This window comes from Lepidochelys kempii, chromosome 7 (genome assembly GCF_965140285.1).
Source record: "Lepidochelys kempii isolate rLepKem1 chromosome 7, rLepKem1.hap1, whole genome shotgun sequence".
Classification (NCBI taxonomy): Eukaryota; Metazoa; Chordata; order Testudines; family Cheloniidae; genus Lepidochelys; species Lepidochelys kempii.
In genome coordinates, this window is record NC_136386.1 from 44,732,127 (window position 1) to 44,858,646 (window position 126,520).

The window sequence follows — 126,520 nt, forward strand, 5'->3', positions numbered from 1 at the left end:
GTTTTTTCCTTGGCTCACCACATAATCCACTATTGCGCTCAGAATCATTCACAGAGCCTAGTGCCATTGACCCATTCCCTTACTGGAGCATGGTAATACAGCTGCTTCCCTGCACTCAACTAGAGTCCAAAATCTCAAGCATTCCCCTGACCTTGAGCCCATAAAACTCTCACTGTGGCATAGTAACCTCTGCTTCCCCAGTCCTGGCTAGAATCCAGTAGAGCTGGTGTGTTTATTGTTTTGACGGCAGTCTGGTATTTTTGCACTCTTCCCAGCACAATAGTGTATGCAGAGACACAGCATCTCTTTAATATTAGCAGTCAGTTTGTCAGTCTTGGTTCTCCCCAATAAATACTAACTTCCCTCAGATCGGGTTTGAAATCTTAACCAAATGATCAATACCATCTTTCTGTGCAAGGTCTCTTGATAGTCACATGCAGGACAGCATATATTTTATGATCCTGTTGATAGGACCCGCCAAAGAGGACTTTTCCCCACTCCAAAAAAAATTAAATTCTATTTGTCCATTGTTAGGATATAGATATTCAGGCCTGTCTGTAAAGGCCTATACTCTAAGAATTTAGGTGTATTCTTATCACTTGGCTAGTGATAGAGGTATAAAAGAAAGAATCAAAATCACTGTCTGCCAGTGTAAGGGCCTTCTCTTACTGTGACAGTCTGAGGCCCTGTTCTTAGGCTAAGGCCTTTGGCTAAGCAGCAGAGGCAGCCATAAGCTGGGAAGCGAACGGTCACATCCTCACATTCCAAACTAGTCACATTGAAATAAGGTGCTATTGGGCTGTTAGGCACTGTCAGGACAGGATTGTATTCCTATCACCTCCAGAGAAAGGGAAGTGCCTAGAAAATGTAAAAGGAAACTTAGTTTGATAGCATCCTGTCTGGCAAGAACTCACTTATCAATAGCTGGGATGTGAAATCCTCACTTCTGTATTGTTTTGTCATTATAGTTCCCACTTTGCTGTTGTTTGTCTGTATAATCTCTGTCTGGTTCTGTGATTGTTCCTGTCTGCTGTATAATTAATTTTGCTGGGTGTAAACTAATTGAGGTGGTGGGATATAATTGGTTACATAATCATGTTACAATATGTTAGGATTGGTTAGTTAAATTTCAGGAACATGATTGGTTAAGGTATAGCTAAGCAGACCTCAAGTTTTACTATATAATCTGTAGTCAATGAGGAAGTGATGGGGTGTGGGTGGGGGTGGGCATGTGGGTGTGTGAGATGGGAACAGGGAATGGGGGTAAGAAAATTGGAATCATGTTTTGCTAAAGGGGGAGATGGGAACAGGGAATGGGAGTAAGGAAGTTGGAATCATGTTTGGCTAAGGGTAGGAATGGGAACAGGGACACAGGTGTAAGGCTCTGTGGTGTCAGAGCTGGGAAGGAGGATACTAAGGAAGGAAACTGGAATCATGCTTGCTGGAAGTTCACCCCAATAAACATCGAATTGTTTGCACCTTTGGACTTCGGGTATTGTTGCTCTCTGTTCATGTGAGAAGGACCAGGGAAGTAAGTGGGTGAAGGAATAAGCCCCCTAACATCCATCTTAAAAGCTCAGGCTGCATTTTTTGCCGTACAGCCTGTGGTTATCCTTGGCCAAGGCTGTCTGGAACTTGTCCCTAAAACACTGCTGCCCACAGGGCTTCTCGGGCCAGAACAAGACTGTCTTCTTGCAGAGACATTTCCAAAGCTGAATTGGATTTACTTGGATTTCTTTTCCATCTTCTCCAGCAGAATTAACACCACCACATCCTTTTTGTCCTCCAACAACTGCTGCTGTGCCAGGTGAAAGGTAGTTCTCAGGATGCCGTTCACGGGCTGGAACTTGGAAAGCACAAAAATTATTTTCTTGCTCTTGTGCTAACTGAATCCCACAAGTTTTCCAACAAGGATCTCCCTGGAATCCAGTTTTTTTCTTCAAGACAAAGTTTGAACCGAGCCAGTCTTCCATTCTGACTTGGAGTTTGTTATAGACCCAGTTGGCTACAGCTTCCTGATCTTTCTTGAAAGCCACAACTGCATCATATTCCACCTCTTCTACACTACTTTTCTTCACTGACCACACCTGGAAATGTACCAGGCACAGACAGAAGGTGTACCAGAGCTCCCAGCCAAAGAGACATTCCATGGTAGGCACAGCCAAGAATGCCAAGGTGAAGAACACAGAAAACCCAAACAGGCAGAGTGAGACAGAGTCCTCAGAGCAGAAAAGCAGTTCATGGATGAAGGTGCTCTTGCCCTTTAGCTCGCATGGAGAGCCACGGGTGACTTCATAAGTCAGGTTGGGTATTGTGATGTTCCTAATGATGATCAATTCAAACAGTAAATCGCACATGCAGCACAGTGGGTTAAATCCGAGGTCCACTTCCATCAGGTTTGGGAGGCACTCTGTGAACTGATCCTTATCAATATTTTGCAGCAAATTGTACCTTAAGTCCAAATGAGTTAGCATGGCCATATTGGCAAAGTATTTGCAGATATCGTCTATCTTGTTTTTGCTCAGAACCAGCTTTTGAAGCTTGGCCTTGCCGAGAATGCTGCTGCAGGACAAGAAGGGGAGATCATTCCCGTCCAACACCTCCGGATCAGGCAGGAGCTGCAGGTTGGTCCAGTTGAGAAAAGTGATGTGCTTGCTCTTAACACACAAGATCTTTAAAGACTTAGGCAGGGTTTCAAGAATCTGTGAAGGGAGGCCTGTCAAGTGATTGCTGGAAATATCTAACTTAATTAAATTGGTCAGATTCTGGAAGAAACCTCAGGTAGATGTCTTCATGCCCTCACATCATCTCTAATTGGTTTCCGTTGAACATCAGAACCTTTAAGGAGGTGCCGCTGATAACCAATTTACAAATAGAATCAACAGAGCTATGAGCCAAACTAAGGTACTGCAGAGGTTTGAGGTGTGCTATGAAATTTGGGTAGTAACCAATATCCTGCATCAAGAAGTGATAACTGTTGTAACTGAGATCCAAGGCCTCCAGGAGGTGGAGCTCAGTAAAGGCATTTTCAAAGTACAAATTGATTTTATTGTAGGAAAGATCCAGCATGCGGCAATTGTTCAAGAGGGTGAACTGCGAGCCATTTATAGATTGACATGCTATTTTGTGATGATTCACATTAAGTGCCTTGACCTATGTTCTTAAACATCACTGCTGTCACAGCCACAAGATTGTTTCCTGCTAAATTGAGAATCTTGCTGTAATTCTGGTAACTGGGTTTAACATTTTCAGGATTGGTGAAGTTCATATCAAACTTTGCATTTGTTGCTGCCTCTTCAAATTCACTTTCTGTGTCTATTGACACAAGCAGTTGCCTGCTTAAGCCCAGGAGATTTGGGTCCCCACATGTCCTGAACTCATTCCTATTGTTCAGTTCTGTAATACTATTCTTTGCAAGATCAATGTAGTTTCATCTAGGGAAGTGGCTAAACATTGATATCTCAACATGGCTGACAAAGTTCAAGCTCAGGTGTAACTTAGTGAAATTCTTTAGCCCTATTAAAGGTTGCATGTCAGTGAGCACCTAGAAGAAAAATCCATTGCTCTCCAGCTCTTGCAATGACTCCAAGTATTGGAAAGATTGGGTCAGGTTGAGCACTGTAAAGCATGGTTGAGCATTGTACTTCTTTCAGTAATTAAAAAATAACAAAAGCTTTTGGAGCCTGGTGAGCCATTTGAATGCTGCGCTGCTTGTGATGGCATTGTAAAGATAGTTATCAGTCAGGTTAAGCATCTTTAAGTTCCCCAAAGACTGAAATAACTGAGAATCTAGTTCATTAAATAAATTGTCCAAACAGCACCAACTCCTCCAGGGACCTCAGGGGAAGAAAGGAATCAGGATCTATTTGGAAGGAACCATTGCACTCTGCACACAGGTTCAGTGTGTGGTCACATCTCCTGCAGTTCCCTTTCGCATGCAACGTCCGGAGATTGGTGAGGTTTCCAAAACCACCTTTTGAGATGTGGGTAATCTGGTTAAAGGAGAGAAAGAAATTTTTCAAGCTGGCTGGAAGGTTCTGTGGCACGCTGGTCAGGTTGTTACAGTTGAGAGAGAGCAGGGTCAGGTTATCCCAGGTGAGACAGGACTCCTTCAGGAACAGCCACCGATGTGCCACAGGGATTTTTGTAGTAGCAGTTGATCCATGCTGAGCATTCTGAGGCTAAGCAGATTAGTAAACACCTTGGGTTCCAGCCTGGGAATACTGTTGCGTAACAAGTTCAGATACTGCAGGGTTGGGGGTAGAAGTAGAATGGATGCTAAACTGTTCTCAGACAGATCCAGCTGTTTCAGACACTGCAATCCAATGAAGGCTCCCAGCTAGATGGCTATACAACATGGGACAGATGAGATGCTCAGCCTGGGGGTAGATAGTCCACTCTCAGATTCAGTTTGACCAGGTTGGGGAGATGAGAGAAGGAATCTGTAACGGGGCAGTTACCCTGCTCCTGGGAGAAAAGGTAGGCTAATTGGGGAAGCGGCCACAGCTGGGGCCACACCTAATCAGGCCACAGCAGGCCCCAATAAGAAGGGCTAGGGGAGGAGCTGGGTCAAAGTCTCTCTCCAGCCTTGGAGGGAGAAGGGCCTAGCTGCCTGGGAACAGGGGTACCTGACACAGAGCAGTGCTGGGGAAAGGCAAGAGGAGCTGGGGAGCTCTAGCCTGGCAACTCCCCAGGCTGAGGCCTTGTTTAACGCCTAAAGAGGTACTGGAGCTGCAGAGGTGTAGCCCAGGGATAGGATGAGGCAGCTGGTCCAACCTCTTTGCCAGTGACGAGTAGCCATTACAGACTGCAGTCTGCCCCTTGAGAAAGGGGTTAGATGATCACTGGCATAACCACTGAGGCAAGGTGGATATAGAGGGTTGTGGTAACCTGGGAGGGGAGACCCAGGTGTGGAGGTACGGCTGGGGGCAGAACCCTGAGGAAAGGGGCGCCGGGGTCTGGGAGGGACACGGGGGCCTGAAGCAGGTGACACACTGGCCAGCAGAGGGTGCTCCAAGGCTGGAATTGAGGTAATTCTCAGGAGACCAGGAGGCGGCACCACACCGGTGATTCAGCGATCTGCTACAGAATCATTATGCACATTTTTAATCTGGTTGTCCATTAGCAGCAGGATAGTGATGTTAGCCACACAAGAAGAGGCAAAGGATGGGACGCCCTCCAGCTTGTGCTTTCTGCAGTCTATCTTATTTGGGCCATTGTGGCTTCCCAGAATTTTTGCCTTGCAGCTACATTTAGCAATGTCACAGGGTCACTGTTCCAGAATAAAAGTGTCCACGCAGAGCTAAATCAGGAACAACTCCATGTGTAGACAAGTCCTTAGATTTGTTAATGCAGAACTGTCCATTATGGAAAGTTTAGAGCTTCCTCTGCAGTGACTGGTACTGGTTACCCTCAGTATCCATCAGTGGAGGAGATGGAACAATGATCAGATCAACAGTCCTATTCCTATGTTCCTACGACAGAGAAAGAGGAATGTAGGCAATACCATTATTCTTCTGAGATGCAGAAAATCTATCCAGCAGACAGCCTTTCCAGCACTGGGTCCTCCGGAGAGCTCCTACACACAGGCAAGTGAGAGCAGGTACCAGCAGGAAGATGGTTCCCACACTGAGCTGTTGGCTCTCACCAATGGGGCTCTCTCTCTCATGAGACATGACAAAAATAAAATCTACATCCATTCAAGAAGCCGCATGTCACCCCTCTTCACTTCAAGTTAATCACAGCTTGATTTGACATGAGTCTGTATGTGTGTGTGTGTGTATATATATATATATATATATATATATATATATCTTCTTACTATATGTTCCATTCAATGCATCTGATGAAGTGGGCTGTAGCCCATAAAAGCTTATGCACTAATAAATTTGTTAGTCTCTAAGGTGTCACAAGTACTCCTGTTTTATCACCGCTACCAATGCATAGATGTTGCACTTCTCCCCGTGCACCTCCTGCGCCGTTCAATGCAAATTACTCCCCCCACACCCACAAACTGCTGGTCACACTTCTCCTTCTACACCCCTTCTCTTGGTACGGTTGGTAATGCTTGGGAAAGGGGCTTAACCCTTTGGTGGATGCTGGAAAGCACAGCAGCAGTTTTCAAACAAAGTGATTCATTTGACTGACATTCCACAAGAAAGTGCATGGGTAGGCCAGGCCACACTGAAAGTCAGCAGTGGTACATTTCTGGCCATATAAGAGCCCTCTTTCCCTGTAAGAGATTTTCTGCCTTGAGGATGGGTGTGTGCCACTAAACAACAAGGAGTTCCAGTACGAGGAGAGCTTTTAAATGGACAGGACTGCACCTGGTATATCATTCACACTTGAAATTAAATCCCAGAGACTGTAACCCTCTTTACTCCCAGACCAGGTACAAGGAGAATAGCCATACACCCCTCAGCACAGAGTTACAAAGCCTTCCCAAAGCTAACAAGTACCTTTATCCAGATGCATCATCCAGGGCCTTTCCCAGACCTGCCTGGGTACGTCCAGCCATTCTTGTTTCCCAGATATGCCAGCTATGTTCTGCAACCCTGAAGGATCTCATTTTCCAGGTGTACCTGGCCTCTCTGGATGTAAGGGAAGAGCTTGTTCATCATGAGCAGGGTCAGCCTGTTCTATTAATGCAAGGTCGGGAATAGGATGAACTATCTTGTTGTCAAACAATCATGATAAATCCATGTTAATAAATGAGCCCTCCAGGATGGAAATGCATGTCTGGGCTGGTAAATGTTGTCCTGTGGGCCTGTGATCTAGCCCAGCTGCAGCAGCCCCATCCTGCCTGTTCCCAAAGGGATGGACAGGGCCCTGTGGTTATCTGTCTCTGTTCCTCTTTTAGAACTCTGCTCTTAAGTAAATACACCCATAAAAGGACAGTTCTAAGCTGCTTGAACTTTTTGTAACAATTGCTCATCCAAACATCACCATGAGCTGAGCATATCAATGGATCCATCCAGGTTCTGTTCAGGCAGGTGTGCTGCAATAAACAGTTGGTCCGCAAGCAGCCCGCTAGGCCCTGTGACAGCGCATGCAATCCCTCTCTTCCATGATGTGAAGAGACAGGAATAATTCTAAATACAATCTCATTTTAAAACGTAACAGAACACAGCCAAAATCATGAATAGACCATTGTACTGTCTGCAGTCTTGTGTCAACAGGTGGTGCCATAGAGCTGTTTACCATGAAAACCAGCTGTTATGTAGTGCTTGAGAATTTCAAAGCTCTCTACCCACATGTAGGGTTCCCAACATTGTATTTCAAAGTCAGTATTAAGAATAATAAGCAGCACCCACCTACATTCACCAAAGGTATTTCTTGCTGCTTTTTGCATCCCTCAGCAACTCCCAATGTTGTTGTACAGAGATTAAAAAAAAAGAGAGAGACATCCGTTGTAATAAGGGACTGTGGGCAACTGAACCAGCGTGATAAATCTGACACCCAACAGCCAGGCAGCTAGAGGTTGTGGCCATTTTACAGATGTGGAAATGGAGCTGTGATACATGAAACTGGGGGAAGGAGTTCCTTTTGATGGACACCCAGCCAGCCAGTTAGCTGTAAAATCCCTCTTGGTCTGTTCTCTGCTTGCTTTACCTGTAAAGTAGGTTCGAGGTGTGAATGGATAATCTATAATTATACCTGGCTTAAGCTGCTTACAGCATTGCTGCTCAGTCCCTGCAGCCCAGAGAACAGACAAAGGGAAAGTTTCTTTCCCAATTTTAAAAAGTTCTACCTTCCCATTGGCTCTTTTGATCAGGTGTCCACTCCTTTTCTTTTACCAGTGGGCTTGTTAACCCTTTACAGGTACAAGAACAGACAAAGAGGGATTTTACAGCTAACTGGCTGGCTGGGTGTCCATCAAAGGGAGCTACTCCCCATGTATCACAGGAGCCATGGAGAGATTAGAGATCAAATTTTCAAAAGCAGGTCCTAATTTTAGGTGCCTCAAATGTTAGGCCCCCAATGCATAGGTCCAGATTTTCAGAAGTGGACAGGACATTGAAAGCCTCAAGACACGTTAACGTAGATAGCTGTATTTATACATTAAAATGCAAAAGATCCTTTTAAAGACTTGTTGACTCCTGGTGGAAAAAACTGTGAGAAACAGAAACAATTCTGCCAACTCAGCATGTATTTGTTTCGTTTTTCTTCCCTTTTTAATTTTTGTTCAGCCTTTGCTTGAAAACGGGATCCTTTCTTTCATAAGAGTTTCATCTGCCTCAGCTGCTTATTCCCCTTATAATGTCATGATCCTACACTTGTGATATCATAATCACCATAGCAATTAACTATAGTATTTACTGTAGTAAATAGATGGTGGTAACTTCAGCTGCGGCATATGCATCTGAAGCAGGGAAACTTTTATTGATTCAAGTTCCTGGGCTCAATTCACCACTGCCCTGACCCTTGTCCAGCCATTGACACTAGAACAACCCGGAATGGTAATACTTTTACACCCACTTTGCACTAGGGGGAGTGTCTATGCAATAGGCAGAGCAATGCGGAATTACATTCTCTTTTGCATGCAAATCTTAACAGATAGTGAGTGAGAAATAAATACAGAGAAACATAGTTGTCCCTAAAGGGGATGTGTGTAAAGAGTGAACTGCACTGAAGTCAATGAAAGTATGCCCATTTACAGCAGATGAGGATCTGGCTCAATGCTTGTTGAGAAGTTCCATAAAGTCCTGTTGACTCTTTAAATCAGGGGTGTTGTTCCCAAGCCAGCTCTTTGGAGCAGGGATTGGGACCGTCTTTTTGTCCTGCTTTGGTACAGCACCTGGCACAATGGGGTCCTGGCTCATATCTGGGGTTCCCAAGTACTATGGTAACACAACAATAACAGGTCTGGAAAAGGAGGGGCAGTAAGGATACTTTGAAGTGAGGGTGATGGACAATGATATGATTAGGAAATCCTTAGAGACAGGAGTGGTAAGAACACTAGGTGAATGTTATATCCAAACCCCACCAAAATTAGATTCCACCTTTCAAATGATGTGTATTTAGGGCAGTTCCCAACCTTAAAACTACAGGGCTTTGGCTCGGAGTGCTCAAGGGATCAGCTGCTGATTGAAATCAGTGTTCCTTTTCTGTGTTGCTTTGTTTTCTGGACCCAGTGATGTGCCTTGAGGATAGCTAAAATGTCTTTTAATTTAATTCACTTAGCATCTTTTCTCCTTACTAATCTCATCATTTTACAAATATTAATTACTCCTCCTAACAGCCTTTTGAAGTATTACTCCCCATTCACAGATGGGGAAATCAAGGCAGGAGTTTAATGACTTCCTGAAGGTCAGAGAGTTAAGCCTGGCCTACACCTACAAATTAGCTCGACCTAGCTACATTGCTCAGGGCAATGACAAATTCTGTGCCCTGTGCAATATAGTTAGGTCAGCCTCACCCGCACTGTAGATGCAGCTCCATCAGTCGAAGAATTATTCCTTGAACCCGCCTCTCAGACAGGTGGATTAACCAGGGCTTGGTCTACACTACAGGGAATTAGAGTGGGGAAAACAGGACAGATCAGGAGCTAGGAGAAAGTGAAATGACTCTGCTGGGTGACCAAAGAACCTGCCCAGGACAATGAGTTTCTCCACAGCCACTTGTGTACTTTTCACTCCCCACCATCTGTCCACTCTGTTCTTGGGAGCAGGGAGATGACTCAAGTCGGTAAAAAGCCTGTTCTGTGAAGTGTTTATAGTCTAGCGCCACTCAGCTGAAAGCACACCACCCAACATCTGGCCAGGCCCTTCACTCACACAATCCAGTTGTCCAAACAGTTTTCCAACCCCACTGATAGACAAGGACAGCCTTATACAACCTGAGTATCATTTTGCAGACTTTACCTTAAGGAATTAGCTGGTGGCAGCAGGCCCTTATCTTTAAGAAGAACCAGCTATTAAACACACACTGAATAACCTGTATGGGAGTGTCACCCGCTCAATTCCCGGAAGGATTCATACAAGCTCTTCTCAAAACAATATCAGTGTTGTTCAAGGTCATTCAAACAATGCTTTGTTAGTGAGGTGACCAGTCACACAGCATGGACTGCAAAGCCCCAGAAGAACAGCTCTGGCTGACAGCTTGTGAGCAATCCACAGGCTAAACATTCCTTGAATTTTGAATAAAGAAAAGGAGGACTTGTGGCACCTTAGAGACTAAAAAATGTATTTGAGCATAAGCTTTCGTGAGCTAAAGCTCACTTTATCGGACACTTTCTGGGTACTCTTCTGGCTCTGTCAATCTGTTTGTTCACTTCAGCAGGTGGGTATTGTAGTTGTAAGAACGCTTGATAGAGATCTTGTAGGTGTTTGTCTCTGTCTGAGGGGTTGGAGCAAATGCGGTAGAGCTTGACTGTAGACAATGGATTGTGTGGTGTGGTCTGGATGAAAGCTGGAGGCATGTAGATAGGCATAGCGGTCAGTAGGTTTCCGGTATAGGGTGGTGTTTATGTGACCATTGCTTATTAGCACTGTAGTGTCCGGGAAGTGGATCTCTTGTGTGGACTGGTCTAGGCTGAGGTTGATGGTGGGATGGAAATTGTTGAAATCATGGCGGAATTCCTCAAGGGCTTCTTTTCCACGTATCCAGACGATGAAGATGTCATCAATGTAGCGCAAGTAGAGTAAGGGCATTAGGGGATGAGAGCTGAGGAAGCGTTGTTCTAAGTCAGCCATAAAAATGTTGGCATACTGTGGGGCCATGCAGGTACCCATAGCAGTGCCGCTGATTTAAAGGTATACATTGTCCCCCAATGTGAAATAGTTGTGGGTGAGGACAGAATCACAAAGTTCAGCCACCAGGTTTTCAGCGACATTATCGGGGATACTGTTCCTGACGGCCTGTAGTCCATCTTTGTGTGGAATGTATCCGATGAAGTGAGCTGTAGCTCACGAAAGCTTATGCTCAAATAAATTTGTTAGTCTTCAAGGTGCCACAAGTCCTCCTTTTCTTTTTGCGGTTACAGACTATCACCGCTGCTACTCTGAAACCTTGAATTTTGAATCACACTTGTTTGCAACACTACATCCCTGCCTACAAAGTCAGCTGGTTCCAACAGGTCACAAGCAGAGAAAGTGGACTGAATGGCTACAGTTCCTCTGCTCAGCACTGAAGTGGTTTGGACAGCCTCTGTGTGTATGAGTGTGCAAAACACACTCAGCCTTTTCTGCACCCGCTTTGCTACCTTTTCATCGCTCCCCGACACTACTCTCTGCCTACGGAGAGCTACTTACCTCTCTCCTCCTAAACTCCCCGGTCACACCACCGTCCTCTCTGCAGCCCTTCCTGCCCGCCCCGCATACCCCTTCAGGAGCCATGGGCCCTATTGCAGGTGTGCGGTGGAGGCGCTGCAGAACAAACCCCTCCCCCCTCAGGAAGAGGAAGGCGAGGCACCAGTTTGCAGGCAGGTGAGGGCTAAAGGTGGGCGTGGCCGGCAGGTGAGGGGCCGGCCGCAGGTAGCCGAGGCCGGGCTGGATGGCAGCGGGAGGGGAGCGGGCGGTCCCCCTCAGCCTAGCCCGGAGCCGGAGGAAGAGATGGGGCGGCGGCGGCAGAGGTAACGAGCGCGTGCCCCGGGCCCCTCTCCTGCCCCCTGGGCGTGGGAGCGAAGTCCGAGCCCTCCGCAGAGCCCGGCTGGGCGCGGATCAGTTTCCCTCCGAGCCTTGGCCCGGCTCCTTTGTTTGGGGAGCAGCGACCCCCTGTTCCAAAGGCTTGAACCCCAGAGACTGCAGCGGGGACCCCCAGAACAAAACCCCGCGAGCCTCCGCTTGGGAGCTTCTGCTAGTGTCTGTGGAAGCTGCAATAGCCAAACAGCCGCCACCTCCCGGGGGGCTGGTCCTCCCTTATTCCCCATTGCCACTACCACCCCCCCACCCCCCGGAGCCCTTTGTCCAGGGAGCCCTTTGCTGGGCCGGGGGATGAATCGACCCTGACTCCCAGGGAGGGAGTCTGTGTTCCAGGGTGAAGTGGGGGTAAGTCCCTTGCAACTTGCTGTTGAGCTGGGGCTATATTGGAAACGCTTTAAGTGGCTTCCCCTCATGTCCAATCAGGAATGTCACAGATAAGGCCCCGATCCAGCCTGTGGGGACGCTGACCTCAATGGGGTTTGGAGGTTGGTCCAAACATGGAGAAGCCATAGGAGCTGCAGCTGGGGTGCTGTTGCACCCCCTGGCTTGAAGTGGTTTCCATTATATAAAGGCTTTACAGTTTGGTTCAATGACTCTCAGCATTCCCACTGTACAAATAGTGCCAGTATCACTGGCAGGACCAGGGCCTGTGTCTCTGACTAACACCTCACATCAAAGTCAACTTTGTGTCAGAAAATCCCTGTGCTGTCTCGCAGGCCCAGGCTAGCCCTGCCCCAGGGAAGAATGGTGGTGGGGCATGATAGCCTTTTTCAAACACCCTCAACAGAAACGGACTCTATGAATGACCAGCTGGTTCTAAAGGAGAAGCTGCTGGGGCTGGCAAAGTTCTCGCTGGTGCTTACTGCTGGAGGAACCTATGGCTGGTCTGGATGACTACATGTCCAGTCAGTGCTGGCCCATGCGGTTGTAGGGGAAGGCTGCGTAGAGAAGCAAAAGGCATATTTTGTCTGATGGTACAGGACACAGGGGAATGGGCGATAAGGAATCACAGCATCTGGTTAGCCGCAGCTGGAAAGGTCCAACTGGTAGAAGTCAGATCAGGTTCTGGAACGCCCCACGCGTCAGGCACTGTTTTCCAACTCCCTGGTTTCAGTTAAGCCCATTTTAAAGATATGGGCTAGTTGCAAACTGCTCCCAGCCTCATCCCACACAATGGGGGGCTGGCCATCCCTGGGGGTTGGTTTAGCCTCACCTGAAGTTGCTACAGGTGCTGAGGCCCTGAGTTGTGCTGCTGTTCTTGTGCTGACAGTTCAAAACTGATCTGGGTCTCACCACCATGGTTAGGGCAGATTTCATCAAGAAGCGAAAAGCTACTGAGACAACTTTTGTCCTTGCTTATGCCCCTGCAGCTGCTTAGAGTTCAGCAGGGGTGGAACTCAGTGCAGAACTCAGCCCAGGAGTTCTCTGGAGTTAATGATGGTCCTGGTGCTGTTCTAACTCATGACCGTAGCCAAGACATCATTCTAAATCCATCCACTTCTTGGTCACTCTCCTCTGCTCCTCTTCTCCAGGTGCTTTTAAACCTGACTCCAAAATCAGCTGACATCTAAAGCTGAGGAGTTTCCAGTCTGATCGTCTAGATGAGGCCCACCCCTAGTAACCTGGCTGGTAAACCACTGGAGTCTTGTACATGGGTGTACTGGCAATTCTGGAGAGCCGTTGTTGTGCTCACAACAAGAGGAAGGGGAATAATACAATGAAGTGCAAGGAAAGGTTCCCCTGGAAAAGGACACTTCAGAGAAGCAAGAGCAATAAATAACCAAACCCCAATGTGACAGCTTAGGCGCTTTTAAGACCCTGCTGGAATTCTGCCAGAGGCCTGGGTCCCTACAGTTCAAGAGGCAGCCTCGGTGCCTGCTATAAAAGTATCCATGACTTTGTGTGCAGAGCCCTTCAGCTATTCAGGCCCAGACCAGCCTGTGATCAATTGTCTCAATCCTCCTCTGACAGCCACCTGCATTCCCTGATCCTGGCCACCAAGCAGGAGTGAGGTGAGCAAGAGGGGATGCTAGAGAGAATGAAGCTTTATGAGTGCATCTATTTTGTTTCCCTTGCCAGAAAAGTGTTTGAGGAAGGCTACCTGCAGCTAAAATAGCTTGGGACAAGTATTTTGCAAGAATGGTCCAGAATATTAAAAATACTAGGTGGAAAAAAACCAAAGAACAGTAGGGAGTGCTTTCCAGGTTAAGGTATTTTACAATTTTGCATAGGTCCTCTGCGCATGGGGTGAAATCCACTTCACCCACACTGACCCTGAGCAATTGCTCTGGCTTTATAGTTGTTGAAGTATAGGGAGCTGGGGAAGTGGAAGTGAAAGCCACCCCCCAACCCAGAGCCAGGTGCGGAGCTCCCATTCTGGAGTCCTAGCCATTGGCTGCTTAATAAGAGTCTTGCATGGGATGGCTGCCAAAAAATGCATGTTTAAAGGCCTGGGAGTAGCAGAGTTAGGAACTGAAGCCAGATTTCCTGGGTCCTGATCCCAGTCACAGAAGCAGCTGCTCTAGCTCAGCATACAGTAGATAAGAATTTTATCACAGATGTTTGAGAGATTCAGGCAAACATTATCAAAGAAGTCGGGGAGGAAATCAGAAAGCAGTAGTGATGAATTTTACATTACACGGTTAGCATACTCTCCAAACATGAAAGTGATTCATTACTGAATTTCTGGATAATAAGCATCTGTTTAATTTTGACTTAAAAGGAATCTGATGAATTAGGGTAAGGGATAGGGAAATTAAAGAAGGTACCAGGGTGTCTACAGTTAAATCTATAAGAAGAAAGAATCAGTGCAGCATTATATGGCGCGCACACACACACACAGTGCTGTCAGGGCAGGTGCTACCAAATTTTAGAGGCAGTGTTAGAAATACCAAAGGGTGGACTTAATAATGGGCCTATCTACATGCAGTGATGGACCAGCTCTTATTTTCTGCATACATGATTGAATAGGAGAAGCTAAGTAGGGCTATGAGCCTGCATTTGGGTCCACTGAAGCCAAGTGGGCTCTGCAGGGACATAGAAGTCTGGCCACATGGACCAATTGCAGCCTCAGGGTGTAAAGGAAGAACCAATGCTCCTACACTACTTCAGCCTGGGCTGCGTTTTGGTTTTGAGACAAAACACTGTGGAGCTCAGCAGTTTCAGGGTTAATCCAGCTGAAACTTGATGATCTGGGCTGAGTGTGGCATTGAACTTTAGGGTTCATTTAAAGCTGAAACTCAAAAGGGGCCGTAGGACCTTGCTGGTAGCACTATGGTTAGAGATGTATACCAGCAGCATCACACTGTTTAGTTAAGTTTAAGGTGGAAAATAACACAGCTGCAGGTTTTGTTGCTACATAAATTACTACTTTGATTTATTAAACTGGGATTGGCTTTTTTTTCCCTTCTTTGGGTCTTTTGTGGAATTTACTTTAATGTTGCTATATTCCTGAGATTTGCACCTAAAGGCTGTGCATGCTGAGAAGCATGTGCATGCTGGAGAGATCAATATCTTTAAATGGTCATGTTTGTTGTTTAGGTTTTGAGATCATCAGCTAGGGAGGCAGAGGAAGCTGAATCTGTAGTTGAATTAGATGCATTGGGCCAAATGTTGGTCCCTGGCCAGATCCACATTAGAAACTTTTGCCCATATAGTAATGTTGCAAGTGTCTTTTTGTATGACATCTCAATGCTGGCAAAAACCTTAGCGTATAGGCAGTGATAGCAGCTAGAGTGTTTTTGCTGGTAGAGCTTATTTCATTCACGAACTGGTATAAACTGCCCAGGCAAAAGCACTTATTTCCAGTATAAACTGTATCTACAGTGGGCAGGTTTGCCTGTATAGTTGCAAAGCTGTACCTGCAATGCTTTTCTAGTGGAGATTCGACTCAGTTAAACAGGTGTATATCCAGAATAACTCTGAAGTCAGTGGAGCCATTCCTGGTTTAAGGCCCATTGTTTTAACTTCTCTTTTAAGATTGCTCAGACAGTGCTCACGCTTTTCCTCTGCGTCTTTTGTGGTTTGTTTACTTCCTTGTATGTCAAAAGGATCTTGTGGTGCAATCAGAGATGTCAAAACAGTTCTGGTAACAGGGTTCATGACCATGGCTGCCTTTGGCTGGCTGCCTCTGCAGCAGAGCAAAAAGATTGCTGTCATGTAGTATAAATACAACTTTTCATTTATCAGTGAGACAAAAGATTAGAAGTTAGGTGATTGCATATGAAATTTTGAATTAGCTCAGATGCAAAACTTGTCAAGGTCGCCCAGCTATTCCTCTCTGCACAGAATGCTTTGTTGTAGCCTATGCACGATGAGAAATAATTACTCATTCGATAGCTGTGTGTGTTTATATGCACCCCACTGACCAGATTCTAAATCAATTCTTAGTCAACAATTGTAAGTCAAAGGTAGTGCTTATATTTAAGTTGCTGCCAAGCTGCACCTGCAATGCTTTTCTAGAGTAGACCTGACTCAGTTGAACAGGTGTAAGTCCAGAATAAAACTCTGAAGTCAGTGGAGCTGGGGGATGCTTTCAGTAGAAACCTGAAACTTGGGGCAGGTTTGCCAAGGTCTCAGGATCGGTCTTGAACGCATGTGGCCTGAGTTGCAGGAGAAGCCTGGCCCATTTGCGGGTCAGCGTGAATCTGGGTGGTTTCAATCAAGTTTTGCTTTGTTTGAAGAAAAAAAAAACACAAAAAAACACAAACTATTTTTTCTGTGCCACTTCCCTGTGCTGGGCTCAGTTTCCAAGGGTCTGACTCACCCCATGTTCTACAAACACTGGCTTCTGAATTCATTCTGAGGGTGGGGTCATGACATATCACTGAGCAACAATGCTATCATGAGATATTATTTTGGCACACAGTCAAGAAAAATAGGTGGGAACCCTCCTCTAAGTGCCTCTTTGATACTAAACCCTGACCTTGGACATGCAATAGCCAAAACCATTTTAAAAACAATGCCCACCAAAGTCAAGTCTGTTTCTATTGACTTCAGTCAGTGCTGGATCAGACCCTCCTCTTGTACTATTATGACCACATTGAGGGGAGGGCCTCCCACTTCACAGAGTTCTAGAGTCTGGGCTCCAGTTGTCTATACTGCAGTGAAACAGCCCGAGTCAGCTGGCATGGGCCAGACGCAGATGACTAATTGCATCTATTGGATGGAGAACGCCAAGATATGAATCAACTTGAAAACTTCTCCAGTTGTAGCTACCCCAAACCTCAAAGGTTACTGGAGCTGGAAAAGCTGGATTTAAATCCAACTCAATAAACCAGAGCACAGTGCCATGCACAAAGATCCTTCCACAGTGAAAGGGTTATTCTAGGAATTGGCATTGACATGCAATAAATGCCCCTCTATCACAGGATTAGGTTCAAGAATCTCCTTCCCTATTGTCCAAGTGGCTCTGGGGACTGTGCAGTTTTGGCCTGGATCATTAGTCACTGAAAGCAGTTACCATGTGGCAGCTGCTTAAAAGCCTGTTTGAACTCCTCCCCCGCAAACACACATAATCTATCACTCTCCGAGCTATCGCCTCTTAAAAAAAAAAACAATTGCATCCATTACGCTATGCCCACCCTCTGATAATAAAACCACCACCACATCACTGACATATTTAATGGAGAAGTACTAAGGGTCATCCAGACTCTGGAGAAAATAAAAAAAGAATAATAATGATAAGTAAATAAAAAGATTTACTTTAAAAGCATCTGATGGTCCAGATTTGACCTATGGACTATTGACTACCTCTGTCCTAAGCCATTCATGTACCTGAAATTGAACACAGAAGTATGTTGGCAGCTAATGCATAGCACAAAGTACTGGGAGTTTATACTCATGCGAGCCTGCCCAGGTAAGAGAGGGTGGCATTTGTCTAAGCTTCCAGGATCCATCCAAATAAAGCCCATGACTAGAATCCACCCTGGCGGAGAAAAAGGCTGAGACCTACATGGGAGAGAGTAAAGGCAGGTAAAGCTGCTGCTGAATTTAGCACAGTTCAGCTACCTGGGCTCAGTTCCGAGCGAACGCCAGCTGATTTATGGCTTTGCATCCCTACGATACATTGATTGTTTCGAGAGGTAGCCCGCTGACATGAGATTGTGGGTTCATTGGAAACCAAACTTCAAGGGACACCTAGGAGGGGAGCAAATCCTCGAGGCCTGAAATCAAAGGCAACGTGCAGACAGAACTGCTGCATTTGTCACTGCTTTTCGCCCCACAGTGCTGCTGGTGAAACCAAGGCACTGCGAGGGGAAGCGACCTGTCAGGTCACACAGCGGCGGCACAGCCGGGAAGACAACCCAGAGGTCCTGACCCTACTTGACATGCCTCTTCTTTGCTGGGTGCTTTCCCTGCTCTGCTGCAGCCTGATCACCTGGCAGATTTATGCCTCACTCCTGGCAGAGAGCACTTGGCTGCAGTCTCTCTCTGTTATTATGTGAAACTAACTCCCTAGACAGCTGCATTTCCAGACGTCTGTTAAGAGGAGATCTCCATTACAAAGGGAATCGCCTGGCACACAAAGGCAGCGGAATATTGTTGGCTGCAATTGGCTGAGGAAATTACTCTCTCCCTCTAGAAATGTTTTGCATAGCTGTGCTCTCCAAGATCCGCTTTAATACCAGATACCAGCCCACGGTTCAGAGTTCCCAGTAAGTTTCCATCCCTCCCAGTCCTGGGGAGACAAGAGAACCACAACTGGACAGGAAGCTCTCATTCCTGTAGCCACATCTCCCACCCTCGCAGCCTTAGGCGGGTTCCACTCCCATGGAAGCGCATTGCCATTCACACACCTACGCATTTATTATCTGGCCCATCACTAGGAGCCCGAAGATTGCTTTCTAGTGAAGTACAAAGCAGTTGCAGGAGGAGTCAAAAGTTGAGAAGCAGGTCAGCCCGCACCCCCAAAATCATGAGATTGTCTTAAAACCAGATTCCAGGTTCTTTTTATTTGTCTCCTGCTTTCTCATCCTACATCTATGGCGCTGGAGCTGTGCTGCTTCCTAAAGCAGGCACGGGGTTTTCCCATTTGCTGTCGTTAACCCACCTCTCCAGGAGGCAGTCGCTAGATCGGTTTCAAAGTGATCATTCACTTCCCCAAACCATCATTAACGGGGAGTTCAGGTCGACCAGCTGGGCCTTGTAGCAACTAGGCTAATGGGGCCTGTGCCCAGTGGCCCTGGAAAAAGAGACACACCCCAACCCGCACCGCTTCACCCAGTGCTCCTGCCGGGGAGCAGGGTCGGGACGCAGGGGCTTGCTTTTCTCCAGCTGCCCAGCGCTCCTGCCAGGGAGCAGGGCAAGGCCCTCCGCCCTGACCCCACCCCTGAGCAGGAGCACTCAAGAGGACAGGGGGACTGCAGGCAGAAGGGGTACAGAGGGGGCCCCCACTTGCTCTGGCCCAGGGCCTCACAAGCCCCTAACCCACCTCGGTTTGTCGCCTTCCAGCACATTAAGTGCACCTAGACTCAAACCTCCGGAAGCCAGGAAATACAGAGTTGTAGGAGGCTGGCCTGTACCGTAACTGGGGTTTAGAGCAATCTGTATGTTAAGATCAGCTGCTTACTGGGGAGCTGAATCTGAGGATACCCTTGCCCAAATGACTACCAGTTTGCCCCTGTTATGGCACAGCAGTGATCTTATGACAGATGAGGATTACAGAGCCTTTAGAAAATTTAAAGATGCTCAATGTGAGGGATTGAATAATGAGAACTCCTTAATCTAATGACCCCAAATTTTCACCACAAACACTACCCCAGCCTCAGCTGTGGCATACCAGTTTTCAAGACAATCTTCCTCTGCATGTGGACTTTACAGCACTTTTATTTTTAAAGCTATCTTTAATTAATTTAATGGGCGGGGGAGGGAGGGAACGTTTTTTATCTTGGGAATCCTTTGACTAAATGACCTCCGCTTGCACCCCTAACCCTACCCCTTACCCCAGCATGACATATCAATGTTATGTGGGGCAGTAGCATACCCCAGTTAAGGTTACACCTAAATTTCCATTTTAACCGGGGTGAAAAATTCTACAGCAATCCAGTCTTTTGGGTCAAAGTATATTTAAGGTTTAGTGTAGCCTGTGCACAGCTTGATTTTTCTATGGCCGTTTGCGGGGGGGGCTGTATCTCGTTTGCTATGACTGCTTTAAAAAGGGCCACTCAACTAACAGAAAATACAGCACTTTGAAGAGTGAAATTGATAGATGTGAACACTTGCGTCAAACGGCATGCCTGCCCTGTAGCACGCCCTTCTGGCCAGCATGTTTCTGCCAAACTGGCCTCAGTTTCCCCTTCACTCAGGGCCCTGTACAAAGGCCAAACAGTCCAGATATTCAGAACATTTCCCTGCTGGCATCCACTTGATTAAGTCCTGCACAAAGTCTTTTAAAATAAATCTCAAACTTACCAAGTCTTCATTGCAGTCTCAGCTGGTCCCAGCCCCTCCTCCCTGAGGGTTTGTCTTCCTTGTTGCACATGTTGCCTGCAGTGTGCTTAACATGCTGATTCATTATGTATCTAGACTTCAAACATACGAAACTGATTCACCTTTAAAAATTATTCAAATCCTGATAGCAACTATTACTCATCTTTTATCCAATACAGAAGCTTCCTCTTAGGGTATGTCTAAACTACGAAATTAGGTCGAATTTATAGAAGTCTTTTTTTTTAGAAATTAGTGTGTGTGTGTCCCCACAGAAAATGCTCTAAGTGCATTAACTCGGCAGAGTGCTTCCACAGTACCGAGGCTAGAGTCGGAGTGTTGCACTGGGGGTAACTATCCCACAGTTCCCGCAGTCTCCGCTGCCCATTGGAATTCTGGGTTAAGATCCCAACGCCTGATGGGGCTAAAACATTGTCGCAGGTGGTTCTGGGTACATATCGTCAGGCCCCCGTTCCCTCCCTCCCTCCGTGAAAGCAAGGGCAGACAATCGTTTCGCGCCTTTTTCCTGAGTTACCTGTGCAGACGCCATACCACTGCAAGCATGGAGCCCGCTCAGCTCACTGTCACCGTATGTCTCCTGGGTGCTGGCAGACGCGGTACGGCATTGCTACACAGCAGCAGCAACCCATTGCCTTGTGGCAGCAGACGGTGCAATAGGACTGGTAGCCGTCATCGTCATGTCCGAGGTGCTCCTGGTCGCCTCTGTGAGGTCGATCAGGAGCGCCTGGGCAGACATGGGTGCAGGGACTAAATTTGGAGTGACTTAATCAGGTCATTCTCTTTAGTCCTGCAGTCAGTCCTATTGAACCATCTTATGGTGAGCAGGCAGGTGATACGGATTGCTAGCAGTCCTATTGTACCATCTTCTGCCGAGCAGCCATGGAAGGTGGATGGCATGCAGTCCTTCTGCACCGTCTGCTGCCAGCCAAAGATGTGAAAGATAGATGGAGTGTATCAAAACCAGAAATAGACCAGATTTGTTTTGTACTCATTTGCAACCCCGCCCCCTGTCTAGGGGACTCATTCCTCTAGGTCACACTGCAGTCACTCACAGAGAAGATGCAGCGAGGTAAATCTAGCCATGTATCAATCAGAGGCCAGACTAACCTCCTTGTTCCAATAAGAACAATAACTTAGGTGCACCATTTCTTATTGGAACCCTCCGTGAAGTCCTGCCTGAAATACTCCTTGATGTAAAGCCACCCCCTTTGTTGATTTTAACTCCCTGTAAGCCAACCCTGTAAGCCGTGTCGTCAGTCGCCCCTCCCTGCGTCAGAGCAACGGCAAACAATCGTGCATCTGAGTTGAGAGTGCTGTCCAGAGTAGTCACAATGGAACACTCTGGGATAGCTCCCGGAGGCCAATACCGTCGAATTGTGTCCACAGTACCCCAAATTCAACCCGCCAAGGCCAATTTAAGTGCTAATCCACTTGTCGGGGGTGGAGTAAGGAAATCGATTTTAAGAGCCCTTTAAGTCGAAATAAAGGGCTTTGTCGTGTGGACGGTTGCAGGTTTACATCGATTTAACGCTACTAAATTCAACCTAAAGTCCTAGTGTAGACCAGGGCTTACAAACAGGACTAAAGGTTGGTGGTTTCTTTACTTCTCTGTATTATTGGACTGGATAATGGCCTTGCCTTTAAAGACCTTACTGCAACCTCTTCACACTGCAGGAGCTGAAAATAAGACTGAACAATCTGTTCTTAATTGTGTATATAAGGCTCTGCATGGATGTATCTATGGAGTTCAGTGTTTCAGCAACCCAAAAAAAAACAAAAAATACACCATTTACCTAAAGCATGGCCTTCTCCTTAGGCTTTCCCCCTTAGTATCTTCCTCTGTTGCCTTAGGGCCCTGCAGGAATCTTCTTACTCTCCACAGTGCCTGCAAGTATCTACCAGCCACCTGGCAGCTGTCTCCCCCTTTATAAGACTCAGGTGCCATCCCTTAAGCCTAGTAGGACAGCAGGTAATAAGCCCAGATGCACTAGCGTGCTCTCCCTCTAAAAGGTGCCAATCACCCTAAGACTCCTTGGTTTGTGTGGACTGGATGAATTGTTCCAGAAAGCTATTTATTTTTCATGATAAACATGTTAGTGTTTCGACTGAAAACAGTCAATGTTGACCACATGCCAGTCCTTAGAATAGGTCTTTCATTATGGGTGCCTTTCTTGATGCTCAGCAACCCCTTTGATCATGCAGACATTGATGAGAATCACAGCTACTTGCTTTTCTTTGATCACACCCAGTCCCACCATTCAGGACGGGGGTGTGGAGCAGGCAGCATGATTACATTGCCCTAATGCTGTTGCTCACTAGAGTCTTTCAGCTTCCATCTATTTAATTAATGCTATTTTCCCTAACAATACTTCTAAAATAAAATTTGAATAATAATGTGGGTTGTAGGACACTTTGACATATCAGGTCTCAACAGAAGCTTTGACCTTAGGGCTAAACTTGCAAGAGGCAAGTTTTGTAGAAGGCAGGTACAGAGCAACTAACATTCCCAATGTTCTCAGAGAGCTGCTAAGGGGTCAGACTCAGAGCACATGGATACTGGGTGGGTTCAAAACCACAGCACGTCACCTTGAGCAAACCATTTATTCTGATATCAGGCAACTGGCAAACACGCTGGCTTGTACCAGAGTGCCAGTCCTGCTGCACACACCCAAGTGACTTTCTCTGGCTCATCAGCTTGGCTCAAGCCACCTTGTAGAATAACCTTTTAAACACTGGTTTCAGAGTAGCAGCCCTGTTAGTCTGTATCCGCAAAAAGAAAAGGAGGACTTGTGGCACCATAGAGACTAACCAATTTATTTGAGCATAAGCTTTCGTAGCTCACGAAAGCTAATGCTCAAATAAATTTGTTAGTCTCTAAGGTGCCACAAGTACTTCTTTTCTTTTAAACGTTGCTTCCCCAAAGGGACAGTGGGTGCCAGACCTGAGCTGAGATCAGTCACCATAGGGTGCTGCTATCCCAGTTTTGGGAGCGTGGCAGCAGAGCCATGATAGGATGTGAACCAAAAATGTTATAAGAACCATAAACATTTGTTGTGACATTTTTGAAGGGGGTTCTGTTTTGGGAACCCCTTGCTCAAGTTACCTTAAGTTTTGAACACTCTCCCCATAAGGTACAGCAATTGACAAGACACTGTGACTGAGCCCGTGGAGCACTTTGAAATCGCATCTGTTAAACAGTAAGTGAATCTCAGCCTTACTGGTGGTGGGGCAGTACCACCCCTCTGATAACACTGCTGTCATAAGGCCTGGTCAAAACCCCATCCTAGTCAACAGAAAGACTCCCATGGACTTCAATGGGCTTTGCAGCTGATCTTCCACTGTGAAATCCTCCCAGGTACAAGGAAGGATAATGGTGCAGAGTGTAGCCAACCCTCATGCCTGACCTTTGCAAGCCCTCCCCACACCCTGACCTACAAGCAGTCAGAGTGAGAGCAGAGGGGCTGCTGCTGGACAGGATGGAGGGCCAGAAGCATTCTGCAGAGCTGCTCTGAGCCCCACGGCTGGGTTTTGTAAGTCATTGCTCCGCTCTGTTCCCCATGGTGGAGAGGCCATGCAGAGTAGGCCATCATTTTTAATTGGCATGAACTGGGGTCTATCTGGAGCTGCTGTCAGTCTCTGGTAGCTCCTTGTTGTTGAGCATGGTGATGGCCAAGTTTCCCCTTTATTTAGCCAATCACCATTTAATCCATGGCTGGTAGTTCCTTGCTATGCCTCCAGCCAGGTGGTTAATAGTCTTTGTCTCCCATCTCAGGGCAGAAAAGAGTCTAATAGGTCAGGAGGCCAGTAATCTTAGCAAAGGGTCAACAGACTCCACCTTTTGGGGTTCAGGCCCCACTAACTCCTCTGCTGGGGAACCCAGGCTCAACCACACCTCAGGGGCCCTGTGTGAAGAAGTTGCAACCAGTTTCTCCAAGTGCCTGCCTGCCTCTGACCACACCTGTCCAGCAGGCTGTTTCCCAGACTCATTCTGTGAGCTTCTGCCTCTGAAGGTCCAGCTACCTGGCTAGCTTCCCATAGTCCATTGCTAAAGGGCCCTGATTTCAGTAGTTCCTCAGCCACTGCTACCCTGCAGCCTTTTTCTGATCCCAGCTGTTGCAGAGCCTCTACTCAGCCCCAGTGGAGGAGGCAGCTCATCTCCCTGTTCGTCCTTTAGCAGCTGGGACAGCATGACCGGGTCTAGGCCAAACTGGGTCTGACAATAATCAAAGAGCTTCAGTTCTGCTGCCCACATTTCAGTCAGGGATATCTTTAAATCAAATAGAGCTGAACTTACTTGCTTCCCTCCCTTAACTCCTCACGGCCAGGAAGATATTTGAATTTTAGTAGGTTAAATCATCAGAGGCCATCGGGCAAAGTGTAGCAGGTTGTTCATGCACTGTCCGTGTCAGGGGGATTTGCAGGGTTAGCATTATAGGTGGGTCAGACATTAGAGACACTAAGGGGGGCGTGGGTCTCATGCTCTTACCATACATTCCTCCCAGAAAAAGCTTGTTAAATTTTGTTGTGTTTAATTAAAATAAGGGCACCCTGGTGCCCAGAGGAGAGAGCAAATCGCTCTTGTTTGGATGGCACTGGATTGTGAAATGAAGCGCAGCAGGTGGGGCTGTTCTGTGTGGGTTTCAAGAGATTGCTTAGCCAGCTGCTTCTCACAAATGTGGGGCGGCTCTCTTCTTTCTTGCTTCTGAGGCTACATCTACAGCTTCCCACCTCCCACTCCTTTTCCCCCACTGAGCTGTGAAGAATTCTTGGACAAAGGTGTTATTGTCTCTCTTACAGTGGGAACCCCGACATGCTGGAGGGCAGGACTGATGGATGATGTGCATCACTCTTGCATTGGTAGAGAACTGTACAGTTGAACACAGCTTGTGCTAATAGTATTAATTCCTGGCTTGCTCCTCTTGGGGTCTGATTTTCCTGGAAGTGTTGTCATTGCCTTGCCCTCTAGTAGCTGAAGACTTGGGGGATATTAATGCTGGAGCCGCTGTCAGCTTATGGACATTCTCCTTTAGCTCAACACTGGATCCACAGTTCAACTCCCAGCAGGGACAAATTCTGTCCCACCTCACTGACCAATATTGTCCTGCACTGCTGACTTCCAGTGAATGCCCCTCTTGGCACAATGAAGATTCTGACTTAGTGACTGGCAAGCTACTGTAACCCACAAAAGCCAACCCACTCCATGCCATTGTTGGTGATGGGCAAGCCATGTGTCACTGGATGAAGCTAGTTGGAGAGACCCTCTAGAGTGGTTGCCCCTCTGATCATGAGCAGAGTTTAGGCAGATGTTGTCAGGAACCACCAGAGACAGTTATCCTCTGCCTTATCATTTCACAGCATTTCCTTGGCAGGGAGGGAGAAGACCATCCTATACAAAGACATTCATACAAGTTAAATAGAGCACTTCGTTATTTAAACCTGTGTCAGGTGGCAGCAACTCATGCTCTCATTTGGCACAGCGCTGGCGAACGTGGCATAGTTCAATATTCCTGGGATTTCCATTAAAGAGACAGTACCAACTCAATTTAGGCCCCAGATTTAGGGGCAGTACAGGTAATGCTTGACATGGCTTGAGCCCAGTAGAAATGTTTCCAATCATTTATATTTTTAGAAGAAGCAGATTTATTCAGCGTGGAATGAAATGTTCCCCTGCAGCGGTCGCAACCTGAATGCAGTTTGTGCTAGTGTGTGAGAGCCAGACCATGACACTGAACCTGACTGGGAACAAATGCACATGTCCAACCAGTCTATTTGCACTCTCCAGCCCCAGTGAGGAGCCCAAAGTAACTCACCCATGTCTGTGGGGGAAAGCAAGTGAGATTCTGTAATACGTTTGGATCATAACCCAGCTAAGACTTTTTTGTTTCAAACATGATGTAAAACCCAAGTGTCCCTGTTCAGAAAGGGGGCGTTAAATCATAGCCAGCAAACTCAGGGGCATCTGTGAGGATGGCAGTCCAGCGTGGGGGAAGGATAATGCCTGGCCCATAAGAGGCCATGCAGCTGGAGGCTCCAGGAGGCATAAGAGCCCAGATCCTCAAAGGAATTTAGTCTCCTCACTTCCACTGAGTTCAGTGGAATACTTTTCAGGCTCTGGGCCAAGGAGCTTTTCCCTCACACCGTGTGTGATTCTTGTGAGGGCCAAGGGTCACTGCACAGTGGGGAGAGCAGGGGCCACAGCCACCCCATTGTCCCTGATGCTGCATGGCACCTCAAACAGAGCAGATGGCAGTGCAGCTATGGCACCCTGGAGTAGGACTGGCACCACCAGTGGAGTAAGTTGTTGCACCCCCTACTGGATCCCCTGCTCCTTCCCCTTATGTGCTGGGCAGCTCTGAGCAGTATCCTGCAAAATACCTGCCAGGGCTCTTACAACATACTGCCAGTGCAGCTCTGGGCCATGGACTGTGCCTTAAAGAGCAGAGTATGCTCCTTCAGCTTGATGGCTCAGGAGATTGGCAATGGGCTACCAAGGATTTCATCTCTAGGCTGCGTTTCAAATCCAGCCCAGTTCTGTAGCAACTGACAGTTGTGACCAGCAGCCCGCTGTGCTTCAATGGCCTCTCTGAAATCCCTCAATAGCGAGGAGGGTTAACAGACTGGCACAAGTAAAATAGGCCAGTGCTGAGGTGTTAGCACTCCAGTCCGCTAGACCCTCACACCAACTCCCTGCAGCGTAAAGGGAGGGAATGGGCAGGAGTTCATTAGCAGGTTGTGTGAATGAACGTGTAGCATCAATGGGCAAGCCATGAGCACGTGAGCCCCAGCCACTCAGAGTCATTCACAAAGAACCAGCTTAGCTGTTCTCCCCTGGCTTGAAGGGATCTGCGCACTCTGGAGACAATGCAGAAAAAAGCCCCAGATTCCCTAGCAAGAGCAGCTCAGCTTTAAATGATCTCATACACTTTGTTCTGACAGCACCTGGTTCTACTCTGAAAAGGGACTGTGTCCAAACAGCATCATCTTACTGAAATACCAGCTCCCCATGTGAGCTGGGAGTCCGCTCAGCCAGCGTCAGAGGAGACAGAAATGCGATGTCGCTGCTTTTCATTCCTGTTAGTGGGGCTGGCTGGCTCATAGTTAGAAATAAACTTGGAAACAGAGCCCATTTGATCTGGGACCCCTGGGAGCAGATATCCAGGGACCCAGGCCAGTCAGAATCACTTATCACGGTTGAGCCAGACTATATGAAACCCCCTTACCATCTAGAACGTGACCAAAACCTGCCAAGCACCTAGAGTATATAGACTGAGCATTGGTTCCCTCTGGTTTTTAACCTGTCGAGATGGTTGCCTACCAACCTATTCTCAGTCCCAGGCATGCAGGCGGGAGGCCACTTTCCAGGAAGAGCAGGGGAAAGGTGGGCATGGAGAGACAGCGCTGCCCTCCCCGTCTGCAAACCAGGGACTGAATGAGCTGAGCGTAGTAGAGTCTCCGTGCCACTGAATGAACACACACGCCACAGTCAAGCATGAGGATAGCCTGGAGGAGGTACTCATAAACACAGCTGTTCTAGCAAGCACACAGACATGGATTGTACCACTTCAAAGGCAGGGGTGGGCAGCCACAGGTAGACCCCCCTCCCCTGCAGTTCTGATGGTCTTAGCATCACCTACTTAGTGGCTCTCAGTGCAAAACTCATCTGCAAATGCATCTGAAAGTGGTGCAGACGAGAGGCACTGAGCTACCTTGGGCAGCTTGGGAGCTGGGAAATCAGTGCAAGCCAGAGTGGACCCACCCTGGGAGCTGGGTTAGCAGGTGCCTTGATATTCCAGGTCTCAGCTTTAAAAAAAAAAAAAAAAAATTTGAAGGACAGCACATTAAAGTGGTCAGGGCACTGCTGGGAGGAAAAAGGGGGCGCAGGGACAAGCTCACGGCCATGGCTGCAAAACCCCTCTGGTAGGTGAATCCATCTCTCTCTTTCTTTCTCTCCATTCATTTTCCTGCTGGGTTATTTTATTACATTGTTTTTCTTCAAAGGCAAAGGAGCGAGGGCTGCGCTTGAAACCTTCAGGATTCACCTGTCGGAGCTCGCACAGCATCAGCAGTTCTCTTCCAGCTCCTGGCCCAAGGGCAGCTGAGAATAAGATGGGAGAGGGATATTACCCCATCCATCGGCTGGGGGCAGAGGGGGAGGGGAAGGGTGAGAAAGAGGTGCAAGTTTTTCAATGACCCAGGATGTTTCTCTCTTTCTCATATATACACACACATCCGGCAGATAGAGGCGATTTCCACCCCGCCACTGCTCTCTGTCCAAGTGCTGTGCATAGTAAGTGAGTTTAAGAGCCAGGAGAAATTGGAAATAAGATTTACACAGAGAAGGGGCTGGGGAAATTAGCTGCATAGATCGGTGGTTGAGTATGCTGTGATATAGAGCGCAAAGGGGGAGCCAGGGAGATTACCATCCTCTCCTCTAAACTGTCTCTTTCTCTTCCCTGGTTGTGAACATGCCATAACTTCCTAGATTAGGCAATGCATTTTTCCTTCCTCTATAGATTTTTCCCCCATCCCGGTGCAGTTTGCATTATCATTTGCTAAATATATGATGACACTCTGGCCATAGCTTCCTGACCTTTGTATGACTTCCTCCCCCATAGGAATTGCAGATACATTTCTGGCTACAAACAGCTTTTTATTGATCTCCCAAGTGAGGGTGTAGCAAAAAATCAGGGACAACTGTTTTTAAAAAAATTATTACTTGATGTGAAAATAATGTTGTTTTCTTGCTACATTTCAGCAACTTGTCGTTAAACATTTGTCTTCTAGGGACCAGATTCTGATCTGATTCCAATTTTATACCAATGTAACTCTATTAACTTCTGTGCTCTTTCTCCTGATTCACACCAGGTTTTAAATAAGCTCAGATTCTGGTCCTGAATATCTTTCATGTACACAAGAAATACTTAATGTTGATTTTTTTTTTTTAAACAAGGAAAATCATAAGTCCCTCTAAACTTGAGCAATTATTGTTAAAACAACAGCTCTTTAGTTTTGGTTTTTCATACAATAATCTAATTCAGAGAGAACCTTAGCACATAGCAATTTTCTTTTAAATAATTTTTCTTCTTTCCACCTTATATGGAAAAAGCTGGGGAATAGGTGAAATAAGAATGAAAGAAATAATTTTTAAAGAGATGAGATATTTGTTTGTTTCCTTTGTACGCTTGCATGGAATAAGATTCTGCTGAGTAGCACAGGATCTGGCTGTTCCAGCTGGTGTGTAGTGTAGAGCATGTGTAGTATTCAAATCTGTGTTCTTCCCTGGGAAAAACTTCTAGAGAAGCTCATCCAGAGGGACAGATGTGGTGGTGAAAAGCACAGAGGTTGTTAGTGGATAATGGTATTCCAGAGTTTTCATGCAGCTGTCCCCTTAAAAACCATACACCAATGGCCACAAACACTCTAGCTGCCGCTGCTGTTAGGCTGAGGTTAGAGCTATTCTGTAAGAGATGTGTGTGGAGCAATGGCAGAGGAGCTAGGGGATTTCCCACTGGAAAATGGGAGAGTGCTGAGGGTCATTTTGTGCATTTATAATATCACCCCAGGCAAAAATCTTCATTATGCCTGGCCTTTAGGGGGAAAGAATCTGTCCCTGCATTCAAAGTGCCCTTTAGAGAACATTGTACTCTTCTCAAACCCACGTGTGTGAGACAAGCACCTTGAGAATCCAAGAGAAGGGCTTGCTTTACAACAACGTTCCAAAGTACAGGCCTGCAGAGTCACCCAAACAACCCTAACTCTGCTCCCCCAGAAGCACCACTTAATAACAAGGACACCCAGAAAGAGACAGCAGTATCCATCCATCACATAGACTCTTGACCACAAAAGTACTGATATCTTAATGAGCCCATGTGATCGATGGGTGAGGTTGGATCACACCAACCCACTACCATGGCCAGAGGTGTCTGGCCACAGACACTTTACAAAGTGATAGTGATGCCTTGGTAAGCATGCATCAAACCGATGGGTGTATATAATACAGGTGTTCTGGAATGTACAGAAGTGTCTTACCCAGGTGTTGCCCCTCAACCCTGCCTCCTGACACAAAAAAAACTCACCTGAGTTTAGTGATGCTTTCAGCCCTGACTAGCTGGGGCATGGATTCCTTTTCCTGGGTTCCTTTTCCACTTGGGCTGATGATCCGCCAGCATTGCAGTGAGGAAGCAGGCTAAATTACGTGAGTGCTGATCGTCCTCCACTATTTCCCCCATGTACCCAGAAGGACAGACAAGTTCTCCCACAATTCACTGGGAAAGACTCATGCAGCAGCTCAGGTTTCTGCAGCACACAGAACCCTGGGGGTGTTTCCCATAATTCCTAGCAGCGCACAGAGGGGAGTGGGGACCAGTGAGTGGAGCTGTGTCAGGAATTCTTTTGTAAAAAGAAATTGTGTCAAAAAATGCAAATTCATCAAACCTGAAACTTCCCGCAGGATCATGTTATTTTCAATGACTTATTTGATATAGGAAGGCAGATTAGGGGGGAAAGTTTTGGAAAATGTCAAAATAGCCCATTTCAACAATTCTGGAAGGAAACAGTCCGACTTCGGGTTCGCAGCGACTTACCTTTTGAACTCTTATTTAATTTTTAGTTACATTTTTAAGTGGAACAAAATGAAATGTTTCAAAGTTATCAACATTTTAAACATTTTAAAAGATCCAAACCAGCATTTTTTTCCAGGGTTTCTGTTCAGGCACATTTTCAAGATTTTGACTGCCCGTCCCAGTTCAGGAGGGGAATATTTTTCAAATGCTCTAAAATCCTTGTGGGTCAGGAAAACCATTTCCCACCCAGTTCTGTCAGTGAGAGCACAATACACAGAACACAGTAATTCGGGTTCAACTTTGTAGTGTGGCTGCTCACACCTGGGCTAGGCTAACCTAGGTGCTCAGTCTACCTGGGGGCCAGCCACCTAGGCTAACTCTGCAGTGAAGGCACCTGTCACAGCTGGGTCATGGGCAGCCAGACCTAGTGGTCAGAGCTGGAGTCCACAGTCATGAAACAGAAGTAGAGAGTCTGCTGATTCAGGCTACCAGCAGGTCAGAAGTAGGAGACAAACTTGAGATCAGAACCACGAGTCGGTAACCAGAGTCAGGCCAGGTCAGGATACCGGGAGGTCAGAGGCATGAGACAAACTGGTGATCAGAACCACAAGTCAAACACCAGGAGTCAAGTTGGGATGGGGATGCCAGGAACTCAAGCTCAGGGAGCAGGAGCAGGGTGGACCTCCACTTGTTCAGACAGATTCCTGTTCCTGCTGCTGGCTTAAGTAGGGTCAGCAGGCCAATCAGCTGCTCTGGGACTCCGCCAATAGGGTCTTAGGGGTGGAGCCTCAGACTCGGGCTGGGGTTGATGGGTCCTAGGTAAGCAGTTATCAGCAGGCTGCCAAGTGGAGTGCATGGAGAAGGTCTGATCCTGCAGACTAAGGTTCAAGGCTTAGGGCTCATGACAACACCCTATGTGATAGCATCAAAATAACTGCTATCTCTCCCCCAAAACCAGTCCAAAGCATTTCTCCTACCAAAGGGCATCGGCATAAATCCAGTCTGATGTTTGTACACAGAGAGAATGAGGCAAAAAGCCATTGGAAAAATGGTCTGAAAGTGCATAGGTGAAATCTATAGCCTCAGCATCTCCAAAATGCCTTTTGTGAGTTTTGTCCCAACCTTTCCAGACGTAGTCTCCCTCAGGATGAATTGTGGCATGTAAAATTTCAGGTGGTTTGGATTGTTTTAGAGGCAGTTTGTTTGTTGATATTAAATTGGCTTTATAGCTGGGAAGGAAGGAAGGGAAAGGAAGAAGAGAAAACCAGCTATGAGTCAAGTCACTTAATGCACTACTGGAAGGGCTCAGACACTTTGGTGATGAGGGGAAGCTAAGGAATAGATGAGAATCTCTCCATAAAAATACAGCTTTGCTGTAGCCCCCTTCCATTTGAACATCTCCACCTTTCAAAGGTGAGGATCTAAATCTTTTATAACTGATTTAGGATCCTCTGGTACATTCCAAGACCCCTGATCTAGCACCATCTGTCACGGAGGCAGGCAAAGCCAAGAAGGGAGATCTTTGCCTCCTTTGAGGGGTATGTGAAGCCCTCCCAGACTGCTTGGGCTGCTGCTGGTAGCCATGCCTGGAAGCTAATTGCTGAAACCGCTCCTTGTGGCTTTCCTGTGAGGAGATCATAGAATCATAGAATATCAGGGTTGGAAGGGACCTCAGGAGGTCATCTAGTCCAACCCCCTGCTCAAAGCAGGACGAATCCCCAATTAAATCATCCCAGCCAGGGCTTTGTCAAGCCTGACCTTAAAAACTTCCAAGGAAGGAGATTCCACCACCTCCCTAGGTAACTCATTCCAGTGTTTCACCACCCTCCTAGTGAAAAGGTTTTTCCTAATATCCAACCTAAATCTCCCCCACTGCAACTTGAGACCATTACTCCTTGTTCTGTCATCTGCTACCACTGAGAACAGTCTAGAGCCAGTCTAGAGATGATTGAACCTCCCTTAATGCTGTAGTTCTTGGGGTCTTTAACGTCTCTAAGGCCTCATCTGTCTTAGCACCAAAGACAGCAGTTCCTACCAGAGGCAAATCCAGTATTTTTTCTTGAACCTCTGTGAAAAGACCTGAACTCCTGAGCCACAGATTTCACCACAGATTAAAGGACGCTTCAGATTCAAAGGGCATCCAGGTGAGTCTTAGCCTGTATCCCCCCATGTGGGCCAGATAACCGTTCCTGTGGGACCGTATGCCTCCTCTTTGTACCCCCTCCCCACCGTTGGCTGCACGTCTCAGGGAGGAAGGCTCTGTTCCACCCCCATCATCCCCGGTCGAAGCCCCCTGGCATTACAGCTACTGCTCCTAGAGTTCCTGCCCCAGGCGCAGCTGAGAGCAACTTTTCCTCCTTGGCTGCTGCTCATTCCGCTCCTGGGCAGGTGTTTAGAAGTGGAGAGTGTGTGGCTGAGGGTGCTGAGCTCCCTGTCTTGCTCCTGGCTTTGCTGAGCATTGAGGTTGCTCAGGGGACGCCCAGCACCTCACAGAATCAGGCCTTTCACTTTACGGTAGAATGAAACAGGAAAAAACGGGGCCCTGACTATCGGCATCGCGCACCTCAGAGCACTAATGGGCATGGAGCGGTTCGTTCTCCCCAGCTAACCTACATTTCCACAAAGCTTTCCTAAGGGGGTGGGGGGCTGGAGAGGAGGGAAGACAGTGGTTGCCATGGTTACTCTGCTATCATTAACTCCACCAGGAACCTGCCAGGGGTTCTGGGTCTCATCTGCGGGAGTCGCCGCTGCTCCATTACAGTTTGCATGCTGTAATTAAGCAGCAAGGGGATCACATCTGCTGACACAGTGGCTGCATGAGTGGCAGGAACCTCCAGCTGCTCACTGAGTAGTGAGGCTGCTCAAGAGCTATGGGCTTGTCACATGCAGACAGCGCTACCTGTGGCCAAAGTGTTGGGCTGCCAGTCCCCCTCTCCTGCAGGACAAAGTAATCCGGGAGGTCACACAGGCAGACTGTGCCTAGAATAAACAGACGGTTCTTTGATGTCCTGCACATGCAGCTGGGAATCCCGGTACAGGGGGAAACGGGAGAGTCCTTCCAACTTTTGCACAAGCATTACCCGGGCAAGGCAAAGTCTCTGAGCGGGCAGCTGTGCTGATGCAGCACTGAGCGTGTGGCTTGAGGATGCCGGCTCAGACTCTCCTATGTTTACATGTATTCACTACATGAGTCTATTTCAGGGAGAGCTGGTAGCTCTGTGGATTGGCAGATAGCTGGCTTATAGAATTTTTCACCTCTAGGGTGCTAGTTCAAATACAAGCCAACAGTGACTGCAAGTCATCACCAGCTGATGTCTGTCTGTTGGGGTGGGCAAAATGAATTCAGTGACCTCAGTGGACAAGTGTCCCCATCATAGGGCCCACCAGGTCAGTTGGCCTAACTGCCCTGTGATGGCTGGCTCATGCCACCTTTGTGGCTTGTGAATCTCAGGGGCCAGCAAAGAGGAACTTTCACATTTGTAAACCCTGACAACTGCCATCCGCAGCAGCTGGAGATCAGAACCCAATCCCCCCCCCCCCCCCCCCGCCCACCCCCAACTCCAGGCCCTGCAGCTTGTCATCTTCTTCCTCGCTGTTCTGTGCAGAACACGGTGGCTGCACCACTGCCTTCTATTTTGCTGGTCTGCTGCAGTGTTAGCTTCTTCCCAAGTCGTTCTGATAGCTTTCAGTTCTGCCTCTATTGTGTGTTTCCATGTTATCCTTGGTCTAGTCACCTCTTGATCTGGGGGTTCTCGTCCACCCGTCCAGGTATGTTGTTCTGCTCTTTCCTCCATGTATGTCCTAACCATCTCCATTTTCAGTCCGGAATTTCCTGCCTATCGGTTTCTGTTTCGTCCTCCTCCAGAGTGAGTTTTTCTGGCCATCTGACGCTGAGATTTGGCTGCAGAATCTTGTTTCAGAAAAGCAGGAATTTAGATAGGAAGAGCTTACTAGGTTCCTTGCATACACTTATGTTATACTGGCCCCACACCACCTGTACAAGGGGAATTCTCAGCCCAGAACTGGGGGGGGTCAGAATCTCCTCACTCCCCAGCTGTTTTATTCTAATTAAGGTAGCCACTTGTTCTTTTTTCCCTGAACCAATCGTGTCTGCTGCTCTGCTGAGTAAATCCTGCCTCGTGGGAGCCAGGCAGGTTCCTCATCAGTTCGGCTAATTAACAACGGGTTTAATACACTTTGCAGTTCTGAGGGCAATCGCCTCTCTCTGTCTGACAGCAAACTTCAGGACAGTTTCTCCCTCCTGCCCCCTAACCACCCTCCCTGCTGAGATAATCTTAGGGAAGGCTCACAGGAAAAGGCAGGAGGGGAGCAGCCCCTGGTGCAAACATTGAGGGGACGGGGGAAGAGCTGATGGATGGGGTGGCTGAGGTATTAAAATAAAGGCTACCCCTAATAGAATATGAACTTGCTGCCCCTGCAGAACAAGGCAGAGGCTTCAACCACAGGGCTGCACAAACTGTGCTAACAAGGCTTAAATTAGATATAGGTGAGCTCAGATTTTCTTAACTAAGGGCCTGCTCCTGAAAGGCATTCTCGACTCCCACCGACTGGGGTGAGAGCTGAGGACCCTCAGAGCTTGAGAGGGGGCTCTTGGCACCTTGCACAGGGGGCAGGGCTTTGGAAAGAACACAGATGAATGGGGTTTGCAAAGTAGTTTGTGAATCATCCCAGCGGGCCCCATCCCACTAACCCCTTTGCTTTACAGAGTTGGCGTGCCCCTGGGTCTGGTGGTACAGGGCTATGCTCAGTAAGCACCTGAACACTGGTGGGGCGGCATTCCAGTTGGTGGGTGCTTTGGTTCCTGCCCTGGTAGATCAGCAGGGCCTTAGTGGCTTGGGGGCAGGCGGGGCAGAGACAGCCTAGCGCTTAGCAGCCTGCGTGAATTGCAGTGCAAGCTGATCAATGACCCCAGCGCCAGAAGAAGAGCATCCCTCGCTCATCCATGCACATTTAAATTGAATTGCTCTGCAAATGAGCTTACTTAGGAGGGCAGCCTGTGGCGCAGAGGCAATTTGCAAACGAACAGTTCCCTTGGGGAGCCCTTTTCCCGCTCCAGGCCAGGGAGAACAGCAACGTTTGAGACCAGACAGATGCTTTGCCACTAGCTCCCCGTGAAGAGAAGCGACACCCTGAAACAAGAGAGCCAACCCAGAACAGGGTTGTATTGTGCTTTCTGTAGCACCATCCCCGTCTGCAGGGCTTCACAAGTGCTCAGAGATGCAGCCTTTGCCCTGGGATGCTGACGCTAACTCAGAGTGAAAGATTAGGGTCAGGTGTGGGCGCAGCTGGTGTCAGAGAGGAGATGGGGGGTGGTGAGGCAAAGGGAGGGAGTGTATCTCAAAGAGGTGAGATGGGGCAGTTAGGGGGCACCAGATGGGGAGGCCTCCTCAAGCACGGGGAGCAAGGTAACAAAGGTGGAAGGGCCCATGGGAATTAGTCAGCTAAATGCCTATGAGGATCTGGGCCAAGGTCCATTTGTGGGAGGAGAGCAGAAGGGGGCTGGGTGGGGAGCAGAGCTATAAGGGTCATGCGTTCGTACAACTCCTCAAAGGGGAGGAAGAGCAGCAGAAGCAGATCACTGCGAGGGCTGGGAAGGCGTCCCCATCCGCCCATGAGCTAATGTGCTGTAATTAGCTAAGTGCCTGGTGGTGGGGAGGGAAGGATGCCTGACTGGAGGGAGGGATGGTTTGCTGAGGTATAGATTACCTGGCCTTCTCTTCCCCTGCCAGGCCCAGTCTGGGATGAGCTGTCAGATTCCTGCCCACATTCCTGGACTGACTGACTCTCTTTTCCACCCTTCTTACAGCGGAGTGGAGCAAACTGCAGTGAGGCCCAGCTTGGGCAGGTTCCTGGCATGGAGCTCACCGGCCTTCAGGCTACATAAGTGCCCCGTGCACCACACCATGTTGCTGTTGCTGCTCCTGTGCCCCGAGCTGCCCAGGGGTCATAACCTAAAGCCATCCTTGCCCCCCATTGTGCCCGACCGGCCCTTTCTGGTGGCCTGGAATGCGCCAACGGCTCGGTGCTGGACTTCCTATGAGGTGCCCCTCAGCGTGGCCTCCTTCAGCCTCCTGGTGAACGCGCAGGAAGACTTCACAGGCGGCAACGTCACCATCTTCTACTATGACCAGCTGGGTCTGTACCCCTACTACCTGAACACCAGCACGCCGCCCGTGGCCGTCAATGGCGGCTGTCCCCAGAACGCCAGCCTGCTGGACCACCTGGACAAGATGGCCAGCGACATCGCCGCCACCATGCCCTCGGCCTCCTTCGCTGGCCTGTCCGTGATCGATTGGGAGAACTGGAGGCCCCAGTGGATCCGGAACTGGGACAAGAAGGACGTCTACCGGGCCATGTCCGCCCAGCTGGTGAGGCAAAGGAACCCACGCTGGCCCGACGAGCAGGTAGAGCTGGAGGCTAAGTGGGAGTTTGAGGCGGCTGCGGCCAGGTTCATGGCGGAGACCCTCAAGCTGGCGCAGTTGCTGCGCCCCGGCGGCTGGTGGGGCTACTACCTCTTCCCCGAGTGCTACAACTACCACTACTGGGATGACTTTGAGAACTTCACTGGGGGCTGCCCCCAGGTGGAGGTGCAGCGCAACAACAAGCTGCTGTGGCTGTGGGAGCAGAGCAAGGCGCTCTACCCCTCCATCTACATGGAGGAGGTACTGAGAGCCTCCCCGCAGGGCAAGAAGTTTGTGCAGGCCAAGCTAAGTGAAGCTCTGCGTGTGGCTCAGCTGCCCTCTGCCAACCACTCCCTGCCTGTCTTCGCGTACGCCCGGCCCTTCTACAGCTACACCCTGAAGGAGCTAACCCAGGTGAGATACCGTCCCTCCTCCTCCTCCCCACTCTCTGGGCATAGCAACCCCTGCAACTAGTCAACAGTAGGGAGCAAGTCCAGGACCTTCAGCCCTGACGGCGCTGGGAAGGAGCAGGTCACCGCTTTGTGCATCAGGCAGGCCTGGGGGAACGGGAAGGGACCATCAGGAATTTAATTCCATGTGAAGAGTTTAGCTTCATGTGATGGGGTTTCCCCCCTAGCCGTTCCCCTGTCCCCATCATGGCTGATCCCACATTAAATGCCAGCCACTGTGAGCAGGGGTCCAGGACGCTTGCACTGCACCACCATGGGGTCAGGGATCCTTTTTAAATTCTGCTATCCCCACTAATGACTAACTCCCAGTCCTGGCTTGGGCATGAATCCCTACTCGACCCCAACTAGCAAACACCACTTGCTAGGAGGATTCCAGCCATCCCATGGGCCTGGCCTTAGCCTTTGCATAACTGAGCTAACAAAGGTGGTGGTTACCCCCAGTCCTGCACAGTGCTAGGGATCAGCGTGAAGCCAGCAGGATTGAGGGTAACCACCACTCTGCCCCTTAGCAACCTGACAATGCAGAAGCCCCAGCTGCTGCCTAAGTAAGTTTCTTGGCTTGCACTGGGGAAATTCATCAGAAATTCCCTTGATTCGGCTAGAGCTGTTTCTACCACCCTTTTGCTTAGCTTTGTTTTTCTGCATGTTTTTTAACTCAAATGGTGTTAAAAGTGATTCCAGTCTTGTTTACACTGCAGCTTTGCCAGAAGTCTAGGTGAGCATCAGTGGGAACGTTTGATTAAATACAGTAGCCTCGTGTAGACCCAACCTGTCTATCTAGGGTTCTCCATTTGCTCCCCCTCAGTCCCTGTCCATCTGCAGTCTCACACATGCTGCAGACTGTCAGTCTTTCAGAGCTGAGGCGGGGGGAGAGAGAGTATAAAGATGGATGGTCAAAGTGGGGCAATTAACAACATAAGATCCCTTGCTCCGCCAGCCCTCACCCTAATCTTCCACCAAGCCTCTCTTGCTGTTTGATAAAGTTAATCTAACAGCATTTAAAGGCTGGGACCAAGAGCGGAAGAGCCAAAAGCAGGCCTTCCAGGGCTCACGAGCTTTCCAGCTGAATCTTTCAGGCCCAATGCATTGGACAAACAGCTGTCTACACGGAAGCTCTGAATGGGTCAAGGTATCGCTAATTACAACCGGCTAAAGAATGCGCTCAGGGGGATCAGCAGGGTGCTACAGAACCATTTACCTTCAGGTTACTGGTTCAAATCTGGAGCAGACAGGGACTGACCCAAAGCTGTTCCTAGTTTTCCACCCTGGAACGCCACAGAGCGAACGGGCTACGGAAGCTAATCTCCCCACTCTTTCCTACTCATGGCCCCTTCAACTCCTGGCTCAGGCACAGCTGCGGGCTGCCATAGGGAGCCTTGCGCACCTCTGCTGCCCCCTCTGCCCCTGTCCTGTGGAAAGCGAGCTCCTGTTTCCAGCACGGTTGCTCACTCACCCTCCGTAAATTCACATGAGTACTCGTCCCGCCCCCGCATACAGCGTTCTACACACTCAGTCAATGCTAAACGCCTATTACCCCACGCTCCATTTCCCAGCACTTTGCCCAGACCCTGGCTCGGCCCCGTCGTGCTTTCATGCTGCAGTGGGGGCTAGAGCTAGAATAAGGCCAGCTGCGCGGCGTGAGCTGTTGTACACCGTACAGCAGCGCTGTTAGAAACCCCGATTCTTCATGGGCACCTGTCACTGGGTCTTAAAACTCCCCCAAGGCTGCAACCTGGAGCCCTTCTGCCTTTCCCTCCCCTGAGGGCCCAAAGTGGTTTGGACTCGCACTCCGAACAATGAAAGGGAGGAGGCCTAACTGATATCCTGCCCTAGAGGGGGCTATCACAACCCCAGAGAGGGCCCTGCCCTGACCACCACTGAGCACTTGCCAGGCAGTAACCCCCCTACACAGGACCTTGCTGCTGTTTGGCAGCAGAACAGGGAAAGGAACTGAGTCACCTTGATGCTCGTGGGCCTGGCTTTGCCGGACTCTCTCGGCTGCCCAGCCAGCTTCTCTGTGCTTGGTGTTCTCACTGGGCTGCTGGTTTCTCTTGTTGCAGACAGACCTGGTGTACACGATCGGGCAGGCAGCAGCCATGGGGGCTCACGGGATTGTCCTCTGGGGAGGTGTGGAATATTCTCGCAACCAGGTAAGAAAGGCTGCTTGCGCGATTTTGGGGGGGAGACGACAAGGGGCATGCATGCACACCTGCATCTGGGATTGGGGCCCTTTACTTGCCCCCAAATGAATACCCCATAGCTCCTCCCTGCCTTAGCAGCAGGGGGCTAGATGCACCTCCCCCTGAGCACTGCTGTTATGTACATTTGAGCTGGCCCTAGGAGTGCTTGGGGCGACACGGGGCAGATCCAGCTTCCAGCAGTGGCAGCAAACTGGCCAAGGACTGAGTAGGCTGTTGAAAGTGAGCTCCTTGCACCAACGATCCCTACTCTTAAGGGCTGAGGTGGGGCCCAGCACCTGCCAGCTAAATGCCAGTTGTTGCTAGAAGGTGGGTGAGGGTTTAAGGTAACATTTTTTTCACTAGAGGCTGGCCTGAGACCTGCCAGCTCATCACAGGGGCAAGCAAACAGCTCTTGGAGGTTAACTGCAGCTTGGTACACCGGTTTGGAATTGGAGCAGACAGCTTGCTGTGAAGGGAACTACAGCCCATTAAATAAAAAGAGAAGCTGGTGTTCTGCTTAAGGCACTGAACTAGGCCTCAGGAGAGCTGGCTTCAATTTCCAGGGCAGTTACAGAGACCCCGTGTAACCTTGGGCAAGTCACTTAATCTCCTTGCCTCAATTTCCCCTCTGCAACATGAGGATAGCAGCACTGCCTGTGGCTGTCTTGTCTATTATTAAATTCTTCAGAGCAGGGCCTGGCAAGTTAGCTTGGGATGATCTATTTGCCATAAACCCACACTGATCCCCTCTTTTTAATTCTTTATTAACAGAGTATACAACGGCCATTCGCCCAGAATTGAAGTCAGGCTGACAGGCCTACAATTATTCAGCTCATCCCATTAACCCTTCTTCAGTACGGGCATAACAGTAGCTTTCTTCCAGACCCATGGAGCTTGGTCCCTGTTCCAAGATTTATTAAGAATCAACAATGGATGCAAATGATAAAGAGCTGCTGGTTTAAAGATGTCTAACTTTAGTAGTTGCTGTTTAACATCCTCCTTAATTGCTTGTTATTAGTCTTCCAGCAGCAACAAGAGGCCTCAGCTGGATCGCTATGGGCTCCTGCGCCCAGTTGAGGTCTTTTAGGTACTCCTAGCAGACTAACAACAACAACCCTGAGGAGAGAAATTAAAAGTAATTTACATTTTCAAATGGGATTACTCAATTCCACAATTGAAAAAGGATACACTGCTTTAAAAAAAAAAAAGAGATCTAATAACAAATAGGAAAAAAAGAAGGGATGGTGATAGCAATTAATGTAAATTAGAAGCCACACATTTTAGAAGATTGATAAGGGAAGCAAAAAAAACCATGAGAGGAAATCTATTGCCAAAAGAGTTAAGGACAGCAAGGAGATTTTTAAATATCAGGAACAAAAGAAATCTTAACAATGGTATTCAGCTATTACTAGGTGGAAATGGTAGAATTGTCAATAGTAATGCAGAAAAGGCCCAACTATTCAAAAATATGTCTGTTCTGTATTTGAGAACAAGCCAGATGATGTACTGATGATTATGGAATACTTTCCATTCTAAATGAAGGCGGCTATTGAACAGCACCCCCTAAAGCCAGGCACTCTTAAAATCAGCAGACCCAGCCCATTTCCACCCAATACTTTTAAAAGATCTCTCTGGACCCTTAATGTTGATTTTTTAATGACTCTTGGAATACCGGGGAAGTTCCAGAAGACTGGACGGAAGCTAACATTGTTTCTGTATTTCAGGGTAAAACAGGGTGACCCAACTAATTATAGGCCTGTCACCCAGAATTTGATCCCAACCAAAATATTGGAACGGCTGATAAGGGACTCAAAGAATTTAAAGGAGGGTAATTTAACCACTGCCCATCAACATGGTTTATGGAAAATGGCTCTTGTCAAACTAACTGGGGATATTAACTTGATACTGCATTACAAGTTTGGCTGATAAATAGAGTTGATGTTCTATACTTAGACCTATGTAAGGCATTTGACTTGGTACCACATAGTATTTTGATTAAGAAATTAGAATGATACAAAATCAGCATGGCACATGTTAAATTGATTAAAAGCTGGCTAGCTGTTTAATTACATTTTGGAACTTGGGAATCATCATCAAGTGGGTTGTCTGTTGTGAGGTCCTGCAGAGATGGTTCTTGGAGTAGGAGGTTATATTACCTTTCTATTTGGCAATGAAGTAATTTCAGTGTGACAGCTACTGGAATACTGTGCCCAGTTCTAGTGTCCTGAATTCAAGACAGATGTGGATGAATTGGAGAGGGCTCAGAGAAGAGCTGCAAGAATGATTGCAGGAGTGGAAAATATGCCTTACAGTGACTGAGCTCCTGGAGTCTGTCTATTTAGCTCATCACGGTGAAGGGGTGACTTGATCACAGTGTATAAGTACCTACAGGGGCAACAGAAATTTAATAGAGGGTTCTTCAACATAGCAGACAAAGCGATAAGATCCAATGGCTGAAAATTGATGCCAGACAAATTCAGAGTAGAAATAAGGCATTTTTTTAATAGGAGGGTAATTAACCATACCAAGGGTTGTGGTGGATTCTCTAGAACTAGAAGTTTTAAAGTCAAGCCTGGATGCTTTTTCTAAAAGATCTGGTCTAGTTCAGTCACAGCTTTTGGACTTGAAGCAAGAATTTAATCCAGGGAAGTCCTATGGCCTGTGTTATATGGGTGGTCAGGCAGGATGATCACACTGGTTCTCTTCTGGCCATAGAATCTAGAATAGCACAGCCTGTCTCTGGTGCATAACTGCTTTAATTTTCCTTCTCCAGCCCAACTGTGTAAAGATCCAGAAATACCTGACTGGCACCTTAGGCCCTTACATCATCAATGTGACCAAGGCAACCAAACTCTGCAGCCAGTTTGTCTGCAACAACCATGGCCGCTGCCTTCGCAGGAAGATGGATTCGGACAGCTACCTGCACCTGGACGCGAGCTCCTTCCAGATCCGAGTGGACAGAGCCACCCACGGACCGCATGTGTCCGTGAAAGGAGCCCTCACCACCCAGCAGAGGGACAGGATGAAACAAGAGTTCACATGTCACTGCTACCAGGGCTGGAGTGGGGAACACTGCCATTCCCAGGGGCAGAGCAACCGGCTCTGGGCATGGGACCTGGGCATCCCCATGGTGGTGATGTCTGCAATATGGACGTGGGGCATGTGACCCACTTTTGCAACAAATTATTTTCCATGTGAATTTGTGAAGCCTGTGACATGACGTGAACCCCGGAAAAAGGAATGACAAGGAAGGAGGAAAAACAGCAGCAGGTTCTGTGCATTGGCAAGAGGTCTGGAAAGTTTCCAGACATTTGTGAATCCCACCAGCTCCCATGACCCCCTGTACATGACCCCTCCTTCCGCAAAGGGGGTGACACAGTGTAGATTTTTCCCAGCATTCTTTGCAATATTTGCAGGGTGCTATCACATTCCTCACTTAATTCAGTGACTTTCTACCAGCACAGAAGCAGCTTTAAAAATATTTATGGTGCAAATTTTCCTGAATCACAGCCAGACAAAGAACAGTTTTCTATTGCTCCTTTTTGAAATATCACGCTGGTCAGGATTAGCTGTTTACAATAGAGTTACCAATGGCCACACTCTTGCCTCTTCAAGAACCATAAACATATTTAAATACATTCCTATTTATATGCAGAGTGGACTTATCCTACTCAGATTGTTTTTAGGTGCCTTCCCAATGTGACCGGTGCTATTTTAACTCCTGGATGTGCGTGTGGTGGTGTTCTCCCTCTCTTTAAGAGTGTGGGCTGATTTTTTTTAAATTAAATATTTTCCATGTGAATACCACGTTTGTGGCATACAAGCCTGGCCCCTGACTGCTCCACCTAGCCTGGAAGTGCAAGCTGCCCCAGGAATCATCTCCAGCCTAGCTTGGAGCAATCCCCTTAGAGATGGGCAGCAAAGCTGCTAACTGAAGAGGACTCCTGTCCACTAGGAAGCGCCATGAGACTAGGGAGGAGACTTTCCAAGGGCAGTCAGCCACCCAACTCCCTTTGAATTTACCTCCCTTAGGCACCTTTAAACAGCCCAGCCTAAACTCTCTTCCCACAGGGTACCTCCCCCTGAACAAAGGCTGAAGTGGTTTGAGTCGTGGGAATTCTTTACTCACCTAACCAGGAGATTGCCTCTGACTCCATTTTAGGTAGTCCAGCATCAGAAGACGCTTAGGCCATGTCTACACTATTAAGTTCTGTAGGCTTAACTACATCAGTCTGGGGTATGAAAAAACCACTCCCCCCAGCCGACATAGCTATGCCAGTAAAACCCCTAGACACAGCTACGCCACAGCAGAGAGCTGCTGCTGTCATAGCTAATGTCCTTTGGAGAGGTGGTGTTCTGACACTGGCAGAAAACCCCCTTCTCTTACCATCCATTACAGCCACACGAGGGGCTCCTTTAGTATAGCTATGCCAGGAAAGCATTTACAGCATAGACAAGGCCTCAGTTGCCCCCCACCCCCAAACAATAGCACTGCAAGACTTCCTTTCCTGTTGCAGACTGCCCTGGAGCTATATCACCCCTATGGAGAGTCAATGAAAACATTCCACTTAGTTAACCACAGCTGACACATTTACACCTTCTATCACTCCATGGCATCAGGGTGTGCTCAACATGGGCCAGTCCAGGAGACATTAGGAAGCATGAAGGGGGTCAGGGCAGAAGATACAAGAGCTCAGTCACCCACCCGTGAGATTGAGGCATTTGTCCTTACAACAAAAGAATGGGGGTATCATTTCCCACAGTGCTTTAAATTCTCAGCAGAGACTCAACAGAGCACACAGAGTACAGCTACTCCTCCCCATTAGCCTGGACACAGGCAGCCAGGCTTGGGCCTTGAGCCAGTCTCTTGCTACCACTGCACCTTGTCTGAACCAGGGGAATCACTAATGAGCAGTTGAAAAAGGTTGAAATTAGGGTTGAAAAAGGCAAGCTGGAGATACTGCACCAGTTGAGCTAATCAGTTTATTCCTGCTTGAAAAAGGGGTAAATACCAAATTGGTACAAACCCTGCCTTACCTTTGTCTACACTTAGAGTTCATCTGGACTCTGATTTAAAAGGGGACAGTTAGACACGTTAGACACATTCTATAACTCTAGAGTAGACGAGACAGCCTAGACTTCAATGTGAGTTAATTGGTAGACAGGAACCCAAGCCTATACCCTCGGATTCAGCTCCACCCATTTAGAGCGTGTTAAAATAGACAGGGTCTTGTCTACACTAGTTTTAGAACATGCTAGCCAGCACCTTTGAATGATGCACCTTCAAACTCTAATCAGCTTGTCCACAGCCAGCTGCTCAAACTGGGTTCTTCCTGAAGGTAAACTCGGTCAGCTCAAACCACGGTTGTATTTTAGTCACCCTGGCCACACCCTTTAAAAGCATGGAGAACAGAGTGGAGAGTCAGGTCTGGGCCACCCCTGGGAACTCTGACAGACACAAGTTTGAGAGGGCATTTGGAAACCCACTGCAGAGGGGGCCCTGCCTCTAGCACAAGCTGGAATCTGCTCCCTCTCTGTGTACTGGAGCTCGCACTTCTAGGCCCAGGCCTTCCAGGAAACTGGAGCAGGGTTAATAATAATAATAATGCAGTGACGTGCTTAGAGCAATTAATTTGATCCTCCTGATGTTTTGCTGCCTGAATGCCCAGCCTCCTTTTCCACAAGGATTTCAAATACTCGTTTGACCTAGGGCCCATAGTTTTACTACTCACCCATCTGCTCTGGCCCCTCGCCCACTGCCTTCCTCTGCTGCATACAGCTGAGCCTGTCCACACTAGCACACTGACTATGCTGGGGGATTGTGTGGGAATCAGAGTGCGCCTCAGCTGTGTTACAGCATGGCATGGGAGTAGAGCGAACGAGTGGTCACAGCCACGCTCCTGCCGAGTTACACATCCTGACCCCGGGAAGCTACATGAGCATGGGACAGTCACACAGGCTCCACCCACAACACTTATGTACAAGGTGACAGTGGGTCTACCTAGGTCTGTATATACAGAGAGCGCAAGCTTCCAGGCTTCACTCGCAGTGTGGGTGTCATATTAGTGTCCTTTTAATCCTTACACGGGGTCAACAACAGAGCTTCCTCTCAGAACTAAGTGGACGATAGGTGAGCTAGAACAGACTCCAGCTCAGCTACCCATCACTACACCACACAGCTAATTAGTCAAACTAGTCTGGCAGTGCCTCAAGCAGATCTGTTATGAAAATGCCATTTATAGCCCCTTCTCCGATTACAACTGCACCAAAATAAGTGCCCCAGCCCGCCACCAGCAACCTCGAGTGTCTTAAGCATTCTGTTGTATGGGAACTACAGCAGGGTCAGAACTAGCCCAGTTCTATTTGAACCACTATAGCCTTTGGGATGCTGCTCTTTAAAGGACAGTTGTCCGGACCCTGAGTTGGACTAAGGGTCCTTGCAGTCTTAGTATCACAAAGCAGAGCCGATGCTTTTTAAAACTGTTAAAGGATAACTTTGTACAGCCCTCTCCCCTGGGGAAATTGTTCTGTTACAAGTCGTTCAAGAGGAAGTCTCCATGAATCACCAGCGCAATAGCTGTACAGCATCTGGTCTAGAGAGATGACTGCCATGAAAGTGATTCTTCTCCAGCCCAAAGCTGGGAAAGAAAGGCATCATTTAGAGCAAGGAGCTAGGTAGCTGATGTTAGCCTAGTCCAGGAAATAAGTGGATGGAAAGCGGAGCTATAAAAGCCACCAGATCCTTGATAGAGTACGCGGACTTGAAGCTGCAGATACACAGAGCTCTTTGGGGCAGGGAATATATCCTCATATACATTTGTCTAGGGTCTATCACAATAGAGACCCAGTCTTGAGGGGGGCTTTGGTCATTACTGTAATATAAAATACTGAACAAGAGTATCCACCCAGAGACTTTATGACGTGTAAGAGAAGAGTCCTACAGAACGTAGTAGCAAAGGAAATGGAGTTTTTAAATCAACTCACAGAATTCTAAAGCAGGGACAATTTTAAAAAAACTCATCAAGTTCTAGGGGGCAATTTAAAAGCTCTATTGGAAAGACTTAAGTCCCATGGGTTTCTTAGGGTAGTTTCCACCTGGGAACTAGCCCCCTTCTTATAGGTTAAGTAGATTTTTAGAGAGGATGTAGAACAGACATGAATTATCTTGCTTCAACATTGCTAGCAGCTAAAAGTTACCCTGACTAGGAGAGAGAGTTAACGATTATTTAAGAGGGGCAGAGGAGAAGGAACGAGAATTTCCAAAAGTCAGTCTGGTTTGGTTTCTCCCTTCCTATCCTAAAGTTTTCTACTGAGGAATTCAGCTCTGGCAATGTTTTGAAGAAATATAACTAAATTCCATGTTTTTACAGTGACTTGGAAGAAGATGGCAAAATAAACTAGCAAACCTAAGTGAAGCAGCTGCTAGGGGGAGAAACAACGGAGAGTTTATATTACAAATTGCAGCATTACAGTGTAGACTTCAGAACATTCATTTCATCCCTGGTACCGTCACTGCACCTAGGGCTTTTGCAAGGTGAATTACGGGCCTGACCTGGCACCTGTCAAGTGTGGGTGCACCAGGCCCTACCCAGGAAGGACTGTGTTAGCGCGAGGCAGGGTGCGATAGCTAGAGATCTTCCACTCGAACCACAGCAAATTGTTTTAAAAATATTTTATTCTTTAGAAAATACAGTGTTGAAGACAGTGTGTTCTGCTTCTCCTCGGCCCAAGCTAAAACCCACACTGCCGCCCAGCCTGCTCCCCCTCTCCCGCACAGGCTACGTCTGCCACGTGGCTATCGCTGGTTCAGCTGCGCAGCGGCAGCTCTTGTGCACATAAGGCAAAGGCCACTTCTAGCACATGACCTGGCAATTTTATCACCATGACCTACTGGTAAAATCTCCAGAAGCTGACAGAATCTTGCCTAGGGCTGCCCCTGCTGCAGCTGTAAAGACTGATAGCACCACTAGAAAATTTCCCCCTAAAAATCCTTAGTGTAGACAAGCTCACAGTACTAGCGATGTGTGCCGTTTGGGTAGGCACTGGAGGACTCATAGGAACCCTGAGAAATCCCCCATCCTCCTACAGAAAAGGCTCATGTCCAGTTACCCTTAACCATGCAGTTGGCAGCTGAGATAGCCCCCAGATCAAAATCAATTCCATTTGGTGCTGGTTGTACCAAGAATTTCACCATTCAGCAACATCTGGATGGCCTATGTGACACCCAGGACAGACTGGAAACTAGGTCTTCATAGATTTGGCGTCCTCAGGACAGAAACCAACCCGATAGCATCCTAGCAGGAGGAATGAGCACCTCAGCCCATTGCTCCCACACATGCCAGCTCTGAGTTGGCCTGACTAACCCCGAGAATGTTTAAGCTGGTGTAGAAGGGGACTCAGAAGGCCTACAGAGCCGCCCTATGGTAGGGACTGATGGAGTTATTCAGAGGGCAGAGAGTTCATGGAATGAGCTCTGTGGTCCCACTCTCCACCCCATCTGTCTCTCTAGGGAAGGATCAGAGAATGTGACTCCAAGGCTGCTGTGACATCTACACAGTAGCCTAAGGAGCTCAGGACAGTTCCATCAGTGTGCCCTCCCTAAAAAAGCAACTTGAGGGCAGAGTGGGGGTAGGTGGTCCTTCCTTCAACTCAAAGGAAATGGGGGTGAGGGAAGGAACTACTGCAGACAGCCCCATTGTGGAAGTGGCAGACAGACAATCTTCAGGCTACATGACTCCTTTAAGTTCCTCAATGAGCCTCCGAAGATCCCAGACACTTTCCATGCCCAAGGCCTGCCAGACATCATTCCCAAACATCTGGTGGTCAGAGTCAACAACTCCACCCCAGGCACAAATTTAGAGGGGGGAGAAAAGTGGCTTCATGGTTACCCCTTCATCCCACATGATTCCAGTTACTCCAGGACCAGAATTTGCCTTGCATGGGGTTACTTTATGGAACAAGCAGGGCATGGAGGGGAAGTAGTGACGCTGGCTACGGGCTCTCTCTTCCTTCACTGAAGTTCTGATAGGTCCTATAGCTACATTTGATCTGGACCTTCGCCGTTACTACATGACAATATTTTGCATCAATAGAGCACAACAATGGGATCAAAACTAACTGACGAGCCCAAACAACATAAGGTCTAGATACAGTCTGGGTGATCTAGTTTACATTGTAGACTCTTTTCTAAAATGGATTAACTTTTTTCTAAAATGGGGGAGAGACTTAGGAGACGGACATCAGTGAATAGGTCAACAGCTACCATCACCCCAGATATACTTAGCGCCTACAAGATGACCAGGTCTCCATGTCTTTTCCTGGGATCAAGGGTGGCCAGAAGCATGTAATCCAACACTTCCCAAACACTTCCCATGAACCCTCCATGCCCAGAGGAGGATGTGGAGATCAATTCCTCGCTCAGTGAAAGAGACTAATAATCTAACACAGCTGTTCCAGCACTTGCTGTCCTGGCCTACTATAAGCTCCTGAAAAGTGGATTGTGCGCACATTCCTGATGGAATGAGATAACATGAGGCACCAACATGACAAATTAACCCCCTGCCTTGACAGAACACACACAGATCACTTATTCACTGGATCTCACCGTGGCAGAGGGATGCCCTGGCAGGTGTTAGTGTCCCACAGCACAATATAAAACATGGGTGGAATAGGTCCTTGCATGCATAGGATACCCACCCCATATGTGGACCCTTTCACATAACTTTCCCAAAGGTACAGAGCTATGGTACAGATAGGCAGACAGTTCAGCAACATCCAGAAATGTCAGCAATGGCTGTGCAATTAGAACAGGAGCCACAGAAGATGCAACTACATCACTTCACGAGGAAAGCAGGAGTCCAGGTCTGTAAAGCCATTGACCTCTAGAGAGAGGGAGGAAGGGATACTTCTCTCCCTCCCACATGGCTGGATATTTCATGGTTTGGTCACAAGAGAATCCCACTGACTAGTTCCCATCACTCTTGGCAGGAAACACAAGAGTTCTACTGAAAAGCCAGGGAGGTGAAAACCCAGCTCAGACTGGGACCTGTTGGATAGTCTGTGCTTGGGAAGGTGAGTGAGGCCCCTAAGCTAAAATCCCTGGCAATGACTGCCTATGTCTCCTGCCAGGTCAAGACTTACCCCTAACCCACTGACAGGCATCAGGAAGTCGGCTGCCCCAACGCTGCCATGATCCGCTCCAGGCGGTAAGGCCAGTAGCCAAACTCTTGGGGGCTAAAGGACTGCTGAAAACCTAGCAACAAGGAGACAGATGGGCTGAGCCAGGGGGCTGGTAAAATCCCTTCCTCACCACCTCCCTGTCTTGCGCTGTACACCAAGCCACCACCATTTCCTGCCCGGAAGGGACGAGCTGACTTCAATCCAGACTCTTCCTCCTCAGGGACTGGGACGATCCCTGCTGCAGAAAAATCAACATGGCTGACAGCTCCTTCAAAAGTTTCCATGGCAGCCAAGAGAACAAAAATAAACAATGGCTTCGAGTCTAATGGAACAGACTGTGTAGAAAGGCCGAGTCCCCTCAGATGTGATACAAACAGACGAATCAGAGGCTGCCTAGGGGGTGGAATGACGTGTGCATTAAATATTGTGACCCATAGGAACAAACATCTACTAGGTGGATTTTCAAAAACTGCAACTCTTCCCCCTTTCCCAGCAACTGTCCTGACACTCTAATATGGCCTGGACAGCACAGCACATGCTCCTTCCTCATCACCACCACAGCTCACCTCACCTTTCCTCATGGGCCACTGCTCTCACCTCTGTCCCTGGGAAACCCTCTTCCTAGACACCTCTTCGCCCAACCTGGTTTACGTGGATCTACAACAGTCTTTTTCAGGCACCAAGCGCTCCCGGTCAGGGTGAACGGACAGCCCTGCTAACCAGAGTGCAGAATGCAACAGATAAACCTGCTGCTGTTAATGTTCCCACAGTCCAGCAAAGCCGCACCGTTAATGATCAGCGTGACCGCGTACTGTAGCCCACAGCTATAAGTGGCTACCCCCTCTACCCTGGTGGATGAGTGCAGTGCTGGAATGAAGGATGGGGATGCAACTGCTGGGCATAACGAAAGGTTAAACCATCGCGTGAGGATGAATGAGGTTATGGGTGGACTGGGATGCATAATGCACACCAGGTTGGCTGTGGGTTGCTACCCTGTGTTCAGAAGTCCCTGTGGCTTTGGACAGTGAATTCAGGACTGAATGAGTGTCAGAGGTTCAGGAGTGGATCTTGGTGGTAGGATGGTAATGCAGCCGTGGGCTGGGAGTGAGGGTCACAAGATACATTCCTGCACCAGTGTGGTACGGTGAGGCAGCCCAGAGCCAGGTACTGGAGATCATGCGTCCAGTGGATCTGCCTGGGTTCAGCTCCACTGGACCCATGATCTAGTGAGGTGGCTGGAGCTGCGAGAGGATCAAAGCCCAGGCAAAGAAGAGCTGCCAGCAGGGGTTGATGGCTCAGGGCTAGCCTCCCTTGTCCTCTCAACTCAGCTGTCATGAAGCAAACCTGAGACAAAGGGAAAACAGCACTTGGTTTAACTGCCTGCCAGAGAATTTCACACATCACAGGTAGGATACAGCTTGAAATGTCTTTAGTAGAGCAGAATCCAGTGCCACAGACCTAGGACAGAGGGTTGCTTCTTCTGGGCTGCTCTGTCAGAAAAACCAATGGATGGAAATGGAGGTGACAAGAAGAGCCTTCATACCTGGATACACAAATCCAAGGCAAATCATGGACTGTGAAACACACAGAACAGCTCTCCGCAAGCCACAGCCTTTCCGCCCACAGGTGAGGAACTGCCTGGCTTTCACTCACCTAGGCAGCATGCCATTGCTCTTGGGGGGTGCTGATCACAGACCACCTGCCCCTTGAGTGCATTCACGCCAAGCCTGCCAGCCTCAGGGTGAAGTTGCCCTACTGTTGTTGGGAATGCCAGGGCAGCGTTCCTGCCCCATGTTCCCCAGATCCCACACACCAGTAGAGCTGCTGGGCCCCTTCCTCAGGGAAGCAGCCGTCTGGCACATATGTACCAGGGCACAGGCTAGCTGAGGAGACTGTTCCACAGAGGGGAGTTGTCAAGATTTAGGGACTTGGACACAGAGAGCAGAGGTCTGTAGCAACACATTCAAGGCGAGGGGGAAAGCCTTTGGCTTTCACCATCAGATCAATCCCAACCAGGATTTAATTCCAAGTCCGCTGCATAACATGGCTTATTGGTAAGTGAGCCCTTCAAACAGTGCAGGCACCAGGTAAACCAGGTCACAAGGCAGGTCAAGTCACAAGAGCATCAGTTTAAACCTCATTTCAGACTAGAACAACCATTCTGCTCAGGAATTACACAACAAAAGAGCGAGGAGGAAAGAAAATAAAAACACCCACAGACCCCTGCCCCCAGATTCTTTGCCCCCCCCCCCCACTCCCCAAATGAAGCCAGGTGTTCATGATTTTACTAAAGAAGAGGGGGAGGGAAAGCCTTTCTGGGTTCAGTGGGCAGGCTCAGAAGTAGAGACGTGGATCCCGTGGAAACGACCCTTCTGGGTTCCATCGGAAGTTCACAGGCCTGTTCCTGACCCAGCTTCCTGCCCTTTGGGATCTAACTGTCCTCGCCGTTCTCCCCTGGCCCTTTGATCAGTCGCTTCTGTCCCCGTTTCCCCACGGGGCCCCTGGGCTTGGCGAATGCCTGCTTGAAGGCATGCTGCTTGGGGTGGACCTCGTCGTACAGGAACTCCGCAGTCAGCTCGGCTCCGTCGTCAATCTCGATCTGGCACACAAATGGCACAGGAGGGGGGGGATTAACTCCACAACACTGGTTTCTGATGCCCTCGAGCCATTGTGAGGAGAGAACGGGGGCCTTCTCCCCCCTCAGCTCTGAGACAAAAGCCCCTCACCTCTGCACCTTGATGACCCATGGAGGAAAACCAACTCCCTCCTTCCCACTCACAGTGTCCTCTCCACTCCCATCATCTGGCTGGGCTCAGGGAGCTGAGACTTCTTGTTCTTCAGAGCCATATGGCTTCCTGGGGCATCACTGACACAATCGCCATGCTCTAGACAGCCCTTGGCGGGAAGCAGTTACCTTGGCACCATGCCACCAGCCAGCCTCTCCACCATACATTCAAAATGCTTGCTCTGTGGCTGTCCGCGGGACCGTGGCAACGGATATGACAGACAACACCCCTAACACCTACACATCAGTGCAGGTGAACGCTAGTTCAGATTTGCACCCGCTGTGAGGGGATGAATCAAAGGGCACCAGATCCTCGCAGTGAAAGTCCATGAAAAGCAGGAGGAGGAAGGACAGGGGCAGCCAACAGCCTCACATAGCTGAGCTGGTGCCTGACACCCAAGAGGCAAGATTTCAGGCCAGACAGAAAACCCATCTCAGACCCCAAAATAAGCCCAACCTCCATTGATTTGATGCTGGTTTTTAAATCAGACATTTGAGATGGGAAAAGACTTATGAAGTCCTCTAGTCCAGTGTTTCTCCCCATCCCTGACATCTCCCTGAGGCAGCAAGCCAGTCTCTGGGATCCAAAAGGCTGAGAAACACTGTTCTAGTCTATCCCTGAGGAAACAGTGCTGCATTGGCCCCTTCAGTACATTCTCCTGTACACTCCCCAGGCCACCCTGAAATGACTCAAGAGATGGGGCTTTCGCTACTTCTCTTAGACGTCGGTAGGACAGCGCCTTTGGATGTTCACCTTAAATGTTCCCTTGCTCAACTCTCAGGTGGGTTCCCTTTGGAACACCCAACAATTTCACTGTCCTCCAGAGAATGGCAGAAAGGTGTGTATCTGCTCTCTCTGTTGTCCAGCTGGGGGGCATGACCTGCTGGCCTAGTGTTAGGGGACAAGGCAGGAAACACAGATTTACCTTCTTTGTAATCTCCAGGGAGAACTCCTGCTCCACAGTGTCGAGCAGCCGGCTCTTGCAGCTGGAGTACAGCATACGCTCCTTAATGCCACACCTGTACCCGGGCATGGAATAGATGAACACTGCAAGAGAGCGAGACAGTCAACATAACCCCAGCCTCAGATGTTGAGGAACATCTGCAAACGGAGATCCAGCAGTGAGAATCCAGCCCTAGATCCCGCCCAGCTCGGCCCTGCATGCCCACAAGAGTGCCACACATGTAGTCCCGTGCCAAGCTCGCTACCACAGACAGGACTGAGACAGCAAACCTACCATGGAGAGGAAACGAGGGGAGGGGGAGAACACACAAAACACCAAGAGACTTCTGTAGCCAAACAGCTTCCTCCTCCGAGGACTAAACATTCCGGTGCCAGCAACCAGGCTGCCCCAGATACATCCTTGGCATTGGCTTCCATAGCACTTCTTCAGTATCAGTGTGGGTCAGGGGTCCTGGTTTAAAGGGGGCTTCTGCTGGCATGCGAGGCGCTGGTGGCAGGTGAGTGGGCAAACGCCCTTCAACGGAAGGGCATGAATGGGAACTGGTTCAAGATCCCCAAACAGCTGCGGGTAAAGAACGGCATGGCGAGAACAAAACGTATAGCTATCTGCCTGCCAGGATGACAGCAGGCCAGCAAAGGCATCCGCCTACTGACTCATTCACTGGAATAGCAGTGGCCCGTGCGGAGGGGAAGGTAGGCTTGGCTCCAGCCAGAGATTACACAGGTACTGCACATGTGGGCAGAACATAGAGCAACGCCACATCTGCCCAGGGCAGGGGGGGACTGGGGTCCGACCCAGGCGTTGTCTCTCCTAGAGGGTACTGGTCGAGAGGGCTGAGCACCGTGCAGAGCTTACCCACAGACTCCAGGTAGTCTCCCTCATGAGAGTGCTTATACAGGAAGAAATGATAGCGAGCAGAGTCCTGGGGGATCCTTCTGGGGAGGTCTGCTAGCTCCGTGGCATTGGTATGGACCAGGTCAATAGTCTCCCGCTCAAGATCCAGTTTCTGGTTAAAGGGGAGAAGGGGAAGGGAGAAAGAGTTCAGAGTAAAACACTGAAATCAACGCTCAGAGGCTCAGCAGACTCAAGGAGAGCCTGGGCAGGAGTTGGGGGAACTGAAAAGTGCAAGGGAGACGGCCACTGCCTCCTTACCAGCTGGATGTAATTGATTTTCTTCTGCTTTAACAACTGGATGGCCTGCTGCGCATCAGCCTGCAGTGGGAAAGCCAGGCCCTGCAGAGTCTGATGTTTACTCTCCACACTGATCTCGGTCTTCACCTGGGAACAGAGACCCCAACGTCAGACTCGACCGAGACGAAGCCACCAAGGAGGAGGAGGAGAGGGGTTGGATAAAGGGAACAAAAAAAACCAAACACAAACTGCTACTTTAACCCAGCCAGGATGGGTCACTCACAGCTCACTGAGCAATAGGATCTCCCGGGGAGCCCTCGCCGGGAGAGCAGTGCCTGCCAGGATGGCATGCCCACTGAGCACCAGTGCATGCAAAACCAGCTGCAGTGCTTTCCAGGCTGATCAAAGCTGATTGATTCCAGCAGGGGGAACACCCTTTGCTTTGCCTCATTGAGAACATTAACCCCAGGAAGAAGGGTCATGGCCTAGCTGGCCAGTGCATGTTGTGTGAGAAACCAGCCCCAGAGAACATAGGGGGCCAGGGCTGCAGTGAGGAGTGATTCTGAGCAGCCCACGGACACCCAGCCAGCAGAAGCGCTCCAGAATCCTTGCAACTGACCAAGAGACTGTACACTCCCATCCCGGACACACGGGCGTCCCCCTGTCGTGGGCCCTCGAGGCTGCACTATTGCAATATGCTGCCCCTGGGGAGGGCCCTGAAGGCCACCTGGAAACAACAGCTGGTGCAACATGGAGAGTCCCACCTGCTTAGTGCAGCAAACCATCCGGACATCACACTAACTCTGCCGGACCAGGTACAAGTCAGTGTCTTGCTGCTGATCTCTCAGGTCCTAAAAGGACACGAGGCACTCAGCCCCTGTGGCAACTATATTCAACGGGGACAAGGAAACTCCTTCCCACTGGTGCCTGGGACAGGGCACTCTCCGAAGAGGGCCCTCCGCTATGGGATTCACCACCGATGGAGATCATGTTGAGCCTAGGGCTTGCCACCATTAACAAGAAGCAAGACAGGCCACTTTCAACACCTCTCCTCTTAAGGTCAAGGGGATGACCCCGCTAAGGGCTTGAGGAACTAATCTCAGAGATTGCACCAGTAAGGAAGCTGCTGAGAAGCAAAGGGAGAAGGGATAGTAGATTTCCTCTTCCCCAACCTTAGGATTCACAAGAACGTTAAAGCTAAGCAAGCAACTCAGACACCACCATCACAAGCACCTTAAGACATACCATGTAATAAAGTAGGTGGGTTATTGACCTAGAAACCCCTCATGTCCCTCATTCTCATTTGAACTTCTTCAGAATTCAGTAGCACCAGCCTGTTGCCCAGGATCTTGAGAGAGGCAGGAGAGATTCCAAGCCTGCTGCACCCTTCAAACCGATACATTTACATGGACATACAGGGGAGAGTCCTAGTGAAAAGTCACAGATGCCACAATGCCAACAAAATTCAATATAGTCATCTAACTTCACTAGAATTCTCAGTTTTCTAATAAAAATACAGCTGTCAGACAGCCAACACTAAATCAAAACACCAGGCACTGGGCTGCTTATCACAATGGAAATTTAAGACTTCCCAAGGCAGGGGGATTCTTTGGTCTCAAGCAGCCCTGCTGTTCATTCTGGAGGGCTGGTTCAGAGATTTACGTGGCCATGTGAAGTGAGAGGCAAGGACCACAGAGAATCTACTCTGAATTCCACCCGGGGAGAACCATCTTCCCACAGACTTTCCAGGGCAACTTATTCACGTGGGCTGCTGTGTTCAGAGAAAGGTCTCAATGATGAGTTTTCCCCACAGCTAATCCCTGCCTAAGTGGATGAGTGGTGAGGAAAGTTTTCACTGGGGGAGATGCCCTCAGCTCATCATTGCTCATGGCTGGTTATAAATAACTGGGTGCATGAGAGAGACAATCAAGCACACGGGATTCTGCAGCTGTCATTGGGGAAACTTCAAATGAAACAGGAATGGGAAGTGACTGTGGTATTTTCTTGCTCAAACTGTATTTCCATTCTCTAGCATTTGGGGGGTTATGGTCCATATTTCTCAGCCACAAAAACCCCTTGTTGCACAATGGCTTTAGCCAGTTTTGCCATGCAAGGACATCTTCAATAGAGCTCTGAGGAGAATCTGCTTAGGGTCTCATGAGACGGCAACATCCTCGGTTGCCGGGTCCTCTACTGCCATCCCAGGACTTGCTCTGCAACTCTCCAGCTTTGTTCTGTGCTTGTACAGCACCCAGCACAATGTGGTCCTGGGGTTCCCAGGCGCTACTGCAATAAATAATCTCTCCTCCAAATTTTGGTGTTTTATGACATAGCAAGATTTTGCTTGCGATTTTTCATTCTCAATACAGGCTTCCAATGAACAATCGACTGTGATGTTTGTGCACCATTAGTTCTGGATAAAATAAGTGGATCCCCCATCCCCCACTGAGAATGCCACAGGTGATAGTGAAAATCTCTCAGAGCAAGCCCTGGAAAGTGGAGGTAAGCAGCAGGCACATGGCCCCTTATGTTAAAGTCTTACAGCGGACCACCCTAACAAGGAATACTCTGCATCAACAAATCCACTCTCCAGTGCACCCAAATCCACTTCAAGGGGGGGGGGGGGGAGGAAGCAAAGGAATCTCAGATTTTTCCATTGGAAATTCAACCTCCCCCCCCCGCCCCCCGCACCAGGTAGCTTACTCTTCACATCTCTCTCAGCAGTGTGAGAGGCGCTGCTCAGAGTACAGCTTCCGTGTGCAAGTGTTTAAAAAGAAGAGACAAAAATCCCACTCAGGAGAGGAGGTGAAGAATGAGAGAAGAAAGAATCCCTCAGACACAGCTCAAAGCACAACACAACACAGCGTACCTCCTCAGGGCTGGGGAATTCTACCAGCGCGGGGCAGCACCAACAGCCCACTACTATCTGTCACATGGAATACAGGGAGACGGAGCCACGTCAGTGACGGAGAAGGCAGAGGAGAGAATGGCTCTCTGAAAAGCCTCACACGCGCTTCAGCTCAGTGACTAGAGGCTGCTAAGCACCGAGAATACCGAATGTGCTCTGAAAGCCATGTTGGAAAGGCTGCCTCCCATTGGGGCGCAAGGGCTGTTCCACTCTAGCTGGCCCTGGTTGTACAGTGGTTTCCATTGTGACTCCCAGATTCAGCTGCTAGCAGCTTTCTGAAAACACCCATCTTTCAGGCTCAGGCTCTGCTTCCAGGGGAAGGTATTTTACTTGAGCAAAGATGGTTCAGCCATTTTTGAGTGAGGAAAAAATCACTCCGCACTTTCCCTTAATAAACAATGACTTTTTAAAATAAGTGACAGTACAGCCAAAATGGCTTCGAGCCGACGGATGAAAAGCACCAGGGAAATAGTCACCTCTGCGTACCAGCGCACAGCCAGACCTCACAGGGACATGGGTTTGATTTGGTGGAGTTATCCACATTTGCAAATTGCATACTGAGCAGTCAGAGTGACTTTTGTGTGTGCTAATCTTTACAGCGCTGCAAACCAGCGAGATTGTGTGTGCCACAATCTATTACTGATAACACTGTTAAGCACTTTTCAGCCATAGTGCTTTATACAAGGGAGGCAAGTAACATTATCCTTTTTATACAGATGGGGAAACTAAGGCATTCGAGAGATTAAGTGACTTGCCCACGGTCACACAAGGTTAGGGACAGAGCAGGAACTAGAAGTCAGGTCTGTCAGACACACACTGAATGTACTCCCTGAATCACTCAGAAGTGACCAGGAACCCTTCACAAAGGGGAGTATCTGGTAAATGATACCCCCCCCCTTGCTTTCCACCCCAAACGTTGCCCCCTTGGGAAAATGTGCACAGCAGGGCTGGAAGCATGGAGATCCCACTTCTTCCTGCCCTAAAGTGATTCTCTGGCCTTCACAACCCTTATTTAGTGACACCTCAGAGAAAGAGGAACAGGTGCAAAGAAGAGCTACCAGGATGATCAGGGGAATGGTGGGCCTATCCTACGAGAGGAGAGCTTGGCTCCTTCAGGCTAGCAAAAAGACGACTGAGGCAATATTGCTGCTTTCTATAAATACATCAGGGTAAATATCAGGGAGGGTGAAGAGCTATTTAAACTAAAGGACAAAGTTGGCACAAGAACAAATGGATATTAACTGGCCATCAGCAAACTCAGGCTGGAAGTTAGAACATTTATAACCATGAGGGGGGTGAGGTTCAACAGCCCTGCAGCTCACTTCTGGTTTATGTCTTATGGTCCTAAAAGCTCATGCTTCAGAACTTCAGCAGGAGGGATCAGACTAACCCACTCCACCCTGTATATTCGGTTTGTTTTTTATATCTCCTTCCTCTGAAGCATCAGGGATGGCCATGGCTGGAGAGGAAGGCCAGGGCTCTGAGGTGAACAAAAGGATTCTGTGTCTCAGGTGCTGGACTGGCTGGTTCTTGCCCACATGCTCAGTGTCTAACTGATGGCTACATGTGGGGTTGGGAAGGAATTTCCCCCCGCGTCAGATTGGCAGTGACCTTGGGCGTCTTTCCCCTTTGCAGGTCAGTTGCCAGGATTATCAGAGTATAACTCATTTCATTGTCTCCCTGCTGCAGCAGGGGCCTTGGGCACTGGTGGACTTTGGTCCCTCCTATTCTCTGCCTGTGGAATACAACCATCTAGTCTCCTGCGGGCTGCAATATTTTTGTCTAATTTGGGTTGCCGGGTTTAGTATGCAGGTGGCTGGGTGGTGTTTAATGGCCTGTGAGATGCAGGTGGTCAGACTAGATGCTTTGGCGATCCTTTTGGGCTTAAACTCTGACACCCCAAGGGTAGGAGGTAGCAAATATGACCATGAAGTGATTTGCCCAGGGGTGGCTTAGCAGCTCATTCCCTACAGAAAATAATCCTAAAGGACTTGGGAGCATGGGACTGAGTAAAGCAGGCACAAGAGGAGACTCCAGAGCAAGACAGAGGCATGGGGAGAATGTGCAAAATATCCAGAGGCCAGCCTACCATCTCAGTGCTAGAGTCCTGCAAGCAGGAGTCCTGGGAGCATGGGGAGAGGAGAAATCAGTTCAGCAACTCAGAGCAAAACAGAAGGGTAGCTCCCATACATTTCTCAAACAAACAAAGAGGGTGGAGAACACTGACTAAGGAAGGGGGGTGTCTGGACAAAGTATGGCACACAGAGGAGAGTGTTTTAAAGGAGAGGAGGGGAATGGACACACCAGAGGAGAGAGGCCTACCATGTCACTGCTGGAGGCCAGGGAGCGCAGATCCTGGGAGCACAACAACAAAAAAAAGCACAAGGAAAACATCAGTGCCAAGCAACCCACCTCCAGAAGGGAGAATACATTCACACCTGCTAATGGGATTCTGCATGGGTGGGATGGGGGCTGACAGAGCTAACGCAGAGGGAGGTGGAGGATGAAGAAGACTAGAAGAGGACTCTGGACACCTTCAGCAACTCTTTGTTGTGGCCTGCTCGGCTCTTCAATCACCACTGACCCCTCACACATTTTCTCTCTAGAGCAGTGGATCCCAAATTGCAGACCATGGCCCAGTGCTCACAGTGCTCGGAAGAATTAATGAAAGCCAAGAAGTAGGAGACTGGGAAGTCAGAAGGGGAGGTGGATCCATACAAGGATCTCTCTTCTGAAAAAATAATGTTCCAGAAGCAGTGATCTAGAGGCCTTGAAGAATCAAAGACCAAACATACCTCAGCACCACAGAGGGCAGATGGCCTTCAGGCCAGGGCTGAGATTTGTTTAGTGGAGCAATGTTAGGTGCTCCATAAATAAATATTGTTGGGGGTCTGAGTACCATCTCCTGCCCAGATCGACGCTCACACAAAAGGGCATCTGAGTACCATCTCCACAGGCAGGACTGGCATGAATAGAGAGCGAAGGCTTCAGCATAAGCTGTAGAAATCGGTATTAAAATTGTAATGCCCTTCAATTAATTGGTCCAGCGCTCTCTCAAGAGCTACCCAAAGTATCACCATCTGAGACCTAGATCTAGCTACATTAGAATGGGATGAATATCTAATCCAGGACATCAACACCCCACAAACGTTGCCACCAGCTAGCTCTTTCGCTACTAACTTCAAACAAAGGCTTGAGGTATGTGTTGTAACAAACTGTCTAGTGTGTGCATATCACTGCCCCCTACTGAACGGCATGGGCACTGACTGATTGTGTTTCATAGGCTCTACCATGCTAAAAGAGAAACGTCACAGGAACAGCGCATCAAGTGGCCATTGCGTATGGCAAATTGGCAGCTTCAGTGGCCATGGATGTTACAATATTACAGAACCTAAGAAACTTTCAGGTTCCAGCCATTAACTCAAAAGTGTTGAGCTGAAATTTTCCATCGCTGGTCTCTGCCTGAAGGTGAGAGAGTTGCAACAAAATTTTATCAAGAGATTTTGAGTGGCGGGAAAAGAAATACACTTCTCCATTTAAAAATATTCCAAAATATAAATAAATAAATAAATAAATAAAATTAAATTAAATTAAAAAACCCCACACTTTTAGACAGGGCTACAGGACAAATGTCTGAAGTTTGAGTTCTATGACCATGCCACATTTCATGGAGCTAGTCCTTAGCTTAGTTAAAAATGGTTTGAATTTAACCACTATATTAGTATTTGAAAATTAACAGCATGTTAGGTAAGGTGCTTAATTCTAGATGGGTGCACTTCAAACAGATTCAGTGAAGTTAGGGAAGTGGGCATGTTGATTCAAAGAGCATACATGCTTGTCTGGCAAAACTAACTAGAGGAGCTGTAAGCTGCAGAAAGCAAATCGGAGTAGAAAAAGGAATTCACTAGCACAATACCTCCAGATTCTAATTTTCCCTTAAAATGCCTAGGAAATTAAATGAAGGTGAAGGGGATCAACATTAATGCAACAGTAAGGCTGAAAGATTGAGTGCTCAAACGTCAGCAAATCCCAAAAGGTTTAAGGTTGCTCTGGCAACATTAAATATGTCACATACCATAATCGCAGTATTCTCTCCTCCTTTCCCTTAATAGATTAAGGCTTACATTTAACATCTATAGACACCATTAAACATATAGGATGTGCAGTAAGCCAGAGTTAACTTTATATTTTGGAATTCCTGATGACTTGGAGTCTTTGCATCAATGCCGCAAAGTTTGCAAGATCAATAGTTTTTGCATTTAATTATCAGTTGATTAGATCCATTCCATCTAAGGCAGCCCTGGCTGGTTCTGAACCCATACACAAAACCGGTATTCCAGAGAGACACTGGCTGTGGCTTCATTTAAAAAAAAAAACAACCACAGATGTGGGGTTTTAAACCACATGATAACAAATGTGTTAGCTACTGCACTGTAAAACTGTAGTGGAAACACAAGGCACCTGTAGTTTTTACCATGAGGAAGCCAGATGAGACTAACCCTACACCCCTGACCTGTGGTTCATCTAACCTAGCTACCTCACTGTAAAAACTACAACACACCTTTTTTTGACAGTGAAAACCAGACCTCCATGTACCTATTCTCTACCGCAATGCACAGTAACGGACGGTTGTGCTCTAATAAATCAAACAGCTCATCCTCACTGCTTCACCTTCTACATTCAGACCCCAACTGGGTTTGCCTTGTTCCCACCGCTCTTAAGCTATTTTTATTGCTTATGGGATACCACAGATGCCTCAGATTCCAGGTCTATTACAACAGCAGAGAGTGCAGGATTCCCAACCTGAACAGATGGGATGTATGCTGACTCTTGCCACAGACCTATCAGCAGATCCATTAGCAAACAGCTGTAATCTTTGCTTCCTGCATGTCCCAGATATAGTTTGACCCAAGCTGAAGGCCATTGCATGGTAGTTCAAACTCTCTAAAACTGAAATCGTATTTTCTGACTGTGTAAGCGGTGTTCAAATCCCCAAATGTTTTCACTTTTTTTAATCTCCTCATTGCATTTAAAGAGCAACCTAATAGCAGCTTCTTATGGACAAAAAGGAAATTATCTGTTTCCATGTATTTCACATGAGCAGCAGCAGTCATGTAAGATGCATGGAAACATTCTCAAGGTCTTACACCATATAAGAAGTTTCCCATGCTTTCTGCAAGCCAAACATGCACAGAACTCATCCTGTCAACATGAAACCCATGGATATTTCGCTTCCTATGAATTCTAAAAAGCACAATATCATCTACGTTTCTCATATCTTTTTGCCTACATCCTCTTCTGGGCTGTGTGCTTTACGCTTTCTCAGCCTGAAGGCTTCAGTCTTACCTTCTGCTGATTCAGCCAGATGGGGTTTTTATTAATCTCCGCACCCTGCAGAATGGTTTGATGTGTTCCAGACATTTTTTACATGGATAGTCTTGTATAGACAAGTTTTGCAGAAATGTGTTTTAAAATAGCATGTAAATTGAGTGCTGATTTGAAAGTTAACACGTCTGGCCCTAGCAGCAAGAGAATCAAACTGTAGTTTATCCAACTGGAAAGCCTACTCTGGCTTGGGCAGCAAACTATACTATCGCTTGCCTTTCTGATGAGAGAACGGTCATTGAACTACCTGAGAAGCCCTCATCTCTCCCCTCTGCTGTCACCACAGAGCTCTATCAAAGCACTAACACATTCAACTGAGGCTCAGCCTCTGTCTTGTTCACCTGTTCTATGTCCCAGGGCATTATTTCTGTGGCTGACATCAGCTAGACCCCTCCCCCTTCCCTTTGACCAGCAGCCGGGTTGCTTTGCTCACTCCCTTCACCTGCCATTGCCTTTGGAGAGATTCTGTTCTCTTCGCTCAGCAGCTTGGGCCCAGGACTTTCCCGCCTGAACCAATGAACCAGAGTAATGCATGACACTGCTGATGCTGGTTTGAAATTATTTCAGTGATGTAGGAGGATTTATGAACAACAGGTTAGGTCCCAGAGGGCTGGAGAAGGACAAACAAACTACCTATCTTTAAAAATGGGAACAAAGAGGACTTGGGGAATTACAGACCATAGGCTTAACTTTGGTACCTGGAAAGATACTGGAACAAGTTATTAATCCATTTGCAATCACCTACAGGATAACAGGGTGATAAGGAATAGCCAGCACGGATTTGTCAAGAACAAATCATGCCAAACCAACCTAGTTTACTTCTTTGACAGAGGAGCTTGTGGGTGGGAGGCGAAGCAGTAGACATGATGTATCATGCTTTTAGTAAGGCCTCTGACACAATCCCACATGACATTCTCATAAGCAAATTAGAGAAATGCAGGCTAGATGAAATTACTATTAGGTGGGTGCACAACTAATTGAAAGACCAAACTCAGACCAACAGTTCACTGTCAAACTGGGAGGACATATCCAGTGGGGTGAGACAGGGTTCAGGCTTGAGTTCAGAACTATTTGATATTTCATTAATGACTTGGATAATGGAGTGGAGCATACGCTCAGAACATTTGCAGACCAAGCTGGGAGGGGTTGCTAGCACCTTGGAAGACAGGACTAGAATTCAAAATTGGTCTGAAATCAACAAGTTGTAATTCATTAAAGACAAGTGCAAAGCACTTCCCCTAGGAAGGAAAAATCAAACACACAACTACAAAAAGGGAATAACTGGCTAGACTGTAGTACTGCTGCAAAGGATCTAGGGGGGTCTGAGAGGAACATAAATTGAATATGAATCAGCAATGTGATGTAGTTGTGAAAAGGCTAATATTCTGGGGTGTATTAACAGGAGTATTGTATGTAAGACATGGGAGGTAATTACCCTGCTCTACTCAGCACTGGTTAGGCGTCAGCTACAGTACTGTGTCCAGTTCTGGGTGCCACGCTTTAAGAAAGAGGCAGACAACTTGCAGAGAGTCCAGAAAGCAGCAACAAAAATGATTAAAGGTTGAGAAAACTTGCCTATGAGGAAAGAGAGGGGGTGGGAAATGGGCATGTTTAGTCATGAGAAAAGACTTGAGGGGACTTGATAACAGTCTTCAAATATGGTTTAAATATCCTCTTATAAAGAGGATGGTGAACAATTGTTCTCTGTATCTAGGTGATGGTAGGACAAGAAGTAACTGGCTTACTTCTTTGCTTCTAGGCAAGCAAAAGTGGATAGAAGCCTGGGAGGCAGTGACCACGAGATGGTTGAGTTCAGGATCCTGACACAGGGAAGAAAGGAGAGCAGCACAATACGGACCCTGGACTTCAGAAAAGCAGACTGACTCCCTCAGGGAACTGATGGGCAAGATTCCCTGGGAGAATAACATGAGGGGGAAAGGAGTCCAGCAGAGCTGGCTGTATTTTAAAGGATCCTTATTGAGGTTACAGGGACAAACCATCCCGATGTGTAGAAAGAATAGTAAATATGGCAGGTGACCAGCTTGCCTTAACAGTGAAATCCTTGCTGATCTTGAACACAAAAAAGAAGCTTACAAAAAGTGGCAGATTGGACAAATGACCAGGGAAGAGTATAAAAATATTGCTCGGGCATGCAGGAGTGAAATCAGGAAGGCCAAATCACACCTGGAGTTGCAGCTAGCAAGAGATGTTAAGAGTAACTAGAAGGGTTTCTTCAAGTATGTTAGCAACAAGAAGAAAGGCAAGGAAAGTGTGGGACCCTTATTGAATGAGGGAGGCAACCTAGTGACAGGGGAGGTGGAAAAAGCTAATGTACTCAATGCTTTTTTCACCTCTGTCTTCACGAACAAGGTCAACTCCCAGACTACTGCACTGGGCAGCACAGCATGGGGAGGAGGTGACCAGCCCTCTGTGGAGAAAGAAGTGGTTCGGGACTATTTAGAAAAGCTGGATGAGCACAAGCTCATTGGGCCGGATGCGCTGCATCCGAGAGTGCTAAAGGAGTTGGCGGATGTGACTGCAGAGCCATTGGCCATTATCTTTGAAAACTCATGGCGATCAGGGGAAGTCCCGGACAACTGGAAAAAGGCTAATGTAGTGCCCATCTTTAAAAAAGGGAATGAGGATGGCCCTGGGAACTACAGGCCAGTCAGCCTCACCTCAGTCCCTGGAAAAATCATGGAGCAGGTCCTCAAGGAATCAATTCTGAAGCACTTAGAGGAGAGGAAAGTGATTAGGAACAGACAGCATGGATTCACCAAGGGCAAGTCATGCCTGACTAATTTAATTGCCTTCTATGATGAGATAACTGGCTCTGTGGATGAGGGGAAAGCAGTGGATGTGTTGTTTCTTGACTTTAGCAAAGCTTTTGACACGGTCTCCCACAGTATTCTTGCCAGCAAATTAAAGAAGTATGGGCTGGATGAATGGACTATAAGGTGGGTAGAAAGTTGGCTAGATTGTCGGGCTCAACGGGTAGTGATCAATGGCTCCATGTCTAGTTGGCAGCCGGTATCAAGTGGAGTGCCCCAAGGGTCGATCCTGGGGCTGGTTTTGTTCAATATCTTCATAAATGATCTGGAGGATGGTGTGGATTGCACCCTCAGCAAGTTTGCAGATGACACTAAACTGGGAGGAGAGATAGATACGCTGGAGGGGAGGGATAGGATACAGAGGGACCTAGACAAATTGGAGGATTGGGCCAAAAGAAATCTGATGAGGTTCAACAAGGACAAGTGCAGAGTCCTGCACTTAGGACGGAAGAATCCCATGCACCGCTACAGACTAGGGACCGAATGGCTCGGCAGCAGTTCTTCAGAAAAGGACCTAGGGGTTACAGTGGACGAGAAGCTGGATATGAGTCAACAGTGTGCCCTTGTTGCCAAGAAGGCCAATGGCATTTTGGGATGTATATGTAGGGGCATTGCCAGCAGATAGAGGGACGTGATCGTTCCCCTCTATTCGACATTGGTGAGGTCTCACCTGGAGTACTGTGTCCAGTTTTGGGCCCCACACTACAAGAAGGATGTAGAAAAATTAGAAAGAGTCCAGCGGAGGGCAACAAAAATTATTAGGGGACTGGAACACATGACTTATGAGGAGAGGATGAAGGAACTGGGATTGTTTAATCTGCAGAAGAGAAGAATGAGGGGGGATTTGATAGCTGCTTTCAACTACCTGAATGGGGGTTCCAAAGAGGATGGATCTAGACTGTTCTCAGTGGTAGCTGATGACAGAACAAGGAGTAATGGTCTCAAGTTGCAGTGGGGGAGGTTTAGGTTGGATATTAAGAAAAACTTTCACGAGGAGGGTGGTGAAACACTGGAATGCGTTACCTAGGGAGGTGGTGGGATCTCCTTCCTTAGAAGTTTTTAAGGTCAGGCTTGACAAAGCCCTGGCTGGGATGATTTAGTTGGGGATTAGTCCTGCTTTGAGCAGGGGGTGGACTAGATGACCTCCTGAGGTCCCTTCCAACCCTGATATTCTAGGATTCTATGGCTTAATCTGTAGCAAAGGAGATTCAGGTTAAGAATTAGGAAAGCTTTTCAACAATAAAGGATTGTTAAGCACAGGAAAAAGCTTCAAAGGAAGGTTGTGGAATCCCCATCTTTTGAAGTGTTTAAGAACAGGCTGGAAAAACACCTTTCAGGGATGGACTAGGTTTTCTTGGCCCTTCCTCAGTAAAGGGGCTGGACGAGAGGTCAATTCCAGCCCGACATTTCTGATTCTATGAAGCTGAAAGCCAAACCCCACTCCCTCTGGCACCAACACCACCCTTCTATTTATGGCAGTTCATCTAATTTTGAAGGACCCTCAAAATATGAGTTTTTCCCCCAAACAGATTAATGTAAGCATCACTTCAAGCCCCCCCAGAAATACATCCACCTCTGGGGTGGAGGCAACAGCAACACCACACAACAGATTTGGACCAGATATTCTTCAGCCACACATGCCTTGAAACATAGGAAGTGAACAGAACAGATATGCATTTGAAATTGTATCTACAGGAAGAAGGAAAAGACACGCATGGAAAATAGTGCGGGTCACAACACATCACAAATCCTCCACCCGTCCCCCCCCCTTTTTTTTTTATGGTAACAGTGCCCCTTGTCACCCACAGAATTCTAGAGAGAATAATTAAGCTTTGTGGAATTTGTAGTCAACTTTTTCCTAGTTGACTGTACAATCAAGTCCCAGCTACTTCTTATAGCTGCTTGTTAGAACTAATTTAAAAGGGCACATTTCTAGGCCTCTGCCAACCTTGATCTTTAATCTACACGTTTTCTTTGTGTTCCAGGATCAAGAAATTCTCCATGCTTAAGTCCAGCCTAGCTAGCGCTCATGAGCAACCTGACAATGTAGTGGCATATGGATTGGGAAAGACAAATGAAGGGAATGATTCACCATCAGGCTTGCAAGCTACTACAGAATGAGTAAAAACCAGATACATGCCAAATGCAGTGTCAATAAGTGCGCAGTTACCTGGCTCTATGATCAGAGTTCCCTCAAAGGACATTGTTTTTTTTTCCCCCCTATACAAATTTTAAAAAGTCAGGAAATTGAAGAAGTTCTGGTTCCCAAAGCAAATGTAACTAAGTCACCTTGTATGTGGATACACATGCACACACCTTTCCCCCAGCATCTCAAAATGCTTTACAAATATTACATAATTCAGACAGACCCCCATGTGGGACAGAGTATTATGCCCTTTTTAATAATGGGAAAACTGAGACTCAGAAGTCAAGTCAAGTGTTCAAGCTCACAGAGAAGTGAGTGACAGAGCTGGAAACCAGGAGGTAGCTCCTGTGCTAACCACTAGACTACCCTCCCTCTCTAATAAGAACGGTATCTAGGTCAATGAGCCAAGATACAGGTGCTTTGGGAGCCATCATCTAATTTCCTGGGGTTTGTGTCTTTAAAAACCCCAACCAAAACACTCAGTGACTATTTGCATTCATGCAGACAGCTTTTTTTCGTTGTTGTTGTTCTAATATTTCAGTGATTCGACTTCAGAATTCTACACAAGGGACATTGTATCCTTAGAACGCGACACACCATGCACCTAGCAGGACACTTATTGAGAACATGCCCCCTAATTCAATGGGGGAAAGCAAACACCAGACACAGCAATCAGAAGATGAGCATCAAAAGGAGGCACTTACCTGGGCAACTTTATCCTGCAAGACACAGCCAAAAAGCACTTAATCCAACAACACTGAGCAAGCCAGTCAGATGAGCATGACGACAGAGGCCAGAAGGAGAGGGCACTACATGCAAAGCTGCAAAGTCACTCCTAGCTTGACGGTCTGCCGGAACATACTAGCAACGGCTCTCGTTTACCGCCGCATTTAGCTACAAAGCTAACGCTGATCAAATTCCCTCACTAAACTATATTTGCCTTTAATCAGCTTCTCTTCTATGTATTTAAGTGAGAGATTTCTGCTTCCCTGATGGAGCCCCTTGTCCCTGCCTCTGTTTGTCTATTACACATCATCTGCAGGGTGTCTTGATGCTATTTACTGTACATAAAGCAACATGTTTGGGACACATTTTGCATCAGCCCACACCATCCAGTACAACTGTTACCTAACCCCCAAGAACAGAAACCAGACCTAGAGAGACCAATAATTAATCATTAAGGGGCTCCCAGCATCCTCAGACCAGGAAAACGGCAAGCAAGCACCATGCTCTAAGAGCTACAAAACCTGGGCTATGCTGAACTCCCAGTGGGAAGGATTACAAGTGTCACGGCCCCCCAGAGAACGCCACACCACTGTCTCCTGGTAAATTCCAGGTTGTGGATCAAAAGCTACTGTGAAAGGGGCACGTCAGAGACTATTTAGTGTTTTATAGATGGAAATCAACATTCTGAACTGCATCCAGGACCAACACCCTGTTCAATCCCTCCACATTTCAGCACCAGGTTACAGGGAGCAGTGGCCTGGCTCAGGAGACGGGATTCTCTTTGGAGCATGTCAGCATCATCGAAAGGGCAAAGGAAGGCTGTAGCAGAGCTGGGCGCCTGATGGCAGGTGTAGGGGAAGAGATCAGAAACACGGATAGGTACATTTTAGCACCAAACGTATTACTGTAATAGATCCTATTTGACAGATGGGCTAGAATCTCAAGTGCTTCAGCTGAACAGCTTGGTGAGGGTAAAGCAAGGTCTCTTCTGGAGACGGCACCGCACAGACTGATGTGCTGAGCGAAAGAGCATGATGCCAGGGGGACAAGAGGTCAGACACCCTCTCAAAATAAGGATTATAATACAAAATGTGTGTGTGTGGTGCTGAAACATAACTATAGTTCTGGCTCCAATCCTATTGGAGTGCTAGAGGGGAAAGGAGAAAACTACTCCAGGGGAAGAGGTGACAAGTGTGTGTATCTGGGGAAGGGAGTAGAAATTGGGGAGGTCATCAGGATTTGTAGAAGTGTTGGAATTTTACCTGGGTTGAGCTCCCCAGAACCTCAAGATCCCTTCAACATGCCCTGCAAAGCTCAAGCAGCTGAATTCGGACCCTGCCTGGTCCACTAATGACCTTGAGGGAAGAGGCACAATCTAACATCTGAGTTTGCAGAGGACACAAATTTAAGGCAGCAGCAAATGTGGAGGGACACAGCAAACAAATCCAGACCGATCTGGAGAGATTAGGTTTATGGGCTGCGGGAAGCAACAGGGAAGGGAACAATGGGGCCAGAAGCCGATTAGTGACTGCAAATCTGTAACACTGATGTCAACGCTCTAACAGACTGGTTTGAAATAAAAATCTGAAGGAAAGAGACAGGTGAAATGAAAAGCAGAAAAGTCAGGCGGCTTCTCCCCACAGTGCATTGGTACAGACTGAAGAGGTAAATATCGGAGTATGATAAGACAGACAGGCTGAGAGATCACTGGCAGGAGAAATCTCCAGCCTTGCGTCAATCAGATAAATATTGGAATCGGATCAGGTTATATTCTGCACCTCTTATATAGGGTAGGCTTCAGAAATACAGACAAGTAGTTCTTATGCTCCCTACTTATCCAGCGGAGCCTCTCAGATCACCCCTTCAATAATGCCATCGCTGATAGCCTGCTTGTCTCTCTGTTAAGTCTCGGTGCCATTTTTATGCTGCCTCCTATACATGGAATGCTCCCCTCACTCTGCAAGCCTCTATTCACTGAATGAAATTCCTCCTGAAATCTCACTCTTCCCAGGACATCCTCTGTAAGTGAATCAACAACATTCACTGTCTCCTCCCTACATTATCTGCATGCATGTGCCCACACACAGAACCACCACAAAGTACAGAGGCCAGGAAAGTATCCACTTGATCATACTGCTATCACCCCATCCTTCCTCTGCCCAGTCCCTCCCTGTGTTTCACATCCCTGCCCATCTCGTCACACCTAAAAGTTTTGAATCCAAGCCCTTTGTGACAGGACTGTCTTTTCAGGAAGTACCTAGTACATTTATGGGCGCTAAAAGAGAATGGTGTTAAGCACATTTCAGAAAAAACATGGCTAAAAATAACTTCTTCCTGCCCTCCTCCTGAAGTACACGTTCTGGGTTCTGCTCTGATAAAACTGCTAATGCCTACAGCAGTGTTCAGAATGCAGCTCCCTGCTCTGCTTTGGATGTTAAACCATCATCATTTGCCCACCAACTACAGCAGGGGAAATTAAATAGAGCTGTGAGCAAACGTCTTAGCAGATAAAAGCCTTTAGTGAGTTTATTACGGGAGTTAGTTTTAAAGAACACTGATGACAAACGTTGCTTTCAGAGATTTAGCCAAACATAAAATGGCAGTTGCAGCTTTAAAAATAAAGACACAAAATCATTTAAAGTGAAACTGGCTCAATTACAAGGCAGCTTTGTCATGTTTCAATTGGACCCTTTTGCTTTGGCTTCTGGTATTTTTCTTTTGAGTCTTTGTCTTCCTGCACTGGCAGGGGTGGCTCCCACTCCAAGGCCCACACAGAATCAGAGTGTGTCACACCCAGTCCCTCTCTCTGCCAACACAGCTCTAATTCCCACAATACATTTGCTAGCATTTTGTAGAGTCTAGTTGTGTACATTTCCAAGTAAGGAGTCAGCCAGCCTTTCCCTGGAGAGGCTATTTCACAGCTTAATGCATCTCGCTGTCTGGAAGCAACAGCTCCCAGCATTAAACTGTTTTGCACCCATTGCCAATTCAAATCCTTTCCCAGTCTCTTAAGCCCAGCCTCTCACCTCATTAATGCGGATTTGCTGGAGCTCCTGTTCAGCTGCAGTCAGCGGGGCTGGGGCAGAGCAAGACGACACATGCTTCTGGTAGCCACTTAGTGAGAGGTCTTCCTGCAGCCAACAGACAGTAGAGAGAGTAAATGTCATTAGCATACAGAATGAAGATTGCTCCCTCCCCGGACCACAATGCCCACCAATGCATGAGAGATGGAAGAGAACGCTCTCCTGGAAGTGCTACCTGCCGCTGCTTTAGACTCTGACCACACAATCCAGTACAGTGTGAACTCACATCGTTCCCAAGGTTTCTCAAGGAAGCACAGCACAGCCTGTAAACAGGCAATATAGGGGCTCCACATTTTTGGCCACTATAACAGGGGGCTACTTCATACAGTAACAAAAAAATCACAGATTACGATTAGCTCTATATAGCAGGTAACACACTGTGTAGAGTAGGTCACACATCCATTGTGGCACTATGACCTATATGAAGATGTAGATTTGATCCCAACTCAGGAGAACTTACAGTCTACACCAGTTGTAAGGGTTTGTCTACACTAGGAAATCTTACCAAAACAGTTACTCTGGAATAATTAATAATATGATGATTAATAATTATTCCTGAATAGCTACTTCACTGAAGTTTACAAGCACAGACAAGCCCTAAGTCTTTTTAGAAGTTAAACAAAATCTTAACTAACTTTCTCCACATTTCAAATAATCCCCCATCTGGAAGTGGTTTCTCCTTCTAGTTGCCCGATTGCAACACAGTTTATGACCTGAGCAAATCTGTGGCAGCTGGAGATATTAGATTATTTCCATCTGTAACAGGTACTTATCCCAAGCTCTAGGCACATAAACAGCTGACCCACAGAATTCAGGCTGGATCATGCCAGCAATTTCAGAAACTCCCAGCTCACAAAAAAGTGAGCCCCATCCCCCATCACGTCCCTTTGGGGAAAAAAGCCTTGAAAAATAAGCCTACATTGGAGCATGCTCTGAAAGTCAGAAAAATGTGGGCTGTGTTGCACCAATATGGGTGGCAGCTATTAGCGCAGGTGGCTGCAGTTAGCAAACAAGTTTTACTATAGCAACCTGGTTTCATTTATTGAGACAAGCTGCCACCTTGTGGCAGTTTTTATTTAAAACAGCAACTTTATAAAATACCATGTGCATTCCTCCTCCCACCCCACAATCTCTTCTATAAATGTAAGAATAGGTTTTCTTTGGTGTTTCACTAGATTAGCAGAAAAGAAACCTTCTCTCCTGCTTAGTGCCAAGGGACAATATGATTAATCATTTTATAAAATGATTTCTTCATTCAAAAAGAAGGAGGACTAAGGACATTGCCAGGATAACCCTAAATGGATGAAGATGCAGCCTGAAGGCAGTGAAGGGGTTAAAGGAACCAGCTCTCCCGGAGTGAGCAGACTGGAAGCAGCCTGTTCCCCAGCTGCCAAGGTAGTGACCCACACAAATCTCAGCACCTGCTGCTGAGCTGAACAGTCAAGGTCAAAGATCTCAGTCAATCTCATTTGTGCACAGACACTTCAAGAACAGAGCGCCTGCAGGCACTCTCTTTAACCTTAAAAGAATGAAGAGACTCTAAAGAAACAAAGAGAGAGCAGTAACAAAGGAGGGAAAAACCTAGCAGTGATCCAGGAATATTTTAACCCCCAGGTGTGGTATCCCAAGCAGTTTTGGCACTGGTTATTGCATCAAGCCTGATCTACACCTAAAACTAAGGTCAACCTAGCTACAGTTGTTAAGAGGTGTGAAAAATTCACACCCAAGAGACACAGTTAAACCAACCTAAGTCCCAGGTATAGACCCAGCTAGGCCATCAACCTAGCTACCACCCCTCAAGGGAGCGGATTGACAAAACCTCTCCTTATTGCTGCAGCAAAGGTCCGCCCCACAGTGCTCCAGCGGTGTGGCCAGACCCTCAGATGTTAACCAGAAGGTGCTGTGGGCTTGCTGTCCATACCTTAACTGTTCCAAACAGCTCATCCTTTATGTGTCCTCCTCCAAATTCTTTTTTCACTGTTGCTCGGGTCGCTGCATACAGCATCTTCAGCCTAACCTGGACAAGTAGAGAGGGAGCAAGATCTATTCAGTGAGGTAGAAAGGTTAACAGGACCGGAGCCTGGGCTCCTGCTCTCTGCTAATTCAAGGGCATCAGTTCTGCAGATGCTGCAGTGCTAGACTTCTACTGTTGGTGATACTACAAGGCATCGGAGAAGACAGAACTCCTCTCATTAACAGGAATCCACCCGCATTTGTTATTAACTGCACCATCCTGGCGATGCAGTCACATTCACTGTCCTAAGATATATTCAGACTGTCCTATCAGTTTCATTTTCACACAGCTATAGAATTAGTAATGACAGCTGAGACCGACAAGATGTCATCGAGATTCTAGTCAACCCAATTCAGTAACTTTACTGGCATGACAAGCCATACAAGCGTTTCCCCTACCTTTAAAGGGCTAATCTCTAAACACAGGCCATTTCTAATACTTGCTCCAAAATTGCAGCTTGCAGTTTGGATTTCAGTCCTCCTCTAAACTGGATCCTTTATTTGATTGATCTCACTGTTTAAAATTCCACTTTAAAGCAGCAGGAGAAAGCTGTGGCTTTAATTAAAGCTCATGGTTTCTAATCTTACCAAGTCTAACTCCAGAGAATAATTTCTCCTGGCTATTTTGGTTGCCTCTGGTCTTCCACCTAGAGCCAGAAGCAAATTGCCTTTCTCCCCATGCGCCCACACACCATCACAACCAACTTCTTGATTGCTTCTGTCCATAAGCTATTACTGTCCATCCCACATAAGACTGCTTTACCAGACTTTCCCTCCCCAACTCACCACCACAAAAACCTGCTGTTAGTCAGTAGCCCCCATTGCAGAAGAATTTTTGGATAGCAGGACAGTCCAGAATGGCTTAAATGCAGCCAGTAATCACCTTACCACAAAGCACAACCTGACTCAACAGCCAGTGGCGATAACAGAAGGAGGATCCTGGCACTCCTGGGGGAGAAGGGTTCTGTAATGAATTTAGGTCTGGCGGAAAGTGTCTGATTAACTGAGCCAAGCCAGCACAGGCAACAGCAGTGACAGCTTTAATAATACCACGTAACCTCTAGATTGTTCTTTTCATCAGTAGATATCAGAGCACTTTACAAAAGGAGGTCAGCATCATTATCCCCATTTTACTGATGGGGAAGCAGAGGCCCAGAGCGACGAAGTGACTTGCCCAAGTTCAGCCAGGAGAGCTGGGATAGATCCCATATCTCTCGGGTACCGTCCAAGTGCTCTATCCCCTAGACCACGCTGCCTCCCAGAGCAATCTTATTTCATTCTAATCCTCTACTGTTGACTTGAGCTGAGCTTGGGTTAAGTCACCAGCTGTCACTTTCCCTCCTCTGAAAAGTGGGAATGAGAACACTTCTCTTATGGGGAGATTGGGGCTTCAAAAAAAAAAAAAAAAGTTAGGTGCAACGGGATCAGGTACAAACATTAATATCCTGACTGGCCACCAGGAGTCACTGTGGCTCTAGAATTAAGGTTTTTTTCTTGTGGTGTTTGATGTGTGTTGTTAGAGTAATACAGGCTGATAATTGGAGACAGTGTACAGGAGAAGGAGTCTGACCCACATGCTCAGGGTCTAACTGATTGTCATATTTAGGGTCAGGAAGGAATTTTCCCCCAGGTCAGATTGGCAGAGATCCTGTGGGTTTCTCACCTTCCTCTGCAGCGTGGATCATGGGTCACTTGCAGGTTTAAACTAGTGTAAATGGTGGATTATCTGTAATTTGAAGTCTTTAAATCATTATTTGAGGGCTTCAGTAGCTCAGCCAGAGGGTAGGGGTCTGTTACAGGAGGGGATGGGTTAGGTTCTGGGCCCTGCAACGTGAAGGAGGTCAGACTAGATGAATTCATGATTGTCCCTGCTGGCCTTGAAGTCTGAGTCAACCCTGCCTGCATGCGGTTACATGTCAGATCTCAAGTAAAGCAGGGTTGGGCTGAGTCGTGACTTGGGTGGCCAGAGGATTCTGTAGATAGCTCTCTTCCCTAGAGTCAGTCCTGGATCAACCCCTGGGCAAACTGGAAGGGGACACTGCTGACAGGAACAGCTTACAAATGAGACCTAAAACCCAGGTCTTGACCACTCACGGTGGCACTTTTTGCCAGAGTAGGAGTGTTAAATCTTGGCCAAGTTTCCTCACGGATAATTACATTCCACTCCCTAAATTCTCCCTACAGGCTGGATTCACTCCTTACCTGCATCTGTCATGTAGTTTATGGGAGTCTGTTAAACGGTCGCCAAGCTTTCCCCCAGAGGAGAACTGATTGCACACGGCATTACACAAGCATGCTACAGAACAGAGCATTTGCAAAGCATGTTAGGATCCATCTGGCTAACCAGCACTACACGGAAGTTAGATGATAAGCTCTGCTAAGTGAGTCTTCAGAAAGTGATACACTAACCTTTGAATAATTCCAATAATCAGCCCTTAAATACAGATACACAAACATTCCTGCAAGTGCCAGGAAAATTACAACTCTGCAAAGAGGAATTTAGAGAGACCAAAGGCTTACGGGGGAATTGTCAGGGGACCAGGAGATGAAGAGCCACTCAAAGCCCTGTGCGTTCTGGGTGTCCAGCCGGTAGAGGATATAACATGGCTGTTGTTCATCCAGCAGCGGCAGCACAAAGGAGTCATAGTCTTTATCCCAATGGCGAGACAATTCTTTGTAGGCTCCCAGCACTAGCTGCTCTGAAAGGAAGAGAAGAACTATGAATTACAAAGCAAAAGTTAGCACAGGCCACAGGGCTGCATGACTCATTGCTCCAATGCAGGGGTCTCAAACATGTGGCCCACAGAGCTATTTCCTGCAGCCCACCAAGCAGCCCACCCCCGGCCTACCTCCAAGCCAGGGGTGGGCAAACTACAGCCTGCAGGCCGGATCTCCCCCCATGGCCCTGCGCCACTCCCGCTCCAGCACAACGTCCCTGTGGCCGGGGTACCTGGAGGAGCGGCAAGGCAGCGCACAAAGCCCTGTGCCCTCACTGCCCCCCCCTCCCCGGGCTGCAGGGACATGGTTCTGGCCGCTTCCCAGAGCAGAGCGGCGCAGGGCAGGCAGGCAGGGAGCCTGCCCTGGCCCCGGTGCACACCACTGCCACCCCGGAGCCCACACCCAGAACCCCTCCTGCACCCCCGGGGGCGGGGGGGGGGACTTAGGGGAAGGGGTTGGAAGAGGCGGGGCAGGGCCTGATGGAAGGGGTGGAGTGAGGGTCGGGCTGGGGGGGGGCAGCGAGTAGGGGGTGTTGTCAGTGATGCGGCCCTTGGGCCAATGCACTAGTCCTCATGTGGCCCTTGTGGTCATTTGAGTTTGAGACCCCTGCTCTAATGCCTTGCACTCCTGAGAGCTCAGATGCTGCAGCCCTATTCTCTGCTCTATCTGAGAGAGCTTGTGCAAAGCAATCCAGATGCTATTCCCTTACGTGCATTAATGTGTGGGCTGACCGCGCACTCTCAGAGCCTCTCGGGGAGCGGAGTGCACAATATCACCCCCATAAACATGTGCAGATGTTTCAAAAGTCCCAGCCAGTAGGAGGTAAAGGGAAGGAGAAAGGTTACATGGGATTGCAAAGGGGCTTGGTCTACCCCATACCATGATTTCTGAACACAAAATTAACACTGGAATATGAAGCTTCTCCCATATCAGGAGAGCAGGGCTCAGGAGTTGCAGCTCTAAACAGCTGGATGAAGTTACCTGTTGTATTAGAAGAGGCACCAACATGCTCAGGTTTTAATTAATCCAAATGGCAACTGCTCCGCATTGCTTTCTGCATTCAATGGAGTCTGCTGTGCTGAAATGTGCTGGGTGGCTGCCTCCTCCCAGAGACCTTCCCCACAGCGAGATACAGCCTCACCCAGTCTCTCAATGAGTGCACATTAAAGCAGGAGTTACGGGGAGGAAGACAAGTGGGAGAAGCTGCAACCACCAGGGCTGAGGAGTGGGCACACGGGCAGGTGCCAGCTACTCAGGGAGGGTGGAGAGGCTAGGACACCACAGCCCCACTATAGCCACTGTGGGTGTGTGGCCAGCACAAACCAACACAACTTAACTCTTCACAGCTACAGGAGTCACTCAGCCACTGCCTGCAGCGAGGAACTGATCTGTCAGCAATCCCACCAGCTGCTTCTCCACACTGCAGAGCAGTTGATTTCCAGGAGTCCCAAAAGCTGGCTGGAATCCCCTGCTCAGCTGAGCTCCCCTGGAATCTCCTGTCTTCCAGCCACTCCTCATACCCATACAGCCTCCCTGGCAGACCTGGTGAGTGAGGCTCTCACAGGAGATGCTACCAGCGCTGCTACCAGCATTCCCCAGCTCTGCAGACTTTGATCAAATGCATGTGGATAGCTTCCCTCTCCCCACAGCCACCCGGAACCCTCCCTGCCCGCTATCCCCGCTCCTGGTCAGGCTAAGGTTCCCCACCCCTCCCCAGTGGTCACTGGTCTGGTCCCTAGGCTTTCAGCTGAACTACAGCAGTGACAGGGGAAGGCAGCAAAGCGTTTGGGGCCGTTTCCGGAAACCTCAGTTTCCCCTGTGATGCAAAAAGGGGAGAGAAACCACCACTGAAATATGACTGCCAACATCAGCCGCTTCCTGCCCGTAGCCTGCTGCTGTGGTTTGGTCCAAGCACGCATTCTACCATCTAGGGAGAAGGGAAGTTATGGGCACATCTCGCTGACACCATTTTGATGGCACTATGGTGCCACGCAGGGCAATACCCTGCGCCTCCTCTTCCTGCCGAGCTTGTCAAGGCTGATGCCAAGCCACGCAAAAGGTGTCGAACATGCCTGGAAAGGAAAGTACTGAGCATGCAGGGGAGGAGGAGCAGGGCAAGGCACCATTCAGGAGTAAGAGCCAACGAGATGCTAGCTCATAGAACTGGGGTTTCCCTTCCCCAGTCAAACACCCTTCTGCCGTGTTGCAAGGAGGGTGAGCAGGGGGCCATGCTGGGGGCAGGTAGTGGAGTCTGGGGAATTTGTGTAAAGGAAGGGTTGGGGTGTGCAGGAACACACTGTCCCCCGTGCTCAGAGCATGACGACATCTTCATATGAGCAAGGCACGGATTGAGGAGAGGTGCTGTGGAGAAAGGCAGGGTGGGACCCACAGATCACCTTTCATGTAGTACCTCCAAGTCAGACCCCACTAGGGCCTTCCAAAGCAGCAGGTCTTCAGCAAACAGCCCCAGCCAGAGCCCTTCGGGAAAGAGCTCACATGCAGCTAGAGAGCATTCCTGAGCCCTGCAGCCATCCCTGGAGAGAGGTGACGCTGTCAGTGTGTAACAATACAGTGTGTGCAAAGAAAGCAGAAACTGTCTTCTCAGGGCCACAGTGGCCCCAAGGGGCAGAGGAGTCTTGCCTGGAAAGCTGCATTCGTCCAGTCCCTAGACCCAACCCACCCCATCAGACTCACATGTCGAGGAGCCTTGTGTTCCAAAACAAACGACATGCTCGTGGCTAAACACAGTCCGCTAAGTGCAGGGTACCAACGGGTGGTGAGCCAGCGTGCAAACGGGAGCACAGAGCCTGCAATTTGTACTTCTCACATCCAGCCTTCCAAGAGAGGCCACAAACAGTTTGTCTGTCTGTCTTTTCTGGCTTCTTGCCACATCCCAGGATAGTTCCCATTGGTTTCAATGGGAATCTCGAGCCAGCAGAGGATTTCCACTGCTCCTTCACCCAGGGCTTAGTGACGTGACAGGGGTTTGTAAGGTTCCCACTCGTGCTGTGATAACCCTGGAGACTTAGGTTTCCCAGAAGCTGAAAGCAAAGCAGCCTCTGCAGGGTTATTAGGAAGCTGGATGAACACAGAGCTCCAGGAAGAGCAGCCTACCTGCTCTGCCCCTAATATTCTTACGGCGCTACCTTTCCCAAACAACCACCATTGATATCCCGTGGGGTGGGAAAACACATGGCCACAGGCATCTCCCCTGTGTTTTGGGATTCCCCAGGAGGATCTTCAGGAAGCCACTGAGGAAGAAGGAGGAGGAGTGCACCTCCTGCACACAAGGGTAGCTGGTGAGGGGAACACGCTCTGGGTCCACCCAGAAGTGCCTCCTCATCCCTGGTTTCAGAACTGATGGGACACCCTCTAGGGATTCTGGTGCATTGCTGCCAGGGGACCTGAGTGTGCTCCTGAGCTATTGCTTGAGCAATTGTGGGGTGCCTCTCCATGTAGGGGTTTGGGAGGCAGTGGCCTACACCAGGTGGCATGTGGATGAGCCTGTTGGATTGAAGAACAAACCCACAGAAGGGGCCACCCAGTCCAGGAGGATGAGCAGGAGCCCCCAGGCTCCCACAACTTTTGAAGATGCCCTATCTAAAGCAATGGTTAAAGTCTGTTTGTGTAGGGATTGCGCTTCCCCCCCCCCCGCACACTCCCTGCACCACTGTACAAACACCCAGCCCCCACATGGGCAATGTCAAACTCAGCAGGACTGGGTCGGAGGATAAATAGAGGTTTCATACAGCCCTAATTTCCACCTACCCTCATCACAGCTGCATCCTCCGGCATATAACCCTATCCCACACATCCACTGCACTTGACACTCCAAGGGACCTAGCAATTATGGTTTTGCTCCTGAAATCACAGGAATTCAAATCCACCAAAAATGTATTCCGTTTCTACCACGCACCTCAGAAAAACTAGGTCCAGATTTCCAGAGCCATTTATACACATGTGAATAATTTCTGCACACAAACTGCAAAACTGCAGTTGTGCAACTACGTACCCCTTTGCCTATGAGTTTAGCAGTCCTGGACTCTCAGTAAGTTACAAGTGGCACCATGCCACAGCACTGATAATGCATGTGCGTGCAGGTGAGGGAGAGACTATTAAGTGGGCAGGTTTCAGAGTAGCAGCCGTGTTAGTCTGTATCCGCAAAAAGAAAAGGAGGACTTGTGGCACCTTAGAGACTAACCAATTTATTTGAGCATAAGCTTTCGTGAGCTACAGCTCACTTCATCGGTCAGAAGTGAGCTGTAGCTCACGAAAGCTTATGCTCAAATAAATTGGTTAGTCTAAGGTACCACAAGTCCTCCTTTTCATTAAGTGGACAATTACCCCTGCAGCTTGGCCCACTTCCACTGACCGTCAGCCCATCTCCAATACATCACTTGATTCAAAACAAAAGTGCTCACAGTATAGTTTTCTCTTGCTTCCAATCAGGAAAAGGAAGCTTTCAGGTTTGCAATCAGCTCTGCTGGACTTTTCCAGCAGGGTTCATGTGATCTGTAAGGTCAGGTGGCAGATTCCCACAGATTTCCTTTGCTTGCAGGGGGCAGGCATGCGTGTTCTTCAGTCTTTACCCTCATCATCCACGTCTCTGGTACCAGGACATCCTCTAACCGCTCTCCACCACAGCTGAATCAATCTCACACACACACACACACACAATCTATTTCGCTGCAGTTGCAGTCATCGCAACTCAACCTGTTTGTTCCCAGCTGGCAGATCAGTGGGGAGATCTCAGGAGAGCTGAACACTTCCTCGGGGAAAGGCACTACACTGCAAGACAGCAATAAAGAAGTCAGACTGGGGAGAACTATTAGGACACCTATCCATTCACCCACTCCCTTCTGTCGACGCAGGATTGTTCACCACAGCAACGTACCATTAAGTGCTTTGTCCAGCCTCATGGTGAATGACTCAATGTCCAGTCCCATCATCTCCTCCAGGAGACTATTCCTCAGTCCAGCAGAGCTCCCCCATTATATCCTCTCTGATATTCAACCTTCACTTAACTTCATTCTGCTACCTCAACACCCCTCCTGGGTGTCAACACCCTTCGTCCTAGTGACAGACACGCGCAGTTCCCACTTCGTCCTGCCCCCAGGCTGTTTGGTTCCTTCCTCCCAATCGATCCCTTCGCGCTCTGTGCAGCTAAAACACCCAGGGTCACCGGACGTGACCTACCTTCTCTCACACACACACACTCACCCCTTAAGTCTGTAAAGTACATTTTTCCCTACAGCTACAAAGTAGACAGCTATCAACAGTACTAGATAGAGGGATCACGTTTCAGATGCAGACTTATCTATTGGAGCAACTGTTTCTATCCTCAGGTAACCAGGTTCTTGTGTTAACACAGCTCCCCTTTACTTGCATAAATGAGGGGAGTGGAGGGGGGAGGGGTCCAGTAGCAGGAGGTTCTCAGAGAGGGGTCCTGGCTTTGGAATTTGTTTCCTTTACCTTGCTCTGCTAGAACCTGGATCAGGGAAGCATCAGAACATGCTGCCAGACTCACCTGTATCACCCTTAAAGGTGAGGTGCTGATGACTGGGGACTGGGTGAAGAAGAAGGGAGTGTTTGGAGTTGAAGAAGGTCCTACCCTTTAAGTTTTACAGTTTTTCTCCATTTGAGAGAGTTTGCTTCATAATTGTGTTGTCTATTTTAGAGTCAAATTAAATAAAACCTGCAAGTGCACCCCATCACTCTGTCAGGAGTGGATGGATTTTACTGGTTACACCAATACAGATCCTAACAAAGGGGAGAACAATTCTGGATGCCAAGTCAGGCAACCAGGAAGATACAGCAGGGAACAGAAACCATAAGCAAGCACAGGACAGAGAGCCACTGCCAAATTCAAATCAATGGAAGTTAGTCCATTAAAAAATAAAAATTCAGATTTGGCCCATTTAGGTGCTAAAATTTTAAATATTGTTTCAAGTTCCATTTTTAGATGTCCTAAGGGGCTTTCTGCTCCTTTGGAAGGGACTGAAAAGCAGGTCAATATACTCTCAACCTCCTCCATTTCAGCTCTGCAGCAATTGTTGATGTGAATTTTATAGCGACGGGGGCCCAGCATGCCTGTGAATTTCCAAGGAGCAGCGCAAAAGAGCAAGGTCATGACACTAGCGCAGGAGAGAGTGTGCAAGTAAGCATCACCAGCGAAATGAACGATACACAAAAGGACTGGCAAACACACAAGCCTAAAGAATCCCCTTCTGTTATAGCGGTCTTGGGTACAGAACTTTCAGCTGGGAAGGTGGTTTTTCAATTGAACAGTGTCCCTTTGACTACTTCTGCTGGCTCCAGGAGGAGATGCCAAATATTCTGAAAAATTTTGCATTAACTCAGAAGGAGAATGCAGAGATTGAAAATGCTGAAGAGGAAGGGATCAGGCCATCCCTTGGTCACCATGAGATGAAGGGCTCTCTTCCAACAGCAGCCGGCCACAGCCTCAGGCAAAGAAGACAAGCACAAGTACTGACAGCACTCACACCCTGTAACAGCAACCAAGAAAACTACCTGGGCACATGAGAATAGATCAGACACAGAAGATCACCAGTGCTAGCCAGTGTGCTGTATGTGTCTCAGGCTAAAGACCATCCCGTCACAGAGCCTGATCCAGGGCCCACTGAAATCTATGGGAGTCAGGCCCATGATTTTCAGGAATGCAGCCAGTCTGGGTAGTGAGGGAACCTGAAGTGAGGCCAGAGACTGCAGCCAGTAGGAGAAGCAGCCGCCAAAGCAAGGTCCTCTGGACAGTCACAGAACTCTCTCTGCCAGGTGCTGATTGGCTGTTTGTTCCAACCTTCTCCCTCCCTCCTTGTCCTTTCACCTCTGTCACATCTGCCCTTACCTACAGGATGGTTACAGCAGACAAGAGGCACCTGCCATTTGGGTTACAGGGAGCACCTCCAAACTCCAGATGCACAGAGGTGAAGGGACAGACACCCACTGGGCAGCTCAAGAGTCAGAGGGCTGTGGTGGGGACTGAGTATGTAGGATGCCTTGTCTGCCTTTCTCTCACCAGAAAAATAGGTTGCATGGGGCAATTTTTCCCCTTTCATTTGCAGACCACCTCTCTGGACAGGTAGCTCCATCAGTCAAGTGAGGCCCTGCTGGCTCTGCAAGCACGAACAGGCAGGAACACGATTAGAAGTTGTAGAGTGGTTGGGACTTAATGATAGACTTCTGATTCCAGGGACACCTCAGTCCCATCTACACGGCCACTTTCACCATTCAGTAACTGGGCAGGGGACAACAGTGTTGGAATTGAATCCCCTGGTGCGGTTACAGATGTAGCACAGACTAGCCTGAAGCTCCAAGTGTTTAGGGAGTAGACACATAATCCTGAAGAATAAGCTGACATGGAGCCATTCCCAGGGCTTCCACACCCTCCAAGGCACCTTTCAAACAAACATGGGCATTTCCAGGCTTGAAAGGAAACTAAACCACAGAAAATCTGGTCAGGGAGAACAGTGCATTACAAGTCAGTTTCCGTAGGAGCCCTGATCTCACCAATACACGATTGCCAGTGTCAATAAGAGAAGACATTTCAGGTGCAATTCTCTAGAGTGCTCAGCATTGGCCTAACTTTGCTCCCATTGAAGTCAATGGTAAAACTCCCCTCGACTTCCAGGGCAGCAGAGCTACGTGGATGCTGAGCATTTCCTAATATCTCACCCTCTGTTTCTATTAATCCTTGTTTCTACTGGATGGATTTTTGGGGAAAACAAGATGGCACTGACTTCCAGCTATTCAGAAGTCATGCTGTCCCTGATCCTTGTCTCACCTTTAGGAATTGCCAGTGAGCATTTAAACAAGCTGTTGAAACAGACAGAAAAACTGGTAAACCAATAAGTGATTTTCTTTGGTGTATTTTAGCTTCAAACTAGCACAACATATAGGCCTGAGATGCACAAGATCGGCATCGGAAATGTATTTAAAAAAAGTATCAATCCTTACGTCACTGATCAGCAAGTAGCTACCGCACTTACTATTAAACTGTTTATTCTGCAGGTGTTGCTCTGGTGAACTATTTTAGGAGGAAAAGGAGAGATTAACTCATCAACCTGAAATGGCCTAGAATAAATAATCACCTGCTAGGGCAGCATTTTAAATTTCTTTGCAAAATTAACCAACGGTAGGTGTGATTTTCTAAATTCTGCACATGCAACCATCTACCCAATGTGCATTGCACAACTGTCACAAATAGGTATGTAAATCAAGTCACTTTGCATGCAAGCAACCAGAGAGATGCATTTGAGGAGCATCTGCACATTTGATCAGATTAGTCCCTAGGTGTGACTGTTGACAGAAACCTCAGTTTCCTTTAAACTCTCTCTCTCTCTCTGCTTTGATGTTTTAACAATGCTCATGCTAATTTCAGTCTCTGCTGTGCCAGTTCGTCTTTGCTGCTGCTGCAAGAGTCTGTACCACTGCTGCAGTCTGATGCATCACTTATCTTCCGCTATTTACCATGCTTCCTTCAATTAGTACCCTAACTAATGTGATGATTTGCCATGCAAATCCATACTATCATCTTTGTTCCTTTCTCAGCTTTAAAAGCTTTCTTCTTCTCTTAAGATTACTCCAGACTAAAGAGAGAGAAGCACAAAACTAGATCAAAAAATGAGAGCTGACTCTTAGGGCTGGGACACTGCATGATTTCGTGACTCACTGGGCCTCAGACTTAAATAGCTCCTTCCACCTCCCAGACTGGCAGCTCCCCATCTCCTTCTTTCCAACCCCTAGCTACAGAAAAGCTCTGCTATTGAGCTAAAGGTTGTGTGGCTCCACTCTGGGCACGTGGCTTGGCAAAGGCAGGCAATTAATTGCGCTGATTCTTACAGAGAGGATGAACCTCATCCCCTCAGTACAATGTTCGCTACTAGAGCCTTGCCTGGAGAAATGGAAGCCATTAGGTGGGTATTAACTAGGGTTGCCAACTCTGACTCAAGTTATTCCAGGAGATTTCTTCCCCCCCCCCCCCCGACAATGTCATTTTCTTAAAATATCCTATTAAAGTCTCCCAGATTGCTTTCAATAGTCACTGGGAGACTCCAGGCCAATCCCAGAGGGTTGGCAACCCTATTATTAACAAAATACTAAACAGTAGTGAAATACCCTGTTCTCACCTCTGTAAACAACGGGTTATAGCTGGGAGGGAAGAAACCAAATGGGACTGGGGCAGTGGAGCAGGTGAAGGTCAGGAAAAACTTCAGACAACAGGAGTAACTTGTGGGTTGCCAGTAAACCCCAGGGAAGCAGTGGAAGCCCATGGCATTAAAAAAAATAAAACCAGGACACTTGTCGGCACATTTGTTAGGGTCAAGAAACATTTAGACAAGATGCCGAAGTACACTCTCCCCACCACCCCCCGGTGCCATTAATGCCAGCTTCTGCCTTATGCAAGACATGCATAGTTCAGAGAGCGGAGGGTTTTTCTGTCCAGTAACTGCGTGCTGTGAATGGAAGAGAAGTTGTGCAGGTGAAGACTAAGCAGAACAGTTCTGGTCATGTGTACATTCACCGTTCCTTTTGCCTTTTCACTCCCAAACATTCAGTGCCTTCGCTGTGATGCTCCACAGCATTGTTTGCTCCCAGGGAACATAAAGCTCATGTTACTACCACAAAAAGGCAATTTGGACCAAAGCAGTTAAAGAGCTCTACCTGGCAGTCAGCCCACATTTATCATGCACTTTCCACTTCTAGTCTACACACAGGTTGCCCCCCAGGCTTCCCCAACAATACCCATCAGCACACCTCAGCCTGTTTCCACTGAGGAACTGAGTTCCAAAACACATCCTAGCTACATGGATGTACTCCCACTTTCTATCACTGGAGCCATGTGACTTGAACAAACATTTCACACGTTGAAATGAAAATCTGGGGCCCCACAGGGAAAACCAGGCAGATGTCTCTTTATGTGGTTTGTAACATTTAAAACTAGACTGGATAAGCAAGATGATGTGCCTGAGAGCAATCCTGCACTGGACTCTGGCGAGCAGGTTCCATGAAGCAAGAGGAATTAGAGATAGAAAATTAACCCATCATTCAATTACCGTGAGGAACCACCAATGTCCCCTGGCAGAGCAGAGATCTCTGCAGGTGTCCTAACCTGGGAAGCAGCCATTTGTTAACATTTTACACAGCTGAGCAGCAGCGGCTTTGCCACGTATCACTGGGTGCTGACTCACACCACTCCAGCACAGCACATTCCTCTCACACATCGTTCCTGGCCCTAGGAACAGAGTCTGGCTGCTTAAATGTTGATCACTCCTTCCCCCCAAGTCACCGAGCATGAGCTAGTCTGTCTGCACCCAGGCAAGAGAGCTGCACTGCGGTAGCTGTGGATGGAGAGGAACAAGCCACTTAGCTTTAGGCCACGGGTAGGCAACCTGTGGCACATGTGCTGATTTTCAGTAGCACTCACACTGCCCGGGTCCTGGCCACCGGTCCGAGGGGCTCTGCATTTTAATTTAATTTTAAAAACCTTATTTACTTTATAACTAAACTATTGTTGCATGTATATTATAAACTTATAGAAAGAGACCTTCTAAAAATGTTAAAATGTATTACTGGCATTTGAAACCTTAAATTAGAGTGACTAAATGAAGACTCAGCACACCACTTCTGAAAAGTTGCCAACCCCTGCTTTAGGCAATACCTCTGACTCTCTCAGCGTAAGTTCAGAGTTAAAGCCTCATTATGCATCCTCTTGCTACAATTACTTGCATCTTGGATTGGGGGGAAACTGATATTAAGCATTTTAACCCTTGGAAGGATAGGCACAGAATTCGGCAGGGATAGCAGTGACCTGCTGCCCTACTGGCTGGCATGCAGGTAAAGGGATAGACAAAGTATTTAAAAATAAAAACTGGGGGAGTGGGAGGGGGGACATGTGCTCCCACAAAGGCTAAAGTAATAAGGCACAATGGATTCCTCCAGCTGGGATACATGAGTGGCTGACAGTTGCTTTGCCTCATCTGCTGTATCTCCTGCGATCTCACGCATGTTCCAGTTCATTCTGTGGCGATGCTGATTTACTTGGAGTTCCTTAAGAATCAACTTCAAAAACACAGAGCTTAAAACAACCTGGATCCCTTAGCGTTTTTGTCCAGAACCTCCAGGTCCAGATCTCAAGTAGGCTGGAAATTCTGTTTCTTTTCTCCCTGGACAACAGCATCGACACCAGAACCAAGGAACCTCCATGAGCAGGAACTGAAAGTCAGCTTGAATTTCTGTCAGGGTCACAGGTTTGTCTGATTTCAAGGCTAGAGTGAGTTTTGCAGTCAATGCATCTATTCTAAAAAGAAACAGGAGACTGACCCCCTGTCATTTCATACCTAGCGAGACTTCCTCTATTGTCCTGGCTTCCTCCTAGTTTTCCTACTGTTAGCGTGCGCTGGAGTTCTGTATTCAACGACTACTAACGGTCATGACTGTACCAAGTGGTGCTTCTAGACCACACAAGTAAAATAAACTTTGCTTCCTTAAAAAACATGCCAGGGTTTTCCCTGGGGGAGAGGAGGGTTCTCCCTTTGCCCACTGCCTTCACCACCACTTGCTTCCATCCCGCAACGCTCACTTCTCAACTTCACATGCTCCCCACTGCTTCACGCACAAGCTCATCCCCGGATTTCCTTCCCTAGTCCTGCTTCCTTGGGCTTGTCATTTGCTATGGCTGGTCTCTAGTGACAAGGATTCTGTTATTTTGGCCAACCATTTCTGCAGGGACAGCTCTTAAAATACATCACCAGTGACTGTTCAAATGGAGCAGTGCAACATTCAGAAAGATTTCAACTTCCAACAGATCAGGCTCTGGGGAACGATAAAACTTTGATCAAGCAGCACTGCAATGGAGCTAGAAGGCAGATGGAACAAGAACAGGAGAGACAGCTGGGATGGAATTGAACCGTGCCAAGCTTAAAGTCCAGGGTCTGTGGAGATGTGAGAAATAATAAATAAAGATGCCTCCTCAACCACCCCCAACTACTGAATGACTCAACTGGGGAGAGGTTTGCACAGGCTAGGCATTTTTCTGAAAGCCTAATCCATTACACAGCATGCTATTTACATTTGGGAGAGTGCTTTGCTTCCTGACCCCTTTTAGGTTTGCTCACAGAACAGCCATTAGCAGACTGCTTCACTTTTAATTACCTTAAAAGGCAGACTGTCCACAGCTTCAGTCTCCTGCATACTGAGCTGGCCTGCTGTTCTGCAGGAGGACAGACAGACCTCAGAACAGTGGCAGGAGAACACTATAAAGAGAAGTCATAAGTCTCACAACAGTCTCTGGAGCCATCCTGCCTGGTGTTCCAAGCAAAGGCCCAGGACGCAGGGACTCCCAAACTCTAACCCTGGATCTGACAGAGACCTTGGGCAAATCACAATCTCTCTGCCTCAAACTCCCCGTTTCCAAAAAAGCATAGAATTGTCTAAGAGGCAGGGAGTAGAGAGCTCTTTGGGGCATTACTAGTGTTACCCAATACTGCTGTGCAGAGAGCTACTGTGGTGAGTGGCTAACTTAAACCTACCTACTGCACAGGGTGCTGGACACTTTTTGAAGACGAGAAGTTCCAGGCAAACACTAAGTACTATTAAAAAGAACAAGGAGTACTTGTGGCACCTTAGAGACTAACAAATTTATTTGGGCATAAACTTTCGTGGGCTAAACCCCCCTTCATCAGATGCATGCAGTGTAAAATACAGTAGGAAGATGTATGTATATAATCTTCCTACTGTATTTTCCCACTGCATGCATCTGATGAAGGGGGGTTTAGCCCACGAAAGCTTATGCCCAAATAAATTTGTTAGTCTCTAAGGTGCCACAAGTACTCCTTGTTCTTTTTGCTGATACCGACTAACACGGCTACCACTCTGAAACTAAGTATTATTATACCCCGAACAGGACAGCTGGTGTCAGTGTAAGACTTTGGTAGAAATCCACTCTGCCTAACACCTAGAAGCAATCCAAGCAGAACCTACATGGATACAAAAATGCTTTGCAATAAAATTAACTTTCATAAAACCAGGAAGTGTCTCAGCATCTTCCATCTAGCCCAGTAGCTCTCAATCTGCAGGCTACTTGCGGCCTAATCAGCACACAGCTGTGGCCCATGGGACATCCTGAGGGCCATACAGGTAGCATATATATATTGTGTGGATGCGGCCCACATAACAGAGAGAGCTGCATATGCAGCCTGCAACAGTAAATAGGTTGAGAATCACTGATCTACCCCTTAGAATAGCAAACGTGATTTGATGGCCAACCTCAAAGGAGCTGGCTGCTTGCAGTCAAGTTCAAAGAGGCAATGAGTGGAAAGTTCTAACTTTGCAGCACGAAACACCCAGCTAGGGAATAGCATCGTCAGCTGCCCAGCCTCAGGGTTGGCTAGATAGAGAGGGGGATGGTGGACACAGGCAGGCAGGGTCAGCCTGGCACCATATCAATCTGTTTCTCTGCTAATGTGTCCATTTAATTTCAGGCCATCTCAGCAATGCCAGCTTATGACAGAATAATGGAACATGCCTGCTTTCATTACTCATTTGCCGAGCTTTCTAACCAAAGATGAATGGAGCATACATATTTTTAAATAAGCATCACTGCACTGTATGGGCTCAGGATAGCAATGGGCTGGTTTTCTAATACACTCCCTTCTCCCAAATCTGGTAACTCAGATGCCATTCCTGATGCAGACACACTTGGAATGGTATTTCAACCAAAGATGTAATACCCCATCCTCAGCCTCCTCCCTTCCCCATTCCCCCATGCCAACTCCCATTTAGGGCCCAACTCTCCTCTCAGATCCACACAGTAGATCTCGATCCTCCTATTCTGCTCTCCCTACATATGCAGAACAGGAAAGCAGAATATGGGAATATGGCTTCTGGTTATCTCAAAGGTATCACTTTCAAAAAAGGGAAATCTAGACCGAAGACCACCCTAGTTATCCTAGGCCTCCAGTACTGTAGCACCTCACCATTTAATTTTTATATCCTCAAGAGTCCCCTGTGAGGCAGTGCAGTGCTGCTAGCCCCATTATGCCTCAGTTCCCCACTTGGACAGCGGAAGTGATTTGCCGTAAGGTCAGACAGGGAGTCAGTGGCAGAGCAGCAATTCAATCTGGGTCTCCCACGACCCAGGCCAGCATCTCAACCACTAGTTCATCCTTCCTCATTGCAGGAGCTCCCCCTTTCTCACTCCTTAAGAGAATTGAAGAGGCTGTCCTCAGCCCAAGAGTCAAACCCGTATCAGAGCACTGGCTCGCTAGAAGGACTCAACTGGCAGCAATCATACCTTCATCAGTGGGTCTTGCCACTATGTGCTTTGATCAAGTGAAATTTGTCACTAGAGCCAACTGCTATTATCCCTCAATTCACCTTCTATCCCAACAATTCCTAGTAAACTGGTTAAATAGGTCTCTGCATTTCCTGTGACTATTCTGCTCAGACACAGTCAGGCATTTCTGATGGGTAAAAAGCCATTTGCTGATTTCCTCCACTGTACTACGATAGCCACACATAATTTAAGGACTGATGATCATTCCAGCTTAGCTGCTAGCAATTCTACACAATCTCTGTTGATCAGATGCCAAGTCCTATGGTCTATACCTATTCCCCTCTCTACTGCTGGGAGCTTGGGCTATACAAAATGTCCCCCACAAAAATAATCATGGGAAGATTCACACAGGAAAACCAGAACTCCTGCCTTGCAGACAAGGGGAGCTCACAGTTAAATCCTCCCATACAGTTCCCCATGGAGTCCTCAAGTTCTACAGCAACACGTCATGCAGATGAAGATATCCCATTCGGTCTCTGCAGAGATGACATGAGTACAGCTCTCATGAGTGGTGACGAATGTATTCTTACTGAGATCGCCAATTGCAAATAATCCAACACTGAATCAGCTGCACTGAGGGGAAAGAGTGGGCACCCTGCTTATGCATAAACCTTACTGAATTGATCTTACCAAGAGCCCCATGAGCCAGGCAAGGATTATCCCTTGTTACCGAGGAGGAAACTGAAGCACAGAGATTAAGAGCTTTATTTTCAAAGATGCTGAGAACTCTCAGCTCCTACTAATTACTCTGAAGGGGTGGGCGATCAGAACTTCTGAAAATCAGGCCCCAACTGACTCTGCCCAAGGTCATAGTGAGTCAGTGACAGAGCTGGGAACAGAACTTGGAACGCCTGACTTCCAACCCGTGGTTTAGTCACGAGACTGTCCTCCTGTCCTACCAAACGTCCAGCCTCTACCTGGAAAATCCCTGGGTATTGCAACATGCTAGGGCACACAGAAGCAAGCAGAATCTGCTCAACATTACGAGCATGACTTGCACTAGTCCCTCACCCAGCATGGAAAGGATACAAAACTAGCACCCAGCAGAGAGAGAGATACTGACTCACACAGGAGAGGGCGAAGGGGACGATGGAACATCCTGGTATATCTGGGTAGGATAATCTATGCAAGAGAAAGCAAAAACAGAACTGATTGGACGTAAGTTCATTATGCTTCCTGCTCCATGGGTAGCAGTAACTAGTCAGTTTCCTATTATGCACTCTGGGTCCAACTCTGTGCAGCACCTCCAGCAGGTACCCTAGCAAGGCCTCAACACATGGGTGGGGGTGCAGAGGTGGCTTTACGGGTCTTAGGTTCTGATGTGGGGGAGGAAGTAGCCCCTTGCGTGAGTTTGAGTACACCCTAGCTGCTCTAACTTAAGCAGCGCAACTCATATAGCACCAAGGGCTATGTGCCTGATCTCTCCTGCTCCCTGCACATCCCCTTATGCTAGGGTCTGCACAGAGGACAGCATAGGGCTGTTTATAGTGGCCCTATGCAGTGTGCACACCACAGAAGCCAGTTGCAGTTCCTTTCCACTCCCTCTATGCAGATGGAGAAGTACGTAGGAGCTGAGGTGGGGCACAATCTGTCTTTAACATTTACCTCCACAAATTCATTGAGAGCTACAATGCAGATTTCATGCATTTCCACATGCCCTGGCAGTACTGCAGAGAACAAGCCCTTGCGATGCTGAGGGATCGTGCATACAAAGCACTAGCCAGAAGAGAACACAGATGCAATGAATGCTGCTGTATTTATTACAGGATAAACAGACATTGTCTTTCACCAGCTGATTTCTAAAGTCTCCACCTGATGGAACTAAAGACAAGCCTGCCCATCACCCCAAAGAGAAACATGCCCTAAGCCCTTCTGCCCTAGCAAGCAGCTGATGGGCTGGCATGGATTAATGTCTGCAGTGCAGGTTTTACAATGGTCAGCTAATCAGTAATGCAGCCTGCTCTGGGACATATTGCAGTTAGGGCTATGGAAAACCTACCAAAAAGGTTCTGTAGTAAGTTAGCAGGCAAATCAATGCCTTGTTCCATTTGTTTATCTGATAAATGTGAGCTACTGAAAGTTACCTTTAGATAGCCCAAAAACAAAAAACATGCCACAGACTGATTTGCTCCACTCAATTTAAACCCAAAATAGAAATAGTAGGAACTGGAAAAAATCCTAAAGCACAAGAAACTGGGGATGTGAAAGCCATAAAACACACTACGACAGGAGGAAACGCAGTCTAGGATCTGGTCTGAGTGAACACCTTCACTTACTCTCTACATCTGGGGCCAGCTCCTCGGCAGCTGTAAGTCTGACGAAGTGAAGCTGTGCCAGGTTACGCTAGCGGAGGATCTGGCTCTGGAGTTTTGCTCACCCTATCCTATGCTGCTTTCAGGTCACGGAAGGAGAAAGCATCCATTGGGCTGACTCGGCCCTGGTCCACACTACAAACATATGTCAGTATAACTACACCACTCAGGGGTCTGGACAAGGCAGTTATACCAACTGAACTCCAGCGTAGATAGAGCTATGTCGGGAGGGCTTCTCCCATCAACTGAGCTACCGCCTCTCAGGAAGCTCTCCCTTCAGCACAGGTAGCGTCTTCACTAAGCACTACAGCACCGCCAAGTGTAAACAAGCTCAGGGATGCTGCTCTTCTGAGGCTATATCTACACCAGTGGTCTCGCGCACCCTTATCAGTAAAAATTTTTTGAGCACACACCAATATATGTATATTTATGTATAAATTATATACATGTATTACTGTACAATATATTGTGTAAATTATTAAACATACACAAAAAATAGAAATTGAAAACCAATGAGATAAAGATGAAAAATATTTTTAGAATCTTTTTTTTATTTATTCACAGTACAAAAAACCTTTTTGCTCTCACTAAAAAAAAATTTATATTTTTAGTGAGAGTAATGGGATTGAATATGCTTTATTAGTTTTGAAAATCTTGGTTTAACATTGACACAGCGGGCACTCAGGGCGGGGTCTGGGAAGGAGTTAGGGTGTGGGAGGGTGCTCAGGGTGGGGGTGCGGAAGGAGGCTCAGGGCTGGGGCAGGCAGGAGGTGAACTTACCTGGGGCAGCTCCTGTTTGCTGCAGGGGGCTCTGCACAGCGCAGCACCACCCCCATAGCCACGATTCTGAGAGCTGCCCCCCCTCCCCCCGGCAGGCAGGGCCACCCAGAACGGAGGGGCTTTAGGGCCCTGGGCTAAGGGGGCCCTGGCCTGCAGCTCTAAAGCCGCTTTTGGAATGCAGCCCTGAGAGCATGAGCCGCAGGACTCAGGAGGAGCCGGGGCAGCCTCGCAGCCAGCGGCTGGAGAGAAGCAGCGCTTTGAAGGGGAAAGCGCCGCTTCTTTCTGGTCGCTGGCTGCGCGGCTGCCCCGGCTCCTCCACAGGCAGGAGGACTCAGGGCCGCCCCCCCCCGGCGGTGCTCCTCCTGCTGCGCCCCCCAATCGATAGTCTTGCACACCCCACTTTGGAGACCACTGGTCTACACTACAGCTTATGTTGGCATAACTTCTGTCTCGGGGGGGTGGGGGGGGAAGAGGTTAATAAATCACCCCCGAGCAACATAAATTACACCAACATAAGCACCAGTGTGGACAGCACTATGTTGGCAGGAGAGCTTCTCCCACCAACATAGCCACTGCCACTGGTGGGGGGCTGGAGTAGTTCAGCCGATGGGAGAGCTCTCTCCCATTGGCTTCGAACAGCTACATTGGAGAGCTTACAGCGGCACCGCTGCATTGATTCAGGTCCGCTGCTGTAAGCTCTCTAGAGACTAAAGGCACAGCTACACTAAAGAGACTGCTGAGGAAAAGCTTAAGCACCAGAATAAGGAATAAACTCCCAGACTGGGAACAATCCTATACCCACTCGTCGCCTCATTGAAAAAGGCTACACTAACAGTCCAAAGCAATACCATTTACAGTATTACTGCAGCATCTGGGGTGGTTATCCTTCTCTTAGGTGTTTCTAGAGCACCCATCACCCAGTGGGGGTCTCCTTCCTGTAGGATTCACTCAAGGGCAGTTGGCAAACAGCCCCAGGGAAGCAGAACAGTCTACACCAGCAAAGCCATATTGTCAGGACGCAGCCCCAACATCCAAGAGACCTGACAGAGAACAGCGAAGCAGATACCAGCACTGCATCAGGCCAGACTGACTGTGAACCCCTTACTGCCACTGGGAAGCGGTACTAGCTGCCTGTACAAGTGACTGCTCCCCATTGGAAACAGGTGGATCACAGTGGGTCCCATAGAGATACTGCTGAAGAAAATAAAAGGCATCAGAATTCTGCTCCTTCAAAATGTCAGCTGTGTTCACTCCACACAGTCTATTCTGAGCGGCCACATTCCAGGAGCCCCTAGCAGGATTTTCCATCGGCAGCAGCAAGGTCTTCTCTGTTATAGCAGGATCGGCCACAGCCATAGAGAAAAACAAGGCAGCACAAAGAAATGGAATTAAACAGAACTTACCATCCTCAATGACGACTTTGATGAGACGGATCGAGCCATTCCGGGCCTTGGCAAAAAAGTCCTTTAACTCTGTGGTGGCTAAAAGAACCAGAAACATTGTGATCAAACTTAGTAGACAAACCAAATGTTATTCTGCTCTTCAAACCAAGTAGGGGAGGGGAGGGGGGGAGGAGAAGGTGACAAAAACTAATGAAGAACTAAGTGGAAGAGAGTCAAAAATCCCTGATGGTAAAAAGTGGACAGAATAAAAACAAAGCAGCCGATTTCACTTGCTGTGTGATCTACACTGTGAAGGATACAAAGTCCTGTCTCTCAGAGGTTTCAGAGTTAAATACTGTCTAGGAGCACATGTGATCCAGAGAACTTGATACTTAGACTGGGTGAACATAATAGCCCAAATTTAGATGATAGTTTGGCTGGGGCAGGGAGGGCAGGCTCAAGTGTCAGTTTATTAAGTGTGCAGCGTATCCTGGTTTGCATGTGGGGTGGGGGAGGAGGGCAGCTGGAAGGTGTGATGATGGGTAGAGGCAGCTCTGTTGTGTTCAAACACTTTCCTTGGTTACATTTTGCTTTGGATGCTGTATGCTGGAGCGTGTGACCTCCAGCGGGAAGGCTGCATAACACAGAAGCTGCCAGAATTTTATAGGAATCGGAACTGTAGCCACTTTGAATTTCACTCTCTGCTTGTCCCACCATGACGCCTCAAGGATGAGCGGTGATAAGCCTTGGGACTTGAGGACTCAGATCCTGCAGAACAGAGACCTGTTTGTGTGTTAGCAACAACTGGCTGTATTGCCTAGTAGGCTTTCCCCCAGGGCCTGAGTAGCTTCAGTTATAAGAAAATGAGGCAGGCCAGTTTGGAATACAATTCTAGGATGCCTTCCTTTCCTCCCACCAACCAAGGTTACCGGTGACTGTGGACACTTATCTAGTTAGAATCAAAATCCTAGGGACGCTAGCAGACAACCCCAGTCATTGATCCCAGAGGATCCTCTAGCACTTTATATGCTCTCAAACATACGAAGGAATCGCTCCACCCCTGGCCTCACTGAGAGGAAGCCACCTCTGAGTTAAACTCATCAGCTGTTTAACAAAAAGGAAAGGAGTACTTGTGGTACCTTAGAGACTAACAAATTTATTTGAGCATAAGCTTTCGTGAGCTACAGCTCGCTTCATCGGATGCATGTAGTGGCATCCGATGAAGCGAGCTGCAGCTCACAAAAGCTTATGCTCAAATAAATTGGTTAGTCTCTAAGGTGCCACAAGTACTCCTTTCCTTTTTGCGGATACAGACTAACACGGCTGCTACTCTGAAACCAGCTGTTTAACAGCATCCAGCAACACTTGTAACAACAGCCTAGGGCAGGAAGTGGAGAAGAGCCCCAGCCCAGTAATGATCAGCACTAGTATTTAAGCTAGGAATCTGGGATTGGCATCCCTATTCTTGCTCAACATCTTAATAAAAATGAGCCATCAGAACTTTAGCTACATCTAACCTGCAAGAAAGCACCTCCAACAGACAGCACCCCAGCCTACCTCCAACACCAGGGTTTCCTGCTGGCCTTTGAAATGCTACACGTTGGATCACAGGTAAAGCAGCCATCATAAATATTCAGAGAGGGGAAAGACTTGGGTTAGAACAGGAAGTGCACCATACAGCAGTAATCTGGCCAGTATCACATCACTACTGCATGTGGCCAGTCATCCCTAGTGCACAGAGGGAACCTGGCTGCTTTGTGGAGAGATAAGACATGCCAGATGGGTAGCTGAATCAAAGAGTACCTCAATACTGCAAAACACACCACAAACTAGGGCAGTGAGTCTCTGAGCCTGGGTCAACTGACTCAGGCTCAGCTAAAAACAGCAGCGTAGACATTCCCACTGGGGCTGGAGCCCAGGCTGAGAGAGCCCACTCACCCATAGCCCTACATCGAGTTTCAGAGCCCGGACTCCAGCTCCTGCAGAAACATCTACACTGCTATTTTTATCCCCATAGTACAAGCCCGAGTCAGTTGACCCAGGCCCAGGCTTGCTGCCGTGGTGTGTTGCTGGGTTGTTGGGGTTTTTTTTGGCAGCGTAAACATACTTTAAGGAGCTTAATGAAGTATTAATACAAGCCTAGAGTTTGCAGTTTTACTGGGGACAGACAAGAGGGCCAGGGAATGCCACCAACTCTGACTGCCCATTACATTTTTATGTGTAACTGTAACAATGTCCTAAAGCCTGCAGCCAAATGGAGCATTAGACTGGCTCAATGGGATTTTGAATACATAATGTCAACGGACGGTCAGGGTTACAGGCTGCCTTTCCCAGGCCATTCAGTTTGACTGGAGGAGGAGGAAAGAAGAAGAGGTTACTTTAAGTTCAAATAATATTGAATTTTCTGGACTGCTGTTCCAGCTGAAGTTTCATTTGTCACCCATCACAGGAAGTGCCTACAAGGCTTACTTGTCTGCATTAGAGTCCCTGACCACTCCGATTTGCTCTGCTCTCTTACAGCCCAGGGTCAGAACTTCAAAGGCAGCTTCCCTTGAACTCCACAGAGTTAACCTCAGAAGCACTTACTAAACCTGAGCGACATACAGACTGGGTGTCTGCAAAGTCTGGCCCAACACCTCTGCAGTGTTTCTAGGCTTTTTTGAGGGTGCAGAGTCTCGGAGATGGGACCAAACGGAAAGAGAGGGATATTTTGGACAAGAGTGGGAGATGAAAGGAAAGGCCACTATTGTTCTAAGCATCAGGTTTTTCTAAACACCATCTGGTTTTCCCATGGCTTAATCTTTCACTGAACATGCCAGCCAGATGGTCACAAGCCCAGCCCTCTATTTTATAGCACAGGTCCAGGTTGCTTGATTACGATGTGGAGCACATGCACTTCCCCTCCACGCTTCCAGGGGCAAGGAACTCCCTCGAATGAAGTCTTCAAACCACTGGGAATCGGCAGCGACAGCAATAGTTCTAGCTGGGGAGGACTTGTTTCCTCTATCAGGGACACACAAAGATCTCTGGAGCTCACCTTTCAGCCAAGTGCCTACGGTATCTCCACCAATATTGGGAAGGGCCTTTAATTTCTTCCTCCCACCCCTCTTCACTGAAGAAAGATGTACCTCTCACGTTAGTTACGGGGTATATCATAGTCCTTGCAATGGACAGCCCTTTCAAGGAGCCCAATTAGTGTCTATATTATTCAAGTGCATCCTGTTAGGTGATTTGGATGCTGTGCACAAGCATTTCTAAGCATTTCCTACAGATCAGCCTAGAACACACCAGTGCTCTAAGTGTCAATTATCTGATTCTTTACCATCCAGCTGTGCTGGTAAATCTCCATTCTGTACCCCATAAGCCACCTCAATATCAATACTTGATTTGTCAAGAGCAAATTTTCCCCTCCCCTCCCAGAGTCACACCGCAAGTGCTCATTACAAACCTTCTTGCCAAAGGCAGATTTTAATCAGACTTTGCAACAAAGGGACTTGCAAGGCATCTGCAGAGGTGGCCAACAAATGCTTCAATATCCACAGTTAAGTAGTATTACAAAGGAAGCTGTCACAATCTCACTTGTTAGCAAAGAGCTGCACTGAATGGCTGTTGGAGTCAGCACTCAACATGATCAATTTCCTTCCACCTGGGGCCAAATCTCTTCCACTTAGTCCTGTGATGTGAACAGGAACATCAGACACCTGGGTTTTTACCGTGGAAAAACTGCAACAAACTTGAATCTTTCCTGTGCAAACCACCCAATCTCCCTACCTCCTTCCATAGAAACATTTTGGAGAATGCAGGAGATGTGGACAGCACAAAAGATGGAAAGTAATGGCCCTCCGGGAACCCTCTGTGCTTGCAGATCACTAGCATAGCTGAACTGAGCGGACTAACTCCCCAAGGATAGCGGTTGGTGACTGAGTGGGCTAATAACAAGGGAGAGAGCTCACAATCAGCTCCTCTTCCAGGTCTCTGCTCTTCCACTGAAGTGCAGTGCTCAGCCCCAAGCAGCCATACTCTTCATTGTGGGCCACCCCCTCATTGTGACCATTCCGACAGGGCTTCTTCCAAAAGATCACAGGCAAGGCACCGCTTTTGAAGAGTAGTGGAAACTGGCGCAAAGTATTCTGGGGCACATCCGAGAACCATTTGAAAGGGAACACATACAAAGATTGAAAACTCGTTTGGAAATGAGACATTCACAAAAAAGCTCCTTAGTACAGGATCTTCCTTGCAGCTGCCCGTCAAACAGGCCAGGGCCTCTCTTCTCTCTATTCCACAGGCAGAACTCTTGTTAAAGCAAATGCTAATCCGTGGGCAGACAAGGACAGCCTAAAGCACTAAAATGCATTAAGATGTTACTGTTTATGTAAATTCACAACAGCTTATTTGCAGCTGGGACAGTTTTCAGATGCCACAGCTTAAATAGAAATATCTCAGAGGCCACTAACTTCTCTCTCCCTCCATCTCCCAGTTGGAGGGAGTGGGAGAGAACTGTCCATCAGGCTGGGACTTTGTGAATTAGAGCAGTTATAAGCCCCTTCGAAATGTAGAGATTTGAAATAAACTCCAGAGACTTAACGATTTCAGGTTGGGGTGTGTGACTGGGTGGGAAGAGCCCCATAATTAAGATCTGTTGAGATGAAACAGCAATGCAGGCAGTGTGACTGGGGGAAGGGGACCCCTAAAATTAAGGCATTTTAGGGGAGACAGGAACTCTATAAGCCAAATGGTATTGCAGCCAGAAAATTGCCCAAAGAAACTGGAAATGCTCTCTCCTTTTCAAAAAGACTGATCACACTTTCAACTTATCCCAGCACCAGCTCTGCTGTCAGAGACAAGCTGGTTTTAACATATTCGCCACATGAGCTTCCTCTGATATTTTTATCCCCTTTGCCACAAACAGGGCAGGAAGGAAACAGCCTGCCCACGTATGGGAATCTACCACTCAACAAGGTCCTCTGAGGGGAAAAGAGATATACAGTTGTATTCACTGGAACCCATGAAAGTGAACAAAACACCCCAGTAAGTCTTTTCTATCCCAAATTTCTATTGCACTGGCAAAGCGGAGAGACTGTCTCGCTTATGTATTTATATAGCTCCAATCACTGAATAGAAAACACGGGGAGAGCTCTAACGCAGATAAACAGGTTTTTCTTCATTTTTCACCCTAGGTAAACCTTAGAGTTGGTAAAAGGTGCTGACTGATAGCCCTCCAAATTTATCCATTCTATTTAGCTGCGTATCAGGTACTTAAAGAGTCACTTAAAGTAGAGAGCATTATTTTCCTGGTAAAAATGGTGTGTGGGCTTTCCAAAAGCACCAGAGTGACTCTGGAGCACAAATCCCATTGCAAGTCAGTGGATTTGTGCTCCTAGATCACTGGGGGAATTTTCAAAATCCCATCATGGAGCTGAGGAAGGTCAAGTAGCAAATACACCAGAGGGAAAAAGGAAAACGTTAGTCAAGAGCATTTTCAGTATGAGCGCAGAGCACCTGAACTTGACCACTTCTCTTAGCAGCCTGTAATAAAACTTGACGCGTGTCAGAGGTTGTCCCACTCATCTCACTCCCTATAAGTAGGGCCCTACCAAATTCACGGTCCATTTTGGTCAATTTCACGGTCAGAAGATTTAAAAAATGTCGTGATTTAAATCTGAAATGTCAGTGTTGTAATTGTAGGGGTCCTGACCCGAAAAGGAGTAGTTTGGGGGGGGAGGGGTCGGGGGTCATAAGGTTATTGTGGTAGGGGGATGTTGCGGTACTGCTACCATTACTTCTGTGCTGCTGCTAGCAGCGGTGCTGCCTTCAGAGCTGGGCAGCTGGGAGAGCGGTGGCTGCTGGACGAGAGCCCAGCTCTGAAGGCAGAGCCATTGCCAGCAGCGGCGCAGAAGTAAGGGTGGCAATACCATATCATGCCACCCTTACTTCTGTTCTGCTGTTGGCAGGGAGCTGCCTTCAGAGCTGGGTGCCTGGCCAACAGCAGCCTCTCTCCAGCCACCTAGCTCTGAAGGCAGCGCAGAAGTAAGGGTGGCAATACCACAGCCCCCTAAAGTAACTTTGTGACCCCCTGCAACTCCCTTTTGGGTCAGGACTCCCAATCTGAGAAACACTGGTCTTCCCTATGAAATCTGTATTGTATAGGGTAAAACCACACAAAAGAGTGGATTTAATGGGGAAAGACCAGATTTCATGGTCCATGACGCATTTTTCATGGCCGAGAATTTGGTAGGGCCCTACTAAGAAAACATTCCTGAAAACCTGCTAGGACATTACCATATTCACCTAAGGTTCTTGATTAACTTTGTGCAGAGCAGTGACTGCTCTAAATAATAAGATAGGTGAACTACAGTGCCTCGTATTAAATGAGGATATTGATATAATAGGCACCACAGAAACTTGATGGAACAAGGATAATCAATGGGACACAGTAATACCAGGGTACAAAATATATCGGAAGGACAGAACAGGTTCTGCTGGTGGGAGATTGGCACTATACATGAAAGAAAACGTAGAATCAAATGAAGTAAAAATCTTAAATGAACCAATCTGTACCATAGAACCTCTATGGATAGTAATTCCATGCTTGAATAATAAGAATATAGCAGTAGGGATATATTACCGAGGACTTGACCAAGATGGTGATAGTGACTGTGAAATGCTCAGGGAGATTAGAGAGGCTATTAAAATAAAAAACTCTACAACAATGGGGGATTTCAACTATCCCCATATTGATTGGGTACATATCACCTCAGGATGGGATGCAAAGTTAAAGTTTCTTGACACCTTAAATGACTGCTTCTTGGAGCAGCTAGTCCTGGAACCCACAACAGGAGAGGCAATTCTTGATTTAGTCTTAAGTGGAGCATAGGATCAGGTCCAAGAGGTAAATATAGCTGAACCGCTTGGTAATAATGACCATAATATAATTAAATTTAACATCCCTGTGGCAAGGGAAAACACCACAGCAGCACAACACTGTAGCATTTAATTTCAGAAAGGGGAACTACACAAAAATGAGGAGGTTAGTGAAACAGAAATTAAAATGTACAGCACCAAAAGTAAAAACCTTGCAAGCTGCATGGAAATTTTTTAAAGACACCATAATAGAGGCTCAACTAAAATGTATACCCCAAATTAAAAAACATACTAAGAGAACCAAAAGAGCCACCGTGGCTAAACAACAAAGTAAAAGAAGCAGTGAGAGGCAAAAAGGAATCTTTTAAAAATAGAAAGGAGCATAAACTCTGGAAAATGAAGTGAAAAAATATAATTAGGGAGGCCAAAAAAGAATATGAAGAACAGCTAGCCAAAGACTCAAAAAGTAATAGCAAAAAAAAAAAAAAAAACCCCAAAAAAAAAAACACACCACACATCAGAAGCAGGAAGCCTGCTAAACAACCAGTGTGGTGATCGAGATGCTAAAGGCGCACTCAAGGACGATAAGGCCATTGCAGAGAAATTAAATTAATTCTTTGCATCGGTCTTCACGGCTGAGGATGTGAGGGAGATTCCCAAACCTGAGCCATTCTTTTTAGGTGACAAATCTGAGGAACTGGCCCAGATTGACGGGTCATTAGGAGGTGGCTCTGGAACAAACTGATAAACAGTAATAAATCACCAGGACCCAATGGTATTCACCCAAGAAGAGTTCTGAAGGAACTCAAATATGAAATTGCAGGACTACTACCTGTAGTCTGTAACCTTTCATTTAAATCAGCTTCTGTACCAAATGACTGGAGGATAGCTAATGTGACACCAATTTTTAAAAAGAGCTCCAGAGGTGACCCCAGCAATTATAGGCCAGGAAGCCTGACTTCAGTACCGGGCAAGCTGGTTGAAACTACAGTAAAGAACAAAACTGTCAGACACATAGAAAAACATAATTTGTTGGGGAAGAGTCAACATGGTTTTTGTAAAGGGAAATCATGCCTCACCAATCTACTAGAATTATTTGAGGGGGGTCCAATGGATATAGTGCATTTAGATTTTCAGAAAGCCTTTGACAAGGTCCCTCACCAAAGGCTCTTGAGCAAAGTAAGAAATCATGGGATAAGAGGGAAGGTTCTCTCATGAATTGGTAACTGGTTAAAAGGTAGGAAACAGAGGCTAGGAATCAATTGTCAGTTTCAGAATGGAGAGAAGTAAATAGTGTGTCCCCCAGGGGTCTGTACTGGGCCCAGTCCTATTTAACATATTCATAAAATGATCTGGAAAAAGGAGTAAACAGTGAGATGGCAAAATCTGCAGATGATACAAAACTACTCAAGATAGCAGTCTGCCTGGGACTTAACTAAGAGCTACAAAAGGATCTCTCAAAACTGGGTGACTGGGCAACTAAATGGCAGAAGAAATTCAATGTTGATAAACGCAAAGAAATGCACACTGGAAAACATAATCCCAACTATACATATAAAATGATGGGGTCTAATTTAGCTGTTACCACTCAAGAAAGATCTTGGAGTCATTGTGGATAGTTCTCTGAAAATATCCACTCAATGTGCAGCGGCAGTCAAAAAAAGGAAACACAATGTTGGGAATCATGAAGAAAGGGTTAGATAATAAGACAGAAAATATGTTGCCTCTATATAAATCCATGGTCGGCCCACATCTTGAATACTGTGTGCAGATGTGGCCGCCCCATTTCAAAAAACATATACTGGAATTGGAAAAGGTTCAGAAAAGGGCAACAAAAATGATAAGGGATATGGAACGGCTGCCATATGAGGAGAGATTAATAAGACTGACACTTTTCAGCTTGGAAAAGAGACTACTATAGGGGGACATGATAGAGGTCTACAAAATCATGACTGGTGTGGAAAGAGTGAATAAGGAAGTGTTATTTATTCCTTCTCATAACACAAGAACTAGGGGCCACCAAATGAAATTAGTAGGCAGCAGATTTAAAAACAAACAAAAGGAAGTATTTTTCACACAACGCACACTCAACCTGTGGAACTCTTTGCCAGAGGATGTTGTGAAGGCCAAGACAGGGTTCAAAAAAGAACCAGATAAATTCATGGAGGATAGGTCCATCAATGGCTATTAGACAGGATGGGCAGGGATGGTGTCCCTTGCCTCTGTTTGCCACAAGCTGGGAATGGGCGACAGGGGGTGGATCACTTGGCGATTACCTGTTCTGTTCATTCCCTCTGGGGTACCTGGCATTGGCCACTGTCAAAAGACAGGGTACCAGGCTAGATGGACCTTTGGTCTGACCCAGTATGGACGTTCTTATGTCACTTGTCACTGGACTCGACAGCAGGTGTTTCTTTTTATGAGAGCCCATGACTGAATTAATAAGGACCAATCAGTGAACAAACAGGACAGCCATTTCCAGACAATAGTACTAAACTGAGAAGCTTGCAATGAATCAGGAACCAGAGCCACAGACCTCTAATGAAGGGCTGCTACAAGAACAGGGGCCAGACAGAAGAGCCTAAGGGACAGAGGGCTACGAGTAAAATGCACAGCACAGATTCCAAGGGGGTACCTCTGGCAAATCTATTTGTAGCCATTAGAAGCTGGGCAAAAAGGCTGTTTTTCAAAAGCCTTCTAGACAACTCACTGTTCCAGTCTGACACTAACACACCAAACGTGGTCCAAAGAATATAAAACATGATTGCACTAACCAGAAAATGACATCAGAGCACACCAAGCCCTGCTGAAAGGGTCACTCAGCCTATAGAGATACACTGGGAAGTGTAATTCCCATCATGGGTAGACAGACTCGCGCTAGCTCAGCTCTGCTCCAGCTACTGTGCCAAAAATAGCAGTATGGGCATTGCAGTATAGGCAATGGCTCAGGTTACCCTGCCTGACTACCTGGGTCTAAGCTCAGGTGGCTAGCCCAAGCGGCTGCCCATACCACAATGTACACACTGCTAATTGAGCTAGCGCAAGTCTGTCTATCCAGGCTGGGAATCACACCTCCCAGCTACAGTGTAGACATACCCTTTGGAGCGGGCAGAAGGTCTCACTGCCTCGATGCAGGCGCCAAGGCATAAACAACCTGGAGACCTTAGAATGAGAGCCACTGTGATTGGCTATCGTGTCCCACTACAAGAACACAATAAGGGCTCGGTAAAAGCGAAAGCCCCAGACCTCTGACTACCAGAGGGACAGAGGTGCTGGGCATGTTCTATGGGTGAAATGCTTATTAAACAAGTGCAGACAGAAGGCAAGCTTGTTCCACTCAGAGCAGAGAGAGACAATTCCCACATTTTGCACTGCTCACAGACGTGTCCTGGCTGTACTACATTCCAGGGAGGATTAGAGGCCATGACCAGCTCCATTTGTATCTAGTTTGCCACCCAGACCCATTGGATAGTTAAGAATAAAGAGAACAAATAATTGCTCAGTAAGGGGAAAGCTGCACCTTTCCCCAGAGGCTGATACACCTTCCATCTATCATTTAATACCAAAGGAGCCCTTCCATAGACTGGCTCCCTCTTATATAGGCTACCAAGGCTTTGTTCATCAGTCCACTTAAATGCCATTTACTCCATTCTGTGCTTAGAAACACCTTCTTCCCTCACAATTCACCTAACCTACTTGACAGTAAAGATATAATCTCTCATTTATGAGACTCATTTCCATAACAGACCAATCTCCCAGTGTGATGTGGACTACTTAGAAATGCCTGTATTACCGTAGCAGGAACACATGTTGAAGCATAGACTGTGCCCAGTGTTCACCCCACCAAGTGGGGACACTCACCAATATGAAGATGCCTCAAGCCACTATGCGCCCCTCCAGAGGAGGACACAGGTCTGGGTGTCTCCAGACCCACACCCAAGCCCCACAGCACACAGGTAGATTGGTGCCCAGAGCTCAGGACTCGAATAAGAGCAAACATGTTAATAAATGCCCAAAGCTTCCCAGGCACATGTACCAGTAAAGTACAAGCTCCCCGCCCAGCTCTGGTTACATTCCTTCTAGACTCAGTCTTCTCACATATACACCTATTGGGGGGAAAGTGAGTTCGGTTTTGTTTGTGCAAACTTCACCATCAACCCCTGTCCCAGACAGCTCAATGCTTCTGGATCAATAATACATGCTTCCTGAAATGGATGCCTTTCTGAATGCATCAAGTCACTCTTTCCTCTGACAGGTAACTTAAGCCTCCGGACATCAATCTTTCATTTACTGGACATAATCCTCACATTAAAGTGACTCCAGGCAGCTGCTTTCATTTCACATTCACAATCCCTGAGTTCGGGACCAGAGATACACTGCTCCCGTGCTGCTGGAGAAGCAGGGCCTGGAAGGACAAGAGGCAACACAATGCATTGAAGACAGTCTTGTTCCACATCTTTTCCCAGGATATGTTTACACTGAGATAAAAGACCCACGGCATGGCTGCAGCTGGGCCAGCTGACTCAGGCTTGGGCTATAAAACTGTGGTGTAGACATTCGGGCTCAGGTTGGGGCGTGGGTTCTGAGACCCGGGGGGAAGAAGAGAGGAAGAGAAGGTGTCTCTTGTCTCCAATCCAGTTATGTAAATATATATGCAAATGATATGCCAGCCACAGGGTTCTAGCAAGGTGCCAATATGCTGTTTGGTGTCTCAGACTGTGAGCACTCCCAGTGCACAGGGTCAAGAATGGAAGCAGTTGTTGGGTTCTCAGGGCGTTATCAGCACAATTACTGCGGTAGCTATAAGTCGACCTAACGTAGGTCAACTTAAGATCATAGTGTATACATGCCTGTGATAGCCATTCCCATATGGGGACCACATGCAGCAAACAGTGAAAACACTCCAAAGCTACTGACTGCACTGTTGTACACAGAACAGGAAACTGCATGTATTTGCACAAATCGATTTACCACCACAAGAGGTTTTAGGAAGGCAAGGTCAGTCAGCCAACTTACCTGCCTGGTTTTTGTTACTCTGAACCCAGTCCCCCCCACTTTCCACCATATCCCTTACTTCTCTCCTTTCCTAAAAGGAAATCCATCTATGCTCTGGTCCCCTTTCTTGGTGAGATATCATTGCATCTTGTATTACTCCTTGGATAGGTCTTCACTGCAGAATAAACTCGAGTGACTGGCAGCCAGGTCTCAACACCAGTTAGCCTAGCCTGGGTGTAAGCAGCCACACTGCTGAGGCTTATCCAAGTTACTGTGTCCTCATGGTTGCTGCACTCACCTATGTGTAACACTAGGACTGCTGAGGCCACATCCCAGGGGGTTGTGTGTTGAAATATGCTAAGCCACTCTAAGATTTTTTCACAGCGAACTGTGTCAGAACTGTAGGGTGACCATGCATCCCATTTTGGCTGGGAAGGTCCCTTTTTTAAGCCTGGTCCCAGCCATCCCAACTTTTTTTCCCCAAAAGAAGTCACTTGTCCCATTTGCTCTTACTGACTTGCTCAGTTGGCAAGAGCCAACAGGACAAATTTTTGACAAAAGTGAACAAGTGGGATGCAGTGTGGAGGGGGGCAAGTGGAGATGCCCAGTCCCCTGTGGGGCGGGAGGAAGCAGTGTTCCAGCATGTGGGGCCCCTGCAGGGTGTCAGTGATCAGGCAACAGCCTCCTGGCGGGGGGGGGGGGTGGTGTCCCACAGGGTTCCAGGGACTGGGCAACAGGCTCACTGGGGGATGGGGAGGCACAGGGTTCCAGCAAGGGGCAACAGCCTGCCGCAGGGGGGCAGGGTTCCAGCAACCAGCAACTGCATTGAAGGGGGGACCTCTCGGGCGAGCGGCTGGGGGAGTCCAGTTTTCTCCTTGGGAAACATGGTCATCCTAGAGACCTGTCTATCCTTCTCGGCCAGGGGTGGCCAACCTAAGCCTGAGAAGGAGCCAGAATTTACTACTGTACATTTCCAAAGAGCCACAGTAATACGTCAGGAGCCCCCCATCAGCACTCCCCCACCCAGAGCCTCCCACTCACCAGCAGCACCACCAATCAGCTCCTCTCCCTTCCTTCCCGCACCTCCCAATCAGCTGTTTCGTGGGATGCAGGAGGCTCTCAGGGGGAGGGAGAGGAGTGAGGGCACAGCAAGCTCAGGGGAGTTGGTGGGAAGGGGTGGAGTGGGGGTAGGGCCTGTGGCTGAGCCAGGGGTTGAGGAGTGAGCACCCCCTGGCACATTGGAAAGTTGGCACCTATAGCTCCAGCTCTGGAGTCGGTGCCTATACAAGGAGCCGCATATTAACTTCTAAAGAGGTGCATGTGGCTCCAGAGCCAGGTTGGCCACCCGTTCTAGGCACACAGGGGGAACTGTGGGAGGGCACTGGAGGACTAGCAGCACTAGAGTCATTTAGCCTGAATCCTCATTGCAAAGTGAGTGAAAGCAGAACCCAAGCTCTAGCCCACACCCTCAACGGGACCAGCTAGCCTGGGTGTAAAGCACCACTTATCTTAGATGAGAGGGGTGAGTGTACAGGAACAGTGATGGGGGCAACACCTGGGTAAGAGCTCATGCTAACTCTGCAGTGAAGGCATACCCTTTGTGGGAACAGTTCTGCCCAAGTTCAGCATTTGTTAGTGCTTGTCGACATTTTTTGAAAGAAAGAGTACTTTACTCAAGAAGGGCCTTTTGTCGAAACCAGGGGTTTTTGTAAGTTTTCCATTTTTCAAAAGTTTGCAATGTAACTCGACAACAGAAATGTTGCCTGGTCACTCTGCAAAACGCTATTTCACCTGAGTGCTCTCAGATTGCCAGTTGGGACTGAAAAAATCCCACTTGATGTTTAAGCTGACCATGGTCAAAACCGTTTTCCTTTTAGAAAACTACTGATTTTGAAACTGAAATTGAACAAAAAATACAGCAGCAAATGGGAAAAAAAAAAATCTGTGACAAGAATGAAAACTCTTGAATTTTCCATTAAGTTTGGTCCTATTTTTTTTTCCTGTAAGCTCTAATACATATAGCTCCTTTCCTGGCTTATAAATCATGTCCCTAATTCACGACAGGTGACTGGTTTAGGAGCTATTTACCATGGGTCCTGCACTTAGGACGGAAGAACCCAATGCACAGCTACAGACTAGGGACCGAATGGCTAGGCAGCAGTTCTGCGGAAAAGGACCTAGGGGTGACAGTGGACGAGAAGCTGGATATGAGTCAGCAGTGTGCCCTTGTTGCCAAGAAGGCCAATGGCATTTTGGGATGTATAAGTAGGGGCATAGCGAGCAGATCGAGGGACGTGATCGTTCCCCTCTATTCGACATTGGTGAGGCCTCATCTGGAGTACTGTGTCCAGTTTTGGGCCCCACACTAAAAGAAGGATGTGGATAAATTGGAGAGAGTCCAGCGAAGGGCAACCAAAATGATTAGGGGACTGGAACACATGAGTTATGAGGAGAGGCTGAGGGAGCTGGGATTGTTTAGCCTGCAGAAGAGAAGAATGAGGGGGGATTTGATAGCTGCTTTCAACTACCTGAAAGGGGGTTCCAAAGAGGATGGCTCTAGACTGTTCTCAATGGTAGCAGATGACAGAACGAGGAGTAATGGTCTCAAGTTGCAGTGGGGGAGGTTTAGATTGGATATTAGGAAAAACTTTTTCACTAAGAGGGTGGTGAAACACTGGAATGCGTTACCTAGGGAGGTGGTAGAATCTCCTTCCTTAGAGGTTTTTAAGGTCAGGCTTGACAAAGCCCTGGCTGGGATGATTTAGTTGGGGATTGGTCCTGCTTTGAGCAGGGGGTTGGACTAGATGACCTTCTGGGGTCCCTTCCAACCCTGATATTCTATGATTCTATGAAATGACTAGCTTTCCCTGGCATAAATTCTGAAAGCCTCTGTCTCCTCAACTCATCCTCTTTTCCAATCAGAATTAGTTCCACCTTTCCTCAGTTGCCTGACACAGGACACTAGTCTGGCCCACACAACCTTCATCAGGGCTCAGTCATACTCACCATAGCATCTGTACTGTGTTTGTTGGGGAATGGAGAGAGATTGCAAGACAGACCCATGCTGTCCCAAACACAGGCCTAATGAGACAGCTTCAGAGAAGAGCAAAGAAGTTGCCCCAGTTTATATATTACTGCCTGAACTCCAACCCTGTAAAACATTCTCCCTCCCAAATCTCCTGAGAGTCGTGTCAGGCACCCAGGACCCAAAGGACAGATTCAAGTTGTGATTGCATTTCACTTAAAGGTTCTCAGCACACTCTTTCCACGGGATTTCCTCTCCTCTGGTGCCTTTACGTGCTTAACTTCATGGGGTTTTAATTATTTACTCATCTACAAAATTACAGCTCAATATCAAGTGAAACTCCTTTGGTTTAAAACGTCTCTCAATTTCTGAACCATTTGCATATTAGCTGTACACACTAAATGGTGCACACAGCCACCTCTGGGTGCCCAATGTACAAAATAAGAGCTGCACATGGTAGAGTCTTGGTACAGACAGAAAAAAAAATGGACCTACCTGTAAAACAGATCAATTACAGACTGCATTTGCACAGAAAGAGACCCATTAGAATGCCTGAATTGGGAGCACATACAGCTATTAGGTTTGAGATGAAACCATGGTAGGATCTATTGCAAAGTTACCCACTGTGAAATTATCTCATTTATGAGCTCCACAAATGTAAATAGGTTTCAGAGTGGCAGCCGTGTTACTCTGCATCAGCAAAAAAAAACTGAGGCGTACTTGTGGCACCTTAGAGACTTACAAATTTATTTGGGCATAAGCTTTCGTGGGCTAAAACCCACTTCATCGGATACATGCATGTATATATATATATATATATATATACACACACACACACACACAGACATGAAAAAATGTTGTATATTTGCCGTATTTCTCATCTGCAAAGAGAAGCTGTTGTCCCGATTTATGCTTGGTGCCTTCAATGCACAGCAAATACATTCTTCAGCTAAAGTTAAAAAAATTTAGCCTCCTGCCTCAGTTTCCTTGTAACCAAGCCCACACTGCATTAAGGGACACACTGACAAATAATTAGCCCCATGTATGCTTCTTGAAAGGCAGGAGGAATCAGATGAGGAATGTGGCAAAGTAACTGGCTGGACACATGAATGACTCCTTACTTCTGCCACTTGGTGATGTTTACAAGAGGAAAGCAACAGACTAATTTTCATTTGCTGCCTCAAGTCACAAACTCTGCTTGGAAATCATAACCAGGATTTTAAAGTGCAGGTCAGCAACTTGTCTGGCAGGCAGCAAGCAATTCTGTTTCACTTGTTCAGACTGGCTTTCCTAGGATTTTTTTCCTAGTTTGCCTGAAGCAACCTGTTATAATCCTGGGTCTGTAAACAGACCTATCACTGCACTATCTGTCCCCACACCAGGGAGCAGCAGACTCTGTATTCTATCACCTGCTGAGAATATCCTCTTCCCCCAAACCCAGCAAATTCCTATGGCTGAGAATAGAGGAAGTATAAGAAGATACTACTATACATGATCAAAACAAGAGTGCTTTGACTAGACTAGAAAGCTGAAGTCAATCAACTTCTCCTTTTCACTATAAGCAGAAAAGAGGAAAAAACAGTGCTCTCCACTCCATCTTGACTATGACTGACTGCTCCACTGTCAGAGGGTGCTTCAGAGTACAGTTTACACCAAACAGGTTGGTCCCTCTTTTCAGCCCTCCAGTATATCCATCATGACCTCTTGAAAGCAGAAGCCCAGAACTGAACATACACAGACATGCCATGCCCCTAGTAAGGGAAAGGACGTGCCAGCCATATTACATTTATAGCAAGCCAGGGGAGGAGAGATTCCTGGGAAGAGCCTTTTTGTAACAGAGTATTTTGCTGAATTTTCAAGCTCCATGCGTTGAAGTCTCTGATCTGACTATGAGCACTGAGAGTTTTGGTACAATAAGATGAGAAAAAGTCTGTGATATTCTCAGTGCACAAGCAGTTGGCATAGACTCAGACTAAGTCCAGAGGGGACTGTGGTGATCATTTACTCTGCCCTCCTGCACATTGCAGGCCATAGAACTTCACGCACCACCTCCTGTAATAGGCCAAAAAGCCTTAGGCTGAGTTACTGAAGTGCTCAAATCTTGAAGACTTAAAGTTAGAGAATCCACCATTTACTTTAATTCAAACCAGGAAGTGACTCATGCCCAACACTGCAGAGGAAGGCAAAAAAGCCCAGGGTCTCTGCCAATCAGATGTAGGCAAAAATTCCTTCCTGAACCCAAATATGGTGCTCAGTTAGACCCTCAGCATGTAGACACCTGGGACAGAATTCTCTGTAGTAACTCAGAACCCTCCCCATCTGGTGTCCCATCTCTGGCTATTGGAGATGTTTACTGATAGAAGTAATGGATGGGCCATGTGCCACTGTCAGCAATCTCAGCATACCATCCCCTCCATAAACTTATCAATCTGAGTCTTGAAACAAGCTAGATTTTTTGCCCGCACTGCTCCCCTGGGAAGGCTGTTCCAGTACTTCATTCCTCTAATGGTTACAATTCTTTGTCTAATTTCAAGCCTAAACTTATTGATGACCAGTTATAACCATTTGTTTTTGTGCCAACATTGGCCCTGAATTTAAATAATTCCTCTTCCTCCCTGGTGTTTACCCCTCTGATATATTTATATCTCGAGAGCAACCATATGAAGGTTGGTCTAAAATACAGTATGGTCCTTGTCCCTTTATTCCCTCTTGGTTTCTTCCATTCTTTTCCCTCACTTTGCTTCCCTAACCCATTCTTTGGTGGGTTTGTTCTTTAGTTTTTCCTTTTTCCTCCCTCCCAACAAAAAAAACAGGGTTGGAGCTCAGAGCTTTACAATATTCTCTTGCAGCCATGTATATAAATACAGCCAGGTGTCAATGCTGGACTTAGTTCACATCCAGTCTTTCAGCTTACTACTCCTGGGGCCCTATTCTCCCCAACTAGGACAGAAGTAAGTCCCACTGACATCCATGGGAATCACTTGAATCTATGGGTGTAGAATACAGCCTCCAGAATCTCTTACGCATTAAAGAGCTCTATAGTCATTTCTAACTGCCAGGCGGTAGATGTCAGTAGACCTGAAGAGCCACCTGAACTTGCAAGTCCTCTCAGCTTCTATCAGGGCTGGTGTCAGGGCCTGGGCAGCCCGTGTGCAGGGGTCAGTTACCAAGTTGTGATCAGGAGAGGAGTTGCAGAGCCAGAGTCAGGAGCCAGTCAGGGGTTCACGGCAAGAAAAGGTCTGGAGCAGAAGCAAGCAGGCAGTCTGCATCATTGCTCAGACAGCTCCCTGAGACAGCTTCTTGGTTTGTATACTGGCATGGGCCAATCAGTGGGCTTCAGAGGCCCACTACAGAGGCTCCATTGGGCGGTACTTCCTGCAGTGTCTAGTCTCACAGGGTCCCACAGCAGAAACCCAGTTTGAGGGTCTGGTGACAACACAGAAGTGCTGGCAGCCCAGAATCCCCAGGTTTTAGTCCTGCAGGTTCTTACAGCGTCTATGAAAGCTACTGTTTAGATATACAGCAGTGAGGTGGTGGAGAGGGGAACTGACATAGGAACTGGACCAACAGCCATGGGGGAGGCCATCTCATTCTCTCTGCTTGCTTGCTTTTCACGTCCATTGGTCTTTTGCAGCAAAACTGATCACATGCCACAGTTGCAGCAGTTTCTAGGGAAGTGTGTTCACTCTGGGATTAAATCTGCATTTTCAGTCCCCCTTAAAGAGTAAAAATTGGGGGAGGGAAAATATGCTGTGTTCAAGTCAGTGTATGTTACAGCCTCTTTCAAAATGCAGTGACGTCAATGGAAAGCCTCCCGGGACTTCAGTGGGCTTTGGATCAGGTCCTATATGAAAGCCAACGTCTCTTTTAGTAAGATACATAAGATCCCCAGATTTGAAAGCATAAAAGAACATCTAGTCTGAGCTTCCTGCATAGCACAGACCACAGAATTTCTCCTAGTAATTTCTGCATCAAGCCCATAAACTTCTGCCTGCGCTTTTAAGAAAAACATCCCGTCTGGATTTAAGAACTGCCATGATGGAGAATCCACCACATCCTTTGATAAGATATTCCAATGGTTACGTACCTCGCTCTTTAAAGTTTGCATGTGATTTCCAGCCTGATGAGAAGCTAGACACTCCATCTAGGTCATTTTAATGGCTGGCAGGTTCTCTCATTAACAAGGGACAATTAAAGTGAGAAACCTTACATATCCACAGCTTCATAAGACCAGGGAGGTAGCCCCAGATTTGAGACGAGGTCAAACTTCTTGAAAAGTCAGCAGTGGAAAACTCAAAGGACTCTCCTTCTTCCACGACACCCAGCTGGGCTGCTTTTACTTCAAACTGACCACCCTGTCAGCCTGTATTTAATTGTTATTTCCTCCCCAAGCCCTCATGTGGAATTTCCATAAGACTGAGTCACAAATGAAGTCCAAGGGATTATCTGAATCCTGTAATAAGATATCTTTTCTTATTTACTCTGTGCCATCTGGACAGCCCAACCCTTTGTTACAGCTCCTGTCCTCTCATGTAGTAGGCATTGAGTATGAAGTAAACAAAGTAGCATCTATTGTTTCAGCAAAGCAGGTATTGCAAGAGCAAGCACTAGAAAAAGGTCACTATGAAACCCAATGGGATCAGAGGAGGAAAGTTATCCTCAGCTACAAAGCAAAACATATCTACATATAACAATAATTTGCAGGTCCCACCTAAGATATTCTTGGGAACAATTTGTTTTGCTGTGTTCAGCTTCCACAGCAGAGCAGAGGGTGGGGGCAGTCAGGGCAACTGACCCGTGATTTTCTGCCCCAGCTCACGTGTAAGTCAGAGCAGTCTGGGGGCTGCTCTAACTTATGCCAGCCACGTACCGTTCCCTAGGAACTATATGCCAGCTGGAGACAAATACACTCTAGTCACTCCCTCATCATGCCCATCCCATGCACTGGGGGCTATGGGGAAAGGAGCATAGTAGCCAGCTCTATGCCTGCTGGCAATGCCTCCCCCAGCAAGGGATTTAAGGGAGCATATTTGGGCCGAGACTCTACCCCATTATTTCTGCAGCCTTCCTTATGTGCAGACATGTCTCTCTGCTCTCCTTCCTTGCAGACACAAATTTAGAACTGCCTCACACAAGCCTGCTGAGCTGGCACCTTGTATCAGTGCCAATTTTTAGATATCAGACATGCTGAATCAGGGAACGGAGGACCTGAAAAGTTTTACCTATCTTGAAGAAATTATTCCCATGTCACTTCATGCTTTCTGCTCTGCTAGTATTTGGCCCTGGCTCAGGGCCATGCCCCAACTGCTGTGTCCTGCCAGATTGAAAAGTCACGCCTATAAATCTGGGACTGGGCAACAGGGAAGGTAAAGGTGGCACCTGAATCCCTGCATGCTGGAGTCCCCACAATGGAGAGCTGAAGACACAAGTGCTGAGATAAGCACTGGGAAAATGATATTCCACTAAGCCAGCCTGGCACTTAGTAAAGATCCCCCGTATTCGTTCATCTTTCCATCTTGCAGCACCGAATGGGGAAAACCTCAGACATTCACAAGAGAAGGCAACACTGGAATCAGATTCAAGCCATCACCATTTCTGATATGACATCATCCATTCTTTACAGGAGGAAAAAGACGACAATAGCAGCACTATAGTGGGAAATCTCTCCATAGCAGGAGAGGACAAAGATATGAAACACACTCAGCAGATTTCCTTAAAGCACTGCCACAGCCTGAGCTCAGTGTCTCAGGCATTTGATAAGCAGATGTATATGTAAAGAGGAAATGTCTACCTCCTAGAAGTTTTAACATGAAGCACTGAATGTGCGTGGAGCCAACCATCATTGACTGCCTCCCAAAGGGCAGACAAAGGCTCAGGTCAAATGGCACTGGGTGCTTTAGCCTGCAAAGGACAGAGAGCGCTAAGCCTTTCCCACTCTGCCACCTTCTACACTGGGGTAAAGCATACCATTGGAAGTTCAGTAGCACAGTGTGCATCCACATAATTCAGTTTTGAAACCACACTACAAGCCTGTCCCACAATAACGTCTGAGACTTATTAAGGGAGATTGTTTCATACATGATTCTGACTTAACATGGTTCATTACATGTCCAGAAACCACCTCAGATGTGCTAATAGGGTTCCTGGTGGGACAATCTGGAGGTATTAACCCAGATTGCACTCTCACAGCTAAATCCTACCAGGGGAAATTTTAAAACCAGGTTAGCTTTCCCCAGGCCAGACAGTGCTAGAGGCAGGCAGCTGCACCACTATTTGCTACTGACTAGACAAAGTCAAACTGGGTGGGATACAAACACTGTTCTCCTCTGTCACTGTGGTGCTGATCTGCAATTACTTAAAAAAAAATTCAAACCTCCTTCCTGTTAACTTGCAGGTTGAGGAGGGAAAGGGTGTGTAACTGGGCTACAAGGAAGACAGGAAGTGATGATGTGCATTGCCCTGGAGAGAGACCAAAACAGCACCAGGTTCATGGCTGACTGTAAGGGCGGGCACTATGAGTCACTTCTCAGGAAACCTGACCACACCAATCCTGGAGAGATTTCAGAGGATGGGGGAAATAAAATTGACTAACTTTGGAATTAACTCTATTCTGCCCAATGAAGAATGCACCTGGTCTGAGAGTGGAGCGAAGAGAAGGGGGAGGAGGTGCAAGGCTTAATCTACTCTTGTATTTTTCTTTATTTCTGTGACCTACTGGGCTACATTACAATGCTGTGCACATGTCATGGGATATGGAGCTTCTCCTCCCTCTCCCCATGCAGGTCATCAGTTCAAGTTCCGCCCATAATGGCTGGAACTCATTCCTGTCTGATGGCTGCTTACTGGCTTTTGTGAAGTGAACCGAACCGATGGGTTTCACTCCAGTTTCTGGTAGCAGGGATCCAGCATCTAAATTCACACCAGGATTGGCAGCCTTAGCAGAGATGTATAGGACTGGATTGTCCATGGACTCCACCCTTATTCCAGATGAAGGAGGCAGCACTCTGGCAGAGCACCCTGGACAGCCCATGACAAAGAGGAGTGTCCTAGCCACTGGATAACAACATTGATGGTTACGCCAGAATGCTGAGATCCAATATAATGAGTCACAGATCATTGCATCAGAAGAGCCTAGAGTAACAAATATGTAATACCCTCAATAACAGTTTCTCAATACAGTTCTTTCTTGAGCATACAAAGGGAGAGGCTATTCTTGGCTTTGTCCTTGAGTAACAGAAGTTTATACAGGAAGAAAGTGGCTGAGCCACTAAGTAACAGCGACCATAAATTCAACACACTTGCAAAAAGATCACACCAATGTGTTTAATATAAGGAAACATTCAGTATTACTGAGATCTATTATACTGCCCACTCTATCCAGGGTAGTGGAAAAAGCATCACTGCTTGATTCATTAAAATCAGACTGGACAAAACACTGAAGTATATACTTTAGAGAACAATTGTGCTTTGTTCATCCCCTTGGACAAGACGACCTCAGAGGTTGCATCTCGAACTTCTATGCTCTCATAATGACAGTGTTGCTTAATTTATGCAACATTTTAAGTCTTGATTAATATTGTAAGTTAGTTACCAGGTAGAAAAACAATATAAAGTAATGAAAAGCCCCACACAGTTAGGACTCTTAAATCCACGTACAATTACCATCACCTCCCATGGCTCATTTAGCCTCCCTCCGTCAACTGTCTGGCTATTTTTTCTGAAGCTACCTTCTTCATTCAGGAACAGTCAGCTGCCACCAAAGAAGTTCTAGAGGACATTAAAAAGATAATTCTTACTAATATCCAAAAAATAGCTGCCCCCTCAGGGTAGTCAGAATTTGGAGATGCCTCCAAGGAAATTCAAGGGAAGCATTCTAAGTAAATACAGCACCAGGGCTCCACAGCCGTTTTAGGGGGCACTGTGGTAGTGGAGGGGAGACACAAAACCAATACCCTGATCACACATGCTCATTAAAGATTCCGTGGCTAGACTAGTGCTGTTAGCACCAACGTAATAACCAGACTCTAATTTAGGGAACTATATTCTGACTATTGAAATTCCTCCAACCGAACCCCCAGAGGAAAGCATTCCTTCCTCTTGCTAAAACAAACAAAAAGCCGCGTAGGTTTGCTGTTGCAGATTGGTGGTCATGTTCCAGCCCAGAGGCACCTGCAAATCTGTAAAAGGTGAACACACAATTGGCACTTAAACAGTAGCGTTAAGAACTTTGGAACAAAGCTTCTAGAACAAAGGCTCCAACCAGATATTCTATCAACTGGCATGGGACTTATCAAAGGACCAGGAGTACACCTGAAATCCAGGAAGTTAACTCTGGCTGGTCCCATGAAATGTTTGGTTGGCCATAAGACATATAGCCTCAGCAACTAGGGACGCAGTGACACACCCACAAATGTATCTTTTGGTTGCATTCTCAGTTGTTAATGCCCATTCAGGACTGGGATCTGCTTTGGAGGGATGGGATCTGCCTAAACTTGTACAGCTGAATAGCTGATCTAAGGGCTTCCTGTAGATTACAAAACCACCATACCAGTGCACTGCTCTCTGCCATCGAGAGCTGTCCATGCTAGAATATTTCTATTAGTAGCATAGACAACCAATGCAGTGACTGTTTCCAACAGTAATAACAGTGTTCTGATTTAGCCAAGTTTTTAAACACTCAAGGACGTAACACTACTGACATTAGAACGGCCATGCTGGGTCAGACCAAAGGTCCATCTAGCCCACTGTCCTGTCTTCCAACAGTGGCCAATGCCAGGTGCCCCAGAGGGAATGAACAAAACAGGTAATCATCAAGTGATCCACCCAGTCACCCATTCCCAACTTCTGGCAAACAGAAGCTACAGATACCATCCCTGCCCATCCTGGCTAATAGACATTGATGGACCTATCCTCCATTAATTTATCTAGTTCTTTTTTGAACCCTGTCTTGGCCTTCACAACATCCTCTGGCAAAGAGTTCCACAAGTTGACTGTGGAACGGATGGATAGCTGGGCCAAACCAGAGCAGTGTGGGGCCATGTGAATACCAGACAGACAATGTGAGTGAGTGGAGCTGGGGAGCCAGGATTGGGAGGAGCTCCCCTAGTCTGGGAGGGCAGCAGAGTGCTGAGCATGAAGGACCCCGGTGAATCCCAGGCAAAAGATGGGAGTGTTGGACCTTGTAGCTGGTGAGTGGAGGAGCTGGGGGCAGCCGTGAGTCAGATATATGTCAGAGCTGCTGGGATGTGTGTGAGAGCTATCAGAAGGTTGTTGCCGTATATGCGGGCAGCAAGGAGCATTCGGAGATCTGTGTGTGAGTTGGGCAAAAAATGGCATTCTGGGGTCTCTATGGGGTGGTGTCACTTTAAGGAAGATGCCCTTCCCCAATTTCCACAACGCATAGGACCCCCAAATTCTTTAATCTGGACCGGATTAGATATTAGTGGATCTTTAAGTGACGCTGCTGGGACAGTCTCATGCAGTTTTGAGAGATGTAATGCGTTTATCATCAAGTCTGGCTTTGTATGCCTGTCTGCTCCCTGGAAATTCTTTGTAAAATTGTTACAAATAAGAGAGTAAAAGGTATGGGAGATGAATATTTCAACACCTCCCCGCCCTACATCCCCACATTAGCAAGGCACTGCTGCCTTTAGTTCTGGATCAAACCCTGAACTCTCTTCAAACTTTCACAGCCATGACACATCTAGAGTTGAAATGAGACCCAAGTAAATCTAAAAACTTAGATACTATTTAAGCTTCAACTAGACTTTTGTGGGACCACATTAAAAAATGACACACAAATCAAGCAGCCACCTGCTTTGCAGAAAGTGAAATGGTTCCCGAGATTATGATTCACACTGCAGAGCTAAACGTGTTGTTACGAGATAATGGAGCATCAAAGGAAAAGGAAGGACATTCAGATGGACAAAGTTACTGATAAACAGCTTACTAGGCACAAAGACAGGACACCAAGATATCTATAGGATGCATTTGCACCCATTTTCTATAAAACCAAATATTGGCAGGGAACATTTATAGAAACCATAGGAGAGAAGATGCTGCAGCCATACCAGGCTCAGTGCTGTAGAAGGGAAGATGCTGAAGGCTTAGTGAGAGGCAGGATGTTTAAGCCATGGAGGACAGATGCCCTGGCAAGTCTATAGGTTTTATAGCCGAGATACTACCGCATACACACTCCTAAGAATATAAGGGCAGGATGCCAGTACAGACAGCACATACAGGCTCTGTATTTAGCTTGTAAGCGCTTTGGGGCAAGGACTCATTTTTGGTCTGTATCTGTACAGAGCCTGGCACAGTGGGGTCTGGGGCTCCCAGGCATTACCGCAATACAACTACTAAACAGCAGAAATACGACTGCCAGTAGGAGGAGGGAGTGGGATACACAACCTCCCCAGGGACATCTTTTGCTGTGGGTCTACGGGCTGTACAGGGCCAAGATCTGGAGAAGGGGCGCTGCGGTGGGTCGGGCAGTACATAGGGCACATGGGGAGCCAGGCGCGTCGAGGAGACATACAACCCCCCTGGGGCAGAGATCCTACTCCAGGCTCCACAGGGTCCCGCTAGAAGGGCATCAATAAGGGAGCGAGTAGGCTGGGGGGGCGCAGCCCGGACCCCCAGGGAGCCGCGGCAGCGCAGCCAGGGACAGGGGAGGTCCGGCCCGGGCGGGTATTGCGGCCCGGTCCGCGCGGTGGCAGAAGGTTCCGGCCCGGCCCGGCCGAGCGGCCCCGCGCCCTTACCGTGGATGCCGGTCTGGTGAGCCATGGCTCCGCTCGGCTCCGCTCCCGCCCTGGCCGCTGCGTCCCGGGCAGGAAACGGCTCTGGCAGCAGCGCCGCCCGCTTCCGGGTTCCACCGCCTCTGCGGGGCGGGGCCTGGCTGGGCTCCGCCCCAAGGCAGGGCGGTGGGGACCGGGGGGGGGCCGAGACCCTGCACAGCCCAGAGACCTGGGGAGCCCTCGGGGTGAGGGGGCTGCGCCCCTGGCAGGGCTGCGATGGGCGGAGCACCCGGGCTCGCTTAGCCAGCTGGCCATGGGCCTTACGGGCCCCAGTACACGGGGAACGGCCTCGTGCCAGCTGGGGGAGTGGGCTGTGTTCGGCGCTGTACACGCGTCTTGTCCCTGGCCTGCTCCGGGCGCTGCACGCACACCTCGTCCCAGCCCCTCCCACATGCTCTGCTAGGCTCTGTACTCGCACCTCGTCACAGCTCCTGCCCCGCACCCTGCTGGGCACTGTACCCATCTCATCACAGCCTCTGCCCCGCCCCATGCTGGGTTCTGCACACACCCCTCATCCCTGCCCTGCATCGTGCTGGGCGCTGAACACACACCTAGTCCCAGCTCCTGCCCAGCCCCATGCTGGGTGCTGTTCACACACTTCGTCACAACTCCTCCCCCACGCCGTACTGGGTGCTCCCTACCCCAGCCCCTCCTCTGTACTGTGCTAGGTGCTGTACACACACCCTGTCCCAACCCCTGCCCCACGCTGTGCTGGTCACTGTACACACACCTTGTCCCAGCCCCTCCTCTGTGCTGTGCTAGGTGCTATACACACCCTGTCCCAGCCCCTGCCCCACACCGTGCTGGGCACTGTACACAGACCTTGTCCCAGCCTCCACTCCACTCTGTGCAAGGCGCTGTACGCACCTTGTCACAGCCCCTGCCCCACAGTGTTCTAGACCCTATAGACACATGTCCCAGCCCCTCCCCATGCTCTGTTAGGCTCTGTATGCACACCTCATGACAACCCCTGTCCTGCGCCTTGCTGGGCGCAGTACACACACCTCATCCCAGCCCCTGCCCCGTGCTGTGCGCTGTACACACACACCTCGTCCCAGCCAGCCCTCACTGTGCTAGACACTGTACACACACCTTGGACTGCCCCTGCCCCACACTGTGCTGGGTGCTGTACACACACCTTGTCCCAGCCAGCCCCATCCCATGCTCATGCACGAATAGAAATCAACATTGGGGCTGGCACATGCCTGGCAGAGGCAGGAATAGATCCCCGGGTTCTCAAGTCCTAGTTAGGTGCCCTACACACTAGGTCATGTTACTGCTCAGACCCTGTCCCGCGCCTGGTCAGGTGAAGGGGCACTGGGAGACTGAAGCCAGGCCCAACAGGCTGCACCCTGTATCGGTGCCCACTGAACTCGGACATCTGCAGCATTGACAGGAGAGCTTCACTAAGGTGGGACCAGTAGAAAAAGTGAGCCAACATCCCAGCCTTATTATAGCCCTCAATAGACTCCACTGGGTGCTGCCCAATAATATGGAAACCTTGCCCCTCAGGGCCTGTCCCAAAGGTGCCCCTTCAAGTCCTGCCCTCTCTTGGAGAGGAAACAAACTGGCCTCAGCGGCCTTGGCTGAGGAGCGGCCGTAGCTGAATTGCCGGCCAGGGTGAAAAATGTTTTTGGTGCTGCCCCCTCCACCAAGCAAAAAAGACCCCAACCCCACCAGCCAGGCAACCAGCCGAGCAAAATAAAGAGGGCGGCCAATCAGAGCAGAGGAAAAAGAAAAAGCCCAGCAGCACAGCTGCACTGCACCCCATGCAAGTCAGTGACCCACCTGCTTGCTTACCCTCGTCCCAGCCCTGCTTGGGCTGATCTCTGCCTCTAACCACCTGGTGACACATGGGGGCTATTGCATCATCACCTGAGCTCCCAGCATTGGTTGTCCCCATGAAACCACATTTGGGGGCTTCTCCTGGATAGAGAGGAGAGCTACAGCTATACACTCCTGCCCCAGCACCTGGCCTGATGTGCCCACTTCCAACCCTGGGTTGGGTAAATCCCCCTCTAAAATAGCCCCTGTAAGTGCCCGGCAGTCTTTGCTGGAGGCTGCACCATTAAAAGTGGCAGATACCCCATCCCTGAGCCTCCTCTGCCTGGTTCCCAGAGGCTCTTCTCCCAATACAGCTTTTTAATACAGCTGCTATTTTAGATTCTGGGAGAAGTGCTGTTTTCACAAGGCCTTCCCTTGGCATTGCTAGCCACCTGTGACTGCACATTTTGCCAGCTGGGGGTTGCTTCAGTGCCAGTTTTCCCTGCAGGCTCCTACACTGGCTTTCCTGACCCTACCACCACATCCTTGACCTTGATTTTGACTTCTCCAGATCCACCAGGCAGTTATACAGCTGAGCTGCTCTTCTCCCCTTCTCAGTCCTGCTGTGGGCCAGCTCACGGCCACTCCTGGCTCCTACCCTCTGGGGTTCTAGCTGCTGCTGCTGCCACCCCTCAGACATTGTTCCTTGATCTTCCCTTTGCAGCCTCTATCCTGATGCTCAGTGTAACCCTTCCTGGTCCTGATTGCTGTGTGCACACTGAGCCCTTTACTGACCAGGTGCTGACCTGGGTGTCTTTCTCCTTCCTTAGATAACTTGTGGCTTGATTCACCTCCTCACCAGGTTGAAGACACCTATTTGTGAGTCAATCCATCACACCTGTGGCTCCAGAGAACCTAAGCACTTCAATCCTGATGCCTGGCACACTTACACAGCCCCTCCTGCCTCTGCTCCAACTTTTATAGCTGGCTGCCAGGGTGGGCAGGGCTTGATGCTTCTGTCACGCCTTCCTCTGCCAGCCAATCAGTGCCCTCCCTGCCTTCAACTCCTCCCATCAGAGACTTGGTAGGAACTGAGCAAAGCTGAGAGCAGGAGCCGGATTTCTGAGCCCCAAGGTGGAAAAAAGCATCTCTGAAGTACTGCCATGCAGAGGGAGCTTGGCTAGGCCCAGGAGAAATGAAGAAGCATGACAGGTGTTATGGGGATACTGGGGAGCATTGCTGGCTTTGGGAGGGAAATTGATTAAGTTGTGGGGCAGACTGGCAGATGTCTGTGCATGTTCCATACACATTTCATCCTTAAGTGGAGGTTGTGGAGAAACAGCAGCAGCAGAAGGGGAATAGGGGCACAGGAGGGGAAGGGGGGCGGAGGAAAGGGAGAGCGGGGGGCAGAGTAGCAGCAGGAGGAGGTGTTGGGGGAGAAGCTTGAGTCAAATTGGTGACCTAAGGGCAGTGATGGAGAGTTGGGATGGAATTGAGAGGAGCTGGTGGATTTTGATAGGGAGAGGGGTCCAGTGGGACACTCCCTTTGAAATGTATGCATATTGCATGCAGATTTAATCTGTATTGTATCCACATTTTTCAGGCTTTTTGCCTTACCAACATGGATAGGTATGTCTCTAGCCTAGATAAGGAGATGAAGGGTCTGAGGAGGGACCCTAACTAAGATTCCTGAGGAGAGGAAGCTGGGAACAGAGGGCAAAAGAGATAGTGTACTAGGCAGAGAAGGGCAGTTGAGTAATCCTGCCCGGGCAATATGGTGTCAAGAGAAGCTGTAGGAAGACATAGGACAAGGATAACACTGGAAAAAAAGGGGACATAAGAACAGCCATAGTGGATCAGACCAATGATCCAGCTAGACCAGTTTCCTGTCTTCTGACAGTGACCAATTCCAGGTACCCCAGAAGGAATGAACAGAACAGGCAATCACCGAGTGAGCCATCCCCTGTCGCCTACTCTCAACTTCTGGCAATCAGAGGCTAGGGACACCCAGAACATGGGGTTGCATCCCTGAACATCTTGGCTAATAGCCACTGATGGACTTATCCTCCATGAATTTATCTAGTTCTTTTTGGAATCCTGTTATAATCTTGGTCTTCACAGATCCAAGTTCCACAGGTTGACTGTACATTTTGTGAAGAAGTACTTCTTTTTGTTTGTTTTAAACCTGCTGCCTATTAATTTCATTGGGTTAGCCCTGGTTCCTGTGTTATGTGAAGGAGTAAATAACTCTTCATTATTCACTTTGTTCACACCAGTCACGACTTTATAGACCTCTATCATCCCACCTTAGTCATCTATTTTCCAACCTGAAAAGTCCCAGTATTTTTAATCTCTCCTCATATGGAAGCTGTTCCATACCCCTACTCATTCCTCCCCCACTTTTCTGTACCCTTTTCCAATTCTAACATATCTTTTTTGAGATGGGGTTACCAGAACTGCATAGTGTGGGTGTACCACAGACAGTCTCTCTTCCCTAAAACTTAGGCCAAATCTTAGAGTACAACGTGCAGTTTGCTGCTTCTCTCCCACTCTCTTCATCTTCACCTCCAGAAAAACCCACTACTAGCAGAGTAGGTTCTTTACTCTCCCTGAATGAACAGCACAAAGATGCTCAAATCAGCTAGCACCACCTACTGGCAATGACACCAGCTTTGCTGCTTAAGGAACAGGTTAGAAGTCACAAGACAGATTACTTTCTTCCATGGAAGAATGTGTGGGAGGGGACGTGGGAAAGAAGAGGAACTTCTCAGAGGCCTTGTCTGTATCAGAAAACTTCCACTAGTGGAACCAAATGGATTTGAAATAGATTCAGTTACACCACTGAAACCACAGTGCAGATGAACTTAAACCCTTTTAAGCCCCTGCCCTGATACCAGTTTAGTTACATTCAGTAAATTACCAAATTAATACTTAGAGAGACAAGGTGGGTGAGGTAATACCTTCTTTTATTGGACCAACTTCTTTTGGTGAGAGACACAAGATTTCCAACTTACACAGCTCTTCTTCTGACCTCATCAACAGAAGCTGCTCCAATAAAAGATATTACCTCACCCATCTTGTCTCTCTAATATCCTTGGACCAACACAGCAACACCTACACTGCATACAAATTAATACTTACACAGGTGACAAAAACAAAGGAACAGGGATTATCTTTTTATTGTGTGCCTGTATGGCACCTGCTCTCTGGTGCTCATTGCGGTATCTGTACACTGCCTCACTACCATAATCAAACAAGCATCCTTCTCTGCTGCATTACAATCAACACGTGGAAGAAGCCAAACAGAGAGAATTTGTATAATCCAATGTGCTTTTCACCATTTGTTTTCTGCTCTTGACTCAACTTGGACAGTCAAAAGAGTTTCTCTTTTTGCCAATAGTCACTTTCACTTCCTGGTCCTAGCAGAGTGGTTATTTTGGGGTTGTGGGAGGAAATATCAAGCTAAACAAGAGCATGTTTTATTTCCAAATAGGAAAATGTTTGCAAGAACTGATGGCAGCATTTAGTTCAAACCCCACATCTGGGTGCAAAATTATCCGACAGTGTCTCTTTAATTGAATCTTTTTATTTTGGTGGGCTTTCATGCACCTCTAGGAACAACACAAATATAAATTGCAAGTCTCTGTGCTTCATCCTTTTC

At 47.8% G+C, this 126,520-nt stretch overlaps 2 protein-coding genes across 3 annotated transcripts; one reads left to right on the forward strand and one right to left on the reverse strand.

The window, feature by feature from the left end:
- Positions 1–11,500: 11,500 nt before the first annotated feature.
- Positions 11,501–43,456, forward strand: LOC140914503 (hyaluronidase-4). The gene is made up of 4 exons (XM_073352467.1): positions 11,501–11,572; positions 36,480–37,488; positions 39,605–39,694; positions 42,498–43,456. Exons 1-4 carry the CDS (start codon positions 11,553–11,555, stop codon positions 42,888–42,890), a joined length of 1,512 nt encoding a protein of 503 aa, XP_073208568.1. The 5' UTR covers positions 11,501–11,552; the 3' UTR covers positions 42,891–43,456.
- Positions 43,457–47,381: 3,925 nt separating this feature from the next.
- Positions 47,382–121,172, reverse strand: TWF2 (twinfilin actin binding protein 2). 2 transcript variants are annotated; one of them, XM_073352468.2, is made up of 9 exons: positions 121,060–121,172; positions 95,443–95,520; positions 76,397–76,575; positions 73,785–73,880; positions 71,807–71,911; positions 54,806–54,931; positions 54,509–54,659; positions 53,615–53,736; positions 47,382–52,502 (listed from the first exon to the last, which is right to left on the reverse strand). In XM_073352468.2, the coding sequence occupies exons 1-9, from the start codon at positions 121,082–121,084 to the stop codon at positions 52,335–52,337; spliced, it is 1,050 nt and encodes a 349-aa protein (XP_073208569.1). In that variant the 5' UTR covers positions 121,085–121,172; the 3' UTR covers positions 47,382–52,334. The 2 variants fall into 2 exon arrangements, with proteins under 2 accessions (XP_073208569.1, XP_073208570.1); XM_073352469.2 differs by having other exon boundaries at positions 76,397–76,570; positions 121,060–121,164.
- Between the last annotated feature and the right edge of the window lie 5,348 nt (positions 121,173–126,520).

What these genes read in the sequence shown, in the direction of transcription:
- TWF2 (XM_073352468.2), bottom strand. Translation starts at nt 121,084, where the DNA reads ATGGCTCACCAGACCGGCATCCACG. An exon ending in CAAAGTCGTCATTGAGGATG is followed by an intron (nt 76,576 to 95,442) that starts GTAAGTTCTGTT and finishes TCTTCCTTTCAG; the next exon opens with AGCAGCTAGTGCTGGGAGCC. An exon ending in CCCTGGAGATTACAAAGAAG is followed by an intron (nt 52,503 to 53,614) that starts GTAAATCTGTGT and finishes TTTGTGTGCCAG; the next exon opens with ATCGAGATTGACGACGGAGC.
- LOC140914503 (XM_073352467.1), top strand. Translation starts at nt 11,553, where the DNA reads ATGGGGCGGCGGCGGCAGAG. An exon ending in ATGGGGCGGCGGCGGCAGAG is followed by an intron (nt 11,573 to 36,479) that starts GTAACGAGCGCG and finishes CCCTTCTTACAG; the next exon opens with CGGAGTGGAGCAAACTGCAG. An exon ending in TGGAATATTCTCGCAACCAG is followed by an intron (nt 39,695 to 42,497) that starts GTAAGAAAGGCT and finishes TTCCTTCTCCAG; the next exon opens with CCCAACTGTGTAAAGATCCA.